The sequence below is a fragment of the Rhinopithecus roxellana genome, chromosome 7 (assembly GCF_007565055.1).
Source record: "Rhinopithecus roxellana isolate Shanxi Qingling chromosome 7, ASM756505v1, whole genome shotgun sequence".
In the NCBI taxonomy this organism is placed as follows: Eukaryota; Metazoa; Chordata; class Mammalia; order Primates; family Cercopithecidae; genus Rhinopithecus; species Rhinopithecus roxellana.
The window spans coordinates 107,683,192-107,827,370 of record NC_044555.1 but is presented as its reverse complement, the minus strand read 5'-3'; the positions used below and the strand labels follow the sequence as shown (position 1 = coordinate 107,827,370).

The 144,179-nt window shown below is 36.7% G+C and overlaps 1 non-coding gene and 1 pseudogene across 1 annotated transcript; both read left to right on the top strand.

Annotated features, from left to right (window-relative positions):
- Positions 1 to 49,671: 49,671 nt before the first annotated feature.
- LOC115898871 lies at positions 49,672 to 49,733 on the top strand. The gene has a single exon (XR_004058527.1). It is a non-coding gene; the product is annotated as a U7 small nuclear RNA (small nuclear RNA).
- A 6,943-nt stretch (positions 49,734 to 56,676) lies between these two features.
- Positions 56,677 to 111,567, top strand: LOC104665222 (annotated as a pseudogene).
- The last annotated feature ends 32,612 nt before the right edge of the window (positions 111,568 to 144,179 follow it).

The window sequence follows — 144,179 nt, the reverse complement described above, 5'->3', positions numbered from 1 at the left end:
AACAATGTTCATTATGATGGATTGACATAATAATTATTCATGGTATAAATTAACCATCGAATTCTATAGTTAAAATGAGTGAACTTCATGGTATGTAAGTTATACCTCAGTTAAGCTGTTAAAAAAAATCACTAAGAAATATCAAAGAGTACCTCATTTAATGGGGGCATATGTCATGTTCATGGACTGGAAGATTCAAAATTTAAAGATAATTATTAATGTTCTCACAGGTAAAACACAAATGTGTTTTATTTTGGAGGAGAATTAACAAAGTGGTTCTAAAATTTACATGGAAATGCAAGTTCAGGAAGAGTGAAGATGATCTTGAAAAACAAAGAGTAATGACATACACTATCAGAGATCAAAGCTAACCATAAATGCTGTAGTAATTACAATACTCTAGTATTGTTATTTTGGTAAAACATAGAAAAATAGGCTACTGAAACAGAATATCTAACACAGAAGCAGACTATACTGGTTTTCTATTGCTTTATAACAAATTATCACAAATGTAGTAGCATAAAGCAATACCCATTTCATATCTCACAGTTCTGCAGGTCAGAAGTTCAGGAGGGTTGACTGTGTTCTTTGCTCAGAGCCTTACAAGACTGAAATTAACATATAGCTTGGGCTGGGATCTTATCCCAGGCTTGGGGGCTTGGGGGAAGAATCTGCTTTCAAGATAATCGGGTATTGGCACAATTCAGTTCCTTAAGGAGTAGATCTGAAGACCCTATTTCTTTACCGACTCTCAGCTTGAGAGGCTGTTCCCTTCTTGCAGCTGCCCAAGTATTATCTCACATAGCCCCCTTCACTGTTAAACCAGCAACAGTGTATTGAGTCATACTTACACTTCAAATCTCAGTGGCTTTTCCTTCTGTAACCAATAGGAGAAAGTGTTCTGTGTTTAAGGGCTCATATGATTAGATCAGGCCCACTCAGATACTATCTGTCCAGTATATGGCCCACGGTGCCATATATTATAATTATGGGAGGCTATATAATCATATTCACAGGTTTGAGTGATTAGTATGTAACACCTGAAGGGGCTATTTCAAAACTTTGCCTGCTACACATATTCATACATATATGGTGCCTCATGATTTTCCACAAAGCATAAGACCTATATATAATAAATAGAGAAGTTATTTTCTTTTTAATCCATGATGATTTGCCAGTTGGATTTCCATATGGAAAAAACTGTGAACATACAAAAATCAATTATAGTTGGATCATATACCTAAGTATGGAAATTAAAATAATAAAGCATATAGAAGACAACAAAGGTAAATGTCTTCATTTCTTTCAGATAAACAATGATTTATTAAATAAGATATTAATGTACTAACTGTAAGATGAAAAGTTGAAAAGTTGCATTTTATCAAAATTTCAGAAGTTTTGCTTATCCAAAGATGTCATTAAGACAGTGCAAAAGTAAGCAATGGTGTGAGAGGGGATATTGGCAAAAAATATATCTGATAAAGGGCTCCTATCTAGAACATAGGTTAAATATATATATATAATATATATATGTTATATATCAGTTAAAAAAAGCAGATTACTCAAGTTTTAAAATAGGCAAAAGACGTAAGTAAAAACATAAGCTATTCCAGTTATCTTTAATTTCTAGTTAATCTGTATGTGGCAAGCCCCTGAGACAATTCAGTCATACAGTTCCTCAGGGTCTTTTCTGGTAAGTAGGTATCACCACCGTTTTCAGTAAATAGTGACCACACTTGGTACACTTGGTAACTAACAGAAATACCTTATTTCTTTAAATTCTTGTCTCTACTGCAATCTATGCAAGATAACTGGGAGGAAGTTACTACCTGTTTCTCAGTATTCCCCATACCAAACTTATACTAGACTATAATGGACTTACATCAAATTCTTTACTTAGTGGTCACATATATCTCAAAATAGTAGCACAGTGTGGGAGCAACAGAAATTGTAAGTTTATTAGAATTGACCATTCCATTGTTTAGCACAAGGAAGGCCATTCAAACTTGAAAGATGTCCCATGTGAACATTCTGTTTCTATCAACCTCCTTTTGTTATCTCTTCCGTCAGTAACCATTCATTTCTAAGGAGCCCTTTCTCTCAAGTTCCCAAGTGCAATCCCTTGCTGCTGCTCTTTGCTAGACAAACACCATTTTCAGAAGAAGACATAGTTCTCATCTTAATCACTCCCGGCCTTTTCAGCTAAATACTAACAGAGACTCTCATTGGCACAGACATCAGTGATTCTGGATGAGGCCCATGCAGACCCTAATTCTCTCAGAGAGTGAAGGTGTATGTCCTCATTTCAGTTATCCCTCCCCTCTAACAAGAACCACAACTGATTTTGTCACTAGCTTTCTGAATAGGCATATAAACCCTCTCACGCTGAGCATTATTTTTTCATGGAATTAACATAATAATCTACCCTTGACTGAGCAAGGATTTCTCCTTCTAACTTGAATATTACGCTGTGTTCCTTTTAGACAATAAGCAAAAATAAAATAAACCTATGTATTATTTTCTTAAGGCTTTCCTGAGGCTGCCTTAAGTTAGAAGAACCACAACACAAACCTCTTTCTTTAGATTCAAAATACTTGACACTAGCTCAGTTTTATATTCTTTTTCATTTCAATTTATCTCCCTGATTGAGTTATGGGGGTATGAGGATAGAGAGATTGGTTTCCATAGGCCACAAATTGAGTAACAAATATTTAAGGTACAGGTATGGGAGACAAATTATTTGGTCAATATTTCAACTTTATCATGTGTTTTAGCTGTATGACTTGAGAGAGTGACTAAGTTTCCTTACCTTGAAGATGGGGATCATAATAGCACCTACTATTCAGAATGTAAAGATTGAAGGAGATAATGCATTTAAGATATTTAGAACAGTATCTGATAAAGAGTAAGTACACAATAAATGATATAAATATCTGAGGCAATTTGACTTTCATATAAAAATGTTAATAATAGAAATGATTGTAATAAAGTCTCAGATACTTTTGCCAACAATTGAGTTATTCTGATCACTTACAATAAATTACTTGTTTCAGCTACACAAAAAAGAAATGTGATTTTTTGAAAAAAGTAATGCACCTGGAAAATGAAAAGCATGTGGTAAAAAAAAAAAAAATTAGCAGTTAAAGGGGAAGGAATATCTATGACGCTAGTTGAATGCAAACATACATACATATAGCCTTTATATCTTATAATAATCTTGTATGGCAAGTGTTACTATTTCTATTGAGGAAAACTGAGGTTCAAAGAACTTATAAAATTTGACCACTGTCACATGGTTACTATACAACAAACCAGGATTTGAATATATTTGCAAAGGTTTGTTTCATTACCATCCTAGAAAAATTATCTCATTTTATGAAAGAAGTTTCAAGTATAAAATGAATTCTCTGTGCAGGAAACTCTAAAATCTGAAGAGATTCTCAACAATTCCTTCAGCTTCTAATGTCACACTAACCTTTTTGTGAACTATAATCCTGCCACACCTTAGAGCTTGGCTCTACTAAAGGCACACAAGATCAGGATTTCCATTCCGAATGCTGTAAGGGCACTTCATAACTCAGCCATAATGAATCCATGTTGAACTGAGGTTTGACAATAAAAATCATGACTCAAGAGCAACTTTAAAATAAAAACTTTCAGAAAATTAAGTAGGAGTAAGGCACATGAACAAAGGCTGATTTTGACCTGATTGTAATTCACAGCCAGCTGTCAGACGTAAGTATTTGCCTATGCTTTCCAGAAGATGGCTGCTGTGTATTTGTATCTGCAAAAAAATAAGCAAACTACAGAAGAAAATAATTACAAATACACTTAGCTAAGCCAATTTCCTTATCCAAAGAAGCTCTGAACATTAACTTCCATTTTCAAAACGTTTATCATAGTAAAACAAACATTGCAAATACCAATTGAAAAATGAAGATGAAATCATAGGTCCAAAGTAAGTGAAGCAAATATTTTGACATTGAAATCGAAAATAACAACTTGCTTGAGTCTTGAGGAATTTCATAACTCCAGAACTGCCTAAGTACAAATATAGTAAAAGTATGTTTTCTACATAAAGCACTGAAGAATGCCAAAAATTCAATGCAACATAGAGGAATTCCTGACAACACCTTACAAACCCAGTAGTATAGTTAAGTAGGTTAAAACAAGTCAACTATGAAAAGTGGTGTGCTTCTAAAATAGCTCTCCAAAAAGCAAATCCTTGATTTGTAGCACTTGCTATTTTTGTGGTGTAAACACTCTAATCTAGATTGACTTCAAGAAATAAATATGACATCACCAAATGCAGAGTTGCCAATAAATGTGTACAATTGACTCTATTAAGCTGGTGTTAACCAGTTATGGCACACTGATGGCTACAAGGAAAAAATCTTCCTAGACCATGACTTCCATACTAACATGCTATGTTACCATGGCTGTTTCCCAAGAAAAGCATGGCTGATGTTTAGGTCAATTAAACAATTAGTGACTGAAATTCAAACGAGTCTGAAAAATAAGATGCTTTAACTAATACCATTATATAAGTAAAGCTTTACCATGGCCTTTAATTCTTCAGAAGCAAATGAAAATTAGAAAATAGTTTTAATCATCAATTATAGACAACATAGGCTTTAGAAAAAATTACTAGAAGTAGTGAGGAATGTTTTATAATGATAGGAGGGTCAATCAATAAAGAACACATAACAAATACAAGTATATATGCATCTAACAACAGAGCCCCCAAATACATGAAGCAATAACTGGTAGAATTGAAGAAGAAAAGAGACAATATACCAATAATAGTTGAAAACTTCAATAACCCACTTTCAATAATTAATAGATCAGCTGGGAAAAACATCAACAAAGAAACAGAAGAATTGAACAACACTATAAATTAACTAGACCTAACAGCTATCCATACAACACTGCATCCAATATCAGCATAATACACATTCCCAAGCACACAAGGAACATTCTCCAGTATAAACCATAGACTAGACCGTAAAATAATCATCAATAAATTTAAAAGGATTAAAATTACATGAAGCATATTGTTATAATGTACAGGAATTAAACAAGAATCAATAACTGAAGAAAATGTTATAAACAAATATGTAGACATTAAAACAACGCACTCCTAAATAACCAATATATTAAGGAATAAATCACAGAGGAAATTAGAGAGTACTTTGGGATAAAGGTATACTAAAATACACCATACCAAATCATATGACATGCAGGTAAAACAGTGATTAATGGAAATTTTGCAGTTGTAAATGCATACATTAAAAAATATGAAGTCTGGCTGGGTGTGGTGGCTTATGCCTATAATCCTCGTACTTTGGAAGGCAGAGGTGGGCAGATCTCTTGAGCCCAGAATTTGACATCAGCCTGGTCAACATGACAAAACCCCATCTCTACAAAAAGAAAGAAACAATTGGCAGGATGTGGTGGCATATTCCTGTAATCCCAGCTACTTGGGAGACTAAGGTGAGAGGATCGCCTGAGCCTGGGGAGGTCGAGGCTGTAGTGAGCTGTGATCACCCTACTGCACTCCAGCCTGGACAGAGTAAGACTCTGTCTCAAAAAAAAAAAAAAAATTAAGTCAATAACCTAACCTTTTACTAGAAAAGTATAAAAATAAGAGCAATAAAACAAACAGAAGGAAAGAAATAATAAAGATTAAGTAAATAAAATATAAATAGCAAAAATCAATAAAAGTAAGTTGATCATTGAAAAGATCAAAATTGACAAACCTTGGGCTAGAATGACAATGAAAGAAGGGAGAAAATGGATGTTTATAAAAATAAAAAGGATTATAATGGAATACTATGAGCAACCAATTACCAAAAAGTTAGATAACCCTGAAAATGCACAATTTCCTAGAAAGACACAAAATACTTAGACTAACTTAAAAAATAAATGAAAAAATCTTTAAAAATCTACCAAAAGTAAAAAATATTGAGTCAGTAATCTAAAAACTTCCTATAAATAAAAGTCAAGATCAGATTGGTCCTGCTTAGTTCTACCAAATGGATACGAAAGAATCAACATCAATACTTTACAAACTCTTCCAAAAAAAAAAAAAAAGGCAAAGGAGAAGGACAGGGTGAAGAGAAATAAAGAAGAAAGTGGAGAAGGAGGAGAAAGGAACACATCACAATTCATTCTGTGAAGCCAATGTCATCCCTTATACCAAATTCCAGATAAAAATGTTACAAGGGGAGAAAAAAAAAAAACATAGAACAACCACCTTCTTAAAGATTGACACAAAAATTCTCAACATAATCATAATGAACCAAATCTAGCATCATATAAAAATAACTACACATTATAAGTAGGTGAAATTTATCCCAGGATTGAAAAGCTGGTTCAACATACAAACATACAACATACAAAACACAATCAATGTAATAAACTATGATATAAGAATAAAGCAATAATCTCAATAGATACAGAAATACCATTTGACAAAATTCAGTACCATTATATGATAACAGCAACAAAAATTAGGAATATAAGGGAAATTTCTCAAACTTATAAAGGGCATTTATGAAAAACTCAATATAATATCATAATTCATGGTATAGGACTGAAACTTCTCCCACTACGTTCAGGAATGAGACAATTACATCTGCTCTCATCACTTCTGTTCAATCTTGTATTGGACACTCTTCCCAGAGCAATTGGACAAAAAAAAAACTTGGCATTTAGATTGGAAAGAAAGAAGTAAAGCTGTCTCTGTTTGCAAATGATATGATCTTGTATAAAGACAATGTTAAAAAAATTACTAAAATTATATTAAAACTAAAAAATGAGTTTAGCAAAGCTGTAGGGTGCAAAGTCAATATACAAAACATCAAAAACTTGTTTTGGGTATGTATATAGACATACCACATGACATACATACCATACATATACATATCATACAACACCAAAAGTGCAAGATCTAGGAAACATCATTGACAGAAATTAAAGAAGACCTAAACAAATGGAAAGACATTCATGATGATGAATTGAAAGACTCAGTCCTGTTAAAATGGCAATACTTCTGAAACATATAGATTAAATATAATCTTCATAAAAATACCATCTATGATTTTTGAAGAAATTGGCAAGCTAATCCAAATTTTTATATGGAAATGCAAGAGACTCAGCATAGCCAAAACAATTTTGAAAAAGAATGAAGTTGCAACACATATTTTCTTATTTCAAAACATACCAAAAAGCTACAGTAGTCAAAAGAGTGTAGTACTGGCCTAAGGATAGACATATAGATCAATGGAATGGAACTGAGAGACCAGAAATAAACCCAAGTATTTATTGTCTATTAATTTTTGACAAGGGTGCCCAGACAATCTAACAGGAAAGAATAGTCTTTCCAACAAGTGGTAATGGAAAAAATGAATATCCAATTATAAAAACAAGAAGTTGGACACATATATCACACTGTATACAAAAAGTACCTCAAAATGAACTGTTTACTGAAGTGTAAGAGATAAAATGTGATACATATTTTATCACATTTATTTTATACACCATGAAATATTATGCACCCATTAAACAAAATGAGATCATGTTATCTGCAGGGACATGGATGAAGCTGGAGGCTACTATCATTAGAAATTTAACACAGGAACAGAAAACCAAATACCACATGTTCTCACTTGTAAGTGTGACTTAAATGATGAGAACACATGGACACGTACAGGGGAACAACACATACTGGGTCCTAGCAGAGGGTGGAGGGTAGGATGAGGGAGAGTATCAGGAAAAATAACTAATGGGTACTAGGCCCAATACCTGGGTGATTAAATAATCTGTACAAAAACAAACAAACAAAAAAAAAACATGATACAAGTTTACCTATGTAACAAACCTGCATGTGTACCCCTGAACTTAATATAAAAGTGAAAAAAACACACACAAAAAACAAAAGTGAAAACAAATAAAAAGAAATGCCTATGATAGTGGGTTGAGCAATGATTTCTTAGATAGGGCACCAAAAGCATAAGCAGAAATTTAAAAAAATAAATTAGACTGCATAAAATGGTAAAACATTTGTGCTTCAATAAACTTAAATCTAAGACCTCAACCTATGAAACTACTACAAAGAAACTTTGGGGAAAATCTCCATGATACTAGTCTGTGCAAAAATTTCTTGCGTATCACCCTACAAGCACAGGTAACCAATATAAAAATGAACAAATGGTATCACAGAAAGTTAAAAAGCTTCTGCACTGCAAAAACAATCAATAAAGTGAAGAGACATCCCACAAAATTGGAGAAAATATTTGTAAACTACCCATCTAACTACCAGAATCTATAAGGAGCTCAAAAAACTCTATAAATATATCTAATAATCTTATCAAAATATGGACAAAATATTTGAATAGACATGTCTCAAAAGAAGGCACACAAATGGCAAACAGGTATATGAAAAGGTGTTCAACATCATTGATCATCAGAGAAATACAAATCAAAACTATAATGAGATATTATCTCACCCCAGTTTAAATGGCTTACATTCAAAGGCAGGCAACAACAAATGTTGGCGAGGATGTGGAGAAAAGAGAATCCTCAAACACTGTTGGTGGGAATGTAAATTAGTACAACTGTGGAGAACAGTATGGAAGTTCCTCAAAACCTAGTAATAAAGCTACCATATGATCCAGCAATCTCAGTCCTGGGTATATACCCAAAATAAAAGAAATCCATTTATTGAAGAGATAGTTGCACTTTTGTGTTTGTTGCAGCACTGTTCACAATAGCCAAGATTTGGAAGCAACCTAAGTATCCATTGACAGATGAATGGATAAAGATAATGTGATATATATCCACAATGGATTATGATTCAGCCATAAAAAATAAGATCTTGTCATTTGAAACAACATGAATGGAACTGGAGGTCACTATGTTAAGTGAAATAGGCCAGGCACAGAAAGATAAACATTGCATGTTCTCATTTGTTTGAGAGATACAAAAATCAAAACAACTGAACTCATGGAGACGGGGTAGAAGAATGGTTGCTCGAGGCAGGGAAAGGCAGGGAAAGGTAGCGGTGGGGGTGGGGGAAGAGGTGGTGGGAATGGTTAATGGGTACAAAACATAGGAAGAAGGAATAAGACCTACCTTTGATAGCACAACAGGGTGCCTATAGTCAACAATAATGTAATTGTACATTTGAAAATAACTTTAAAGAGTTTAATTAGAATATTTATATCTCAAAGGATAAATGCTTGAGGTGATGGATATCTCATTCTCCATGATATTCTTACTTCACCCTGTGTGCCTGTATCAAACCATCTCATGTAACCCATAAATATATATACCTACTATGTTCCCATAAAAATTAAAAAGAATCTCTATTAAGGAAGTAAAATAACCCAGGAAATGAGGGAAATATTTGTTTCAAATCATATATCTGATAAGAGGCTTGTATCGAGAATACATAAATAATACTTCTAATTAAATAATAAAAAGACAGCTCAATTTATAAAAGCAAGCAATAGATTTGTTTTTACTTTTCTGTAAATAAGATACACAAATGTCCACTATGCACACACATATGAAAAAATGCTCAATATCATTAGTCATTTGGAAAATGTAAACCAAAACCACAATGAGACACCACTTTACACTTAACACGGTGGCTAACATTTAAAAAATTAACAGGTACAAGTGTTGGCAAAAGTGTGGGGCAACTGGGCCCTTACACATTGCTGGTGGAAATGTCGAACGTGCAGCCACTTTGGAAAATAGTAGAGTGTTTCCTCAAAATCTTAAACATTGAGTTACTATATGAATCAGCAACTTCATTCTTAGGTATATATCCAAGAGTAGTGAAGACATAGGTTCTCATAAAAACTTGTACACAAATGTTCATGGTGGCATTATTCATAATAGCCACAAGGTGGAAACAACTCAAATGTTCATAAAGTGATGAATGGATAATGTACAGTATATTGATACAATCAAATTCAACAATAAAAAGGAGTGAGGTTCTTACACATGCTACAACATGAGTGAACCCTGAATATATTATTCTGTGTTGTATGAATTCATTTATACAAAATGTCAAAAATAGTCAAATCTAGAGAGTCAGAAAGGAGATTAGTGGTTTCCCAGGGCTGAGTTTGGGAAGAATGGAAAGTGACTGCCAATAACTACAGTTTTGGTTTTGTTTTTTTCTGGGAGAAAAAAAACTACAGTGAAATTAGGTGGTGGTGATGGTTACACAACCCTGTAAATTTATTTTTTTGAAATGCATATTTTAAATGGGTGAACTGTATGGCATGTGAATTAAAATATCTTAATAAGGTTTTAAAAGCAAAAGTAAAAGAAGCTAACATTTATTGAGTGCTTAATAGGTTCCCAGCACTATGCTGTTTACTTTCTATTTTTATTTCATCTAATTGTCATGACAGTTCTGGGAGTTAAGTATTATCATTAATCCTTTTTAATCAAAGGGTAAGCCAAAGATCAAAGAAGTTAAGTATGCCTAGGTTCCAGGTCCCACAGTGTATACATAGAACTTTGAATCTGAAACCAGGTTTGTTTGATTTCAAGGGTCATTCTGACAATTTTAGTTACTAATCTTCCCTATTTGGTCATCAGGAAACAGGTGATCACTGAAGAAGACATGGACACAGTGAAAGTGTGTGGAAGAAGGAAATAAGGGTCTGAGTATGGAACCTTGGGAAAACATAATTACAGGGCCAAAAAGAGGAATATCAACTGAGATAAAGATCATGTAGACTAATAGAAACACGAAGGAAGAGCAGCTTTTTTGACAGATATTAAATATATATCAGGCACTTATGCATTATTAGCATGTTAGGTGCTGAGAATACAATAAACAAAACATAATTTTTGCCCTCAAATAATCATATGTTACAAAAAATATATAAGTAATTTTTAAGACTCATGGCCAAAATTGAGATTCACCTTAGCATTTCTAGGCTTCTATTCGATGCTTATTCAGGGCTAAATTCACATGGTGTTTAGGAAACACAACGGGAGGCAAAGTTGTAGTACAGATAGCTGTCTTAAGCATCCCTATAGTGATTGGTTCTTTTTGTACTATTCCCTCTCTCAAACCACATTCGCCAAGCCCCTATACCTTTATGATGCTCAGTGATTTGTTACTTCTAGTTCCCATGTTATCTGGAAAGAATAAGCTATTAATCATTTAAACCCCAGTGTGAATGAATTAATATTATGTGAAACTTTGGTAGGAAATAACTGAAGTAAGTCATAAGACTTAGGAAGATTTTCAGAAATGTAAAGTGATCAGAATATTATTTATTCTGTTCCACTTATTGTTTTATATATAATTTCATATTTTTTGAAGTATTCCATTAATACTTTGAGAGCAGGATCCATATTTGCTATACATCCTAGAGAGATACTGTTGTTGAGTAATGATTCAAGAATAAATATATGCCTATTGCTTCACTGACTGATAATAATTGTGTTAATTTTATTTTGATTATATTTCATATTTCCCAGGGAGTCAAAGTACATTTGGCATATTTGTTCCCTTCATCAAAAATCAGAAAAAAGAGATAATTCCCTTTCTATTTCAGTAATGACATCTAAATCCAAATGTTAACAATTATAATCTTTCCTTCTTTCCTTCCTTCTTTCCTTCTTGAGACGGAGTTTTGCTCTTGCTGCCCAGGCTGGAGTGCAATGGCACGATCTCAGCTCACCGCAACCTGGGTTCGAGGGATTCTCCTGCCTCAGTCTCCCATGTAGCTGGGATTACAGGAGCCCACCACCATGCCTGGCTAATTTTGTATTTTTAGTAGAGATGGGGTTTCTCCACGTTGATCAGGCTGGTCTCAAACTCCCAATCTCAGGTTATCCGCCCACCTCAGCCTCCCAAAGTGCTGGGATTACAGGCGTGAGCCACCACGCTGGGCCTAAGTATAATCTTTTTTAAATTATATCAATGCTTTATCCCTGACAGGGAGATAGGGATGGTTAATGTGTATGAAACAACAAACTTTCAAATGCATTGTGCCATTCCTTCTCTCAGAGAATGGCTTCTTATATTTTTGAAAGTCCAGGCTGTTGAACTAGGCTAAATAAGTGTTTCGTCCTTTATAGTATGCAGATCTCTGCTACCATGTTTATTTAAGACACCCACTGGGGTCAGGGAAAGGAAAATGATGCTCACTGTATCTTCAAAACCCTATTGAATAACTATCTATACACAGTAGGCCAAGTCCTGCAGTTCTTTTTTAGGCAAAGTTCCCTTTGTACTAATTAGGAGCTATCTCTACATGAGGATTTCTAACTCAGTAGAGTCTGATCTTAGAATAAAATATCCTTCATCCCTGTAGATTTCCTCAGACTCAAGTATATTGGAAAACTCAGAACCAAGGAATTTCTGGTGAAAAATATCTCTGTTCTTGTTTGAAAGCTACTGAAAGTTATAGTGGAAATTAGCACCTTAAACTTCTACACAAAGAAAAGTCTTCAACTCAGAGCCTCCTGAGAATGACAAATGTCAGGGAACAAGCCTTATTTATTGGAAAGGCAAAGCAGATGACCACCTACATTGCCTAATTTGAGGATCATGAGTTGGACCCCTTCCTCTTCTAACTATCTTCCTCCCTAGCCTCTCTAGACCTGAAATGTTTGAGGTACTGGGCTACCATGAAGAAGAAGAAATCTGTGGATAAAGGAATGTGATTAATGATAATGGCATATTTAGCATGTTCAAGGAAGTACATAAGTTTCTCAGTACCCATAAAAATCCAGTGAGATAAGAATTACTACCCCTATTTTAAAACTGAGTCAGAAAGTCAAATACTGCATGCTCCCACTTATAAGTGGGAACTAAATAGTGTGTATACATTGCCAGAAAGTGTGAAATAATAGACATATGAGACTTGGAAGGGTGGTGGAGTGGGAGGTGGTGGGTGATGAGAAATTACTTAATAGTTACATTGTATATTATTTGGATGATTGATACACTAAAAGGTCAGACTTCACCACCACACAATATATCCATGTAACAAAATTGCACTTGTATCCCTGACATTTATACCCGCAAAATTAAAATGAGTAAGCTGAGGTACAAGCAAGTTCAACAAATAGTCCATGGTCACACAGTTAATAAGTTGCAGGGGAAGCATTCAAATCCAAGTGGCTTGTTCCAGATCCTATGCTTATAACATGAAGGCCCCCAAATACTTTCAGTCAATTGCTAAGGGTCAGCCTAAGTGGACAAACAGCAGGTTATTCTATAGGTTTGAAATTGTTTCGTTGGCCAGTGAGAGTAGAAAAATTAAATACCTATAACTTGTTTCTTAGAGAAATTTCCCTTTGAGGTGCTCTGAGCCTTAGAGTAGCCTGATCTGCACAGGACTCTGTGGATTCCAGGAGTTCATGTAATACCACAAGAAGCTATGCCATCTGCACATTTCATATCTCCTGTTGGTTTGTAAAGAAAGTATTTATCCCATTTCCAACCTCTAATCATTATTGCTATTTGAAGCTTCTGGAGTTTTTATTGAAAAATAACCCAGCACCTAATACTAATTTTTCCTTAAAGTTCTAGAAACTCATCACCAAATGGACACTTGTTAAAAATGTGCCTGTTTGCCCTTCAGTATGTCTACAGGGCAGATATTAACTCCCTTCCCATAAAATGTAATATCAATTCAAGGTAAACAAATCACATTTTCCATCCATCAGTTGAGTGCTTTCATTTTGCAATTTTATCCAAAAACTGCTTATTTACTGGACACTCTTATCTATTCTCTGCATGAGCTCCCCTTGCAGTAAAGAAAGCTGAGAATTTTGACAGTATTGAAGATTTGGTTTTGATTTGAAACCAACTCAAGGTTTCACTTTGATTTCCTCCTCTTAGATACTAATATTTCATACAAAGCAATAATACCAAATATGTCCTGAGCTGTGGGCACCTCTCTCTATTGTGGAAGAAGTAGAAATATCTCCTGGGTAGCCCACCAACAACAAATTAATCTCTGAATTTGTCAAGGGATTTTCTCAGAGCAATAAATGATCTGATAACGATTGGAATTGCTGACACCTAGTCAAAGCAATATAAAAAGGGAATAGTCTATTGACTCTTCTGAGCATTTCACTTTAAAAATAATGCTCAATAGATGTCAAAGGGTAAAATGAAAGCATCATCTTTTACAATTGCCAAATGACGAAAATGCTCTACTTAGGAGGAATTTAAAGGCCCATTTGCCCACAAATCTCTTCTCCACCAGCATGTCAGGTTTCCTGAATAACCTGCCATTAGCATCTCCTCTTGGAGACCTGCTGAAGGGAGATAGAGTCATTTTACTCATTTAAGAGATTGTATTAACTGAGAAAGTTAGGTATCTCTTTACTGTGTTACTGTTATACACTGTATATCCTTCTCTCATGACATTCATCTTGCTGTCTTGTGATTGTTTATCTTTGGACTCTCACATTAAATTCTTAGATCCCTGGGGAAAGGGAAAAATTAGACTAAATTTCCAGTGCTAAATGCAGTAACCAAAGTCAACTGTGTTGTATTTGTATACTAAATATTTTATAAATCATAACCAAATGGAGAAATGAAAAAGTAATAAAGACATCAATTACAAATTATAATAACAACAATTTATGTTATTAAGCCATTACCATCCAGAGCTGAAAGCCAGAACATAAATCCCCTAAAAAAGAGGTTACAGGCCGGGCGCGGTGGCTCAAGCCTGTAATCCCAGCACTTTGGGAGGCCGAGACGGGTGGATCACGAGGTCAGGAGATCAAGACCATCCTGGCCAACACGGTGAAAACCCGTCTCTACTAAAAAATACAAAAAACTAGCCAGGCGAGGTGGCAGACGCCTGTAGTCCCAGCTACTCGGGAGGCTGAGGCAGGAGAATGGCGTGAACCTGGGAGGCGGAGCTTGCAGTGAGCTGAGATCCGGCCACTGCACTCCAGCCTGGGTGACAAAGCGAGACTCCGTCTCAAAAAAAAAAAAAAAAAGAAAAAGAGGTTACAAACTGGCGGCTTTTCAAGTTCCAAGAAGGCCATAGATGAGCTTTATATAACTCATACAGTATGATCCAGAACAGTGTTAAAACAACAACAACAACACAACAACAATTAGTTGACAGTACTAATAAAACAAATAATTTACTATTTAAAATGTCATTATGTTTGGCTTTTCATGGAAGATTGAACAATGTCACAATATAGGGTCAATATTCCCATGCAGCCATAATCTATTGTTCCCTTTGGATAGGCATGAACTTTGCTTTTGTTTAAAGTTCCTACTTGACTTATTTCATTCCTTTATGTTAGTCGCCTGAAAAATAGAGCTATTCGAGATTATGTCCTAAGGGAAGATGACACAAGTATATTATCTATGAAAGTTGTAATTGAGAGAAGGGAATAAGTCACTGAATTAGAAGGGCATGAATGAATGGGGATCAAAGTGAGAACTACCACCACTTCATGAGGGCACTGGGTATCTTTCAAAAAGGAATAGCAGTACTAAAGAAAACCTCTGTCTTACTTCATAATTTTTTTTAAGAGTCAACCCTGTAAAGAAGGATGCCCACAGGGTCAGGTGTTAAGACATTTTCTTCCCTTATAAATTAAGAAGTAATATATATAGTCCAACTTAGAACTTCATACTACAAACACTATTTGCACTGAAGCAAAGGTTTAAGTTAATGTGGAAGCTGAAAATAAGTGGATAAAGTGGCTCAGATGGTGTTTGCCCAATTAAAGAGCCAATCAGTAATTTCTTTTCATCAACCTTGGAATATAATTTTGCTTTCTTCAATTCACATGCAAATGCACTTACTCAAATGCAAAAAAAAAAAAAAAAAAAAAAAAAAAAAAAAAGATGCACAAAGAATTCAAACATTATTTATCCAAAGACTAGGGTTATAACATGCCAAGTAAAATTTTTATAAAGCTTTTCTTTCGGTTTTTTGTACAATAAAACTGCTATTTCTATTCACCCAGGGCTTTTTTCTTTCTTATTTTTTTAAGGGAACTGGTGAGTGTGACTACAGCAGAATGTCTTCTTCAGTCATGTTGAAAATAGCAAAATTTTCTTTTAAAATATCATTGACAAATGTAAAGTGTTTCTATAACAGAATGTAATTTTATAAAACCAAGTATTTGTTAGAAACAACAGGCACTATGGGAACTATTTCTACTTATTGTTTTCATATCTTTTGGGCATAAAACCTCATCAAAAGATAGTGAGCTGAAAAACATTGGAAAGAAAGTAAAGAAATAAGGTTTGCACCAACCAGATTTTGAAATGCTTCCATGTATCATCAAATCCAGTAATATTTCCATTTAAGAATTAAACACACTTCTTCCTATGTGAAATTATTCAATTACTTTTACCATTACAGGTTGAGTAATCGTTACCTACAACCCTTTGGACAAGAATTGTCTCAGATTTTGACTTTTTTTTTTCAGATTTTGGAGTATTTGCATTACACTTACAGGTTGAGCCTCTCTAATCTGAAGATCTGAAATCACAAATGTTCCAATGAGTATTTCCTTTGAGTATCATGTGGGCACTCAAAAAGTTCAGGATTTGACTTTTTGAATTTTGGATGCTCAACCTGTACTACCAGTAGTTATAAAAAAAAAACAAAACAAAACAAAAAAAAAAGAGGTGTGAGGGGATAAAAATGCTTGAGATGAGAAAATAGATATTCATGGGTAGATAAAATAAATTTAAACTATGAAAATATTAAAATGTGTCCTAAAACCCCCATTATATACTATTCTTCTAGAAAAAAATATTAAGACATTCCCTAAATCACTGTCTACAAAGCTAGTTCCCACAATTGTATTTTTAGAGTTTGAGTGAAGAAATACTCTCTTTACAGTAAGATTGTGATTTTTGGTTTTAACCTATAAGGCCTTAGTGATTTCAGTAAAGTACATACTAATTGTCATGGTTGAAATAAGAAAGGCTCTTTCAAAATCCAAAATGTTTAATGATTATTTCCTATATTACAATAATTTGAGATGTAATATTTATTGAGCATTTATTAGGTACCTTTCTAAACCTTTTACATAAATTAATTTGTGTTATCACTGTTCTTCATAAGTATTCTCTCTTTCTCTGTGTGTTTGTGTATATACTTGTGAGTTATATATTATGAGATAGATATGATAATTATCCTCATTTTACACCTAAGAAAACTGAAGATCAGAGAGGTAAAGAAGCAAGCCGTAGATCACATCACTAATCAATGTTGAAAATAGCATTTTAATCCACATCTTTCAAACTTCAAAGCTCATCCTCATTCCATTTGGCTACACAAACTTACACTATAATAAGCAGCTCTCATCTTTTAAATATGAAGGTGCTATTTTCCAAGTATTGAGACTGAATCTCCAGAGTCACTCTTTTATTTTCTTTGTGAATGAGAGATTACTAGAATCTATGTAGAACAGAAGTAAATATGGATCAAGAGACACTACTGGATTAGTGAGGTGATCTAAGTTATAGCTATGGTCCATGTCTTGAAGTACAAGAAAAGAAGAAAAGGACTGAAACTTGGGTCTTTTCAGCAAGCAGAAACTTCTGATAACAGACACTTTCTACTGACAATTACCTGGCCAAGCCCTAAAACATAGAATACTGACATTGAGAAATGGTGTGATAAAGATGAATTATTCTTTGTAAAGCCAATATACCACACTCTGCATAATCATACTGCAGTTTCCTTTTTCCATGCTAGTAGACCTAATCTGCTTTGTCTCATGGGAAGAAATAAATTGATGGTGACCCACGGGAATAAGGAATTAATTACCTGGGTTAGATGTACCCACAAAGAGAGCTTTGTAAATGTAACGATGAGCTATCTCAGTGCTTTGGGAAGCTGAGGCAGGATAATCACCTGAGTCCAGGAGTTTGATACCAGTCTGGGGAACATAACAAGACCTTGTCTCTACAAAAAAATTTAAAAACTTAACGAGGCATGGTGACATGCACCTGTAGTCCCAGCTACTTGAAAAGCTGAGTTGGGAAGATCTTTTGAGTTCAGTAGTTAGAAGTTGCAGTGAGCTATGTTAACGCCACTGCACTCCAGCCTGGGTGACAAAGTGAAAAAAAAGAAAGAAAGAAAAATAATAGTAAATGGCAGGGATTATCATTGTTTGGCCATTCTGGTATAAATTGGCTATTGAAAAACCATACATTTTGAACCACTGTGAATTAGTTGGAAGCAAAAAACAAACAAAGCAAAAAAAAAAAAAAAAAAAAAAACCCCAAAAAAACACCTCTTTGCCCTCTTGCTGCACAATAACAAGTTTGTTCTGGGAAATATCAACTTCAAATCTAATTTACACAAACCCCCAAATGGTAGTTTACTATTTAACAGAACTGTGTTATAAGTTTAGTATCAGCACCAAAAAAAAAAAAAAAAACTTGCCCTTAGTGTTGAAGAAAGTGCAGGCATAGTGCACAGTGGAGAATGCATTGGATCAGTGTTAAGGGACCTAATTCTAGTCTGAATTCTCCTAACTACCTATTATGTTCTGAATGTTTGTGTCCTCCCTAAATTTATATGTTGAATCTTAACTCCTATGGTGATGATATTAAGAGTTGGGGCCTTTAGGGGGTGATTAGGTTATGAGGGCTTTTCCCTGACAAATGGAATTAGTGTCTTTATAAAAGAAGCTCTGGGGGAGTTTTTTAGACCCTCCTTTCACCCTCCCACCATGTGAGAACACATAGAAGGCACTATTTATGAGGAATGGGCACTCACTGGACACTGAATCTTCTGGTACCTTGATATCAGACTTCCCAGACTCTAAACTGTGAGCAATAAATTTCTGTTGTTTACAACTTACCCAGTCTACTGCATGTTGTTATAGCAGCCTGAACATACTGAGACACTACCCAGTAGAAAATCCTTATAACTCCCAAGTTTACTATTTTTCTTGTAGCACAGGGGTCATCACACTCTTTCTGTAAGGGTCTGTGGAGTAAATATTTTATGTATTGTTGGCCATAAAATCTCTGCTGCAACTACTAAACTCCGCTCTTGTGGCACAGAAACAACAATAGACAATACATAAACAAATGGCCATGGCTGTGTTCCAATAAACTTTATTTACAAAAACAGGTGCTGGGCTGGATTTGGCCCACTGGTCATAATGTGCCAAAACTTGCCTAGGAAATAACAAGTTGAACCAGATTATTAAATTCAAACCTGTTAGGTATAAGGATAATTTTGAGGAGCATTTATAAAATACAGATTTTTGAAGCCCCCTTCCTTTACTGAATGAAAATCCCCAGGGGAAGGCCTAGGAATCTATAAGACTCACGCTCCTAAAGTAATTTAATTGCACATCTGCAGATAATGTTTGACAATCACTGGAGCAGATGATTTCTAAGGCCTCTTCTAATCCCAATATCCTTTGATGAATAAGGGTTTTCAATCAAGGGATTTGATCAAAATTTGATATACCTATTAATATAAAACATATTGAAATAATTTGCTACTTTTAATGAGAGGAACTTTGAGAATAATTTAACTTTTGGAAGATATTGTCAGAAAAGTCTGTAAAAGATATGGATATATAATAAACATTAATACTCTAAAAAAAAACACTCAGAAGTCCTTGGATTTCATTTTCTGAAGCACTTCTTTTACAGCAGTGGCTCTTAATCTTTTTGGTATATTTTGCACTTTGAATGTACCTTTTCATCCAAGCCTAATTTTGTAACATTCGTGCATTATTCACTTAGAAAATATTGGTTGAGTTACGCAGATCTTCCAAATATTGACACCTTTCATTTCATAATATCAAAAGATCACATTAATATCATCATCAATCTCCTAAGTTTTTTTTTTTTTTAATTATGAATCTGTCACCTCTCAGTGACGGTTACAAATTTTCCAAAATCTTAATTTTCACTGGAAAGCACAAATGTTATCATTGCCAACAAATACTCTCTTTTGCTTTCCTTGATGTGAAAAGCTCACTTTATCTTTTAAAACTCTGCCAAATACCTAAGTGTAACTAAACATATTTTATCAGTCCTTTAAGGAAAAATGGTATTCCATAAAAACTTGGCCAGTTCAGCTAGCAATTCAAACAGTCATACAAGTGCTTTTTTGACATAATTAAAATACTATGATAGGCAGTAGTACTCTATACATAATTCCCATTTTTTTTCCACACAGAATATCTGCAAATATGTGCTAAAAATTGATATTTTATGAAATTAAAAATTTTGACTACTTCATCAAGGATATTCCTAAGTAAAACTTGGGCTTTTCCTTGTTATATTCCTGGTTTCAAACTGCAAGTTTTAGGCAATGAAAAATATAATCACTGAAATGTTCTGGTGATACTACCTCAATTTATGCTGAAGCTCTAGCAGTTTTACCCACCATTAATTTTGCACTATCTGTACAAATGTCAACACAATGAAAAAGGCAAAAAAGTCCTGATATTACTGCAAAATCATTTTGATATTACAGACCCCTTAAAGGGTCTCAGTGGCCCTCAGTGCTCAGTGGACTAGTCTTCCAGAAAAATGACGCTAGAGAAGCTTACTTTAAAATATATTCTATAGAGTACTAGTTTTTTAGTTGCTCCACAACAAATCCCTTATTTTAAACATTCATAAAACATATTAGCATAGTATTGAAAGATCTAAAATTCTTATGGCAAGTAAAGTTTTATAATAAGAAATGTAGAATGATAAATTCCGAAATTTCCTGTATAGAAACACAACTGATTTTTGGCATTTGTCTTATATATTGCAACTTTACTGAATTTGTTTATTAGTTTTAACAGGTGTTTTTGTAGAATCTTCAGGTTTTTATAAAAAATAACTATGTCATCTGCAAACACAGATAAGTTTACTTCCCCTTTTCACATTTGGGTGCCTTTTAAAATTTCTTTTTCTTGCCTAACTGCTCTGATTAGGACTTCTACAACTATAGAAGTGATGAGACTGGACATCTTAGCCTTCTTCCTGATATTCCTAGTATCAGAGGAAGAATTTTGCATTTTTCACCATTGAGTATGATGTTAGCTACAGATTCTTCAAATATATTCTTTAATATATTGAGTTCATTGCCTTCAATTCCTAGTTTGATGAGTGTATTTTATCATGCAAGTGTATTGGATTTTTTCTCACACTGTTTTTCCACATCAATTGAAAAGTATATGTACGTTTTGTCCTTTATTTTGTGGAAGTTGTGTATTACACTGATTGACTGTCATATGATGAACCATCCACGAATTCCAGGAATACATCCTACATAGTATTGATGTGTAATACTTTTAAGGTTCTATTGAATTTAGCTTGCTAACATTTTCATTAATTTACAATTTATAATTTGTTGTTGGTACATAGGTATATACATATATATACACATATATATATGTATGAGTTACATATGATATTTTGATACAAACATGGACTACATAATAATCACATCACGGAAAATGGGGCATTGAACCCCTCAAGCATTTGTCCTTTGTGTTATAAAAAAATCCAGTTATAGTCGTCTAGATATCTTAAAATGTAGAAACAAATTATTATTTACTATATTCATCCTGTTATGCTATCAAATACTAGGTCTTATTCATCTTTCTACCTATTTTATTTGTACCCAATAACCATCCCCACCTATCTCCCAACTTCTACTACACTTTCCAGTCTCTGGTGACCATCTTCTACTTTTCCTCTTCATGAGTTCAATTATTTTGACTTTTAGCTCCCACAAATAAGTGAGAACATGTGATGTTTGTCTTTCTGTGCCTGGTTTATTTCACTTAACATAGTGACCTCCAGTTCCATCCATGTTTTTGCAAATGACAGGATATCATTCTTTTTTATGGCTGAAGCATACTTCATTGTGTATAAGCACCACATTTTCTTTATCCATCTGTTGATGGATACTTAGGTTGCTTCCAAATCTTGCCTATTGTGAACAGTGCTGCAACAAACATGGGAGTGCAGATATCTCCCATGCAGATATCTTCAATATACTCATTTCCTTTCTTTAGGATATATACCTAATAGTAGGATTGCTGGATCATATAGCAGCTCTATTTTTACTTTTTTGAGGAATCTTCACACTGTTTTTCATAGTTGTACTAACTTACATTTCCACCAACAGTGTACAATGGTTCCCATTTATCCACAACCTTGCCAGCATTTGTTATTGCCTGTGTTTTGGATTCAAGCCATTTTAACTGAGGTGAGATGATACCGCATTGTAGTTTTGATTTGCATTTCTGTGATGATCAATGATTCTGAGCATCTTTTCATATGCCTGTGTGCCATTTGCATGCCTTCTTTTGAGAAATGTCTATTCAAATTTCTTGTCCATTTTTGATGGGATTATTAGATTTTTACATTTAGGATTAAGTATCTCATATATTCTGGTTATCAATCCTTTGTCAGACAAATAACTTTCAAATTTTTCTCCCATTCTGTGGGTTGTCTCTTCACTGTGTTGTTTCCTTTGCTGTGCAGAAAGTTTTTAACTTGATGTGATCCCATTTGACCATTTTCGCTTTGGATGCCTATGGTTGTAGGAATTGCTCAAGAAATTTTCAGCCAGACCAATGACCTGGAGAGTTTCTCCAAAGTTTTCTTGTAGTAAGCATATAGCTTGGAGCCTTAGAGTTAGGAATTTAATTCATTTTTATTTTATTTTTGTATATGGCAAGAGATAGAAGTCTAGATTCATTATTATGAATATGGATTTCCAGTTTCCCCAGCACCATTCATTGAAGACACTGTCTGTTTTCCCCAGTGTAAGCTCTTGCACCTTTGTCAAAAATAAGTTCACTGTAGGTGTGTGGAACCCACTGTAGCTGGGCTCTCTATTTTGTTCTGTTGTTTGTTTTAAAGCCAGTAACATGCTGTTTTGGCTACTATCCCTCCGTACTATAATTTGCTTTTTTGTTGTTATTGTTGTCGTTTTTTTTTATTTTTATTTTTTGAGATGGAGTCTCACTCTGTCACCCAGGCTGGAGTGCGGTAGCACAGTCTCCGCTCACTGCAACCTTTGCCTCTGAGCTCAAGCAATTCTCCTGCCTCAGCCTCCCGAGTAGCTGGGACTACAGGCACATGGCACCACCCTGGATAATTTTTGTATTTTTAGTAGATATGGAGTTTCACCAAGTTGGCCAGGCCAGTCTTGAACTTCTGACTTCATGTGATCCACCTGCCTCAGCCTCTCAAAGTGCTGAGATTACAGGTGTGAGCTACTGCGCCCGGCCTCTGTAGTATAATATGAAGTCAGGTAACGTAATTCCTCCAGTTTTGTTCTTTATTCTTAGAATAGCTTTGGCTATTCTGGTTTTTTTGTGGTTCCATATAAATTTTAGGACTGTTCTTATCTATTTCTGTGAAGGATGTCATTGGTATTCTAATAGGAGCATATTGTTCAATTTCCATGTGTTTGTACAGTTTTCAAATTTTTTTTATTGATTTCTAGTTTTATTCCATTGTGGCCCGAGAAGATGCTTCAAATAATTTCCATTTTTTAATGCTTTCAGACTCATTTTGTTACGTGACATATGGTCTATCACTGGGAATGGTCTATGGGCTGAGTTAAAGACTGTGTTTTCTGAGCCTTTGGATGAAATGCTCTCTAAATATCTATCATGTCCATTTGGTCTACAGTGAAGAATAACTCCAATGTTCCTTTGTTGATTTTGTATCTAAAGATCTGTCCAATGCTGAATGTAGGGTGTTGAATTCTCCAACTGTTATTGGACTGGAATCAATCTCTCTGTTTTGGTCTCCTGATATTTGCTTTATATATCTGGGCACTCCAATGTTGGGTGCATATATATTTACAGTCATTATATCATCTTGTAGAATTAACCCCTTTTTCATTATATAATAACCTTCCATGTCTCTTCTTACATTTTTTGCCTTAAAATCTATTTTGTCTTGTATAAGTATAGCTACTCCTGCTCTGTTTTGGTTTCCATTGTCACTGAATATCTTTTTCCATCCCCGCATTTTCAGTGTATGTGTATCTTTATAGGCAAAGTGTGATTCTCATAAATAACAGATCATTGAATATTGTTTCCTTCATCCATTTAGCCACTCTATGTCTTTTAATTGAAGAGTTTGGTTCATTTACATTCAATTATATTATTGATAAGTAGATACTTACTCTTACCACTTGTTATTTGTTTTCTGGGTTTTTTTTTGTGAGACTCTTCTCCTTTCCATCCTTTTAGCGAAGGTTACTTTCTCTGGTGGTATAATTTTTTTCTTTTCATTTTTTGTGCATCTGCTGTATATTTTTCAATATGAGGTTACCATGAGGCTTTCAAATACTATTGTTACAACCCATTATTTTTAAATGATGGCAACTTAACACTGATTGCGCAAACAATAAACACACAAAAACGCTAATAAAACACTATACTTCATCTCCCAGCTTTTTAACTTTTTGTTTTTTTTTTTTTTCCTTTTTTATTATACTTTAAGTTCTAGGGTACATGTGCACAACATGCAGGTCTGATACATATGTATACATGTGCCATGTTAGTGTGCTGCACCCATTAACTCATCATTTACATTAGGTATATCTCCTAATGCTATCCCTACCCGTCCCCCCACTCCACAACAGGCCCCGGTGTGTGATGTTCCCCTTCCTGTGTACAAGTGTTCTCATTGTTCAGTTCCCACCTATGAGTGAGAACATGCGGTGTTTGGTTTTCTGTTCTTGTGATAGTTTGCTGAGAATGATAGTTTCCAGCTGCCCATGTCCATACAAAGGACATGAACTCATCCTTTTTATGGCTACATAGTATTCCATGGTGTATATGTGCCACATTTTCTTAATCCAGTCTAATTGATGGACATTTGGGTTGGTTCCAAGTCTTTGCTGTTGTGAATAGTAGCACAATAAACAGACATGCGCATGTGTCTTTATAGCAGCATGATTTATAATCCTTTGGGTATATACTCAGTAATGGGATGGCTAGGTCAAATGGTGTTTCTAGTTCTAGATCCTTGAGGAAACGCCACACTGTCTTCCATAATGGTTGAACTAGTTTACAGCCCCACCAACAGTGTAAAAGCATTCCTATTTCTCCACATCCTCTCCAGCACCTGTTGTTTCCTGACTTTTTAAATGATTGCCATTCTAACTGGTGTGTGATGGTATCTCATTGTGGTTTTGATTTGCATTTCTCTGATGGCCAGTGATGATGAGCATTTTTTCAAGTGTCTGTTGGCTGCATAAATGTCTTCTTTTGAGAAGTGTCTGTTCATATCCTTTGCCCACTTTTTGATGGGGTTGATTTTTTCTTGTAAATTTGTTTGTGTTCTTTGCAGATTCTGGATATTAGCCCTTTGTCAGATGGGTAGATTGCAAAAATTTTCTCCCTTTCTGTAGGTTGCCTGTTCACTCTGATGGTAGTTTCTTCTGCTGTGCAGAAGCTCTTTAATTAAATCCCATTTGTCAATTTTGGCTTTTGTTGCCGTTGCTTTTGGTGTTTTAGTAATGAAGTCCTTGCCCATGCGTATGTCCTGAATTGTATTGCCAATGTTTTGTTCTAGAGTTTCTATGGCTTTAGGTCTGAAATTTAACTCTTTAATCCATCTTGAATTAATTTTTGTATAAAGTGTAAGTAAGGGATCCAGTTTCAGCTATCTACTTAAGGCTAGCCAGTTTTCCCAGCACCATTTATTAAATAAGGAATCCTTTCCCCATTTCTTGTTATTGTCATGTTTGTCAAAGATCAGATGATTGTAGATGTGTGGTGTTATTTCTGAGGGCTCTGTTCTGGTTCATTGGTCTATATGTCTGTTTTGGTACCAGTATCATGCTGTTTTGGTTACTGTAGCCTTGTAGTATGGTTTGAAGTCAGGTAGCATGATGCCTCCAGCTTTGTTCTTGTGGCTTAGGATTGTCTTGGCAATGCAGGCTCTTTTTTGGTTCCATATGAACTTTAAAGTAGTTTTTTTCCAATTCTGTGAAGAAAGTCATTGGTAGCTTAATGGGGATGGCATTGAACCTATAAATTACGTTGGGCATTATGGTCATTTTAACGATTTTGATTCTTCCTATCCATGAGCATGGAATGGTCTTCCATTTGTTTGTGTCCTCTTTTATTTCGTTGAGCAGTGGTTTGTAGTTCTCCTTAAAGAGGTCCTTCACATCCCTTGTAAGTTGGATTCCTAGGTATTTTATTCTCTTTGAAGCAATTGTGAATGGCAGTTCACTCAGGATTTGGCTCTCTGTTTGTCTGTTATTGGTATACAGGAATGCTTGTGATTTTGGCACATTGATTTTGTATCCTGAGACTTTGCTGAAGTTGTTTATCAGCTTAAGGAGATTTTGGGCTGAAATGATGGGGTTTTCTAAATATACAATCATGTCATCTGCAAACACAGACAATTTGACTCCCTCTTTTCCTAATTGAACACCCTTTCTTTCTTTCTCCTGCCTGATTGCCCTGACCAGAACTTCCAACACTATGCTGAATAGGAGTAGTGAGAGAGGGCATCCCTGTCTTGTGCCAGTTTTCAAGGGGAATGCTTCCAGTTTTTGCCCATTCAGTATGATATTGGTTGTAGGTTTGTCATAAATAGCTCTTATTATTTTGAGATACGTCCCATCAATACCTAGTTTATTGAGGTTTTTTATCATGAAGGGCTGTTGAATTTTGTTGAAGGCCTTTTCTGCATCTTTTGAGATAATCATGTAGATTTTGTCTTTGGTTCTGTTTATATGCTAGATTACATGTATTGATTTGCATATGTTGAACCAGTCTTGCATCTCAGGGATGAAGCCAACTTGATCATGGTCGATAAGTTTTTGATGTGCTGCTGGATTCGGTTTGTCAGTATTTTACTGAGGATTTTTGCATCGATGTTCATCAGGGATATTGGTCTAAAATTATTTTTTAATTGTGTCTCTTACAGGCTTTGGTATCAGGATGATGCTGTACTGATAAGATGAGTTAGGGAGGATTCCCTCTTTTTCTATTGATTGAAAGAGTTTCAGAAGGAATGGTACCAGCTCCTCTTTGTACCTCTGGTAGAATTCACCTGTGAATCCGTCTGGTCCTGGACTTTTTTTGGTTGGTAGGCCACTAATTATTGTCTCAATTTCAGAGCCTGTTATTGGTCTATTCAGGGATTCGGCTTCTTTCTGGTTTAGTCTTGGGAGGGTGTAGGTGTCCAGGAATTTATCCATTTCTTCTAGATTTTCTAGTTTATTTGCATAGACGTATTTATAGTATTCTCTGACGGTAGTTTGTATTTCTGTGGGATTGGTGGTGACATCCCCTTTATCATTTTTTATTGCATCTATTTGATTCTTTTCTCTTTTCTTCTGTATTAGTCTTGCTAGTGGTCTATCAATTTTGTTGATCTTTTCAAAAAACCAGCTCCTGGATTCATTGATTTTTTCAAGGGTTTTTTGTGTCTTTACCTCCTTCATTTCTGCTCTGATCTTAGTTATTTCTTGCCTTTTGCTAGCTTTTGACTGTGTTTGCACTTGCTTCTCTAGTTCTTTTATTTTTTTTATTTTTTTTTATTTATTTTTATTTTTTTTTTGAGACGGAGTCTCACTCTGTCGCCCAGGCTGGAGTGCAGTGGCACGATCTCGGCTCACTGCAAGCTCCGCCTCCCGGGATCACGCAATTCTCCTGCCTCAGCCTCCTGAGTAGCTGGGACTACGGGCGCCCGCCACCGCGCCCGGCTAATGTTTTTTGTATTTTTAGTAGAGACGAGGTTTCACCGTGGTCTCGATCTCCTGACCTTGTGATCCGCCTGCCTCGGCCTCCCAAAGTGCTGGGATTACAGGCCTGAGCCACCGTGCCCGGCCTCTAGTTCTTTTAATTGTGATGTTAGGGTGTCAAGTTTAGATCTTTCCTGCTTTCGCTTGTGGGCATTTAGTGCTATAAATTTCCCTATACACACTGCTTTAAATGTGTCCCAGAGATTCTGGCATGCTTTGTCTTTGTTCTCATTGGTTTCAAAGAACATCTTTATTTCTGCCTTCATTTCGTTATGTACCCAGGAGTCATTCAGGATCAGGTTGTTCAGTTTCCATGTAGTTGAGTGGTTTTGAGTGAGTTTCTTAATCTTGAGTTCTAGTTTGTTTGCACTGTGGTCTGACAGACAGTTTGTTATAATTTCTGTTCTTTCACATTTACTGAGGAGTTCTTTACTTCCAACTACATGGTCAAATTTGCAATAAGTGCGATGTGGTGCTGAGAAGAATGTATATTCTGTTGATTTGGGGTGGAGAGTTTTGTAGATGTCTATTAGGTCTGCCTGATGCAGAGCTGAGTTCATTTCCTGAGTATCCTTGTTAATTTTCTGTTTGTTGATCTGTCTAATGTTGACAGTGGGGTGGTAAAATCTCCCATTTTTATAGTGTGTGAGTCTAAGTCTCTTTGTAAATCTCTAAGGACTTGCTTTATGAATCTAGGTGCTCCTGTATTGGGTGCATATATATTTAGGATAGTTAGCTCTTCTTGTGGAATTGATCCCTTTACCATTATGTAATGGCCTTCTTTGTCTCTTTTGATCTTTGATGGTTTAAAGTCTGTTTTATCAGAGACTAGGATTGCAGCTCCTGCCTTTTTTTGTTTTCCATTTGCCTGGTAGATCTTCCTCCATCCCTTTATTTTGAGCCTATGTGTGTCTCTGCATGTGAGATGGGTCTCCTAGATACAGAAAATTAATGGGTCTTGACTCTTTATCCAATTTGCCAGTCTGTGCCTTTTAATTGGAGCATTTAGTCCATTTACATTTAAGGTTAATATTGTTATGTTTGAACTTGATCCTGTCATTATGATGTTAGCTGGTTATTTTGCTTGTTAGTTGATGCAGTTTCTTCCTAGCATCTATGGTCTTTACATTTTGGCATGTTTTTGCAATGGCTGGTACCAGTTTTTCCTTTCCATGTTTGTTGCTTCCTTCAGGAGCTCTTGTATGGCAGGCCTGGTGGTGACAAAAATATCTCAGCATTTGCTTTTCTGTAAAGGATTTTATTTCTCCTTCACTGATGAAACTTAGTTTGGCTGGATATGAAATTCTGGCTTGAAAATTCTTTAAGAATGTTGAATATTGGCCCCCACTCTCTTCTGGCTTGTAGAGTTTCTGCCGAGAGATCTGCTGTTATTCTGATGGGCTTCCCTTTGTGGGTAACCCGACCTTTCTCTCTGGCTGCCCTTAAGATTTTTTCCTTCATTTCAACTTTGGTGAATGTGTCTTGGAGTTGCTCTTCTCGATGAGTATCTTTGTGGCCCTCTCTGTATTTCCTGAATTTGAATGTTGGCCTACCTTGCTAGGTTGGGGAAGTTCTCCTGGATAGTACCCTGCAGAGTGTTTTCCAACTTGGTTCCATTCTCCCCGTGACTTTCAGGTACACCAATCGGACGTAGATTTGGTCTTTCCACATAGTCCCATATTTCTTGGAGACTTTGCTCATTGGTTTTTACTCTTTTTTCTCTAAACTTCTCTTCTCACTTCATTTCATTCAGTTGATCTTCAATCACTGATACCCTTTCTTCCAGTTGATCGAGTCAGTTACTGAAGCTTGTGCATTTGTCACATAGTTCTCATGTCATGGATTTCATCTCTATCAGGTCGTTAAGGACTTCTCTGCATTGGTTATTCTAGTTAGCCATTCGTCAGATCTTTTTTCAATATTTTTAGTTTATTTGTGCTGGGTTCATAATTCCTCCTTTAGCTCAGAGAAGTTTGGTTGTCTGAAGTCTTCTTCTCTCAAATCATCAAAGTCATTCTCCATCCAGCTTTGGTCCATTGCTGGCAAGGAGCTGCATTCCTTTGGAGGGGGAGAGGTGCTCTGATTTTTAGAATTTCTAGCTTTTCTGTACTGCTTTTTCCCCATCTCTGTGGTTTTATCTACCTTTGGTGTTTGATGATGATGACGTACAGATGGGGTTTTGGTGTGGATGTCCTTTCTGCTTGTAATTTTTCCTTGTAACAGTCAGGACCCTCAGCTGCAGGTCTGTTGGAGTTTACTCAAGGTCCACTCCAGACCCTGTTTGCCTGGGTATCAGCAGCGGATGCTGCAGAAGAGTGAATATTGCTGAACAGCAAATGTTGCTGTCTGATCATTCCTCTGGAAGCTTCGTCTCAGAGGTGTACCTGGCCATGTGAAGTGTGAGGTGTCAGTCTGCCCCTAGTGGGGGATGTCTCCCAGTTAGGCTACTCGGGGGTCAGGGACCAACTTGAGAAGACAGTCTGTCCATTCTCAGATCTCAAACTCCATGCTGGGAAAACCACTACTCTCTTCAAAGCTGTCAGACACGGACATTTACATCTGCAGAGGTTTCTACTGCCTTCTGTTTGGCTATGCCCTGTCCCCAGTGGTAGAGTCTACAGAGGCAGGCAGGCTTCCTTGAGCTGTGGTGGGCTCCACCCAGTTCAAGCTTCCCAGCCACTTTGTTTACCTACCTAAGCCTCAGCAATGTCGGGCACCCCTCCCCCAGCCTTGCTGTCGCCTTACAGTTAGATCTCAGACTGCTATGCTAGCAATGAGGGAGGTTCTGTGGGCGTGGGACCCTCTGAGCCAGGCGAGGGATATAATCTCCTGGTGTGCTGTTTGGTAAGACCCTTGGCAAAGTGCAGTATTAGGGTGGGAGTGACCCAATTTTCCAGGTGTTGTGTGTCATGGTTTCCCTTGGCTAGGAAAGGGAATTCCCTTCCCCCTTGGGCTTCCCGGGTGAAGCGATGCCTTGCCCTGCTTTGGCTCTTGCTCAGTGGGCTGCACCCACTGTCCTGCACCCACTGTCCAACACGCCCCAGTGAGATGAACCCGGTACATCAGTTGAAAATGCAGAAATCACCCATCTTCTGTGTTGCTCACGCTGGGAGCTGGAGGCTGGAGCTGTTCCTATTTGGACATTTTGGCACAGATCCCCCCCAACTGACTCTGTCGTTTCTCTTAATGTCTCATTGTACAGTCTATGTCTTGAAAAAGTTGTTATTTTGCTATTATTTGTTGATATATCATTTAGCCTTTCTACTTAAGAGTAGTTTACACACCACAGTTACAGTGTTATAATATTCGGTCTTTCTGTGTGCTTACTATTATCAGTGAGTGTTGTATCTCCAGATGGTTTCTTCTTGCTCATTAACATCCCTTTCTCTAGGATTAAAGAACTCCTGTTAGCTTTTCTTGAAGGACAGATCTGATGTTGATGTAATTCCTAAGCTTTAGTTTGTCAGGGAAAGGCTTTCTTTTCTCTTCATGCTTGTAGGACATTTTCACCAGATATACTATTTCGATAAAAGTATTTCTCCCTCAGTACTTTAAATATGTCATGCCACTCTCTCATGGCCTATAAAGTTTTCAGTTAAAAAGTCAACTGCAAGACATATTGGAGCTCTCCTGCATGTTATTTGTATTTTATTTTATGGCTGATTTTGTATCCTTCATTTCTCCTTGACTTTTGGCAGTTTAATCATTAAATGCCTTGAAGTAGTCTTCTTTGGGTTCAATCTGCTTAGGTATCTATAACCTTCTTATACTTGAATGTTGATCACTTTCTCTAGGTTTTGGAAATTCTCTGATATTATCCCTTTGAATAAACTTTCTATCCCTATCTTTTTCTCTATCTTCTCTCTCAGGCCAATAACTCTTGGATTTGCCCTTTTGAGTCTATTTTCTAGATCTTACAGACATGTTTCATTCTTTTTTATTATTTTTTCTTTTGTCTCCTCTGTATTTTCAAATGGTCTGTATTTACACTCAGTAAATTCTTTCCTCTGTTGGATCAATTCTGCTGTTAAAGACTAGTATGTCAGTTGCATTGTCATCTTTAGAATTTCTGCTTTTCATTTATTTCAATCTCTTTGTTAAATTTGTCTAATGGAATTCTGAATTCCTTCTCTGTGTTATCTTGAGTATCTTTGAGTTTCCTCAACACAGTGATTTTGAATTCTCTGTCAGAAAGGTCACATATCTGCCTTTCTCCAGGATTGTTTCCAGTTTTTTAATTTAGTTTGTTTGTTGGGGACATGTTTTTCTGGATTATCTTGAGGCTTATAGGCATTCATCACTGATATTCATCTGTATCTGGGAGTTTAAGGGCTAGGTATTTAATGTAGTTATTGCAGTCTGGGCTTATTCGTGCCTGTCCTTTTTGAGAATGCTTTCCAGATATTCAAAGGGACTTGGGGCCCAAACCCAGTGATGCTGTGGTTTTTGCAGACTCATAGAAGTACGACTTTGGTGGTCATGGATAAGATTTGGAAGAATTCTCTCGATTACCAAGCAGAGACTCTTGTTTTTTCCGCCTACATTCTCCACAGAAAACTGAGTCTCTCTGTGTTAAACATCCTGAAACTGGGGGCATGTTGATGCAAGCACCCTTTAGGCCACCAACACTGGGACTCCAGTGGGCCAGACATGAAGTCAGAATAGCACTGGATCTCTCTCAAGGCCCACTGTAACCACTATCTGGCTACCACCTATTTTCACACAAGGCCCTGGAGCTCTATGATTAGCAGACAGTGAAGCCAGCCAGGTTTGTGTCCTTCCCTTCAGGGTGGTGAATTTCCAAGACCCTGGATGGGTCCAGAGATACTGTCTGGGAACCAGGAATTGGAGTAAAAAGCCATAGAAATTTACCTGCTCTTCTATTCTACTGTTACTAAGCTAGCATTCAAACCACAATACAAAAGTTCTTCCCATTCTTTCCTTTCTACAGGTAGAGGAGCCTCTCCCTGTGGCCACCACCACCACCAACCCACACGGGGTTCTGCCAGGCCACTGATGATGGATGGTCACCTTAAAACCCAAGGGCTCTTCTGACAACTTATGATGAATACTACCAGGACTGGGACTCATCCTTCAGGGCAGTAGGCTCCCCTCTGGCCAAGGGAGGGGTCCACAAATGCTGTCTGACAGTCCAGGCCTGACAGTTTGCTAATATTTTGTTAAGGATTTTTATGTCAACATTCATCAGGGATGCCTGTAGTCTCAGGTACTCTAGAGGCTGAGGTGGGAGGATCGCTTGAGCCTGGGAAGCAGAGGTTGCAGTGAGTTGAGATCGTGTCTCTGTACTCCAGTCTAGATGACAGAGTGAGACACTGTCTCAAATATATATATATATATTCTCAAAATATAGTCTCAGAAAAACATGTCCTCAACAAACAAACAAAGTTAAAAAAAACTGGAAACAATCCTGGAGAAAGGCAGATATGTGACCTTTCAGACAGAGAATTGAAAATCACTGTGTTGAGGAAATTCAAAGACATTCAAGATAACACAGAGAAGGAATCCAGAATTCCATTAAATATAACTATCTCTATCTATCTATCTATCTATCTATCTATCTATCTATCTATCTACCTACCTACCTACACACACATATATCAGGTATATTGGTCTGTAGTTTTCTTTTCCTGTACATAGTATCTTTTCCTGGCTTTGGTATCAGGGTAATACCAGCATAACATGAGTTTGGAAGTGTTGCCGTCCTTTAATTATTTCAAAGAGCTTGAGAAGGATTGTCATTAACGCTTCTTTGAATGTTTGGCAGAATTCACCAAAGAAGACATCTTCCTGGTGCCTTTATTTTATTTACTGTGCGGGGGGTGGGCTTTCATTGCTGATTCAATTTCCTTACTAGTAATAGAGCTGTCCAAATTTTTTATGTTATCATGATTTAATCTTGTAAATTGGGTATTTCTAATTTTTTTTTCATTTATTCTAGTTTATTCAATTTATTGGCACATAATTATTAAAAGTAGTCTCCAATAATCCTTTTCATTTCTCGGACATTAGTTGTAATATCCTTTTTTCTTTTTCTGAATTTAGTTATTTGATTCTTCTTTCTTTCTTAATCTGTCAATATAGTTGATCTTTTCACAAAACTGATTATTAATTTTGTTAATATTTTCTGCTTTTCATATTCTCTATTTCATTCATTTCTACTCTAATCTATTATCACCTTCCTTCTGTTAACTTTAGGTTTAGTTTATTCTTTTTCTAATTTATTTAGGTGTAAAGTTATATTGCTGTTTTAAAAATCTTTCTTTGTTAATGTAAGAATTTACCACTATAAAATTCCCTCTTTGTACTTCTTTTTCTGCATTCAATTACTTTTGGCATGTTTTGTTATAATTTGTCTCAAGATATTTTCTAATTTTCTCATAATTTCTGTTTTGTCCCATTGGTTGTTTAAATGTGTGTTGTTTAATTTCCTAATACATGTGGGGTTTTCCATTTTCTCTTCTGGTATTTATTTCTACCTTTATTCCATTGAACAAGATACTTGGTATGATTTCAGTCCTCTTAAATTTGTTTGAGATTTGTTTTGTAGCCTAGCATATGGTCTATTATGGAGAATATTCCATGTATTCTAAAGAGGAATGTGTGTTCTGCAGTTGATGGGTGGAGTGTTCTGTACATGTCTGTTAGGTTCAATTGAGCTAGTGTTTTTCAAGTTATCTGTATGAATTTATAGCCACACATGCTGTTTTCTAGTTACCTTTTGAATGGAATATCTTTTACCTATCATTTAATTTTCAGCCTATGTATGTCCTTAGATCTAATGTGAGTCTTTTGTGCCCAATTTATATTTAGATATTTTGTTTTATCCATTCAGCTAATCTATGTCTTCAGACTGAGGAGGTGAACCATTGACATTTAATTACTGATAGGGGAAGCCTTACTATTGCTTGTTTCATTCAGGTTTTAGAGTAACATGCTTTGATTACTTTTCATTTCCTTTGATGTATTTTCTATATATAATTTCTTTGGTTGTCATGAGGATTACATAAAATATCTTAAAGTTATAATATTCTCTTTAAGCTAATAACAACTTAAATTCAATTGCCTACAAAAAATACTATTTTGCATCTCTACTTCTACCCAAATTTATATTATTGATGTCACAAATCATATTTTCTATTCCATGTCCATTGACATGGAATTAAAGAAATTTTAAGGTTTATTATTGCCTTTTAAATTCTACACAAAATTAAAAGTTATTTATGCATATTATTACAATAATACAGGACTCTATATGTGTCTATATATTTACCTCCATTATGCAGCTTTATATTTTCCTATGCTTTTGTGACATTGTCTATTGTCGTGTTGTTTCAACTTGAATGACTCCCTTTAGCATTTCTTCTAGAGCAGGTATGTGGGTGGCGAACTACCTAAACTTTTGTTTATTTGAGGTTTTCATTTCCCTTTCATTTTTTCAGGACAGTGTTTCCAGATTTCCAAATACAGTATTCTTGGTTGGCAGGTTGTTTTTTTTTTTTTTTTTTTTTTTTCCTTTCAGCACTTGAAATACATCATCCCACTACTTTCTGTTCTGTAATGTTTCTGCTGAGAAATCCACTGATAATTTTATGAAAGCTCCTTTTTATATCAGACTTTTTATTCTTACTGCTTTTAAGATTATCTTTTTGGCTGCAACTTTTGACAGCTTTACTATAGTTGGTCTCTGTATTTATTGATTCTCACGTGTTATAAAGAATTTCCTGACACTGGGTAATTTGTAAAGAAAAGAGGTTTAATTGGCTCATGGTTTCATAGGCTGTACAAGAAGCATGGCAAGGGAGGCCTCAGGAAACTTTCCATCATGGCAGAAGGCAAAGGGGAAGCAGACATGTCCTATATGGCTAGAGCAGTAGGAAAAGAAAGAGAGGAAAGGTGCTACACACTTTTAAATAACCAGATCTCTTGAACACTCACTCACTACCATGAGAGCAAGACCAAGGAGGAAATCCACCTCCATGATCCAATCACTTTCCACCAGGTCCCACCTCCAACACTGGGGATTGCAATCTCAACAGATCCAAACCATATCATTCCACTCCTGACCTCTCCCAAATCTCATGTCCTTCTCACATTGCAAAATACAATCATGTCTTCCCAACAATCCCCCAAAGTCTTAACCTATTTTGGCATTAACTCAAAAGTCTGAAGTCTTATCTGAGACAAGTCTAGTCCTTTCCACTTATGAGGCTGTAAAATCAAAAACAAGTTAGTTACTTTCAAAATACAATGGCAGTACAGGCACTGGGTAAACAGTCCCATTCCAAAAGGAAGAAATCAACCAAAGGAAATGGCCTACAGTCCCCATGCGAGTCTGAAACCCAGCAGTGCAGTCGCTAAATCTTAAAGCTCCAAAACAATTTTTGACTCTATGTCCCACATCCAGGGGACATTAGTACAAGATGGGGGGGTCCAAAGGCCTTGGACAACTCTGCCCTTAGGGCTCTGCAGTGTACAGTCCCTGCAGCTGCTGCATGGAATACATTATGTAGAGATTCATGTATGAAATATGTCTCCATCAGTGCTAGTTATTCCATCGCATCATAACAATGTTAGTTCAGTGAATGAATGTTTTCAGCACACTGTGGTGCAGGTAATATAATATGTGAAGGCATAGATATAAAGGATGATTCAAAGAGTTCTAATTGTACATGTGAATCAGTAGAGTTTTTTTTCAGGAAAACAATGTGCTAACCCACTGTGGTGTTTGTAACATATTATGTAAATATGTATATATGAGAGTTCTAAAAGTGCTGGTTACTTGTTGCATCAGTGAGGTAATATTTCAGTAAAAAATGTCTTTCCCACACCCTGGTACATGTAACATACTATGTAAAGACACATGTATCAAGTACATTTCTCAGATAGTTGTGTATGTGGATTAGGACACTATTGTTTCAGTGAAAGAATATGCTCACCACATTGTGGTACATGGAATATGCTATGTATATATACATGTATATAAGATAACTAAAAAATGATGGTTTCCAGCTGCATCCATGTCCCTACAAAGGACGCAAACTCATCCTTTTTTATGGCTGCATAGTATTCCATGGTGTATATGTGCCACATTTTCTTAATCCAGTCTGTCACAGATGGACATTTGGGTTGCAACCATCATTCTTAGCAAACTATCACAAGAACAGAAAACCAAACACCACATGTTCTCACTCATAGGTGGGAACTGAACAATGAGATCACTTGGACTCGGGAAGGGGAACATCACGCACTGGGGCCTATCATGGGGAGGGGGGAGGGGGGAGGAGGGAGGGATTGCATTGGGGAGTTATACATGATATAAATGATGAATTGATGGGTGCTGACGAGTTGATGGGTGCAGCACACCAACATGGCATAAGTATACATAAGTAACAAACCTGCACGTTATGCACATGTACCCTAGAACTTAAAGTATAATTAAAAAAAAAAAAAGATAACTAAAAAAAAAATACAATGTTAAAAACAAGTGTAAATATATTAGTAACCACAACAAAAGATAATAGATTAAACATGTCTGATACGTAGTGTAATGTTTTCTCAAAGAACTTAAAACAGAATTACCATTTGACCCAGCAATCCCATGACTGTGTATGTGCCCAAAGGAATATAATTAATTCTACCATAAAGACACATGCACATGTATTTTTACTGCAGAAATGTTCATAATACCAAAGACAAATAAGCAACCAAAATCCCTACCAATGATAGACTGGATAAAGAAAATGTGGTACATACATTCCACAGAATACTATGCAGCCATAAAAAGGAACAAGATCATGTCCTTTGCAGCAGCATAGATGGAGCTGGAGATCATTATCCTAAGCTAACTGATGCAGGAACAGAAAACCAAATGTCACATGTTCTCATTTGTAAGTGGGAACTAAACAAAGAGAAAACATGGACACAAAGAGGTGAACAACAGACCCTGGTGCTTATGTGAGGGAATAGGTTGGGGGGAGGGAGAGGATAAAACAAATTATCTATCAGGTACTATGCTTATTACCTGGTTCACTAAATAATCTGTATACCAAACCCCATGCAGTTTACCTATATAACAAAACTGCACATGTACCCCTAAACCTAAAATAAAAGTAAAAAAATAGTTTATCATTTTGAATTTAAAAATTAAAAAAAGTCTTAATAGCATAAATAAATACATTCTTGTATATACTCTGTAATAGTTATAAAAAATAACTAGTTCTCATGAGTAACATGGAACTATCACCAAGTAAACAAAGGAAGCTACAGAGTAACAATAAGTGTATGTATGCAAATAATTTTATGCATGTGAATACACAGAAAACAAGTGGAAGCATATATTTATATGGGGAGGGAGGGAAATTGAGGAGGCTAGGGAGTTGGGACATTCTCTTTTTAGTATACTTTTCATGTGGTTTTATTAATTTTTATGAGGTAAATATACTAAAAAATGTCACATTCTGTTCCTTTTACTTTTAGAGAAGTCAATTCTTTCTATTCCAAAAATTCAACTTTTATAGACTAAATAATCCTCATCTAATTAATCTGCTTTCAAATCTCAGCCTAATGACCATTTGGATTTTTTTTTCATGTATATGAAAGCTCTTTTTCCAAAAAGGATTATGGAACACTGGGGAGTCCCTAGAGGAACTCAATTGAAAGGAAACACATAATAAATATCTCAGTAATTGACCTAATTCTATTTTCACCTTGCTTTTTCTTCTAAGACTAGGTTTCTATGACAAGCATGGTGAATAGATATGAAAAGTACTCAAAGTTTTAGTCTTGATCTTTTTTTCAGAAGAAAGTAAGCAATACTCTCTACTTTTAATCCTTCTCCTTGAACACTGACTGACTGAAACTGAGGAGCTGCTTGAACTTCATGTTTGCAGGTAGTCACATCCAAACCATATTGCAGTTTGTCTTCTCTAGGCTGCAGCACTGTAAAACAAGCTCAAGTTATATTTTGAAGTTACATTCCACGTACTCATTTGATGGACACATTAAAAATGCAAGGAGTAGTTTGAGTAATATATGAGCCTGGAAAATGTAGTCTTGAAAATGAAAGAATCAAGTTTGGGAAGGGTGTAATTCGCTAAAGCAGAGACATATATTCTCTACTCATTTCCATTACAAAAAAATCACTGGGCTTTGGGTTTCCAAATTGAACTTAATATTGACAGTGAATAATTTCTGCCATATCCTGCAGCCATCATACACAAGTAAGGATGTGACTATAATTGTTCTAGGAAGACATTAGGCAGGATAAGCATCCAAACACGAAATCAGTAATAAGAAACACAGCAACAATCCATGGGTTAAAATACCAAGAAAATAAAATTATGTTGTAACAATTCATATTCTCATTATGAAAAATGTTGGAACATAACATGTATTTTTATGATGTTTTATGTTTTTTTTGTCACAGAATATTCACAAAATTGGAGATGTTTTATAGCAATTTCTTTATCTTTCATAATAATTATCAGAATATTATGTAACCCTGAGGAAATGTTGATCTTTAAAATACAAGATATCTTTTTCTTAACACAAAGGTTATAAAGCAGAAAATATGGCATTAATTTAATCTAGATTTATTGTTTTTAAAATAGCATATTTGTATGAAAACATATTCTAAGATTAGCCTCAATCTCCTAATGAGTATGTGCATGTGAGAGCATGTGATTGAAAAACTATATGTACCCACCATGTAATTTCTCTAAAAGATATTGCTTGCTTATATGTAGACACAAATACACATAGATTCATGAAAACTTATTGGAATTGGAATTTTATGGGTATTTTAAATACACTAGAATAATAAATTCTTAGAAAAACCTTAAAATTGTGACAAGCTTTAGAATTCATTTAAAATTGTGACAAATTTGAGAATTCATTTAGTTCCCAGTAGTATCACGAACCATGAAGGGTGTTATCCGTGGTACCTTGAGAAATTATCTAGGAGGCTTCTTACTTGATAAAGTGACCTATCCTATATTTGAAGCAATTTTAATTGTTGGAATTTTTTTTTCTATTAGGATGAGAGCTTCCTTCTGGTAAACTCACCTATAAATTTTAGTTCTTTCTTATAGATCAGTCATTCTCAAAGTTAGGTGATCATATTCCATAGCTTGTACAAAATTATCCATTGGAACAAAATAAAACATATATAATCTTTTATAAAACCATAAAAGACAGGGTATCAATGGCACTATCAGCATGACGACCACTGAAGTTTTCTTACTTTAATAACTTTATTTATTTATTTTTATTATTATTATACTTTAAGTTCTACGGTACATGTGCATAACGTGCAGGTTTGTTACATATGTATACTTGTGCCATGGTGGTGTGCTGCACCCATCAACTCGGCAGCACCCATCAACTCGTCATTTACATCAGGTATAACTCCCAATGCAATCCCTCCCCCCTCCCCCCTCCCCATCATAGGCCCCGGTGTGTGATGTTCCCCTTCCCGAGTCCAAGTGATCTCATTGTTCAGTTCCCACCTATGAGTGAGAACATGCGGTGTTTGGTTTTCTGTTCTTGGGATAGTTTGCTGAGAATGATGGTTTCCAGCTGCATCCATGTCCCTACAAAGGACACAAACTCATCCTTTTTTATGGCTGCATAGTATTCCATGGTGTATATGTGCCACATTTTCTTAATCCAGTCTGTCACTGATGGACATTTGGGTTGATTCCAAGTCTTTGCTATTGTGAATAGTGCCGCAATAAACATACGTGTGCATGTGTCTTTATAGCAGCATGATTTATAATCCTTTGGGTATATACCCAGTAATGGGATGGCTGGGTCATATGGTACTTCTAGTTCTAGATCCTTGAGGAATCGCCATACTGTTTTCCATAATGGTTGAACTAGTTTACACTTTAATAACTTTTTTAAACACCTGGTAAAATTTGTCACAATACATTTGTTCAGGATTATGGAAATGAAACAAAGGTTTGCATTGATCAGAGATAATTTATTCCAGAAGAAAAGAATTAAAGAATTTAAGTAAGAACAAAATTTGTGGCATTTAACTTGCTCTATTCCCACCTCCCCTTTCTCAGCTCTGTAGCACCCTTGAAAATCAACATCCTGCGATCACTGTGAAAAGCAGCCGATTGGTATCTAATGGAGTAAGAATAGTGTTGGAGCTATTTCAAAGCTCCATTTCCTCAGAATTTATCATTATTTATGATTGTGGGGGTTTCTTGGAAGACCTCATTCTGAGAATCTATCTTTCTTGGACCTTACTCACAGCTTACCCAATAAGAACAACTTTTCACTGGAAGCATTGTTAAAAAAAAAATAATAGTTAGTAATGGTTTAATATCACAGCTGCATGGGGAAGAGGACAAGAGTGGATGTGAAAAACAGAGGTTAAAAGGAAAAGCTTGGGAAGAAGATTTAGGCATAGGCAGTTTATTCTTGGGAATCTAGAAAGCCATACATCTGTGCAGAATTGTTCTCAAGCTCAAAAAAAGAATGAGAAGGCCCTAAACACATACCACTGGTTAATCCTGAGGCTCTGTCGAAACAAAATATAAAATACTAAGGCAAAGAAGTAAACTGGCTGTCCTAAAGATATGCCATAACAACACAGATCCCCTAAGAAAAGAAAGTGACACTTACTGGCTCCAGTCAAGGAAATTTCCGGCCAACACAGGTGATGACAAAACTAACAGAGCAGAGACTTTAGTGGCCATGCAAGACAAAGAATACAAACATCATAGAATTATTTTAGCAAAGTCAGCAAACTAGCAACAACAAATAACAACAAACAATCCTGAAGGAGTGAAAATTTTGGTTTCCATAGTTTCCAAGCTGTACTATACTCAATGGCCAATTTTCAATAAAAGATTACAAGATATGTGAAAAAAAAAAAAAGGTATGGTCCATACATGGATAAAAAAATGGTTAACATAAACTGTTCCTGAGGAAGACATAACATTGAACTTAATAGACAATGAATTTAAATCAGCTGTTTTAAAATTGCTCAAAGAATGATGGATAACCATGCCTAAAGAAGTAAAGAAGGTATAAAAATGTTGTATCACCAAACAGACAATATCAGTAAAGATAGAGAAATTATTTTAAAGACTCAAATAGACATTCTGAAGTTTAAATTGTACTAAATAAATAAATTACTAGTGAGAATACATCAGTAAACCTTAAGATAGGTCAATTAAGATTATTGAATCTGAGAAATAGAAAGATTTCAAAATGAAGAAAATTGAACCGAGCCTAAGAATCCCTTGAGATACCACCAAGCATACCAACATAGGCATAATGTGAGTCTCAGAAGGAGAGGAAAGAGACATGAGGGCAGAATGTGTATTTGAATAAATAATGGCTAAAATATTTCTAAATTTGATGAAATATATGAATCTACTCATATAAGAAGCTCAATAAACTCCAAGTAAGATGAATCTAAGATACTCATAGAAACACATTATAATCAAACTGGAAAGACAAAGAGAGAACCTTGAAAGCAGCAAGAGAGGAGTGAATCATTGTATACAAGGAATCCTCACGAATACTAATAGCTGATTTATCATTAGAAACCATGCAGGACACAAGGTGGGAGTATGACAATTTCAGTGTATTAAAGCAGTGGCCCCCTAAATTTTTGGCACCAGGGATTGGTTTTGGGGAAGATAATTGTTCCACAGATAGATTTGAGGGTATGGTTTTAGGAGGAAACTGTTCCACCTCACATCATCAGACATTAGTTAGATTCTCACAAGGAGTGAGCAACCTGGATCCCTCATATGCATAGTTCACAATAGGGTTAGCCTTCCTATGAGAATCTAATGACACTGCTGATCTGACTGAAGGCAGAGCTTAGGTAGTAATGCTCACTCACCTGCCACTCACCTCCTGCGGAGTAGCCTGGTCCCTAATAGGCCACAGACCGGTACTGCCAGTGTGTGGTCTGGGGGTTGGGGACCTCTGTGTTAAAGAAAAAGACCAAGAATTCTATGTGTAGGAAAACAATCCTTCAAACATGAAAGACAAATTAAGATATTCTCAAATAAAAGCTAAGATGATTCATCACTAGCAGACTTAACTTATGAAAAATACAAACAGGAGTGCTTCAGGCTAAAATTTAAACACACTAGGCACTACCTTGAATCCACATTGAAGAACTAACAAAACCACATTCCATGGCACAGGTAACATATATGACTTATAGGTTAAATTACATAGGTAATATTCCATGGCCACTACATGTGTAAATATAAAAGACAGAATAAATGTATTTCTTGGTTTAAAACTATTATCTTCTAGTAAAATGGAGCTATAGAAGCAAAGTTTTGTATACAAGTGAAACTTTATTATTATTAATCTGAGCTAGATTGTTATAAATTCAGATGTTAATTTTAACCCCCCAGAGAAGATCTTGAGTTAAGAAAATAACTCAAAATCATAGCAAAATAAATGACAAACGACTTATGTGATGGTCGTTTTTATCTGTCACTTTGATGGGCCATAGTGCACCCAGATATTTGGTCAAACGTTATTCTGGTTATTCATGTGAGTATTTTTGTATGACATTACTTTTCATTTTGGTAGGCTATGCAAAGCAGATTTCCCTGCCTAAAGTGGGTGGGCCTCATCCAACATGTTGAAAGCCTAAATAGAACAAAAAGGCTGATTCTTTTCCAAGTAAGAGATAGTTCTTCCTGTTTGACAGCCTTCAGAATGGGACATCAGTCTTTTTCCTGCCTTTGGGCTTGAACTGAAAGTTTTCTGACTCACCCTGAAAATCTTGAGATTAGCCTTCATAATCATATGAACAATTCTTTACAATAAACGCCTTTATATATATGTAAAAATACATTAAAAATATATGTCTTCTTATACATACACATACATAAACACATCATATTGGATCTGTTTCTCTGAAGAACCCTGACTAATATAAAATAAAGTGTTATTTCAGAAAATATCTATTTAACCCAAAGAAGGCAATAAGGGAAAAATAGGTGAATAAAAAATAAATAAATAAGACACGTAGAAAACAAAGAATAAATGGAAGACGTAATTCCTACTTTATCAGTAATTACATTCAATGTAAATGGATTAAACACTCCAAGCAAAGAACAGATTGGCAGAATGAAACTAAATTTTTTACAAAACAAAAGCATGACTTAACAATATGCTTTCTAGAATAGACATACTCTTGATGAAAGACACAAATAAGTTAAGCGTAACAGCATGGAAAAGATAACATGTAAACAATAATCAAAAAACAAACACTGGAATATTAAAAGGAGGGCTACAAGAAGAATATATAACAATTATAAACATATATGCACTTAGCAAAAGAGTCCTAAAATATATATGATGGAAAACTGACATAATTGAAGGGAGAAAGAGAAAAATCAGCAGTAATTGTTGGAGACGTCATCACTACATTTTAATAGTAAATAGAGAAGTCAGGCAGAAGATTAACAAAGAAATAGAAGACTTGAACAACAATATACATTAACTAGGCCTACCAAATATCTGTAGAAGGACTCTATCTCACAACAGAAGTGTACACATTATTTATAGGTCTATCTTGAAAATTGTTTTATGTATGCTGGAGAAGAATGTAACTATCTATATTAAAAAAGAAAAAACCCTCAAATCAATAACCTAACCTTCCACCTTTAAACCTAGAAAAAGAAGGGCATAATAAATATGAAGCTTGCAGAATAAAGAAAATAGTAAAAATCAGAGTGGAGATAAATGAAATAAAAATTAGAAAAAATAATTCTTACAATAAATATTGACAAATCGTTAACTAGATTGAGCAAATAAATAATAGGCTAAAATTAGCAGATAGTGACAAATCTTTGGCTTGAGTCAACAACGAAAGACTAGACTGAACAACAATAAAAATGGGGCAATATTATCCACCTATAGAAGTTAAAAAGATCACAAGGGAGTATTATGAGCAATTACATGCAAACAGATAACCTGGATGAAAAGGAAAAATTCCTAGAAAGACACAAAGTATTGAAACTGATTCAAAAAGAAAGAAAAAATCTAAGTAGACCAATAACAACTAAATAGATTAAATCAGTAACCAAAAAGTTTTCCACAAAGGAAAACCTACAACTGGATGTCTTCCCTGGTAAATTCTAACAACTGTTTAAAAAGTAATTCACACCATTCCTTTACAAATTCTTTCAAAATGTAAGAGGAGGAAACATTTTACAATCCAACCTATGAGGCTACTCTTACCCTAATACCAATACTAGAAAAAAAAAAAAAGAAAAGAAAAAAGAAAAGAAAAACAATTTCTACTGACCAATGTTTCCATTAATATAGATGCAAAAGTCCTAAACAAAACATTAGCAAATCAAATTAACCCTTAAAGTAAAAGAATTATACTCCATGATGAAGTGGGATTTATTCCAGGAGTGCCAGGTTTTATTAATGTAAAATTAATCAATGTAATATATTATAATAGAATAAAGGACAAAATCTACATGATATATCAACAGATGTAGAAAAAGCATTGCACAAAACCCAACACCATTTCATAATTAAAAAAAATACTAAAGAAACTAAGTATAGAAAGGAACTTTCTCAATCTGCTAAATGGCATCCATAAAAAAATTAGTTACCATCATACTTAATAGTGAAAGACTGAAACCTTTCCCTCCAATATTAACAACAAAACAATCATGTCTATTCTTGCAACTTCTATTCAACATAGTATGAAAAGTTCTAATTTATACCAATATAGGCAAGAAAAAGTAAAAAAATAAATAATAGGAATCTTTCACCTCCCCGATTAGCTGTATTCCTAGGGTGTGTGTGCGTGTGTGCATGTATGCGTGTGTGTGTCTATTGTGAATGGGGTTGTATTCTTGATTTGGCTTTCAATTTGGATGTCACTGATGTGTAGAAATGTGACTAACTAAAACAGCATGGTAATAGTACCAAAACAAACACATAGAATAAGGGAACAGAATAGAGACCTCAGAAACAAGACCACATATCTACAACCATCTGATCTTTGACAAAGCTGACAAAAGCAATGGGGAAAGGATTTCCTATTTAATAAATGGTACTGGGAAAACCGGCTAGCGATATGCAGAAAATTGAAACTGGACTTTTCCCTATACCCTATACAAAAATTAACTCAAGATAGATTAAAGACATAAATGTAAAACCCAGGATAAAAACCCTGGAAGATGGTATCTAGGCAATACCATTTAGGACATAGGCACAAGAAAAAATTTTATGACGAAGATGCCAAAACTAATTGCAACAAAAGCAAAAATGGACAAATGTAACGTAATTAAACTAAACAGCTTCTGCACAGCAAAAGAAACTATCATCAGAGTGAACGGACAACCTACGGAATGAAAGAAAATTTTTGCAATCTGTCTATCTGTAAAAGGTCTAATATCCAGAATCTACGAGGAACTTAAACAAATTTATAACAAAAATCAAATGACCCAATCAAAAAGTGGGCAACAGACATGAGCAGACACTTCTCAAAAGAAGACATTTATGTGATCAACAAACATATGAAAAGAAAACCAACATCACTGGTCATTAGAGAAATGCAAATCAAAGCCCCAGTGAGATGCCATCTCATGCCAGTCAGAATGGACACGGAATCAACCCAAATGCTCATCAATGATAGACTAAATTTTAAAAAAATGTGGTACATATGCACCATGGAATACTATGCAGCCATAAAAAGGAACAAGATCATGTCCTTTGCAGGAACATGGATGAAGCTGGAAGCCATTATTCTTAGCAAACTAACACAGGAACACAAAACCAAACACTGCATGTTCTCACACGTAAGTTGGGGCTGAACAATGAGAACACAAATGGACACAGGGAGGGAAACAACACACACCAGGGCCTATGGGGGTCAAGGGGAGGAAGAACATCAGGATAAATGGCTAATGCATGCTGAGCTTAATACCTAGGTGATGGGTTGATAGGTGCAACAAACCACCATGGCACACATTTACCTGTGTAACAAACCTGCACGTCTTGTTCGTGTATCCCAGAAATTAAAATAAAAATGTTCTAAAAAATGAAATGTGACTAATTTTTGCACATTGATTTTATATGCTGAATCTTTGCTGAAGATGTTTATCAAATCCAGGAGCCTTTGTGTAGAGACTATGGGGTTTGCTGGGTACAAAATCATATTGTCTGCCAAGAGAGATAGCCTGACTTCCTCTCTTCCTATTTGGATGCCCTTCATTTATTTCTCTTTCCTGATTACTCTGGCTAGGACCTCCAGTACTATGTTGAATAGGAGTGGTGAGAATGTGCATCCTTGTCTTATTCCAGTTCTCAGTGGGAAAGTTTCCAGCTTTTGTCCATTCAAATTGATGTTGGCATGGATTTGTCATACATTGTTTTTATTATTTTGAGGTATGTTCCTTTGATGACTAGTTTGTTGAGGGCTTTTAACACGAAAGAATATTGAATTTTATCAAAAGCCTTTTCTGTGTCAATCGAGATGATCATGTGGTTTTTGTTTTTTGTTCTGTTTATTTGATGAATCAAATTTACTGATTTGCATACGTAGAACAAATATTACATACCAGGAATAAAGCCTACATGACCATGGTAGATTAGCTTTTTGATATGCTGTTGGATTTGCTTTTGTGGTTTTATTTTAAGATGTTTGCATCGATGTACTACAAAGATATTGGACTAAATTACAAACTACTGGTGAAAGAATCGCAAACAATAGAAACAAGTGGAAAAACATTCCATGCTAATAGATAGAAAGAATCAATACTGTTAAAATGGCCATACTGCCCAAAGTAATTTGCAGATTCAATGCTAACTGTATCAAACTACTAATGACATTTTTCACAGAATTAGAAAAAAAAAAAAAAACTACTCTCTAAAATTCTTATAAAACCAAAAAAGAGCCTGAATAGCCAAGGCAATTCTATGGAAAAAAAAAAAAAAAAAAAAAAAAAACAGTCAGAGGCATCATATTACCTGACTTCAAACTATACTACAAGGCTACAGTAACCAAAACAGCATGCTACTGGTACAAATAAAAGACACATAGACCAACGGAACAGAGTAGAGCACCCATAAATAAAGCTGCACACCTATAAACATCGAATCTTTGACAAAGTCAACAGTAATGAGAAATGGAGAAAGGGCACCCTGTTCAATAAAGGTAGTGGGATAGCTCACTAGCCATATACAGAATATTGAAACTGGACTCCTTCATTACACCATATACAAAAAAATCAACTCAAGATGGATTAATGAGTTAAACGTAAAAACTAAAACTCTAAAACCTCTAGGAAACAAGCCTAGGAAATACCATTTGGTACATAAGACCTGGAAATGATTTCACTGAAATAACTCCAAAAGCAATTGGAACAAAAACAAAAATTGACAAGTGGGACCTCATTAAACTAAAGACCCTCAGTACAGCTAAAGAAACTATCAACAGAATAAACAGACAACTTATAGAATGACAGAAAATATTTGCAAATTATGCATCTGTCAAAGATCTAATATCAAACATCTATTAGGAATATAAAAAAATTAACAAGCAAAATACAAATAACCCCATTTAAAAATGGGCACAGGAAATGAACAGGCACTTTTCAAAAGAAGACATACACATAGCCAACAAGCATATGAAGAAATTCTCAATATCACTAATCATTAGAGAAATGCAAATCAAAACCACAAAGAGATACTATTTCACACCAGTCAGAATGGCTATTATTAAAATGTCAAAAAATTACAGATGCTGGTGAAGTTGCAAAGAAAGGGGAATGCTTATATATTGCTAGTGGGAATGTAAATTAGTTTAGTCATTGTGTACAAAAGTTTGAAAATTTCTGAAAGAACTTAAAACAAAACTACAATTCAACCAACAATCCCATTACTGGGTATATATTCAAATGAATATACATTATTCTACCATAAAGACACATGCACTTGTACATTAATAACAGCACTATTCACAATAGAAAACAGATGGAATCAACCTAGATGTCCACCAGTGAATGTATATGTATACCATGGAACACTATGCAGCCATAAAACAAAGTGAAATCATGACCTTTGCAGTAACATGAATGGAGCTGGAGACAATTTCATACTAAGCAAATTAACACAGAAACAGAAATCCAATTACTGCATGTTCTCACTTATAAGTGGGAGCTAAACCTTTTATACACATGGACACAAAGAAAGGAATTACAGACACTGGGGCCTAGTTATGGGTGGATAGTGGGATGAGGGTTAAGATCAACAAACAACCTATCAGGCACTATGCTCACTCCCTGCGTAACAAAACAATCTGTACAGCTAACTCCATGACATGTAATTTACCCATGTAACAAACCTGCACATGTACTCCCTGGAAGTAAAATAAGAGTCGGAGGGTCAGGTATGGTTGCTCACACCTGTAATCCCAGCACGTTGGGAGGCCAAGGCGGGTGGATCACAAGGCCAAGAGATCGAGACCATCCTGGCCATAATGGTGAAACCCCGTTTCTACTAAAAATACGAAAATTAGCTGGGTGTCGAGGTGCATGCCTGTAGTTCCAGCTACTTGGAAGGCTGAGGCAGGAGAATTGCTTAAACCTGGGAGGTGGAAGTTGCAGTAAGCCAAGATGAGATTGTGCCACTGCACTCCAGGCTGGCGACAGAGCAACTCTCTGTCTCAAAAACAAAAACAAACAAACAAACAAAAATTGTTGGAAAGAAAATAAAAAATGGTATTGAAAACAAAAAAAATAAAATAAAATAAAAAATGGGTATAGCAATTAGAAAGGAAGAAATAAAACTATCTGTATCTGGACATGATATAACCTTTTATCAGGAAAATCCCAGGAATTCACAAGGAAGCTATTAGAATTAATAATATACAAGTACATGTTACAACTCTTTTAGAATTTGTCTAGCTGGTTTTCAGGTTTTTACCAGAAAACTCATGAAAATACACACATACATACACACACGAGTTTACCAAAATTTCAGAATACAAAAGCAAAATAGTAAATTTTATTTTGATACACTAGAAAAGAACAATCTGAAAAGAAAATTTAGAACACAATTTCATTTACAATAGCATCCAAAGGAATAAAATACTTAGGAATATGTTAACAAAGAAATTGTAAAACTTATATACTGAATATTACAAAATATAGTAAAAAGAAATAAAAGAACATCTGTACAAATGGAAAGACACCTACTGTTCATAAAGTGGAAGACTGATAACATTCATAAAATGACAATGCTCCTTAAGTGATCTACGGATTAAATTAAATCCCTATGAGGGGTGAGGGAGAGAAGATAAATGGGGAGAGTGCTGATAAGTACAAGGGTTCATTTTTGTGCCAATGAAAAGTGTTCCAGAATTAGGACTATGCAGTTATTTTTAAAACCACTAAATTATAAATTTTAAAAGGGTAAATTTTATGCTATGTGAATTATATCTTTAAAAAGAAAAACATACTAATATTTGAGACATATAGCAAATATATGTTCAAACTACTTTTACTGAATTCAAAAATTGTTTTTCAACAGCCATATTTTATCCATAGCTCACATTTACTTTGTTATTAACTTATTCAATACTCATCTTCACTCCTCAACCTCCTCTACCATTACCAAAAAAATTACTATCAGATCATTTCAGTGTACACATGTGGAGGCAATTTGATTATTCTAGCCCAAGATATTTATGTTGAAATAATAGATATATTTTCCTTCCTATGAAATGTAGACAACTAGAAACATGAGTCAGAAATGAAAGTGTAAATTCGGATTGTTTAGAAGACAAGTTAACATTATCTGTAACTGTAACTGTAACTGAGAGTGGCTCAATGTTCACCAAACCCATTTTTTCCCATCCTGGGCATACAAACTATATTTCTCAATCCCTCTAGGTGAAGCCATTTGATTAGTTGTGATCAGCAAAGGCTATACACCACTCCTATTCAACATAGTGTTGGAAGTTCTGGCTAGGACAATCAGGCAAGAGAAAGAAAGAAAGGGTATCCAGTCAGGAAAAGAAGCAGTCAAATTGTCCCTGTTTACAGATGACATGATTGTATATTTAGAAAACCCCATTGTCTCAGCCCCAAATCTCCTTAAGCTGATACGCAACTTCAGCAAAGACTCAGGATACAAAACTAATGAGCAAAAATCACAAGCATTTTTATACACCAGTAACAGACAAACAGAGAGCCAAATCATGAATGAACTTCCATTCACAATTGCTTCAAAGAGAATAAAATACCTAGGAATCCAACTTACAAGGGATGTAAAGGACCTCTTCAAGGAGAACTACAAACCACTGCTCAGTGAAATCAAAGAGGACACAAACAAATGGAAGAACATACCATGCTCATGGATAGGAAGAATCAATATCGTGAAAATGGTCATACTGCCCAAGGTTATTTATAGATTCAATGCCATCCCCATCAAGCTGCCAATGAGTTTCTTCACAGAATTGGAAAAAACGGCTTTAAAGTTCATATGGAACCAAAAAAGAGCCCGCATTGCCAAGACAATCCTAAGTCATGAGAATAAAGCTGGAGGCATCACGCTACCTGACTTCAAACTATCATACAAGGCTACAGTAACCAAAACAGCATGGTACTGGTACCAAAACAGAGATATAGACCAATGGAACAGAACAGAGTCCTCAGAAATAATACCACACATCTATAGCCATCTGATCTTTGACAAACCTGAGAGAAACAAGAAATGGGGAAACGATTCCCTATTTAATAAATGGTGCTGGGAAAATTGGCTAACCATAAGGAGAAAGCTGAAACTGGATCCTTTCCTTACTCCTTACAAGAAAATTAATTCAAGATGGATTAGAGACTTAAATGTTAGACCTAATATCATAAAAACCCTAGAAGAAAACTTAGGTAGTACCATTCAGGACATAGGCATGGGCAAGGACTTCATGTCTAAAACACCAAAAGCAACGGCAGCAAAAGCCAAAATTGACAAATGGGATATGATTAAACTAAAGAGCTTCTGCACAGCAAAAGAAACTACCATCAGAGTCAACAGGCAACCTACAGAATGGGAGAAAATTTTTGCAATCTACTCATCTGACAAAGGGCTAACATCCAGAATCTACAAAGAACTCAAACAAATATACAAGAAAAAAACAAACAAAGAACTCAAACAAATATACAAGAAAAAAACAAACAACCCCATCATAGTGGGCAAAGGATATGAACAGACATTTCTCAAAAGAAGACATTCATACAGCCAACAGACACATGAAAAAGTGCTCATCATCACTCGCCATCAGAGAAATGCAAATCAAAACCACAATGAGATACCATCTCACACCAGTTAGAATGGCAATCATTAAAAAGTCAGGAAACAACAGGTGCTGGAGAGGATGTGGAGAAATAGGAACACTTTTACACTGTTGGTGGGATTGTAAACTAGTTCAACCATTGTGGAAAACAGTATGGCGATTCCTCAAGGATCTAGAACTAGATGTACCATATGACCCAGCCATCCCACTACTGGGTATATACCCAAAGGATTATAAATCATGCTGCTATAAAGACACATGCACACATATGTTTATTGCGGCACTATTCACAATAGCAAAGACTTGGAATCAACCCAAATGTCCATCTGCGACAGACTGGATTAAGAAAATGTGGCACATATACACCAAGGAATATTATGCAGCCATAAAAAAGGATGAGTTTGCGTCCTTTGTAGGGACATGGATGCAGCTGGAAACCATCATTCTTAGCAAACTATCACAAGAACAGAAAACCAAACACCGCATGTTCTCACTCATAGGTGGGAAATGAACAATGACATCACTTGGAGTCGGGAAGGGGAACATCACACATTGGGGACTATCATGGGGAGGGGGGAGGGGGGAGGGATTGCATTGGGAGTTATACCTGATATAAATGACGAATTGATGGGTGCTGACGAGTTGATGGGTGCAGCACACCAACATGGCACAAGTATACATATGTAACAAACCTGCACGTTGTGCACATGTACCCTAGAACTTAAAGTATAAAAAATAATAATAATAATAATATATGACATGCCCAGGCCTGGTTGTTAAAATGTTTTAAGTAATCCTCCATGTTCTTTCATCATTCTCAGTCACAGACAGATATAAAGAATTGAGATGTAAAGAATCCCTACCCCAAGGCCCTAGGGAATGTTGGAGCCACTAGAAGGAAAGAACCATGCTTCCTGAGTCATGCAAATAAGTCACACAAGCTCGAATTTCCACACTGGATGCTTTATCAATGAATAATAAACTCTTAACGTGTTAAAGAACTGAGGTTTGGCTATTACAATTCACTACTGTTAAGTTTCTGTGATTAAATACATGATTTCTCTGAAAGATTATATAAGGAAGTCAGAGGTCTCTCTAAAGTCACTGATTAAACTGCAAGAAGCTTTAAAATGCATGAATAAAAAATAAATATAGGCTAGGCATGGGGGCTCATGGCTGTAATCCCAGTACATTGAGAGGCCAAAGTGGTCAGCTCATTTGAGTCCAGGAGTTTGAAACCAGCCTGGAAAACATAGTGAGATCCTGTTTCTACAAATAATTTTTAAAATTAGCTGGACACGGTGGTGCGTGCCTGTGGTCCCAACTACTTGGGAAGCTGAGGTGGGAGGATCACTTGAACCCAGGAAGAATAAATTGAAGTGAGCCGAGATCATGCCACTTTACTCCAGCCTGAACAACAGAGCAAGACTGTCTCAAAAATAAATAAACATGTATATACTTATATATAAATAAACATTTATATGCTTATATATCTATATATGTTACAAACACATAAATATTATATAAACATATATAAATATATAAATTTTATATATATATATGTAAAATACTTTTAACCCTGCCAAAGTGTCCAACATTGTTAGCTGATCTTTTCCACTTACACTAGGGAAATAAGCCAGCACTGAATTTGGCAGGGATTAACAAAAACAAATTCAAGTTTATTGAGTAAGATACTTAATTTTCATCTAAGTGTCCATGTTCCTATAAAATTTTGATATTTCTGCTTATTATCTTCAGTGCCCATTTTATGCAAAAAAAATTAGGTCAAAGAGAAATATATGCCAGAGTTTATACTCAATCATAATTACTCAGATCTGGAGAAGATCTGGTACACAGGGAGGCATAGCTAAGCTTCCCAATTCACTCATGCATTCTACAGGTATGGATCATTAGGTGACAAAAGCCTAGATGTATAAGCAAAGTGGTGTTATAGGAGAATTATGGATTTGCTAGCTTGATGGAGGGAAAGCACTCTTAAAAAACAATTTGACTGTTTTTATAGCAATCAAGATAGGTGGTAGGATCTTGATTAAAAATATAGCAGAATAGAGAATAAGGAGTGGGCCTAAGTAATGGCATAATTCATGGACTAGATAAATATCATAAAATAACAATCTACATTATTTCCAGTATTCCCACATGGAGACAGGAAGAATGATAAATAGAAAGACAGAATTTGGAAGTAAGAAAGGAAAAACATATTGGTGGGGGCTTGGGCAAAGGACTTGGAAGCCCTTCATATGAAGATGATATTTGAAGTTATGAAAATGAGTGAGCATTTTGAGAAAATCAATACAGAGCTGTGCATACAGTTACCCACAAGAAGCTGGAGAGCCAAGTATCAGTAATCAATATAGAAGAAAGGCATTTGGATGAAAGAAAGTAGACTCAATATATTCACCCATTCTCACACTGCTATAAGAAACTGCCTGAGATTAGGTCATTCATAAAGGAAAGAGGTTTAATTGACTCACTATTCCACCTGGCTGGGAGACCACAGGTAACTTACAATCATGGGAGAAGGGGAAACAAACATGTCCTTCTTCACATGATGGCAGGAAGGAGAAGTGTTGAGCAAACAGGAAAAAGCCTCTTATAAAACCATCAGATCTCGTGAGAACCTACTAATTATGAGAACAGCAGCATGGAGGATAACCGTGCTCATGATTAAATTACCTTTCACTGGTCCCTCCCATGACATATGGGGATTATGGGAACTACAATTCAAGATGAGATTTAAGGGAGGACACAGCCAAATTATATAATTATGTCCATGGCCGCTCTCATATCTCATGTCCTCACATTTCAAAACACAGTCATGTCCTTCCAATAGTCCCCAAAAGTTTTAACTAATTCCAGCATTAACTCAAAAGTCCCAGTCCAAAGTCTCATCTGAAATAAGGCAAGTCCTTTCCATCTATGAGCCTGTAAAATCAAAACAAGTTAGTTACTTCCTAGATACAATGGACGTACAGGCATTACATAAATACACCCATTTCAAACAGGAAAAAAAATGGCCAAAACAAAGGGGTTAAAGGCCCCCATGAAAGTCTGAAATCCACCAAGGGAGTAATTAAATCTTAAAGCTTCAAAATAATCTCCTTTGACACCATGTCTCACATCCAACTCATGCTGATGCAAGAGGTATGCTTCCTCTGCCTTGGGCAGTGCCACCCCTGTGGCTTTGCAGGATACAGCCCTGCTACCAGCTGCTTCACAGGCTAGCAATGAGTGTCTGTGGCTTTTCCAGGTGCAGAGTGCAAGCTACCAGTGGATCTATCATTCTGGGGTCTGGAGGATGGTGGGTGGTCCTCTTCTCACAGCTCCACTAGGCAGTGCCCCAGTGGGGACTGTGTGGGGGTTCCGACCCCCCGTTTTTCTTTTGCACTGCCCTAGCAGAGGTTCTCTATGAGAGCTCCACCTCTGCAGCTCACCTCTGCCTGGACTTCAAGGCATTTCCATACACCCTCTGAAATCTTGGCAGATGTTCTCAAACCTCAATTCTTGTCTTCTGTGCTCCCACAGTACCAACACCAGGTGTAAGCTGCCAAGGCTTGGAGCTTGCACCCTCTGAAGCAAGCCTGAGCTTTAAGCCACAGCTGGCGTTGAAGCAGTTGGGACACAGGGCACCACGTCTCAAGGCTGCACAGAGCAGTGGGGCCCTGGGCCCAGATGGGACCTGGGGCCTGGCCCACAAAATCATTTTCTCGTCTAGGCCTCCAGGGCTTTAATGGGAGGGTCTGCCATGAAGGTCTCTAACATGCCTTGGAGACATTTTCCCCATTGTCTTGGTGATTAACATTTGGCTCATCGTTACTTACGCAAATTTTTGCATTGGGCTTGAATCTCTCCCCAGAAAAATGAGTGTTTCTTTTCTATCACATCATCAGGCTGCAAATTTTCCAGACTTTTATGCTATGTCACTTCTTGAACACTTTGCTGCTAAGAAATTTTTGCTTCCAGATACCCTAAATCATTTCTCTCAAGTTCAAAGTTCCACAGATCTCTAGGGTGGGGCAAAATGCTGTCAGTCTCTGCACATAGCAAGAGTAACCTTTACTCCCGTTCCCAACAATTTCCTCATCTTCATCTGAGACCACCTCAGCCTGGAATTTATTGTCCATATTGCTCTCCCCATTTTGGTCAAAGCCAGCAAACAAGTCTCCAGGAATTTCCAAATTTTCCCACATTTCTGTCTTCCTCTGAGCCCTCCAAACTGTTCCAACCTCTGCCTGTTACTGAGTTCCAAAGTCACTTCCACATTTCCGAATATCTTTACAGCAGCACCCCACTCTCTGTGGTATCAATTTCCTGTATTAGTCTATTCTCACGCTGCTATAAAAAACTGCCTGAGACTGGGTCATTTACAAAGGAAAGAGTTTAATCGACTCACTGTTCTGCATGGCTGAGGAGGCCTCAGGAAACTTACAATCATGGCAGAAGGGGAAGCAAACATGTCCTTCTTCACATGGTGGCAGCAAAGAGTAGTTCTGAGCAAACAGGGAAAGCTCCTTATAAAACCATCAGATCTCGTGAGAACTTACCCACTATCATGTGAACAGCAGCATGGAGGTGATTGACAACAAGCTTGCCTCAAGTAACAGCAAGAAAATGGTAGATAAGGAGACCCAGGGAATATCAAAATGCAGTTATGGTATTTGACCTAAATTTCATCATAGGAATGTATAACTAGTTTAACATATCTAAATATGTAGTCTGATATTTTAAACCATACAAACTCATAGATACATATGTGTATAGTATAGATACATATACACAAAATTATACCAATAATACCATGTTTTTAATCTGCATTGTTTACTCAACAGTATGCCATGAGCATTTCATCCTTTCAAATAAAGTTCTAAAGTATCATTATCAATAGCTGGATATGCTCTATTATCAATTTATAGGCGAATCTACGATGAATTGTAGTAATAAACAGCTACTGCACTTTTAATTTGAGCATTCCAAAAACATTTTCCCAATGCCTGTATTGTGCCTGACAATGCTCGGCTTATGGGAAAAAGATTATTTCAATTAGTTTACAAAGTAGAACAATGATTTTCAAGAAAGGGGTCATAAGTAAATCAACTCCCTCTTTCATTTGCTTTAGAGCCACTGTCTTTATTTTGCACTTGCTTTATCTTTGATTAGTCTCAAATAAATACAAGATCATTATAAAACCAAATTTAAAGAAAGTTAACTTTAAAAATTCAAACCTATTACATTGAATTCAAGCCTCTTATATTGAGAAACACTGATTTAGTAGAAGAGAGAAAATGCTTATCATAGGAGTATAATAGAAGCTTACACTTCTGGTAACTCATAACTTAAAGGTTTGATCATTTTCCTGACTTGCTATAACTCCACAGGATGTCTCGGTCAGAAGGAAGAAGATAGAATGTGGGAAAACGTCTCCCTACTAATAAACATAAATGATTATATTAAGGGGAAACTATAGGAGAAAATGGTTTCAAGGTTATTAGCTCTTACATTAGGATGAAAGACTTTATAACACTGAAAATTTAATAGTAGCAACAACCTAATGGGTCTTTAGCTACAACGACCAAAATATGTGACAGACTTGGGTCTGTATTTGGTAATTATATAGTTGCTAAATGACACTGTAATCAAGGCCATTGTCATCTCTCCTTTCATAAACAGTAGAATATTATTCTTTTAATTTATAGTAAAATAAATAATTTCTAAAGATGCTTAAAGAATATAAAACAAAAAGCAGAGGGAGGTGTTAATGAGTCTAATTCTCAATCAAGTTATTTGTAGTTTACGAGTTGTATTTCTAAGTACTTCATTTTTTTTAACCTTCAAAGCCACTATACCAAACTTTTGAAGGACTTTTAATCACACTACAAATACTAACAAGATATTTACTGTATGCAATAAAACTTATTATCTGCCCTCAATCTAGTTGGGGAAATGAAACAAACTTAGGACAAAATATCAAACAATATGGTTCAGTATGTAATTACAGAATAAATTATATGATACAAATTACAAATAGTTGAGAAAGAGACATGAAAGAAGGCTGGGATAGTCAGGAAAGATTTAAGAAAAAAGTCCTGTAGTATGAGTGGTATTGAGATAGGCAGAAGATTGACTCAAAACCACCATATCCACTGTAAAAAACATAAGTTATTTATGGTTACAACTGATTTTACTACAAAAAAAGAAAATTTTTGGTCATGACTAAAATTTAAAAATGTCCTCAATTGATTGTGCCCTATTGTTTATTTCCCATATTTATTTGGCTCCTCTTCTGCAAACCTATTGTCCCCTAGTACTGTATCGACTTTTTCCTCCACTATTCTTATATTTAGCTCATTTCTTACTTTATAGAAAAAAAATAACCTATTCAGATTAATGCAATACTGTTGCTCCTCAACTTCACAATGGGATTATGTCACAATAAACCCATCATAAATTAAAAATATCATGTCAATAATGAATTTAGTACACCTAACTTATAAAGCATTATAGCTAAGCCTAGCATAACTTAAACATTCTCAGAACATTTATATTAGCCTACAGTTGGGAAAAATCATCTAACACAAAGTCTATTTTTTAATAATGGGTTGAATACCTCATGTAATTTATTCATTATTGTACTGAAAGTAAAAAACAGTATGAGTGTATGGGTACTCAAAATACAGTTTCTACAGGATGCATATCACTTCTGCAATCATTATAAAACTAAAAAAAAAATGCTTGTCAAACCATTGTTAAGTTGAGGACCATTTGTATTTATGGTGTCCCTATTATGTGCCCACAATCATACCAGGTGAAAAGAGAGTATAAACAAATGTCACCGCCATAGAAGACTTCATAATTTTATTGGAGGAAAGAAAACTAGTGAAGATGAAGCAAAGGTACATTATGTTTCAAATCAAAGATCATAAATCACCATGCATATACTCCTGGAAGTATATGCAAAGCTTTTCAAATAATGTGTGGAAGAATGAAAATTTTTAGGATAATTTCAGACCTTCAACTTTCACCTTCAACTTTCATATGAATTATTTCCTAATAATTGTCTACCTGAGACTACACCTGCTAGCCTGCAATTGACAGATTCTCCTTGTCTAAACCCCATTCAAAATCCCCTTCTCCGACTTTACCAAAGAAAAGCACAGCTCTCAGCCATCAGCAATTTTATTATAGTGCATTACTGGATGTAAAAACCTGTAGTGTGCCAAACAAAGAGGCAATTTGAAATTATCATAATGAAGTTGACAAAATGAATGACTAATGACTGAATAACATCATTGTGCAACTTGAATAGTGTCTAATTCTTTACTTTTAACAAACTTGAAGCAGGGTCTAATTGAATTGCTACCTGAGAGATCTTTAAAAATAATTTTGATGGTAAATCAGTATGTGATTTTTGGCAGGTAACTCAAAATGTTTTCAAAAGATTAAGAGACATTGTTATGAGAAAATTTCTTTCGTGCCAGTTTAATCATGTATGATAACAAGTTTTTCCTGTGTTTACATATTTTAAAAATTAAATAAAATTTTTGAAAATTGATTATATCTGTCTCATTCTTATAAAAAATGGAATTCATCTAGAATATTAAAATATTGAAAAACAGCTTCTATCATTTTATTGAGATACATTTTCAATAACATTTTATATTTTAATTTGCCAAAATATTAATATGCTTACAATTTGATAAATTATGTAATAATTTGTAATAATTCATTCCAAAAGAAAAAAATTCAACACTTGGAGCTTCATAGACATAGAGGATTCTAAAAATATATATATACACACACACACACACACCAAAGTAATATAATTAGATTATCAATTTAGTTTTTAAGAATTAAATCATATTAATTAAGATAAAATACTCTAGGAAAAGTAGAACGGGAAAATGAGCTAAAGGAGAAAAAGTAATGATGTAAACTTTACAATCATTAATGTATTTTGACCTAATTTATGTACTTCTAAAATAAATGATATAGGAATCAAATCAATATAGTATTTAGATTCCACTGGAAACATTTGAAAGAGGAAAATGACTTTTATTTTAAAATGTAGAAGTTTATACTATCACTGAAATCACATTCTTTACAACTACTTAAACTTATGATAAATACTTTTTAAAATTATGCCCCTTTGCCCATGCAGATTCATTTATCACCCTTTTCTAGCCTCCTCTAAATGCTACACAGGCTCATTCCATAAAATATTTTTGTGACTGAATAGCTTCACTTGCATAAACAGATAATTCATACACACCACCTACAGAAAACCTTTTTCTATATAGGTAAAAAAAGAAACATGAACAGAAATTAAAATAATATTTTCTTCTCTTAAATTAGTTATTTCTCCTCTTTTAAAACAATATTCAGTAAAGATAAGTGCATGGAAAAATAAGTATTCTCACATACTACCAGTGGCAATGTAAATTAGTAACTCTTCCTGAGAGATAATTTTAAAATATGAATCAAAAGCTTAAAAGTACCCATTCTCTTTTAAACACAGAAATTTTATATCTGAGATTTAGTCTAAGAAAATCACCTTGAAAAATCACAAATATTTAACCATAAAGATGTTTATCAAAACTATGTATAAAATATTTTTGAAAATAACAATTTAAACATCAACAATAAGATTCTGGGGTTGCTGGCAAGATGACTGAATAGGAACAGCTCCAGTCTGCAGTTCCCAGGGAGATCGATGCAGAAGGCAGGTGATTTCTTCATTTCCAACAGAGGTACCTGGTTCATCTCACTGGGGCTGGTTGGACAGTGGGTGCAGCCCAAGGAAGGTGAGCTGAAGCATGGTGGGGCATCACCTCACCTGGGAAGTGCAAGGGGTTGGGGAACTCCCTCTTCTATCCAAGGGAAGTCATTAGGGACTGTACCATGTACTTTGGCGCAGATACTGTGCTTTTCCCATGGTCTTTACAACCCACAGATCAGGAGATTCCTTCCAATGCCTACAACACCAGGGCCCTGGGTTTCCAGCACAAAACTGGGCGGCCATTTGGGCAGACACTGAGCTAGCCACAGGAGTTGTTTTTGTTTTGTTTTTGTGTTTTTCTTTTTTTCATACCCCAGTGGCGCCTGGGATGCCAGCAAGACAAAAACGTTCACTCCCCTGGAAAGGGGGCTGAAGCCAGGGAACCAAGTAGTCCAGCTCGGTGGCTCCCACCCAACAGAGCCGAGCAAGCTAAGATCCACTGGCTTGAAATTCTCGTGCCAGCACAGCTGTCTAAGTTGACCTCAGACGCTTGAGCTTGGTTGAGGCAGGGGCATCCACCATTGCTGAGGCTTGAGTGGGAGATTTCGTCCACACAGTGTAAAAAAAAGCCACTAGGAAGTTCAAACTGGGCAGAGCCCAACCCAGCTTGGCAAGGCCACTGCAGCCAGACTGCCTCCTCTCTCGGCAGGGCATCTCTGAAAAAAAGGCAGCAGCCCAAGTCAGGGACTTAAAGATAAAACCCCACCTCCTGGGACAGAGCACCTGGGGGAAGGGGCAGTTGTGGGCACAGCTTCAGTAGACTTAAATGTCCCAACCTGGCAGTTGTGAAGAGAGCAGTGAATCTACCACCACAGCATTAGAGCTCTGATAAGGGACAGACTACCTCCTCAAGTGGGTCCCTGACCCCTGTGTATCCTCACTAGGAGACACCTCCCAGTAGCGGCAGACAGACACCTCACACAGGAGAACTCTGGCTGGCATCTGGCAGGTGCCTCTCTGGGATGAAGCTTCCAGAGGAAGGAACAGGCAGCAATCTTTTGTGGTCTGCAATCTCCGCTGGTGACACCCAGGCAAACAAGGTCTGAAGCGGACCTTCAGCAAACTCCAGCAGACCTTCAGCAGAGTGGCCTATTAGAAGGAAAACTAACAGAAAGGAATAGCATCAACAACAGCAAAAGGACATCCACTAAGAGACCCCATTCGAAGGTCACTGACTTCAAAGACCAACGGTAGATAAATCCATGAAGATGGGGAGAAAGCAGTACAAAAAGGCTGAAAATTCCAAATACCAGAACACCTCTTCTCCTCCAAAAGAATTGCAACTCCTTGCCAGCAAGGGAACAAAACTGGACAGAGAATAAGTTTGATGAATTGACAGAAGTAGGCTTCAGAAGGTGGGTAATAAACTCCTCTGAGCTAAAGGAGCATGTCCTAAGCCAATGCAAGGAAGCTAAGAACCTTGAAAAAAGGTTAGACAAAATGCTAACTAGAATAACCAGTTTAGAGACGAACATAAATGACCCGATGGAGCTGAAAAACACAGCACGAGAACTTTGTGAAGCATACACAACTATCAATAGCCAAAGTGATCAAGTGGAAGAGAGAATATAAGAGATTAAAGGTTAACTCAACGAAATAAACTGAAAAAACGAGATTAGAGAAAAAAGAGTAAAAAGAAATGAACAAAGCCTCAAAAAAGTATGGGACTATGTGAAAAGACCAAATCTACATCTGATTGGTGTACCTGAAAGTTACGGGGAGAATGGAACCAAGTTGGAAAACAATCTTCAGGATATTATCCAGGAAAACTTCCCCATCCTAGCAAGGCAGGTCAACATTCAAATTCAGGAAATACAGAGAACACCACAAAGATACTCCTAGAGAAGAGCAACTCCAAGACACATAATCATCAGATTCATCAAGGTTGAAATGAAGGAAAAAATGTTAAGGGCAGCCAGAGAGAAAGGTCAAGTTACCCAAAAAGTGAAACCCATCAGACTAACAGCAGATCTCTCTGCAGAAACCCTACAAGCCAGAAGAGAGTGGGGGCCAATATTCGACAATCATAAATAAAAGAATTTTCAACTCCGAATTTCATATCCAGTCAAACTAAGCTTCATAAGCGAAGGAGAAATAAAATCGATTATAGACAAGGAAATGCTGAGATTTTGTCACCATCAGACCTGCCCTACAAGAGCTCCCGAAGGAAGCACTAAACATGGAAAGCAAAAACCGGCCACTGCAAAAACATACCAAATTGTAAAGACCATTGACGCTATGAAGAAACTGCAAAAACTAATGGGCAAAGGAAGGGGCAAGATGGCCGAATAGGAACAGCTCCAGTCTCCAACTCCCAGCGCAAGCGACACAGAAGACCGGTGATTTCTGCATTTTCAACTGAGGTACTGGGGTCATCTCACTAGGGAGTGCCGGACAATCGGTGCTGGTCAGCTGCTGCAGCCTGACCAGCGAGAGCTGAAGCAGGGCGAGGCATCGCCTCACCTGGAAGCGCAAGGGGGAAGGGGATCCGTTTTCCTAGCCAGGGGAACTGAGACACACAACACCTGGAAAATCGGGTAACTCCCACCCCAATACTGCGCTGTAAGCATACAGGCATTCCAGGAGAATATATCCCACACCTGGCCGGGAGGGTCCCACGCCCACGAAGCCTCCCTCACTGCTAACACAGCAGTCTGCCGCGATCTATCCGCAAGGCAGCAGCGAGGCTGGGGGAGGGGCGCCCGCCATTGCTGAGGCTTAAGTAGGTAAACAAAGCCACTGGGAAGCTCGAACTGGGTGGAGCTCACAGCAGCTCAAGGAAGCCTGCCTGTCTCTGTAGTCTCCACCTCTGGGGACAGCACACAGCTGAAGACCAACAGGGGAAGTAGCGGGAGCCGGTGCAGACGCGAACGACTCTGTCTGACAGCTTTGGGGAGAGCCGCGGATCTCCCAACGCGGAGGTTGAGATCTGAGAACGGACAGACTGCCTGCTCAGGTGTGTCCCTGACCCCTGAGTAGCCTAGCTGGGAGAAATCCCCCACTAGGGGCAGTCTGACACCCCACACCTCACAGGGTGGAGTACACCCCTGAGAGGACACTTCCAAAGGAAGAATCAGACAGGTACACTCGCTGTTCAGCAATATTCTATCTTCGGCAACCTCTGCTGCTGATACCCAGGCAAACAGGGTCTGGAGTGGACCTCAAGCAATCTCCAACAGACCAACAGAGAGTCCTTCTGACTGTCAGAAGGAAAACTATCAAACAGGAAGGACACCTATACCAAAACCCCATCAGTTCGTCACCACCATCAAAGACCAGAGACAGATAAAACCACAAAGATGGGGAAGAAGCAGGGCAGAAAAGCTGGAAATTCAAAAAATAAGAGCACATCTCCCCCTGCAAAGGAGCGCAGCCCATCACCAGCAACGGATCAAAGCTGGTCAGAGAATGACTTGGACGAGAGGAGAGAAGAAGGCTTCAGTCCATCAAACTTCTCAGAGCTAAAGGAGGAATTACGTACCCAGCGCAAAGAAACTAAAAATCTTGAAAAAAGAGTGGAAGAATTGACAGCTAGACTCATTAATGCAGAGAAGATCATAAACGAAATGACAGAGATGAAAACCATGACACGAGAAATACGTGACAAATGCACAAGCTTCAGTAACCGACTCGATCAACTGGAAGAAAGAGTATCAGCGATTGAAGATCAAATGAATGAAATGAAGCGAGAAGAGAAACCAAAAGAAAAAAGAAGAAAAAGAAATGAGCAAAGCCTGCAAGAAGTATGGGATTACGTAAAAAGACCAAATCTACGTCTGATTGGGGTGCCTGAAAGTGAGGGGGAAAATGGAACCAAGTTGGAAAACACTCTTCAGGATATCATCCAGGAGAACTTCCCCAACCTAGTAGGGCAGGCCAACATTCAAATTCAGGAAATACAGAGAACACCACAAAGATACTCCTCCAGAAGAGCAACTCCAAGACACATAATTGCCAGATTCACCAAAGTTGAAATGAAGGAAAAAATCTTAAGGGCAGCCAGAGAGAAAGGTCGGGTCACCCACAAAGGGAAGCCCATCAGACTAACAGCAGATCTCTCGGCAGAAACTCTACAAGCCAGAAGAGAGTGGGGGCCAATATTCAACGTTCTTAAAGAAAAGAATTTTAAACCCAGAATTTCATATCCAGCCAAACTAAGTTTCATAAGTGAAGGAGAAATAAAATCCTTTACAGATAAGCAAATGCTTAGAGATTTTGTCACCACCAGGCCTGCCTTACAAGAGACCCTGAAGGAAGCCCTAAACATGGAAAGGAACAACCGGTACCAGCCATCGCAAAAACATGGCAAAATGTAAAGACCATCGAGGCTAGGAAGAAACTGCATCAACTAACGAGCAAAATAACCAGTTAATATCATAATGGCAGGATCAAGTTCACACATAACAATATTAACCTTAAATGTTAATGGACTAAATGCTCCAATTAAAAGACACAGACTGGCAAACTGGATAAAGAGTCAAGACCCATCAGTCTGCTGTATTCAGGAGACCCATCTCACAAGCAGAGACATCCATAGGCTCAAAATAAAGGGATGGAGGAAGATCTACCAAGCAAATGGAGAACAAAAAAAAGCAGGGGTTGCAATCCTAGTCTCTGATAAAACAGACTTTAAACCATCAAAGATCAAAAGAGACAAAGAAGGCCATTACATAATGGTAAAGGGATCAATTCAACAGGAAGAGCTAACTCTCCTAAATATATATGCACCCAATACAGGAGCACCCAGATTCATAAAGCAAGTCCTTAGAGACTTACAAAGAGACTTAGACTCCCATACAATAATAATGGGAGACTTCAACACTCCGCTGTCAACATTAGACAGATCAACGAGACAGAAAGTTAACAAGGATGTCCAGGAATTGAACTCATCTCTGCACCAAGCGGACCTAATAGACATCTATAGAACTCTCCACCCCAAATCAACAGAATATACATTCTTCTCAGCACCACATCGCACTTATTCCAAAATTGACCACATAATTGGAAGTAAAGTACTCCTCAGCAAATGTAAAAGAACAGAAATTATAACAAACTGTCTCTCAGACCACAGTGCAATCAAACTAGAACTCAGGACTAAGAAACTCAATCAAAACCGCTCAACTACATGGAAACTGAACAACCTGCTCCTGAATGACTACTGGGTACATAACGAAATGAAAGCGGAAATAAAGATGTTCTTTGAAACCAATGAGAACAAAGATACAACATACCAGAATCTCTGGGACACATTTAAAGCAGTGTGTAGAGGGAAATTTATAGCACTAAATGCCCACAAGAGAAAGCAGGAAAGATCTAAAATTGACACTCTAACATCACAATTAAAAGAACTAGAGAGGCAAGAGCAATCACATTCAAAAGCTAGCAGAAGGCAAGAAATAACTAAGATCAGAGCAGAACTGAAGGAGATAGAGACACAAAAAACCCTCCAAAAAATCAATGAATCCAGGAGTTGGTTTTTTGAAAAGATCAACAAAATTGACAGACCGCTAGCAAGGCTAATAAAGAAGAAAAGAGAGAGGAATCAAATAGATGCAATAAAAAATGATAAAGGGGATATCACCACTGACCCCACAGAAATACAAACTACCATCAGAGAATACTATAAACGCCTCTACGCAAATCAACTAGAAAATCTAGAAGAAATGGATAATTTCCTGGACACTTACACTCTCCCAAGGCTAAACCAGGAAGAAGTTGAATCCCTGAATAGACCAATAGCAGGCTCTGAAATTGAGGCAACAATTAATAGCCTACCCACCAAAAAAAGTCCAGGACCAGATGGATTCACAGCTGAATTCTACCAGAGGTACAAGGAGGAGCTGGTACCATTCCTTCTGAAACTATTCCAATCAATAGAAAAAGAGGGAATCCTCCCTAACTCATTTTATGAGGCCAACATCATCCTGATACCAAAGCCTGGCAGAGACACAACAAAAAAAGAGAATTTTAGACCAATATCCCTGATGAACATTGATGCAAAATCCTCAATAAAATACTGGCAAACCGGATTCAGCAGCACATCAAAAAGCTTATCCACCATGATCAAGTGGGCTTCATCCCTGGGATGCAAGGCTGGTTCAACATTCGCAAATCAATAAACGTAATCCAGCATATAAACAGAACCAAAGACAAGAACCACATGATTGTCTCAATAGATGCAGAAAAGGCTTTTGACAAAATTCAACAGCCCTTCATGCTAAAAACGCTCAATAAATTCGGTATTGATGGAACGTACCTCAAAATAATAAGAGCTATTTATGACAAACCCACAGCTAATATCATACTGAATGGGCAAAAACTGGAAAAATTCCCTTTGAAAACTGGCACAAGACAGGGATGCCCTCTCTCACCACTCCTATTCAACATAGTCTTGGAAGTTCTGGCTAGGGCAATCAGGCAAGAGAAAGAAATCAAGGGTATTCGGTTAGGAAAAGAAGAAGTCAAATTGTCCCTGTTTGCAGATGACATGATTGTATATTTAGAAAACCCCATCGTCTCAGCCCAAAATCTCCTTAAGCTGATAAGCAACTTCAGCAAAGTCTCAGGATACAAAATTAATGTGCAAAAATCACAAGCATTCTTATACACCAGTAACAGACAAGCAGAGAGCCAAATCAGGAATGAACTTCCATTCACAATTGCTTCAAAGAGAATCAAATACCTAGGAATCCAACTTACAAGGGATGTAAAGGACCTCTTCAAGGAGAACTACAAACCACTGCTCAGTGAAATCAAAGAGGACACAAACAAATGGAAGAACATACCATGCTCATGGATAGGAAGAATCAATATCGTGAAAATGGCCATACTCCCCAAGGTTATTTATAGATTCAATGCCATCCCCATCAAGCTACCAATGACTTTCTTCACAGAATTGGAAAAAACTGCTTTAAAGTTCATATGGAACCAAAAAAGAGCCCGCATTGCCAAGACAATCCTAAGTCAAAAGGACAAAGCTGGAGGCGTCACGCTACCTGACTTCAAACTATACTACAAGGCTACAGTAACCAAAACAGCATGGTACTGGTACCAAAACAGAGATATAGACCAATGGAACAGAACAGAGTCCTCAGAAATAATACCGCACATCTACAGCCATCTGATCTTTGACAAACCTGAGAGAAACAAGAAATGGGGAAAGGATTCCCTATTTAATAAATGGTGCTGGGAAAATTGGCTAGCCATAAGTAGAAAGCTGAAACTGGATCCTTTCCTTACCCCTTATACGAAGATTAATTCAAGATGGATTAGAGACTTAAATGTTAGACCTAATACCATAAAAACCCTAGAAGAAAATCTAGGTAGTACCATTCAGGACATAGGCATGGGCAAGGACTTCATGTCTAAAACACCAAAAGCAACGGCAGCAAAAGCCAAAATTGACAAATGGGATCTAATTAAACTAAAGAGCTTTTGCACAGCAAAAGAAACTACCATCAGAGTGAACAGGCAACCTACAGAATGGGAGAAAATTTTTGCAACCTACTCATCTGACAAAGGGCTAATATCCAGAATCTACAAAGAACTCAAACAAATATACGAGAAAAAAACAAACAACCCCATCAAAAAGTGGGGAAAGGATATGAACAGACATTTCTCAAAAGAAGATATTCATACAGCCAACAGACACATGAAAAAATGCTCATCATCACTGGCCATCAGAGAAATGCAAATCAAAACCACAATGAGATACCATCTCACACCAGTTAGAATGGCAATCATTAAGAAGTCAGGAAACAACAGGTGTTGGAGAGGATGTGGAGAAATAGGAACACTTTTACACTGTTGGTGGGATTGTAAACTAGTTCAACCATTATGGAAAACAGTATGGCAATTCCTCAAGGATCTAGAACTAGATGTACCATATGACCCAGCCATCCCACTACTGGGTATATACCCAAAGGATTACAAATTAGTCTACTACAAAGACACACGTACACGTATGTTTATTGCGGCACTATTCACAATAGCAAAGACTTGGAATCAACCCAAATGTCCATCTGTGACAGACTGGATTAAGAAAATGTGGCACATATACACCATGGAATACTATGCAGCCATAAAAAAGGATGAGTTTGCGTCCTTTGTAGGGACATGGATGCAGCTGGAAACCATCATTCTTAGCAAACTATCACAAGAACAGAAAACCAAACACCGCATGTTCTCACTCATAGGTGGGTACTGAACAATGAGATCACATGGACTCGGGAAGGGGAACATCACACACTGGGGTCTATCATGGGGAGGGGGGAGGGGGGAGGAGGGAGGGATTGCACTGGGGAGTTATACATGATATAAATGATGAATTGATGGGTGCTGACGAGTTGATGGGTGCAGCACACCAACATGGCATAAGTATACATATGTAACAAACCTGCACGTTATGCACATGTACCCTAGAACTTAAAGTCTAATAAAAAAAAAAAAAAAAAAAAAAAAAAAAAACTAATGGGCAAAATAACCAACTAGCATCATAATGGCAGGATCAAATTCACACATAACAATATTAACCTTAAATGTAAACAGGCTAAATGCCCCCAATTAAAAGACACAGACTAGCAAATTGGACAAAGAAGACCCATCAGCGTGCAGTATTCAGGAGACCCATGTCATGTGCAAAGACACACATAGGCTCAAAATAAAGGGATGTAGGAATATTTACCAAGCAAATGGAAAGCAAAAAAAGCAGGGGTTGTGATCCTAGTCTCTAATAAACTTTAAACCCACAAAGATCAAAAGAGACAAAAAAGGGTATTACATAATGGTAAAGGGACCAATGCAACAAGAAGAGCTAACCATCCTAAATATATATGCACCCAATACAGGAGCACCCAGATGTATAAAGCAAGTTCTCAGAGCCCTGCAAAGAGACTTAGGCTCCCACACAATAATAGTGGAAACCTTTAACATCCCATTGCCAATATTAGACAGATCAATGAGACAGAAAATTAACAAGGATATCCAGGACTTCAACTCAGCTCTGAACCAAGCAGACTTAATAGACATCTACAGAACTCTCCACCCCAAATCAACACAATATACATTGTTCTCAGCACCACATCACACTTATTTTAAAATTGACCACATAATTGGAAGTAAAACACTCCTCACCAAATGCAAAACAACGGAAACCATAACAAACAGTCTCTCAGACCACAGTGCAATCGAATTAGAACTCAGGATTAAGAAACTCACTCAAAACTGCACGACTACATGGAAACTGAACAACCTGCTCCTGAATGACTACTGAGCAAATAAAATGAAGGCAGAAATAAAGATGTTATTTGAAATCAATGAGAACAAAGACACAACATACCAGAATCTCTGGGACACATTTAAAGCAGTGTGTAGAGGGAAATTTATAGCACTAGATGCCCACAAAAAAGCGGAAAAGATCTAAAATTGACACCCTAACATCACAATTAAAAGAACTAGAGAAGCAAGAGCAAACTAATTCAAAAGCTAGCAGAAGAGAAGAAATAACTAAGATCAGAGCAGAACTGAAGGAGACAGACATGAAAAACCCTTCAAAAAATCAAGGAATCCAGGAGCTGGTTCTTTGAAAAGATCAACATAATAAATAGACTGCTAGCCAGAATAATAAAGAAGAAAATAGAGAAAAATCAAATAGACACAATAAAAAATCATAAAGGGGATAACACCACTGATTCCACAGAAATAAAAACTACCATCAGAGAATACTATAAACACCTGTACACAAACTAGAAAATCTAGAGAAATGGATAAATTCCTGGACACATATACCCTCCCAAGAATAAACCAAGAAGAACTCAAATCCCTAATAGACCAATAACAAGTTCTGAAATTGAGGCAGCAATTAATAACTGACTAACCAAAAAAAGGCCAGGACCAGATGGATTCATAGCCAAATTCTACCAGAGGTACAAAGGGGAGCTGGTACTATTCCTTCAGAAACTATTCCAAACAATATAAAAAGAGGGAATCCTCCTTAACTCATTTTATGAGCCCAGCATCATCCTGATGTGAAAACCTGGCAGAGATACAACAAAAAAAAGAAAATTTCAGGCCAATATTCCTGATGAACATCAATGCGAAAATCCTTAATAAAATACTGGCAAACTGAATCCAGCAGCACATCAAAAAGCTTATCCACTACAATCAAGTTGGCTTCATCCCTGGGATGCAAGGCTGGTTCAACGTACACAAATTAATAAATGTAATCAATCACAAAAACAGAATCAATGACAAAAACCACATGATTATCCCAATAGATGCAGAAAAGGCCTTCAACAAAATTCAACAGCCCTTCATGCTAAAAACTCTCAATAAACTAGGCATTGATGGAACCTATCTCAAAGTAATAAGAGCTATTTATGACAAACCCACAGCCAATATAATACTGAAGGGGCAAAAACTGGAAGCATTCCCTTTGAAAACTCGAACAAGACAAGGATGCCATCACTCACCACTCCTATTCAACACAGTATTGGAAGTTCTGGCCAGGGCAATCAGGCAAGAGAAAGAAATAAATGGTATTCAATTAGGAAAAGAGGAAGTCAAATTGTCTCTGTTTGCAGATGACATGATTGTATATTTAGAAAACCCCATTATCTCAGCCCAAAATCTCCTTAAGCTGATAAGCAACTTCAATAAAGTCTCAGGATACAAAATCAGTGTGCAAAAATAACAAGCATTCCTATATACCAGTAACAGAAAAACAGGGAGACAAACTATGAGTGAACTCCCATTCACAATTGCTACAAAGAGAATACAATACCTAGGAAAACAACTTACAAGGGATATTAAGAACCTCTTCAAGGAGAACTACAAACCACTGCTCAAGGAAATCAGAGAGGACACAAACAAATGGAAAAACATTCCATGCTCATGGATAGGAAGAATCAATATCATCAAAATGGCCATACTGCCCAAAGTAATTTATAGATTCAATGCTATCCCCATCAAGCTACCATGGACTTTCTTCACATAATTAGAAAAAACTACTTTATATTTCATATGGAATGAAAAAAGAGCCCACATATTCAAGACAATCCTAAGCAAAAAGAACAAAGCTGGAGGCATCACACTACCTGACTTCTAACTATACAACAAGGCTACAGTAACAAAAATAGCATGGTACTGGTTACCAAAACAGAGATATAGACCAATGGAACAGAACAGAGGCCTCAGAAATAATACCACAAATCTACAACCATCTGATCTTTCACAAACCTGATACAAACAGGCAATGAGGAAAAGATTCCCTATTTAATAAACGGCGTTGGGAAAATTGGCTAGCCATATGCAGAAAGCTGAAACTGGATTCCTTCCTTACACCTCATACAAAAATTAACTCAAGATGGATTAAGGACTTAAATGTAAGACCTATAACCATAAAAACCCTGGAAGAAAACCTAGGCAATACCATTCAGGACATAGGCATAGGCAAAGACTTCATGACTAAAACACCAAAAGCAATGGCAACAAAAGCCAAAATTGACAAATGGGATCTGATTAAACTAAAAGCTTCTTCATAGCAAAATAAACTATCATCAGAGTGAACAGGCAACCTACAGAATGGGAGAACATTTTTGCAATTTATCCATCTGACACAGGGTTAATAACCAGAATCCACAAAGAAACAGGTTCACAAGAAAAAACAAATAACCCCACCAAAAATGGGTGAAGGATATGAACAGACACTTCTCAAAAGAAGACATTTATGCAGCCAACAAACATATGAAAAAATGCTCATCATCACTGGTCATTAGAGAAATACAAATCAAACCACAATGTGATACCATCTCACGCCAGTTCAACTGTTGTGGAAGACAGTGTGGCGATTCACCAAGGATCTAGAACTAGAAATACTATTTGACCCAGCAATCCCAAAAGATTACTGGGTATATACCCAAAGGATTATAAATCATTCTACGATAAAGACACATGCACACATATGTTTATTGCAGCACTGTTCACAATAGCAAAGACTTGGAATCAACCCAAATGCCTATCAATGATAGACTGGATAAAGAAAATGTGGCACATATACACCATGGAATACTATGTAGCCATAAAAAAGGATGAGTTCCTATCCTTTGTAGGGACATGGATGATGCTGGATACCATCATTCTCAGCAAACTAACACAAGAACAGAAAACCAAACACTGCATGTTCTCACTCATAAGTGGGAGTTGAACAATGCGAACACATGGACACAGGTAGAGGATCATCACACACCAGGGCCTGTTGGGGGATGTGGGGCTAGGGGAAGGATAGCATTAGGAGAAATACCTAATGTAGATGATGGGTTGATGGGTGCAGCAAACCACCATGGCACGTGTATACCTATGTAACAAACCTGCACATTCATGTACATGTACTCCAGAACTTAAAGTTTTTATACACACACACACACATTCACATATTTATGTATTCATGTATTTAAAATTTATTTAAAGAAAAGTAATTGAGGCAGTACCCTCAAATAGAAGACTATTATGCAGACCAGAAAACAACGGACAGCATGAATCTACTTCTATAAAATGTTTTCAGTATATATAAATATATGCAGAGAAAGTAATGTAGAATAATTCCCCAAAACATTAACACTAGCTTTCTCTGTGTTGGTTTCTAGTTTGATTCCTTTTGTTTAACTGTGTTATTTAATTTTCTTCTGCAATGAGCATATATTACTCAGGTTTTTAAAAATTATTTTAAAAGTATTATAAACTTGCATCTAAATAAATTCATACAAATGAATATACTAGATAATATTCCAGAAAAAGTTCCATCAAAATGTAAACAGTGCTTATCTCTAGGTTGTAAAACTAGAGATCTTTGTTTGCTCTTCTTGCCATTTATCTGTATTTTCTAAAGTTAACATGTTATTTAGGTATTAAAAATGATACAAATTACAAAATATAATATCACTTAGCATGAGATCTATGATTTAATCTTATTTAGGACTTATTTAATTCTATTAAAACAGATTTAGAAACACCCTCTCTAGTGTTTTGTTGTTGTAGTGATGTTGGTAGTTCAGGGTTTAATTCTGATAGAAAATGGTATATTTTGCATCAGAATATGAAATTTTAGGTATTTTTCATCTCCAGCCCATGTATAAGATCATCTTGCCATTCTAATTGTACAGATCAAAAACTCAGTTCCAGAATACTAGAGGTAAAATACTGGTCCACACAGGAGCAGAAAGCTATTATTACTAACGTAGGGGAAAGAGTATCTTCCTTCTTTGGGAAAGGTATGAAGAAGTGGGGCAAAGTATTTACAGGTAGATATTTCTTTCATTTAAAGACTGGAACAGGAGATGAGTTAAAAGAAAAAGGGTCATAAAAACTATTCTAGGCTGGGCTCGGTGGCTCATGCCTGTAATCCCAGCACTTTTGGAGGCCGAGGTGGGCGGATCACCTGAGGTTGGGAGTTCGAGACCAGCTTTGTCAACATGGTGAAACCCTGTCTCTGTGAAATATACAAAAATTAGCCGACCATGTTGGCACATGCTTGTAATCCCAGCTACTCAGGAGGTTGGGACAGGAGAATTGCTTGAACCCGGGAGGCAGAGGTTGCAGTGAACCAAGATCACACCACTGCACTCCAGCCTGGGTGGCAGAGTGAGACTCTGTCTCAAAACAAACAAACAAACTATTCTAACCGATGCTTCATAATGTAAAGAATAAACAAACCAAATCTAATAGAATAGTTTAGAAAAAAAAAATGAGAAGTCAGCAGATGCTATATTGTAGCAGTTAACAAACAACTTGAGCTCTAGAATCAGACTTCCTGGGTCCAATTCCTGCTGTTGTCCCTTATTAGTTCTATAATATTGACTAAGTTATTACATTCTCCCTGTGTCTCGGTTTCCCTATTTGTCTAATGGCAATATCAGGAGCTACCTCTTAGGATAGCAAATAGAATTAAAATCAATATGCTTTCAATAATCCTAGCCAATAATAATAAGTTTCATAGAGAAGAAATGCAGAATGATATTTATGAGACTAGACCTGAGGTGATTATCTGTGTGACTTAGGTCAAATTAATTAAACTCATTATACTTCAACTTCTCGTCAGTACAGTGGGTCTAATAAAATATTCTCTCATGATTTTATGAGAATTAAAGGAAATAATATATATAAGGAATCTATAGGTTATCACATATAACGTAAGACACATCATATATGTTCAATAAATACATCTGACTGACATGTTTACACCTCTGGATTCTGAGGGTTTTCTTTCTTCTTTATCTGGCTTTCTTCCTCAGGAGGCTGATCTGTGTGGACTACACATTGAATTCCCCTGCCCTATGGCTTTCAGTTGGGTTGAGCCAATAGGGAGCACTCAAAGACCAGAGGGAGAGAAGAGTGAAGTTGGCTATTTATTTTTCTGGTTCCCTTCTTAGGAGGTTTTACTTTGGCTGTGCCTCTCATGAGAAACTGACTGCTCTTTAAAGCAGTGGGCTTTACGTAAACCTCTCTCCCTTTGAGTTGTATTAACCACTGTCTTTCTCTGTCTCTCAGGATTAGAGACAGTAACAATGTCAACTTCTCTTGGTTCTTACACTGAATCTTGTGGTTCCCATATACCCTGTCAATGTCTTTATGAACATTCCCTTCACAAATAAACCCTCCTCAAATAATTGTACTATGAATGTTCCATGTTGATATGGTTTGGCTGTGTTCACCACTGCCCCCCCACCAATCTCATCCTGAATTGTGGTTCAAATAATCCTGATGTGTCATGGGAGGAACCAGGTGGAGATAATTGAATCATGGAGGTGGTTTCCCTCATCCTGTTCTCATCGTAGTAAGTTAGTTCTCATGAGATCTGGTGGTTTTATAACAGGCTTCCCCCTCCACTGGGCACTCATTCTCTCTCCTGCCACCTTGTGAAGAGGTGCCCTCTGCCATGATTGTAAATTTCCTGAGGCCTCTCCAGTCATGTGGAACTGTGAGTTAATTAAATCTTTTTTCTTTATAAATTACCGGGTCTCAGGTATTCCTTCATAGCAGCACAAGAACGAACTAATACAGTGTTTCTTGTTGAGGTCTTCAATGACTCAGGGAATATGCTGTGGCACATAATAAAGCCTTATTTTGTAACCCAATAATTTCAAGATACTTGTGTTAATAATCAAATTCAAGCATTTAAGAGGGCTTGAGAATCACTTCGTTAATATTCTTGTTTCATTAGGGAAAAAAAACCACACAGGAGATGTTCATGTACCTCAAAACAGAATCAGTTTCAGAAGGTCATATATTTTAAGTATTTTTCCTATTGAATTTCCTGTAGAAAAATGATCCCCAATGTTGAAGGTGGGACCTAGTGGGGGGCATTTGGGTTATGGGGGATGGATCTCTCATGAATGCCTTGATGCCCTCCCCATAGTAATAAGTGAATTCTTTATTAGCTACTATGATATCGGATTTTTAAAAAGAGTCTGGTATCTCATTCCCCTCTCTTTTGCTCCCTCTCTTATCATGTGACATTCTGTCTCCCCTTGCCTTCCTTCATAACTAAAAGCATTTTTGTCAAAAGCAGATGCTGATGCCATACTTCTTATGCAGTCTGCAGAACTGTGAGCCAAAATAAACCTGTTTTCTTTATAAATTACCCAGCTTCAAGTATTTCTTTATAGCAATGCAAAATGGGCTAACACAGGTGGGGGAAGTGATGAGTACTGGGGATAACTGAAATCTACAGGGCAGTTGTTCCATGAGTTGGAGGAATTAATGGTCCTCCTGCTGAGAATATCTTCCACAGCAGGATATCCACTACAAGGGATATTATTACTGGTTGACTAACCCAAATGCAAATCTCTCAAATCTAAACTGCTCCAAAGTTTGAAACTTTTTGAGTACTGACATGACACTTAAAGGAAATGCTCATTGAAGCATTTTGGATTTCAGATTTTCAGATTTGGGATGTTCAACTTGTTAACTACTGGCATGCATTTCTTATTGATGGGGATACATAGTAAGAAATGCATTGTAAGGCCATTCTGTTGATTTGTGAACATCATAGTGTGTACTTATACAAACCTAGATGATATAGCCTACTATCCACCTAGGTTATATGGTATAGCATATTGCTCCTAGGCTAGGAACCTGTACAGAATGTTACTATACTGAGTAGTGTAGAGAAATAGTAATTCAATAACTTGTCCAATAGAAATTTTTCAGCTCCATTATAATCTTATGGGGGCACCATTATATGGTGGTCCACTGTTGACCAAAATGTTGTTATGCAGTCTATGACTATATAATGCAAATATTACAAAACCCCCCCAAAAATCTGAAATCAGAAATACTTATGATCCCAAGCATTTTGAAGAAGGGATACATGATCTGCACTGATACGCAGACCATATTTTATGAGGGACATCAGAAAATCCTGTCTTTATTAATAAGCAGAGACATTTTAATAAGTTGCTTTATTATAAAAATAAAGAAGGGCAGTTTGATGTTATATGTCTTAGTTTCCTACAATTTCATTCACACTCTCTAGGAATTCCTTCATTATTTTCATTCTTCCTAAATACTAGAGTCCAAAGTTAAAGTGTCTTCCATCGCAAGGGACCCAAATTTCCCACATGCTCAATACTTTCAAGGGAAACCTCTCAATCGTGGTTCCTGATGTAGTACCCAGAGAAGAGAGCTTTCTTTAGAACTGTATATTTATATGCTGTTGAGTTAGTCAATGCCTTTAAATACATTAAAAATTATGAAACTCCAATGTGTCAAATTATCTTCTTTATATAAATAGTTTGTGTGGATTACATTCGCCACTAGCAACCCTGTAGATATGAAGCATAACCTCCTCAAAGACATATACATTTTTCTCTTATTCAATGTAGAATTTCTAGGATTTAATAATTGTAATATTGTGTGCAGCCAAGTATCCTTAATGCTGCATAAAAAGCCTTAAATCCTCTAAGGCTTTTAACTGAGATAACTACAATCAACAACCAGCTTTTGTGCATAAGAAACAATTTGGTGATTTTCCCTGATTGATGCATTTTTAGACTTTATTAAAAGCCAGGAACTGGTGTAAGTAGATGTATAAATAAGGAAAATTTGATGGAAGAGTGTGCATGCCGAGAAAAATGAATTAGCATGAAGTATGTATGCAGAGTATCGGAAAGGCAATATTATAGGGGAGTATAATGATAAAGTCATTTGACTTCTGTGCACATTAAATGAATATCAATTAGGTACACTTTTGGCAAATTGCCTTTTATAACAACTGCCATCTGGACTCATAAATGCAATCCTAAGTCTAAACAAATAATAGTACACTGCATGATTTGAAGCATAGAATTCACAGTTAATAGCCTTCTCTTTAATATATGATTTATAAGTGAGCAATATATTAAAAATGTATAAAATTAAGATACAGTTAAATGTACTTGTACAGAAAATTTAACTTCTAGATAACTTTTTTTCTGACAAGATAACTGGTTACCTCCAACGTCAATAGACAGAAGTGTTCCTCACTTCAAATTTGAATGTTACTTTTACTTGCTATTTATTAGGTACATTTTTATGCTTTTTAAGGGAAGAGCTCTATATATTTTTATAAATATTTGTTGGATTTTGATATTCAAATGCTTCACTGGTTCTATGACACTTCTTAACTGTATTAAATGGTATCCCAAATTATACCATAGGTGGAAACTGAACTACTCATGCTGCAAATTGAATTACTCAAACTGAATCCTTTATAAATAAAGCATATTAACATAAAAAACTAAATTAAATGAGGTCATTTATATTTCTCGAAAAATGCTTGATTAGCAAATCCATCAACTCCAATAAGACATATCAGAATAACTAAAAAGCAAGATAAACTACAATCCTATAAAAATTAAAATCCAGCTCTTTCTGTACCAAATTTTAGAGGTGCAAGAGACTTTAGAAGTCATAACTATGACATTTTCTCCCATTTTAAAAATCAAAGGAGTGAGGACAGAAATGAAACAGGGAAAGTGGCCAGATACAATGTCCCCTACTGTATTAATTAGGGTTCTCTAGAAAGACAGAACAGGATATATATATCCTATATATATGTGTGTGTGTGTGTATATATATATATATATATATATATATATATAAAAGGGAGTTTATTAAGTATTAACTCACATTATCACAAGGTCCCACATTAGGCCATCTGAAGGTGAAGAGAAAGGAGAGCCAGCCGAGTCCCAAAACTAAAGAATTTATAGTTCAATGTTTGATGGGCTAAAGATGTAGACTGGGAGGCTAGATAAGTCTACTCTTTTCACGTTTTTCTTCCTGCTTTATATTCTAGCTGCTTTATATTCTAGCTGTGCTGGAATATATCTTTGACTCCCAAAGATCAAAGATAAAGGATCCTAGAGCAGCACGAGAAAAGAAAAATAAAATACAATGGATCTCCAATAAACCTGGCAACAGTCTTTTCAGCGGAAACCTTACTGATCACAGAAGAGTGGCATGACACATTTAAATTGGTCAAGAAAAACATAAATGCTTTTACCCTAGAAAACTGTATATGGGAAAAACATCATTCAAACATAAAGGGGAAATAAAGACGTTTCCAGCCTTGCATCCCAGGGATGAAGCCCACTTGATCATGGTGGATAAGCTTTTTGATGTGCTGCTGAATCCGGTTTGCCAGTATTTTATTGAGGATTTTTGCATCGATGTTCATCAGGGATATTGGTCTAAAATTCTTTTTTTGTTGTGTCTCTGCCAGGCTTTGGTATCAGGATGATGTTGGCCTCATAAAATGAGTTAGGGAGGATTCCCTCTTTTTCTATTGATTGGAATAGTTTCAGAAGGAATGGTACCAGCTCCTCCTTGTACCTCTGGTAGAATTGAGCTGTGAATCCATCTGGTCCTGGACTTTTTTTTGGTGGGTAGGCAATTAATTGTTGCCTCAATTTCAGAGCCTGCTATTGGTCTATTCAGGGATTCAACTTCTTCCTGGTTTAGTCTTGGGAGAGTGTAAGTGTCCAGGAAATTATCCATTTCTTCTAGATTTTCTAGTTGATTTGCGTAGAGATGTGTATAGTATTCTCTGATGGTAGTTTGTATTTCTGTGGGGTCGGTGGTGATATCTCCTTTATCATTTTTTATTGCATCTATTTGATTCCTCTCTCTTTTCTTCTTTATTAGTGTTGCTAGCGGTGTGTCAATTTTGTTGATCTTTTCAAAAAACCAACTCCTGGATTCATTGATTTTTTGGAGGGGTTTTTGTGTCTCTATCTCCTTCAGGTCATCCCTGGGATGCAAGGCTGGTTCATCATTCGCAAATCAATAAACATAATCCAGCATATAAACAGAACCAAAGACAAGAACCACATGATTATCTCAGTAGATGCAGAAAAGGCTTTTGACAAAATTCAACAGCCCTTCATGCTAAAAATGCTCAATAAATTCGGTATTGATGGAACATACCTCAAAATAATAAGAGCTGTTTATGACAAACCCACAGCTAATATCATACTGAATGGGCAAAAACTGGAAAAATTCCCTTTGAAAACTGGCACAAGACAGGGATGCCCTCTCTCACCACTCCTATTCAACATAGTGTTGGAAGTTCTGGCTAGGGCAATCAGGCAAGAGAAAGAAATCGAGGGTATTCAGTTAGGAAAAGAAGAAGTCAAATTGTCCCTGTTTGCAGATGACATGATTGTATATTTAGAAAACCCCATTGTCTCAGCCCCAAATCTCCTTAAGCTGATAAGCAACTTCAGCAAAGTCTCAGGATACAAAATTAATGTGCAAAAATCACAAGCATTCTTATACACCAGTAACAGACAAGCAGAGAGCCAATTCAGGAATGAACTTCCATTCGCAATTGCTTCAAAGAGAATAAAATACCTAGGAATCCAACTTACAAGGGAGGTAAAGGACCTCTTCAAGGAGAACTACAAACCACTGCTCAGTGAAATCAAAGAGGACACAAACAAATGGAAGAACATACCATGCTCATGGATAGGAAGAATCAATATCGTGAAAATGGCCATACTGCCCAAGGTTATTTATAGATTCAATGCCATCCCCATCAAGCTACCAATGAGTTTCTTCACAGAATTGGAAAAAATGGCTTTAAAGTTCATATGGAACCAAAAAAGAGCCTGCATTGCCAAGACAATCCTAAGTCAAAAGGACAAAGCTGGAGGCGTCACGCTACCTGACTTCAAACTATACTACAAGGCTACAGTTACCAAAACAGCATGGTACTGGTACCAAAACAGAGCTATAGACCAATGGAACAGAACAGAGTCCTCAGAAATAATACCACACATCTACAGTCATCTGATCTTTGACAAACCTGAGAGAAACAAGAAATGGGGAAAGGATTCCCTATTTAATAAATGGTGCTGGGAAAATTGGCTAGCCATAAGTAGAAAGCTGAAACTGGATCCTTTCCTTACTCCTTATACGAAGATTAATTCAAGATGGATTAGAGACTTCAATGTTAGACCTAATACCATAAAAACCCTAGAAGAAAATCTAGGTAGTACCATTCAGGACATAGGCATGGGCAAGGACTTCATGTCTAAAACACCAAAAGCAACGGCAGCAAAAGCCAAAATTGACAAATGGGATCTGATTAAACTAAAGAGCTTCTGCACAGCAAAAGAAACTACCATCAGAGTGAACAGGCAACCTACAGAATGGGAGAACATTTTTGCAATCTACTCATCTGACAAAGGGCTAATATCCAGAATCTACAAAGAACTCAAACAAATATACAAGAAAAAACAAACAACCCCATCCAAAAGTGGGCAAAGGATATGAACAGACATTTCTCAAAAGAAGACATTCATACAGCCAACAGACACATGAAAAAATGCTCATCATCACTTGCCATCAGAGAAATGCAAATCAAAACCACAATGAGATACCATCTCACACCAGTTAGAATGGCAATCATTAAAAAATCAGGAAACAACAGTTGTTGGAGAGGATGTGGAGAAATAGGAACACTTTTACACTGTTGGTGGGATTGTAAACTAGTTCAACCATTATGGAAAACAGTATGGCAATTCCTCAAGGATCTAGAACTAGATGTACCATATGACCCAGCCATCCCACTACTGGGTATATACCCAAAGGATTATAAATTATTCTACTACAAAGACACATGCACACGTATGTTTATTGCGGCACTATTCACAATAGCAAAGACTTGGAATCAACCCAAATGTCCATCTGTGACAGACTGGATTAAGAAAATGTGGCACATATACACCATGGAATACTATGCAGCCATAAAAAAGGATGAGTTTGCTTCCTTTGTAGGGACATGGATGCAGCTGGAAACCATCATTCTTAGCAAACTATCACAAGAACAGAAAACCAAACACTGCATGTTCTCACTCATAGGTGGGAACTGAACAATGAGATCACTTGGACTCGGAAACGGGAACATCACACACTGGGGCCTATCATGGGGAGGGGGGAGGGGGGAGGGATTGCATTGGGGAGTTATACATGATATAAATGATGAATTGATGGGTACTGACGAGTTGATGGGTGCAGCACACCAACATGGCACAAATATACATATGTAACAAACCTGCACGTTATGCACATGTACCCTAGAACTTAAAGTATAATAAAAAAATGAAAAAAAAAAAAAGAAAAGAAAAAAGACTTTTCCAGACAAACAAAAGTTAAGGGATTTCATCAACACCAGACCTCAACACCAGTTGAGGAATTTCATCAACACCAGAAACACTAAAGGGAGTACTACAATCACAACCCAAAGGACGTTCACGAGCAATGAAAATACTACCTGAAGGTATAAAATTCACTGATAATAGTAAGTACACAAAGAAACACAGAATATTATGACATTGTGACTGTGTAAACTACGCATATTAGGTAGAAATACAAAACAATGAACCAATCAAAAATAATAACTATAATAGCTTTTCAAGACAGAAGAAGTACAACAAGATATACATAGAAATAATAAAAAGTTAAAATGCAGAGAACGGAGTTAAAGTGTATAGCTTTTATTAGCTTTCTTTTTGCTTCTTTATGCAAACAGTATTAAGTCTTAATCAGCTTACAATAATAGGTTAAGAAATAAAATTTGTAAGCCTCTTGTCAACCTCAAATCAGAAAACATATACCAGATGCACAAAAAATAAAAATCAAGAAAATAAATCATAACACCAAAGAAAAGAAAGAGAGGAAGGAGAGAAATTAGGAGAAAAAGACTAGAAAAGAACCAGAAAACAAATAACAAAATGGCATGAGTAAATCCTTAATTCTCAATAATAAGAATATGAATGGACTAAACCATTCAAAAAACAAAGTGTGGTTGAATGAACAAGAAAACAAGAACTAATGATCTGTTGTCTATAAGAAACACAATTCACCTATAAAAACACACATATCCTAAAAATAAAAAGATGGGGAAAGATATTCCATGCCAATGGAAAGCAAAAAAGAACAGGAGTAGCTATACTTAGACAAAATAAATTTCAAGACAAAAACTAAAAAAAGAGACAAAGAAGGTCACCACATAGTAATAAAGGAGTCAATTCAGCAAGAAGACATAATAATTACACACACACACACACACACACACACACACACACCCAATACTAGAGCACCAAGATATATAAAGCAAATATTATTAGAGTTAACAGATAGACCCCAATACAATAATAGCTGGAGAATTCCAAACCCAACTTTCAGCATTGGTCAGACCTTCCAGACAGAAAATCAACAAGGAAACATCAGAATTAACCTTCATTATAGATCAAATGAACTTAATAGATATTTACAAAACATTTCACCAATGACGGCAGAATAAATATTCTTGTCCTCAGCACATGGATTATTTTCAAGAATACACTATATTTTAGATCACAAAAAGAGCCTTAAAACATTCAAATAATATAAAGCATCTGCTCTGACCACAATGGAATAAAACTAGAATCAATAACGATAAATTTTGGAAAATATGTAAACATACAGAAATTAAACAATATGCTCCTGAATCAGTGGGTCAATAAAGAAATTGAGAGAAAATTAAAATTTATCTTAAAACAAATGGTAATGAAAACACAACGTACCTACAACACGAAAAAAAAAAAACCTATGGGATACATGAAAGCAGTATTAAGATGGAAATTTATAGCTTTAAATGCTTACTTCAAAAGAAGAAGATATATGTCAAAAAAATCTAATGATGTATTTTTAAATACTAGGAAAGCAAAAGTAAATAATACAAAATTAGTAGAGAAAAAGAAATAATAAAGGTCAGAGCATAAAAAATGAATTGGAAATGAAGAAAATGATACAAAAGAATAAAACAAATTACTTTTTAAAAATATACACAAAATTTAAAAATCTTTAGCCAGATTAAGAAAAAAAAGACTCAAATAAAATCAGAGATAGAAAAGGAGACATTTTAACTCATACTGCAGAAATTCAAAGGATCATTAGTGGCTATAATGAGCATCTATAAGCCAGTAAATTGGAAATCTAGAAGTGGATAAATTTCCAGATACATACAGCCCATAAAGACTGAACCAGGAAGAAATCCAAAACCTGAAGATACCAAAACCAAGTAACAATATCAAGCTGTAATAAAATACCTTCCAGCAAAAAAAAAAAAAAAAAAAAAAAAAAAAAAAAAAAAATACCATGACCCAATGGCTTAACTAATTAATTCTACCAAACACTTAAAGAACTAATATTAATCCTGCTCAAACTATTTTGAAAAATAGAGGAGAAGGAAATACTTCCAAATTCATTCTTTTTTTTTTTTTTTTTTTTTTTTTTTTTTTTTTTTTTTTGAAATGGAGTCTTGCTCTGTCACCCAGGCTGGAAAGGAGTAGTGCAATCTCGGCTTATTGCAATCTCTTCCTCCCAGGTTCAAGAAATTCTCCTGCCTCAGCCTCCCAAGTAGCTAGGACTACAAGTATGCATCACCACGCCCAGCTAATTTTTGTATTTTTAGTAGAAACGGCGTTTTGCCATGTTGGGCAGGCTGGTCTCAAACTTCTGACCTCAAGTGATCCACCTGCCTCGGCCTCCCAAAGTGTTGGGATTACAGGAGTGAGCCAGAGTGCCCGGCCCCAAACTCATTCTATGAGATACCAAAACCAGACAAAGACACTTAAAAACAACAATAACAACAACAAAACCTATAAGCCAATATTACTGAAGCATACTGTATAAACATCTTCAACAATATACAAGAAAACTGAATGCAACAACACATTAGAAAAATTATTTATTATGACTAGGTGGGATTTATCTCAGGGATGGAAGGATAGTTAACATATGCAAATCAATTAATGTGATACACTATATAACCAGAATAAAGAATAAAACCAAATGATCATTTCAACTGATACTGAAAAACCTTTGATAATATTTTACATTTCTTCTGGAAAAAAGACCTCAAAAACAGAGAACATACCTGAACATAATAAAAGCCATATATAGGCCGGGCGCGGTGGCTCAAGCCTGTAATCCCAGCACTTTGGGAGGCCGAGACGGGCGGATCACGAGGTCAGGAGATCGAGACCATCCTGGCTAACACGGTGAAACCCCGTCTCTACTAAAAAATACAAAAAACTAGCCGGGCGAGGTGGCAGGCGCCTGTAGTCCCAGCTACTCGGGAGGCTGAGGCAGGAGAATGGCCGTAAACCCGGGAGGCGGAGCTTGCAGTGAGCTGAGATCCGGCCACTGTACTCCAGCCTGGGCGACAGAGCGAGACTCCGTCTCAAAAAAAAAAAAAAAAAAAAAAAAAAAAAAAAAAAGCCATATATGACAGACACATAGCTAGTATCATACATTTGAGGAAAAATGGAAAGCTTTCCTTTAAGTTCAGAAATAAGAAAAGGATCCACATTTTCACTACTGTTATTCAACAGAGTACTGAGAGCCCTAGTTAGAGCAATCTAACAAGAGGGGGAAAAAAAAGAACATCCATCTTGTGAAGGAAAATGTCAAATTATCCTTATTTGCAGATGATATAATCTTACACATGGAAAAACTCAAAGACCCCACCAAGAAAAACCTGTTAAAACTGATAAACATATTCAGGAAAGTTACAGGATACAAAATAAATGTACAAAAATTAGTAGCATTTCTACATGCCAACAATGAACAATCTGAAAAAGAAATAAAGAGTGAAATCCCATTTACAGTAACTATAAATAAAATACCTTGGAAGTCATTTAATCAAATTTTAAGTGAAAAACCTCTACAATAAAAATTATAAAACTCTGATGCAAAAATTTGAAGAAAACAAGAAAATCGAAAGAAATTCCATGTTCATGGACTGGAAGAGTTAATATTGTTAGAAAATCTACATACTACTCAAAGCAATCTACAGACTTCATGCAATCTCTACCAAAACATCTATGATATTCTCAACAGAAATAGAAAAAACAATTTTAAAATTTGTATAGATACACAAAAGACCCAGAATAGCCAAAGTCATCCTGACCAAAAAAAACAAAACTGCAGGAATCACTTTACCTGACTTTACGCTACAGAGCTATAGAAACCAAAACAGGACGGTACTGGCATAAAAACAGTCACACAGATCAGTAATACTGTTTAGGAAACCCAGAGGCAAATCCATACATCTACAATAAGTTCAGTTTTGATAATGCTGCCAAGAAGTTACATTGGAGAAAGGACACTCTCTTCAAAAAATGGTGCTAGGAAAACTGAATATCCATGTGCAAAAGAATGACACCAGACCACTATCTCTTGCCATTTATCACAAGCAAATAAAAATGGATTAAATACTTAAATCTAAGACCTCAGACTCTGAAACTACTAAAAGAAAACTTTGAAAAAACTTTTCAGGACATTAAACTGGGCAAAGATTTCTTGAATAATACCCTGGAAGCACAGGCAACCAAGGCAAAAATGGACATGTGGGATCACTTCAGGTTAAAAAACTTCTGCACAGAAAAGGAAACAATCAACAAGGGGAAGAGACAATCCACTGAATGGGAGAAAATACTTTCCAACTACTCATCTGACAAGGGATTAATAATCAAAATATATAGGGAGCTTAAACCATTATATGGGAACAAATGAATAATCCAAATAAAAATGGACAAAATATTTGAATAGGCATTTCTCCAAAGAAGACATACAAATGGCAAACAGGCACATGAGAAGGTGCTCAACATCACTGATCATGAGAGAAATGCAAATGAAAACTATAATGAGATATGATCTCACCCCAGTTAAAATGCCTTTGATCTAAAGAGTCAGGCAATAACAAATTGTGGTGAGAATGTAGAGAAGATGGAACCCTTGCTTTTTGTAGCACTATTTACAACAGACAATATTTGGACACATCCTAATTGTCCATCAACAGATGAATAAAGAAAATGTGGTACATATACACAATGGAGTACTATTCAGTCATAAAAACGAATGAGATCCTGTCATTTGCAACAACATCAACGGAATTGGAGGTTATTGTATTAAGTGAAATAAGCCAGGCACAAATCGACAAATTTTGCATACTCTCCCTTATTTGTGGGAGATGAACATTAAAACAATTGAATTCAGAGAGAAAGTAGAGGAATGGCTACCAGAGGCTGGGAAGTGCAGTGGAGGAAGAAGTGGCAATGGTTAACGGGTATAAAAAAATAGAAAGAATGAATAAGACCTAGTATTTGCTATCACAACAGGGTGACTATAGTTAAAAATATATTAATTGTATATTTTAAAATAACTAAAAGAGTATATTAGTTCACTCTCACACTGCTGATAAAAACATATCCAAGACTGGGCAATTTATAAAAGAAAGAGGTTTAATTGGACTTACGGTTCCAAGTGGCTGGGGAAGCCTCACAATCATGGCAGAAGGCAAGGAGGAGCAAGTCACATCTTACGTGAATGATGGCAGGCAAAGAGAGCTTGTGCAGGAAACTCTCCCTTATAAAGCCATCACATCTCATGAGACTTATTCACTATCCTGAGAACACCACAAGAAAGACCTGCCCCCATGACTCAGTTATCTCCCACTGGGTTCCTCCCACAACATATGGGATTTATGGGAATGCAATTTAAGATGGGATTTGGGTGGGGACACAGAGCCAAACCATATCATTCCATCCCTGGCCCCTCCAAATCTCATGTCCTCACATTTCAAAACCAATCATACCATCCCAACAGTCTCCCAAAGTCTTAACTCATTTCAGCATTAACCCAAAAGTTCACAATCCAAAGACTCATCTGAGACAAGGCAAGTCCCTTCCACCTATGAGCCTGTAAAATATAAAGCAAGCTAGTTACTTCCTAGATACAATGGGGGTACAGGTATTGGGTAAATATAGTCATTCCAAATGGGAGAAATTGGCAAAAACAAAGTAGCTACAGGCCCCACGCAAGTATGAAATCCAGTGGTGCAGTCAAATCTTAAACTTCCAAAATGATCTCCTTTGACTCCATGTCTCACATCCAGGTCACGCTGAGGCAAGAGGTAGGTTCCCATAGTCCCCTATGGCTTTGCAGAGTACAGCCTCCCTCCCAGCTGCCTTCATAGCCTGGTTTTGAGTGTCTGTGGCTTTTCTAGGTGAACAGTGCAAGCTGTTCGTGGATCTACCATTCTGAGGTCTGGAAGATGTTGGCCCTCTTCTCACAGCTCCATTAGGTGGTGCCCCAGTAGAGACTCTGTGTGGGGGTTCTGACCCCCATTTCCCTTCCACACTGCCCTAGCAGAGGTTCTGTATGAGCACCCCACCACCGCAGCAAACTTCTGCCTGGGCATCCAGGCATTTCTATACATCTTCTGAAATCTAGGCAAAAGTCCCCAAACACCAATTCTTGACTTCTGTGTACTTGCAGGCTCAGTTGCCAAGGCTTATGGCTTGCATCCTTTGAAGCCATGGCCTGAGCTCTACATTGGCCCCTTTCAGCCACAATTGGAGCAGCTCAGAGGCAGGACACTAAGTCTCTAGGCTGCACACAGCACAGGAACCCTTGACCTGGCCCACAAAATTATTTTATCTTAGGCCTTTGGGCCTGTGATGAGAGGACTTGCCACAAAGTTCTCTGACATTTTCTGGAGACATTTTTCCTGTTGTTTTGGGAATTAACATTCAGCTCCTTATTACTTATGCAAATTTCTACAGGGGGCTTGAATTTCTCTGTAGAAAACGGGTTTTTCTTTTCTACCACATTGCCAGGCTGCAAATTTTCTAAACTTTTATGCTCTGCTTTCCTTATAAAATTGAATGCCTTTAACAGCACCCAAGTCACCTCTTGAATACTTTGCTGCTTAGAAATTTCTTCCACCAGATACCCTAAATCATCTCTCTCAAGTTCAAAGTTTCATAAATCTCCAGGGCAGGGGCAAAATGCCCATCAGTCTCTTTACTAAAACACAAGAGTCACCTTTGCTCCAGTTCCCAACAAGTTCCTCATCTCCATCTGAGACCACCTCAGCCTGGACCTTATTGTCCATATCACTATCAGACTTTTGGGCAAAGCCATTCATCAAGTCTCTAGGAAGTTGCAAAGTTTCCTACATTTTCCTGTCTTCTTCTGAGCCCTCCAAACTGTTCCAACTTCTGCCTGTTACCCAGTTCCAAAGTTGCTTCCACATTTTTTGATATCTTTTTAGCAACACCCCATTCCTGGCACCAATTTACTGTATTAGTCCATTTTCACGCTGCTGATAAAGACATACCCGAGACCGGGCAATTTACAAAAGAAAGAGATTTAACTGGACTTATATATAGTTCCATGTGGCTGGGGAAGCCTCACAATCACAGCAGAAGGCAAGGAGGAGCAAGTCACATCTTAAGTGAATGATGGCAGGCAAAGAGAACTTGTGCAGGAAAACTCCACTTTACAAAGCCATCAGATCTCATGAGACTTATTCACTATCATGAGAAAAGCAAAGACCTGCCCCCCATGATTCTATTAGCTCCCACTGGGCACCTCTCACAATATATGGGAATTATGGGAGTGCAATTCAAGATGACATTTGGGTGGGGACACAGAGCCAAACCATATCAAAGAGTATAATTGGATTGTGTGTAACACAAAAGGTCAATACTTCAGCTGATGAATACCTCATTTATGCTGATGTGATTATTACACATTGCATGTCTGTATCAAAATATCTTATATAACCTATAAATATTTATACCTACTATGCACCCACAAAAATTAAAAATAAAATTTTGTAAATAAATGTGCAAAATTGTCAACAGGAATTTCTCAAAAGAAGACATACAAATTGCAAACAGGTATATGAAAAGTTGCTGAATATCATTGATTATAAGAGAAATGCAAATTGAAACTATAATGAGATATCATCTCACCACAGTTAAGATGGCTTTTTCCAATAGACAGATAATTAAGGAATGCTGGAAAGGATGTGGAGAAAAGGGAACCCGACACTGTTGATAGTAATATAGATTAGTACGACCACTATGACGAACAGTTTGGAGGTTCCTCAAATTACTAAAAACAGAACTACCACATGATACAGTGATCAATTTGGAAGCCAAGATTTGGAAGCAACCTGTATCCATCAACAGATGAATGGACTAAAAAAAATGTGGTACATATACACAATGGAGTATTATTCAGTCATTAAAAAAGAATGAGATCCTGTCATTTTCAATAACATATGAAGAACTGGAGGACATTATCTTAAGTGAAAGAAGGCAGGCACGGAAAGTCAAACTTCAAATGTTCTCACTCATTTGTAGGAGTTGTAAATTAAAACGATTAAACTTACAGAGATAAAGAATAGAAAGATGGTTACCATAGGCTGAGCAGTCTTGTGGGGGGGACAGAAATTGAGGATTGTCAATGGTTATAAAAATATAAGACAGAATAAATAAGATCTAGTATTGGACAGCACAACAGTGACTACAATGAAGAACAATTTATTATACATCTAAAAATAACTACAAGAGTTTAATTAAAATGTTTGTAACACAAAGAATGATAAGTGCTTGAGGTAATGAACACCCCATTTATCCTGATATGGCTATTACACATTGTATGCCTGTATCAAAATATCTCATTTACCCTAGAAATATGTTAATCTAATATGTACCCATAAAAATTAAAAAAGAACAAACACTCTTTGTAGCATATTTTGAAAAAAAAGTTAGTTTGGAAACAATTAAAATGTGCATAACTATGAACCTACACGTATAAATATATTTCCACATCCTTAAAACTTCCAGTAAAACAGAACTAAACATATTTGATGTGAACAGGACATATAACATGGCAGATTATAGGTATTCCACAATCACTTCAGCAGAAAGTAATGCATTCAAAAATAGTATTGGTAATAGAGGAGAAAATGACAATTAAAGAACAGTTTGGCATAGGGTAAAATGTCTAATAAACAGTTGGGCATAGGGTAAAATGTCTAACAAATATACGCATATACATAGTATGCATACACAGGTTGAGCATCCCTTATCCGAAACGCATAGGACCAGAAGTGTTTTAGATTGCAGATTTTTTTTGAATTTTGGTATATTTGTGTATACATGTTTATATATCTTTGGAATGGGACTCAAGTCTAAACATGAACTTTATGTTACATATATACCTTACACATATAGCTGAAGTTAATTTTATACAATATTTTAAATAATTTTGTGAATAAAAAAAGGTTTTTGTTAAGCACTTTGTGTAATTTTCCACTTATGGCATCACATCATCACTCAAAGTTTTGGATTTTGGAGCATTTTATATTTTTGGATTAGGGATGTTCATTTTGAACTGATTGATGTGTGGGGGTTGAGAAGAACAATTATAGGACAGTGGTATCAGGAAAGGGGAATACCATATCATTTTTCTATTTCCTATCCTTAGTCAGAAGAGACTGAGTAATTCATAATAATCTTAAACCAAAATATCCAGCTAATTCAGCCCCTAAATCTTATGAATACCTAGATGCATTCTCTACATCATCTTAAACATGCAGACTGACTTATATAGGCCTTGAATTAGCCAGATGGCTTGATTTGTAGTTGTACTACTTGCTATTTTTTGTATAATTGTTTCAAGGTCCTTGATTAGGTTTGCTTACCCAATCGAATGAAAAAAGCCTCAGTGTGTAATTTTTTTCCTGATAAATAAAAAACCAACTACATAGTGACAATCACTAAGAACTCAGTAAATACTTGAGTTAATCATATGACTTAATTCATCTGTTCAACAAGTACATACTAAATGCTTCTCACGCACAAATTACTATAATAAGCACTACTTTTTTGTGGTACCATTTCTATACTCCTTCTCATGTCTATCATTAAGGATAAATTCCTAATATATTGTTCTTGGGGTCTAACAGAGTTGGAAGAAACTCCACATTTTATAAATACCCTTATACCAGAGTACTCAGTACTAATTGAACCAGCATGAGATGATATCTTCTTAGAGAATACTCTCCATACAAAGAAAAATCTATCCCCATTACTGGCAATCAAAAAATAAATATTTGTCCACCACAGAAGAGAAATATATATATATATATATATATGAAATATATACAACATATATATGAAATATATATAACATATATATGAAATATATGACATATGGCATATATATATGACATATGACATATTTAGGATATATATGACATATCTATATATAGGATATATAGGAGGTATATATATATATAGGAGATTTATATATATATCAGAGATTATATATATATATATCTTACCTGAAAATTATCTAAATGCTCACAACATAAGAAAACTTATCCTGCCTTCACCATCATCCTGAAAAGGTTTAAACAACTTTAATTTATAAATTGTCTATGGTTCATTCAGACCATAAATACAAGCAGTACCTTTAATAGAGTCGACTGGAAAAGAATAAATTTAATTTCTTGGGATTGAGAAACAAATAAAAAATCACATTCTTCCTGAAGAAAGCAGCATAGACTTTATATCAAGCTCTTTCAAGGAGGTTGAATGTTCTAATTAAGTAAAAAGAAGTCATATAGTTGATAAGAGATTAATCTCCAAAATGTATAAGGAACTCCTATAACTCAGTAGAACAAAAAATAATCTGATTTTAAGAATAAGCTAATGATATAAATAGACATTTCTCCAAAGAAGACTTACAAATGATCAACAGGTATATAAAAAATGTTCAACATGATTAATCAACACAAAAATGCAAATAAAAACCACAATGATATATTGCTTCACACCTGTCAGGATGACTATTATGAAAAAAAAAAAGTGTTGGCAAGAATGTTGAGAATTTGGAGCCCTTGTACACTATTGGTGGGAATGCAAAATAGTGCAGCTTCCATGGTAAATATTATCAATGTTTCTTAAAAAAATAAAAACAGAAACATATGATCCAGCAGTTCCACTTCTGGATATATATTCTGGATACATACATATATATTTAAAGGGAAGTTTATTAAGTATTACCTCACACAGTCACAGGGTCCCACAATAGGCCATCTGCAGGCTGAGGAGCAAGGAAAGCCAGTCTGAGGTTCCAAAACTGAAGAACTTGGAGTCCCATGTTCGAGGGCAGGAAGCACGAGAGAAAGATGTAGGCTGGGAGGTTAGTCCAGTCTCTCTTTTCACATTTTTTTGCCTGCTTATATTCTAGCTGAGCTGCCAACTAATTAGATTATGGCCCACTCAGATTAAGGGTGGGTCTGCCTTTCTCAGCCCATTGAGTCAAATGTTAAACTCTTTTGGCAACACCCTCAGAGACAATCAACACCTTCAATCAAATCAAATTGACATTCATTATTAACCATCACAAGTTCACCCCTTGTAAACCTGAACCCATACACATCTCCTGAGATCATACATAATCTTAAAATAAAGAAAATAATAAGGTCATAATTACACCTAACATAATACAAACTATTCTTCATACAACCGGAAACGCACCAATCACCAACCCAAATACTATTACATAATGTTAACAATACTTAAATGCTGAAATGAACTCAATAAATCTTATGTCACATGATACAGGAGAAAGGAAATAAAATGAAGGTATTTTCTTAGTACAATTGTATACATGCACAAATATGTTTTCAACAAAAGAAGGAGGAAATACACTTAACATGTCTGCAGCTGATCACGTGGTGGTAGCTGCTATTGAGGAATACCTTCTACTGCCCACTCTGTATTCCCTTTGCCTTCAGTAAGCACCTCAGCAGGTCATGTTGTTTTTGTTTGTTTTTGTTTTTTGTTTTTGTTTTTTCCTGGTGGAGTGACCCAAACCTTCATTCCTGAAGGGTCTGGGTTATTTGTAGTCCTGCCTGGATTTGGCTGTTGTAGTTTCCCATTGAGCTTAATCACAGGGCATAGTAATACTAAGAGACACCCTAATGGATCTCCTGTATTCCATGCATACTCCTCCTTACCTCTGTTGTGGAGTAGTATGGCTGATTTCATCTTAACAGTCCAGGTCAATCACCCCAGCCGACACTGTAAGTCCTGTCTTAGCCTGTTGATTAAAGGTAGAAGGAACTCAAAGGGTCCAGGTGGCAATCTTAATTTTTTAGTTTAATGGAACCATTATGTCTCCTGGTGGCAGCATTCCTCCCTCTGGAACTAAGACCACTAGGCCAGCACAACATAATGTCCCAAAATCAAGAAAGGAAAAGTTTTGCTAGTGGATCACTGGGGGTAATGGTGAGTGGTGTCACTTCCACTTCCACCCCTTGATTCCCGGACATGTAAACCCTGGCTATTGGAGAAATAGTACCATATATTGGAGGCTGATTCAGAGCATACACAGCCTTCTGGAGAACTTTGCCCCAGCCCTGCAAAGCATTGACACCTAGTTGGCATTGTAAGTGTGACTTCAAAAGGCCATTCCACTGTTCTACCAATCCAGCTACTTCAGGATGATGGGGGACATGGTAAGACCAGTGAATTCCATGAGCATGAGCCCACTGCTACACATCTTTAGCTGTAAAGTGAGTGCCTTGGCCAGAGGCAATGCCGTGTAGAATACCATGACGGTGGATAAGGCATTCCTTGAGTCCACTAATGGTAGTCTTGGCAGAAGCATTACATGCAGAATGGCAAACTCATATCTGGGGTGTCTATTCCAGTGAGGACAAACCTCTGCTCTTTCCATGATGGAAGAGTTCCAACATAATCAACCTGCCACCAGGTAGCTGGCTGATCACCCAGAGGTGCCATATCGAGTACTCAGAGTTGGTCTCTGCTGCTGGCAAACTGGGCACTCAGCACTGGCCATAGTCAAGTCAGTCTTGGTGAGTGGAAGTCCATGTTGCTGAGCCCATGCATAACCTCCATCTCTGCCACCATGAACATTTTGTTTATGGCCATTGGGTGATAACAGCAGTGGCTGGGAAAGAGCCTGAGTGGTGTGCACAGAATGGGTCATTCTATCTACTTGATTATTAAAATCCTCCTCTGCAAGGGTTACCCATTGGTGAGCACTCACATGGGATACAAATATCTTCAAGTTTTTGACCACTCAGAGAGGTCCATCCACATACCTCTTCCCCAAGTTTCTTTGTCACCAATTTTCCAGTCATGCTTTTTCCAAGTCCCTGACCATCCAGCCAAACCATTGGCTACAGCACATGAATTAGTATATAATTGCACACCTGGTCATTTCTCCTTCCATGCAAAGTGCACAACCAGGTGCACTGCTAGAAGTTCTGCCCACTGAGAAGATTTCTCTTTACCACTGTCCTTTAGGGATGTCCTAGAAAGGGGCTATTGTGCTGTAGCTGTCCACTTTCGGGTGGTGCTTGTACATCATGAACTATCTGTGAACCAGGCCTTAGTCTTTGCTTCCTTGTCAACAGATCATAGGGAACTCCTCATGAGGCCATTGGTGCAGGCTGGGGGAAAGAATGCAGGGGAGAGAGGAAACCATGGGCATTTGAGCCACTTCCTAATGTAACTTACTTGTGCCTTCAAGACCTGTTGGAGCCGGATCACATATATACCCCTTCCATTTGATGATGGAATGCTGCTATGCATGACCCACCTTACGGCCAGATAGGTCAGAAAGCACTCAGTTCATGATAGGCAGTTCAGGTCACATGGTGACTTGATGGCCCAGAGACAAATGTTCAGTTTCCACCAACGCCCAGTAACAGACCATGAGCTAGCTCTCAAAAGGGGAGTAGTTATCTGCAGAAGATGACAGGGCCTTTCTCCAAAATTCTAGAGGCCTGCTCTGTGATTCACCTACTAGGGCCTGCCAAAGGCTCCAAACAGCATCCCTATCTGCCACTGACACCTCAAGCACCATTGGATCTGCTGCATCATATGGCCCAAGTGGCAGAGCAACTTGCACAGCAGCCTGGACCCGTGGCAGAGCCTTCTCCTTTTCTGGACCCCACTCAAAACTGACAGCCTTTCATGTCACTCAATAAATGGGCTAGAGTGACACATCCAAATAGGCCCACCAGGCATTGTGCCACTTTCTTGGTTGTAGGAGGGGCCAAATGCAGCAACTTATCCTTCACCTTAGAAGGAATATCTTAATAGGCCCCACACCACTAAATCCCTATACATTTTAGTGAAATAGAAGGTCCCTAAATTTTAGTCAGATTTATTTCCCATCCTCTAGCATGCAAATATCTCACCAATAAGTCCACTGTGTTTGCTACTTCTTGCTCACTGGATCCAATAAGCATAATGCCATCAATGTAATGGACAAGTGTGATATCTTGCGGAAGCAAAAAGTAATCAAGTTCTCTTCAAATAAGATTATGACACAAAGCCGGAGAGTTTATAATCCCATGAAGTAGAACAGTAAAGGTATATTGCTGGCCTTGCCAGATGAAGGTAAATTGCCTGTGGTAGGCCTAATGGACAGGAATGCAGAAAAATGCATTTGCCAAGTCAATGGCTGCATACCAGGAACCAGGAGATGTGTTAATTTGCTCAAGCAATGAAACCACATCTGGCACAGCAGCTGTAATTGGAATCACCATTTGGTTAAGCTTACAACAGTCCACTGTCATTCTCCAAGATCCATCTGTCTTCTGCACAGGCCAAATGGGCGAGTTGAAGAGGGATATGGTGGGAATTACCACCCCTGCATCTTTCAAGTCCGTGATGGTGGCACTAATCTCCACAATCCTTCCAGGGATGCAATACTGTTTTTGATTTACTATTCTTCTAGGAAAAGGCAGCTCTAATGTCTTCCATTTGGCCTTTTCCACCATAATAGCCCTCACCCTACCAGTCAGGGAGCCAGTGTCGGGGTTCTGCCAGCTGATAAGTATGTCTATGCCAATTATGCATTCTGGCATTGGGGAAATGTCAACAGGATGAGTCCGGGAACCCACTGGACCCACTGTAAGTTGGACCTGAGCTAAAACTCCATTAATTACCTGATCTCCATAAGCCCCTAATTTAACTGGAGGACCACAATGACTTTTCGGCTCCCCTGGAATCAATGTCAGCTCAGAGCTACTGCCCAGTAGTCCCCAAAATGCCTGATCATTTCCCTTTTCCTAATGCACAGTTACCCTGGCAAAGGGCCAGAGGTCGCCCTGGGGAAGGACGAGAGAAAGATTCACTGCATAAATTTTCAGTAATGTAGTGGGGTCTTTCCTCAAGGATACACAACCTCCCCTTCATTCAAGGGATACTAGGTCTGTAAACTGGCCCAAGTCTGGAAATTGATTGAGGGGCCATGCTTCTCTGTTTTTATAATTCAAATTAGTCTTCTGTCCATTTGACCTGGAAGTTTTCTGCTTATATAAATTAAGTAGGAATGCAGTAGGTTTCTTACTAATTTCACTTCAAGGAACACTGTAATTAATTAGCCAATGCCAGAGCTCTACACGAGTCAGATTACTCTGATTGCTACGTTGCCTCTGTTGTCCATTATGGTAGCTATGCCCACCTTGCATTTTATGGTTGAGTGCTGCTACTTGGCCCCTGCCACCTTCAGATCCAATTATTCTCATGGTATTTAAATTCTGTAGTTGAGTGACTGTGGTTCTCACTGTTAGATCTGACATACAGAGAAGAGCAATTACAGAAGATGCATGTGCTGCCCTCACAAATCTATTTCACAAGGCATGGGTCACAAGTATATGTTCTGGACCCTCCCAGCTGGGATGAGTAGGTCTAAAGTGACTAATCCATTCCACAATCCCAAACTCCCTAAGCCTTTGGATCTCTTCCTCTACATTAAACCAAGGGAGATCAGGCATTTCCAGCTCACTCACAGTGGGCCAACATTTAATCCATATTTAATCTAACCAAACAAATAAACTATTAGAACCTCAACTCCCCAAGCTGCAACATTAAATGCAGAGTCCCTACTTAGTGAGCCTAAATCAATAAAATCAGCCAGATCCAACTCGATGTTCCTTCCACCATTATCCCACACCTTTAATATCCGTTCCCAAGCTTGTTCTCCAGATTTGTTGATATAAATTAGAAAACTCAAGCAGTTCTTTTCGAGTGTAGCACAACTCCTCATGGGTCACACTCTCAACCTCACCTCTAGGGGCCCGCCGGGATTTTAGTCTAGTCATAGGTCTAGAAGCAGACAGAGGTGTTGGGGGTGGCTCCTAAGGAGAATCAACATTATCTTGCCTGGCAACTGCCTCAGGGGAGGTCATTATTTTTGCCTCAGGCAGTGCAGGGTTTATCTCCTCAGATAAAGGTGGAAAGGCTGATGGCAGCATGGGTTGGGAGGGGATGTTGCCATTATTGGAGATGGGGAAGCTGTTTCTTCTAGCAAAAAAAAAGTTCATCCTAATTTATAAACGCAATGTCCCCAGCTTCATCAGTGTTCTCCCACATGTCCCCATTCCAAGTTGCAGGGTCTCATTCTTTTGCAATCAATGCGCACACTTTAACAGTAGACACCTCATGAGGTTGTGCATGTACCCTTCATTGCAAGTCGGTCACTCACATGTTAAAAGCTTGTATCTGTTTTTCTAAAATTTCAGCTCTTTCTCTACAGGAGATAAGACTCTCACTCAAGGCAATCTTAGCATATCTGAGGCTCAGTATCTGCTTCTGAAGCTGGGAGATAGAATCCCTGAGTTCATCATTTTCTTTCATCACTTTCTCCACTAAAGTTATGAGCAACCAATCAGCTTCATTATGTTCCTTAGTTCTCCACATATGGTCAAAGGTATTATGTATAGAGTCACTAAACTCCTTGCCTCTCACAAGTGATAAATCAAGAGTGTCAAATGCATTTATTTTGCATAACTCTCTAAACAGGTCATGCCAAGGACTATCAGTGTTCTCCACACTATTAGAAGTAGAGCCCTTAGCATTTTGGGCTCTAATTATATTAAGCAGCCAACTACAGAAACCCCCAAACCAACAAAAGAACTCCATTCTTAATATTCTGTTCCTCTAGAATCACTTCTGGTACCAGAATCTGTGTTAGGGTTCTCTAGAGGAACACAACATATACACATATATATACATATATATATACACACACATATATATACATATATATATATACACACATATATATACATATATATATACACATATATATACATATATATATACACACATATATATACATATATATATACACACATATATATACATATATATATACACATATATATACATATATATATACACATATATATACAATATATATACACATATATACATATACACACACATATATATACATATATACACACACATATATATACATATATACATATATGTACACACATATATATACATATATACATATATGTACACACATATATATACACACACACATATATATACGTATATACACACACACATATATATACGTATATACACACACACACACACACATACATATGTATATAATACATATAAAGTTTACTAAGTATTAACTCACACAATCACAAGTTCCCAAAACAGGTCGTCTGCCTGAGGAGCAAGGATAGCTGAGGAGTAAGGCTGAGGAGCAATAATAGCCAGTACAAGCTCCAAAACAGAAGAACATGGAGTCCCATGTTCTAAAGCAGGAAGCATCCAGCAGGGGAGAAAGATATAGGCTGGGAGGCTAGTCTAGTCTCTCTTTTCACATTTCTCTGCCTGCTTATATTCTAGCAGTGCTGACAGCTGATTAGATTGCGCCCCACTCAGATTAAGGGTGGGTCTGCCTTTCCCAGCCCACTGACTCAAATGTTAATCTCCTTTGGCAACACTCTAACAGACACACCCAGAATCAATACTGTTTATTTTTTAATCCAATCAAGTTGACACTCAGTATTAACCATCACATACATACATTGGAATATTATTCAGCCTTAAAAAATGAAATTCTGCAATATACAACAACATGGGTGAACTTTGAAAACATTATGCTGTTTGAATTAAACTAGTCACAGAAGGATAAACATGCATGACTGCACTTATATGAAGTATCTAAAATATTCAATTTCATAGAGTCAAAAAATGGAATAATATTTGCCAGAAGCTAGAGAATGAAGGAAATGGAGAGTTACTAATCAACTGGCATAAAATTTCTGTTAAGCATAATGAATAAGTTCTAGAGATCTGATGTACAATATTGTACCCATAGTCAACAATGCTGTACTGTATGCTTTAAAAAGTGTTAAGAAGACAGATTTCATGTTGTGTTCTCATTGCATGAAGTAATTTTTAAAAATTAAAAGGGCAGGCCAGGCACCGTGGCTCACACCTGTAATCCCAGCACTTTGGGAGACCAAGGAGGGCAGATCACAAGGTCAGGAGATCGAGACCATCCTGGCTAACAAAGTGAAACCCCATCTCTACTAAAAATACAAAAAATTATCCAGGCATGGTGGCAGGCACCCGTAGTCCCAGCTACTAGGGAGGCTAAGGCAGGAGAATGGCATGAACCTGGGAGGTGGAGATTGCAGTGAGCCAAGATCGCGCCACTGCACTCCAGCCTGGGCGACAGACTGAGACTCCATCTCAAAAAAATAAAAATAAAAATAAATAAATAAATAAATAAAAGGATAAGTGACTATTTGTGTGCCTAACATATGTAAGACTCTGTTACATACTTTATTTTTATTTGCCTTTACAGATTAATTTGTTTATCTAATATTTATTGAGTTCCTATTACGTTCCAGGTACTGGGGATTTAGCATGAATGCAACAACAAAAATCCCTGCCACATATAGCTTATATTCTATCAGGAACAAATAGACAATAAACAATAAACATAATGCAGATAACTAATATTAAAAGCAATATGTACAAATAAAATGTAGATGAAGGAAATTACAAGTGGAGAGGAAGTGAGCTACAATTATAAATGAGGTGAACAGGGTACTCTTCATTGAGATTTTTAGGAAAGAACAAGGTAAACCTCATTAGATATTTGGGGAACAATATTCTAAAAATACAGAACAGCAAATACAAAAGTTAGCATGGCTCAGTGTGCTCAAGGAAGAACAGGGCAACCAGTATGTCTGGAAGAGACAGAGTGATGAAGAGAGAGAAGGAAAAGATCAAGTAAGGGACAGATAGGAGCATTTCAAGTAGAGCTTTATAGGTCATCATAAGGACTTTGGATTTTACACTGAGAGATGGCAATGCACTGGAGGGTTTTGAATAGAAGAAAGATATTATTTGGCTTACAATTTAATATAATTATCTGGTTACTATATTGATAATATATTATACAGTGGCAAGAATGCAAGCCAGGGACACCAGAAAGGAAACTACTGAAATAATCCATGTGAGAATTGATGGTGGTTCAGACAACAATAATAGCAGAGGAGATTGGAAGAAGTAATTGGATTCTGGTGATGTTTTGAATGTAAGGCCGACAGCATTTCCTGAATTATTGAATGTGGTCTGTTAAATAAGGCAATCAAGAATGTTTGCAAGTTGTTCATCTAAGCAACTGAGCAGATGGAATTGCCATTTACTGAAAGAGGAAAGATATTGGGTGTTGGCGGGGGGGTATCAGGAGTTCAGTTTGGGACAAGTTACATTTGAGATGCCTATTAGATATTAAAGTAGACACATTAGGTAAACAGTTGAAAATGTAAGTTTACAGTTTGAGGCAGAGGTGTGGAGTGAAGAAGTAATTATTATTGTATTTGGCTCATAGATGGCAGTTGAAGCTGTGAAGCTAAATGAGATCAATAAAGGGATGTGTGTAGACAAAATAGAAGTCCTGAGATTAAGCCCAAGGGCACTGCTACATTATGATGTCATGAAGAAAAGGATAGAAGTGATAAACAAAGGAGACAGAGACAGATGACCAATGAGGTACTGAGGAACAGAGTGTGGTTTCCTGGAAGCCAAATACATGTGTATCAAGAAGGGTAAATTGCTGTTACTGAAACAAGTAACATAAGGTATGAAAACTGACCTCTGCATCTATGAAAATTAAAGTCATCAATGACCTTGACAACAATAGTATCAGTGGAGTCATGGAAGGAATAGCCTTATTGAAATGGGTTAAAAGGAAATGGGAGAAGAGGATTTGAAGACCACATACAGACAAATTTAAGGAGTTTTGAGGCAAAAGAGAACACAGAAATTGGGTACGAGTTAGTGGAGAAAAGAGGTGTGAAGTAAAGAGAATGGTTTCTTTTAACATGGGAGAAATAGAGTATATTTGTATACTGAGAGGAATACTCAAGTTAAAAGAAAAAGTGATGATGTTGGAGAGAGATAAGAGAATTGCTGAAGTAATGTTCCAGAGTAAGTGAAAATGGTTAGGATCTAGTACAAAAGTAGAGAGTCTGATTTTATTAGGAGTACAGAGAGTGTATGTTATTATTTATTCTAAAAACAGGACAGTGAAGTATATAAGTTCAGATTCTGATAGATAGGGAGATATAGTCATGGGAGTCAACGGAATATACCCTGGGGCCAAGACTATGCATTGTGTTCTTCCCTTTGGTCTTTATATCCACACTCCCCTTAAATGTTAAACATATTCCACCACAGGTAGCCATCACTGATGTTACAGAAAAATAACTGCACTTGGAATTTAACACATTGTGTTTGAGCCCCAGCTCCACAATGTACTAGTCTGTGATCCTGTGCAAATTATCCCACTTCTCTGATCTGTTTTCTCAACTATAAAAAGAGTAGCTAAGACAATTACCAAAAAGTTATGTGAAAACACTTAGTGACTAAAGCTAAATGATTTTGAAAGTAACTTTAACTACAGGAAGACCATTCTGGTCAACTGAAATATCATGTAAAAACCTATTATATGAGAAGATAAAGGCAGACATCCTTTGGTTACTGTGGAAGTATGTAGTTTGAAGCACTGTCTACTTACCCCCTCCCCCCACCACCAACTTTGACAGCTTTTGAAAGGGTTTTACAGGGTCTCTATACTTCTGAGGAACAGTTGAAAGCCACTTCAACCTACAAATACTTCATATTATTATTGTTAACCCACTATTTATATGTTACACATATGTATCTTTAATGCTTGATATAACTTGATTATCCTATTGATAAACATGCCTATGCAGTTCGTTTACAAGCATTGAGTCCAGCCATGTCTGCAAAATAGTCCTTAGTCCAAACTTGATCTCCTCACTGTTGAATTTGTCCTTTTCTATCTTGATTCTTAGGTTGCTCCAGCATAAGGGCCATCTTCTGCCCATGGTCATGAGGCAACAGGTTGGACAATGTTTCAAACTCTCAAGATATAATGATATTATGTATTTATTTCCCTGTTCCCCAAAATACAGCAACTGGTTATCTATTTCCTACTTGACCCTTGTATACAAATGCTGCAGATTTTCATTTCAACTGACTCTCTTGTGGTAAATCTCCTATTAAGCTGTCACCTCCTTCCCCATAATATATCACTATTCTTCACCTCACAGGATCTTCATGATTTTTTTCCATCCTTTTCTGGCTAAAGAGGCTGCAGCACTTTCTCCAGAAATAGATTAGTTAAATTTGGACTTGTCAAACCATGGGGATATCTCCATAATTGTTTCTATTCACCATTATTCACTTGTTTATACACAATTAGTGTAAGTATAGTGCTTCAGAGCCTTGGTACTAGAGCCACACTTCCAGGATCCAAAGTTATCCCACTTAATATCTGTGTAACTTTGTGCAAGTTAATTAACTGATTTATGTTTAATTTTTTTCATCCAACTTGGGGATGATTATGATAATGACTATAATAGTAACATTTATTGAGCCTTGTTATCATCATGTTATTATTCCTTTACATGAAAATTGTACTTACCTCATAAGGTAAGGATTAATTTGAGATAGTGCTATCAGAGTACATAGAATAATACCTGCAAATAGGTGCTCCATCAATATTAGATATGTTTTTCAATATAAATTCAATAAATGTTTATTGTGCACTGGCTATGTGGAAAGCAATATGCTGTTCCTTGGGGAAAACATTCTTTAAAAACACAGTTCATATCCTCAAAGAATTTTCTTGGGATACTAACACATGTACAAAAAGTCATTCCAATAAAGTACCATACATACTATCATTGAAGAATGCAGGAGATGCTATCTTAGCATCATGGACAAAGCACCTAAGTCTGCCAGGAAAATTCTAGGAAAGCATCATAGAACAGGCAATTCCAGAACTGAGCTTTTAAGAATGAACAGAAGTTTAACAAGTAAATAAAGTGAAAAGGGGTATTCCAAGAAGAAAGCAAAACATATATGCAGGTACCTGAAGCAATATAGTAAATTAAGGAGGGTTCAGAGAAATGTCAATAGATTAGAAACACTTGACAGTAAAGTCTAAGGAAGGAAGGAGTGGAGGGGAATAGAAGGGTAGAAGCATTATAAGCCGAAAGGCAACAGTTCTCAAATTTTCAGGTCTCAGGAGTTGTTTATACTCTAAAAATTTATTGAGGATCCCAAAAGGTTTCTGTTTATATGGGCTGCATCCATAAATATTTATGGTATTAAGGTTATAACTGACGAGATTTTAAACATCGTAACATTAGAATATGTAAGCAAACTTTCCATGCTTTCTGAAAAAGTTTGTTGTATACTTTTGAGAAAATAAGAATGGAAAAAAAACCATTTCCAATGGCAATGAGAAAAAAGATATTTCAAGGGAAGATGGGTCAATGATAACAGCTCTACTCCACAAAGATTAGTCAAGTATCCATGTTGGGTTTTACAAAAACACATTTTCATTCTTTTCTTTGCAGAGGATTTTATGTGTTATGGTGCATTCATTTATTGAAGTTTAAACATACTAGACAATGCTTGGGGATACATAAGTTTGTCATTTTCAGTCTTGTGCCTTCAGCTATTATTTCTAATGAAGTTAACCTCTATATCTTTATCTCTGGCACTGACTTCTTTACCAAGCTTCAGCACAATTCGCCACTGTTGGACATCTTTCCACAGAGTCCCTCCCACAACTTGAGTATTGGCACATAATAATCACATAATTCAGTGAAAATATTCATTGGCTCCCTATTATATACCAGGCACTATTTTAGAGGTTGAAGATCTTGCAATCAGTTAGTCAGAAAAACATATCTGACCACATAATATTCCAGTAAGGGTGATAGGCAATAAAGACACACATGAAAATATGGAATATGTTGAAATGCAGTTAATTCAATGAATGAAAGTAGCACACATTTTCACTGAGCCAACTATAACCCACAATTCCATTAGTATGTAGAGTAGATCATTGCCTTCCTTTGTAGACCTCATTCATTTTCACAGCCACAGGTGTGAAATGAATGAGGTCTACAAAGGAAGGCAAATACATAGTTCTAATATTTGTTCCCTCCAAATCTCATGTTGAAATTTGATCCTCAATGTTGGAGGTGTTTGGATCATGGGGGTGGGTCTTTCATGAATTGTTTGGTGCCATTCTCAAAGTACTGAGTGAGTTCTTGCTCTATAGTAATGAGTGAGTTCTTGCTGTGAAAACTGATTGTTACAAAGAGTCTGGCACTTCTTCCTCTCTCTCCCTCTCTCTTGCCACATGACATCTGTTCCCCTTCCCTTTCTGTCATGACTGCTGGCAGCCTGAAGCCCTCACCAGAAGCAGATGCTGGTGCCATACTTCTTGCACAATCTGCAGAACTATGAGACAAATAAACCTCTTCTTTTATAAATTACTCACTCGTGTATTCCTTTATAGCAACAAAAAATGGGTTAAGAGAGGCTACAAGAGACTATGTAGGGTACAAAAGGGTATGTAGGAGGGTCTATAGCATTCAAACTCTGATATTAGTTTAGCTGGTTATAGAAAAGTGCCAATTATCCTATGAATAAGAGTTCACATTTTATTTGGGTATACTATTCTAAAATTTCTTGTATCACCACAACCTACAGTTTACCACCAGCACCCCTCTCAAAAAATGTGTTCTCTTGATTAAAAAATCAAACAGTGAGTAAAAGAATGTCAAAATACATCAGCAAAGTCTATCCTCAAACCCAGAATAACAACTCCAAGCTCATGCCTTACTGAAGATAGGTTGAGAACGACATTTTTACTCAGTAGCTAGTACAGAAAAATATAGATAATATATACATAAATGTAGTTCAGAGAAAACACCATATACCCTATATTTACATTGATCCAAAAGGTAAAACAATGAGCCTATTTAGATCATACTCACTGCAGCAAAATTATAACATATTAATATGTAGCATAATTTTAGCATATCTAATTTATTTAGATCAGATCACATTTATTCTAAGAAGATGTTTTAACATCAGATGTTTAGAAATGAGCACCAATAAGGATTATCAGCATAGGCATACTTCTTTAACAAGTTATTTGAACATTTAGTGCAAAAGCACAGCATTGGAAACATTTGATGAAGACCATGTTAAGTCTATAAGCAATTTTATTTCCTTTAGTAGATATTTTGAAAATAAAATAAATGAAAGCTCTTGGAGAAAGGACATACAGATGTGCCTTTGAAAACTAAGTGCCTTCTACAAGGGCACGCTGAATTTAAAATTATGTAATACATTTATAAACCAAGAAAACTGTCTATTTGAACAAGTTTGAATCAACTGAGGAAGAATGAACTACTTCTTAAACTTGTTTTATTTATTTATTTATTTATTTATTTATTTATTTATTTAGAGATGGACTCTTGCTCTGTTGCTCAGGCTGGAGTGCAGTGACGTGATCTCGACTCACTGCAACCTCTGCCTCCTGGGTTCAGGCGATTCTCCTGTCTCAGCCTCCTGAGTATCTGGGACTACAGGCATGTACCACCATGCCAGGCTAATTTTTGTATTTTTAGTAGAGACAAGGTTTCACCATGTTGGTCAGGCTGGTTTCAATCTCCTGACCTCAAATGATCTGTCTGCCTCGGCCACCCAAAGTGTTGGGATTACAGGCGTGAGCTACCATGCCCAGCCAACTTGCATCATTTAGCCATTAAATAATATTTAATAAATATTAAATGGGCTAAATAATGGGCTTGGTAGTTTAATTGTTGCCATTCTTCTAAATGCAATCCGATGTAAAGATAATGTGTCAGGAAATGTACTGAACACTTTAGTCAGTATTCCACGTATTATTTACCTTTCAAAGTAGGCATAGTGATAATAGACTATCATAGATAGATCATCATACATTTAGGAAAAAATACTTAAGGCTCCCAAAGATTCATTTATTTACAAAGTATTTGAGTACTTGGTTTATATGTGATGTAAAGAAATATGCTTCTTCTACCTGTTCAAGACCCATTCTACACTTGATAACAGCACTTCTTTTGTTCTACAGAGAACCACTACTTCACATTCTAGACTGTCCCAGCTCCAGGCATGGACATGTGACCCAGGCTTGGCTGATCAGCATATGACACGTGGATGGGCTTTGACACTTGTTCAGAGATGAGCATTTGGTCCAATTAAGCCAAAAAGACAATCCCAGGACATCTTGCAGAACCTCTGGCAATGCGAACTCTCTTCTGCTGGAACTGTTAACTCTGAGGTTATAAGCCTAGAGAGCTAGAAACCAGCAACCCCATGGAAAATGTCAGCTAAAGAATGAAATCATCTGAAAGCGGCATAGTCAATGAATTGGAATGAGGAATTGAAATAATGTAGGAAGAAACAGAATCTATCGATTACCACAGTTTAATCTCTGGGTCAGACTATGTTTGCAGCAAGTCCTACCCATATATTTCTCATACAAATAAAGCAATAAATCAATCCAATCCTGGGCTTGTCTTGTTGAGAGTTTTCTAATTACTACTTAAATCTACATATGTGTTATTGGTCTATATTTATTCCTGATTCAGTGTTGGTAGATTGTATGTTTTTAGGAATTTATCCATTTATTCTAAGTTATCCAATATGTTGGCATATAATTATTTATAATAGTCCCTTATAATCAGTTTTAATTCTGAGGCATCCATTCTACTGTTGAAGCTATCATTTCTAATTATTTGAGTATTTTCTCTTTTCTCTTAGTCTAAGGATTTGTCAGTTTTGATTTTTTTTTTCAAAAAACCAATTCATAGTTTAATTTTTTTCTATCATTTTCCGTTCTTCATTTATCTCTGCTCTGATCATTATGTTTTTCCTTCTGCTAACATCAGGTGTAGCCTGTTCCTGTTTTTCTAGTTTAGTGAGGTATAAAGATAGTTATTTGAAAACTTTTTCAATGTAGGCAGTTATTGCTATAAACATCCCTCTTAGAACTGTGATTACTTCATATCACAAATTTTAGTAAATTATCTTTTCATTTGCCTTGAGATATTTTTTAGATTCTCTTTTGACTACTTCTTTGACTCAGTAATTGTTCAAGATTATGTTATTTAGTGTCCACATATTTGTGAATTTTCCCTTTTTTAATGTTAATCTTTCAAGTTTTATTCCATTGTGGTCAAAAAATATACTTGGTATAATTTTGATATTTTAAATTTGTTCAGTGAACTAACACATGATCCATTCTGCAGAATTCTCCATGTATGCTTCAGAAGAATGTGTGTTCTTCTGCTGTTGGAAGAAAAGTACTGTATATGTCTGTTAGGTCTATTTAGCCTATAGTATTGCTAAAGTCCACTATTTATTAATTTTCTGTCTAGAAGTTCTATTCATTATTGATAGTGGGGTAATTAAATTTTTCTACTATTATTCTGTTATCATTTCTCCTTTTAGATTCGTCAATATTTGCTTTAAGTAATCTGATATTGAGTGCATATATATTAATAACTGGTATAACTTCCTGTTAATTTTACCCTTTTATTATTATGTAAAGAGCTTTATTCTATCTAGAGACAATTTTAACTTAAATTCTATTTTGATAAAAGTATAGCCACTCCTGCTTAATTTTGGTTGCCAATCACATGGAATAAATTTTTCCTTCCCTGTAGTTTCAACTTATGTATGTCCTTAAATCTAAAGTGAGTTTATTATACAGAACATACAGTTGGATATTCTTCCTTTTTATTCTTTAACCTGTTCAGCCACTCTATCTTTTTAGTGGGGAAGTTAGTCCATTAACATTTAAAGTAACAAATGACAGGGATGGATTTACTATTGCCATTTTGTTTATATTTGTATGTTTGTCTTACAGGTCTTTTTTTTTCCCTTTTTTTATTCTTTTATGTTTCTTTGTTTTATTGTGTTGATAGGCTTTTAATCCTTTCTCTTTTTCTTTTTTTATAGTAACTTCTATAGGTATTGTCTTTGTGGTTACAAAAGAGCATACACAAAATACCTTATAGAAATAGTTTGAGCTGATAGCAACTTCACTTGCATAGAAGAAGTCTTTACTTTTACATCTCCTCCACCCACTTTGTTTGCTGTAGATGTCACAACTTACACATATTTATATAGACATTAAAATAATTAACTTATAATTGTTTTAACACTTTTGTATTTTAACTTTATAGAATTAAAAGTAATTTATCCACTACCAGTATAGTAATACAATATTCTGGTTTTGTCTATATAGTTTCCTTTACCAATAAGTTTCATACTTTCTTAAACTCTCTTCTTGCTATTTATTACCCTTTCATTTCAAATTAATGAATATCCTTTAGAATTTCTTGTAAGGCAAGATTAGTAGTAATAAACTTTTGGTATTCAAAGTGCTGGAATGAAAACAACTTTCAACCAAAAATACTATACCCAGCAAATCTGTCCTTCAAACATGATTGGGGAATAAAGATTTTATCAGACAAAGTTTTAGGGCATTTATTACCACTAGTCTTGCCCTACAATAAATTCTACAGGGAATTCATTAATTTAAAATGAAAGGATAGTAAATAGCAAGAAGAAAGTATAAGACAGTATGAAACTTATTGGTAAAGGAAACTATATAGACAAAACCAGAATATTGTATTACTATAATGGTGGTGCATAAATTACTTATAATTCCAGGGCAAAATTACAACACAAAAGTGTTAAAATAACAGTGGATACCCACTCCCTTCTGACCTACAAGTTTCCTGCTGAAAAATCCACTGAAAAGTTCAGGACATTATTGTTTCACTGCTGAATTCAATCAAAGAATAAAAGAAGAATTAATACCAATCCTTGTTAAAACATTACAAAAAGCAGAAGTAGAGTGAATACTTCCAACTCCTTTTATAAAGGTAGAATCATTCCAACATCAGAGCCAGACAAAAATTAAAAATAATAAAATTACAGGCTAGCACATCTAACATATATGTAAAACTCCTCAGTAAAATACTAGAAAACCAAATTTAATAACACATGAAAATATTATATCATGACCAAGTGGGATTTATCCATGGTATACAGTTATTTTAACATATACAAATCAAAAAATGTGATACACCACATTACTAGAATAAAAGACAAAAAACACGATCATCTCAATAGATGCAGAAAGAGCATTTGCTAAAGTACAATATCCATTCGTGATTTAAAAAATAACCTCTCAATAAAATAGGTATAAATGAGATATTTTCCAATATAATACAGGCCATTTATTAAAATGCCACAGCTGCTGGTTCCTCTCTGAGCGGAGACGGCAAATGGCAGACTTCGACCTATGACAATCGGGCCTACAGCAGCTTCGGTGCGGCAGAGGGTCCCGCGGCAGTGCTGGTGGCCATGGTTTCCGTAGCCAGAAGGAGTTGCCCACAGAGACCCCCTACACAGCCTACGTAGGAAATCCACCTTTTAATAAGGTTCAGGGCGACATAGATGCTATCTTTAAGGATCTCAGCATAAGGAGTGTATGACTAGTCGGAGACAAAGACACAGATCAATTTAAAGGATTCTGCTATGTAGAATTCGATGAAGTGGATTCCCTTAAGGAAGCCTTGACATACAATGGTGCACTGTTGGGCAATGGGTCACTTCATGTAGACATTGCAGAAGGCAGAAAACAAGATAAAGGTGGCTTTGGATTCAGAAAAGGTGGACCAGATGACAGAGGAATGGGTAGCTATCGAGAATCTAGAGGTGGATGGGATTCCCAGGATGACTTCAATTCTGGCTTCAGGGATGACTTCTTAGGGGGAAGGGGAGGTAGTCGCCCAGGTGACTGGCAAACAGCCCCCACCATGGGCAGCCGCTTAAGAGATGGCCCTCCCCTCCGCAGATCCAACATGGATTTCAGAGAACCCACAGAAGAGGAAAGAGCACAGAGAACACGACTCCAGCTTAAACCTCGAACAGTCAGGACACCCCTCAATCAAGTAGCCAATCCCAACTCTGCTATCTTTCGGGGGTGCCAGGCATAGAGAGGAAGTCGTTCAAAAGGAGCAAGAATGAGCCTGCGGCTGAGAGGGAATGGGGCATGGGGGGTCAGAGCAGGACCACAGCCTGCAGCTCTCCTGCAGCCGCCACTCCCACGCCTGCCGTTGGCCTCCTCACAGTGGAAACACAGCTTGTGAATGCATGTCAGCTGTTAACAAGTGGTTTTTGGTACATTCTTGGCTTTGCTGTATCTATCTAGTGCCTATTTGTGCAGTTTTTTTCTTTCTTCTGCTGCTTCCCCATTTTCCTTATGTCCTTTTCCTCCTGCTCCTTGTTTTCCCAGCAGCACATGGGGTTCCTTGGAGGAGCAGAGGTGGCTGCTGTCAGTGGGACGTTTGGGCTGCGGTGCTGCGTCATTTTTCTCCTTTGCTTTCTGTTTTTACTTTAGACAGTGGCCCAACTCCAGGCATTTCCTTTCATTTCCTCAGTACTTCTCTTCTGACCTGCATGTTGAGTTCTGTATTGCTGGGGCTTCCAACAAAAATCAGAGTCACTGACAGAGGGAATGGCAGGGACCTTGTTGGTATTTGGCTGTGATGGATATAGAGATCAGAGGCACCTTGTTTTCACAACTAGGATAAAAATATCTGCAGGGTTCTTTCCATTCCTATTTAGAAGGAGTCCTGGCTCTATGACCCCCTCCCCAGTGAACTGTCCAAGCAGATAGGCTCACACGAGAAACAGTGAGGCTGAAAGTGGGGGCCAGGGAAGAGCGGTAGGGAGTCCACGGAGAAGATACAGTGAATGCTTGCATGTGTTCATACGTGTTTGTTACTGCTCTTTCAAGGCGGTGGTCCAGCTAGTTCACTCTTTTCACCGGGCGTGGTTGAGGCTCCCCTCTCTGGCCAGGTGTAGCAAATGGCCGGCTGGTTTCTTTTCTGCTGGGCCAAGGCGCTTTGGGGGTGGAGGGGGTGATGCTGGCGCTGCGCTGGGCTGACAGCAGCGCTGACGCCACGTTTCCCCCCATCCCTGTTGCCTGTGTGTTTGTATTGATCTGTTCCTAGTATAGGCAACATAATGAGATACTGTGCTTCCCACCTCCCCTTCAGTTCAGAGCCACAATGGGTCTAGAATCTGGTACTTTACTCATTTCCTTGGATAATTTAAATTGTACTATGCAGAGTGTCAGGAACCTTCAGATAGCCGTAGAGCACTGCAGCTGTCTAGGTCTGTGGCCACATCTTGGGGACACACTGGATTGTTCCCATGTGCAGGGTTCAGCACTTACTTGGGAGTGCTAGGGGTTAGGCTTTTGAGCTTGAACGCCTATGTGTGAACAGATGAAAAATCCTTCAGCATCCAAGTCCCAGTCTGTCCTATGGGGAGCACTTTGGGGGCGGCCGGCAGCAGGAGCCTGGGAAAGAGGCCCTCGCCAGGTGATGGCCGGGCCAAGGTGGCCTGGGGCGCCCAGCAGAGTGTGCTTAGTAGTTGGCCACCAGCTGTCATCCTTGGCTTTCCCTACTGTGTCTTTATTAAAAGGCCTCAGCAATCCACAGAACTCTCTCTCTCCTTCCTTCCACCTGTCAGCTTCTCTGCCTCCAAGATAAGAACCATTTGTGTAACACCAATACTCAACTTTAGAAAGACATGCATTATGTGGTTGTAATCAACCCCAATGCTTTCAGATGACCTACTTACATCTTCAATGTGGATAAGATAAAGAACAAAACAAATGCATCTAAACTTCTGGGCAATTCAGTTGACTTTTAAATGTAAGAATGGAATTCCAAACACTTAACACATTCAGCTATATGACAGAAAGCAAATCTATGGATATGGTATTTTGTCAATGATCTTTAAATAAAAGAAAACCTTATGTAATATTTACAAAAAAAAATTGCCACAGCTAACATTATAATCAGTGGAGGAAAACTGAAATGTTTCCTCTAGGATCTGGTAAAGGAAAGTATGCCCACTCTTACCATTTTCATTCAACACAGTACTGCAAACACCAGCAAGTGAACTCAGACAAGAAAAAAAGGATGCAAATTAGAAAGAAACAACATTATGTTTTAAGATAACATAATCCTATATATAAAAACAAAACTCTAAAGACACTGTATAGTACATTCTCACACTCCTTACGAAGACATACCCAAGACTGGGTAACTTATAAAGGAAAGAGGTTTAATTGACTTGCAGTTCTGCAGGGCTGTGGAGGCCTCAGGAAACTTACAATTATGACAGAAGAGGAACCAAATATGTCCTTCTTCACATGGCAGCAGCAAGGAGAAGTGCCAAGCAAAAGGGGAAAAAGCCTCTTATAAAATCATCAGATCTCATGAGAACTCAATATTATGAGGGCAGCAGCACAGGGGTAACCATCTTCATTATTCAATTACCTCCCAACAAGTCCCTCCAAAAATATGTGGGAATTATGGGAACTAAAATTCAAGATAAGATTTGGGGGGAGACACAGCAAAACCATATGAGACACAAACAAAAATTGTTAGAACTGATAAATGAATTCAATAAAGTGGCAGGATACAAACTCGATATGCAAAAATGAATTGTGTTTCTTTCTATCAACAATGGTCTATCTGGAAAGGAAGTGCAAAAAGTGATCTAATTTTAGAAAGCATCATAAAGAATAAAATGCTAGGTATAAATTTAACAAAAAAGATGAAAAATCTATACACTGAAAACTACAAAACATTGATGAAAGAAACTGAAGAAGACACAAGCAAATGGGAAAAAATTCCATGTTCATGAATGGGAAGAATTAAATTTGTTAAAATGACCATACTGCCATATAGATTCAATGCAATTCCTATAAAAATTCCAATGGCATTTTTTACAGAAATGGTAAAACCAATCCTAAAGTTCATATGAAATCACAAAAGACCCCAAATGCCTAAAGCAATCTGGATAGAAAAGAGAAAGTTGGAGGCATCATTACACCTCTTAATTTCAAATTATATTACAAAGATACAGTAATAAAAATGATATGGCACCAGCATAAAAATAGACACATAGACCACTGGGAGCAACAGGGAATCCAGAAATAAACCCAAGCACATAGTATGAACCAAATTTTGACAAGAGCACTACATCTAGAATGTAATATTGGAATAGTCCCTTCAATAAATAATATTGGGAAAACTGGATATCCACATGCAAAAGAATGAATTTGGACCCCTATCTTACACCACACACACACACACACACGAACACACAATAAAACAATCCTCAAAATGGATTAAAGACTTAAAATATAAGACCTAAATTCATAAAACTCCTAGAAGAAAGCATAAGGGAAAAGCTTTTTGACATTAGCATTAGCAATAATATTTTTTATTTTTATTTTTTATTATACTTTAAGTTCTAGGGTACATGTGCATAACGTGCAGGTTTGTTACATATGTATATTTGTGCCATGTTGGTGTGCTGCACCCATCAACTCGTCAGCACCCATCAATTCATCATTTATATCATGTATAACTCCCTAGTGCAATCCCTCCCCCCTCCCCCCTCCCCATGATAGGCCCCGGTGTGTGATGTTCCCCTTCCTGAGTCCAAGTGATCTCATTGTCCAGTTCCCACCTATGAGTGAGAACATGCGGTGTTTGGTTTTCTCTTCTTGTGATAGTTTGCTAAGAATGATGGTTTCCAGCTGCATCCATGTCCCTACAAAGGACGCAAACTCATCCTTTTTTATGGCTGCATAGTATTCCATGGTGTATATGTGCCACATTTTCTTAATCTAGTCTGTCACAGATGGACATTTGGGTTGATTCCAAGTCTTTGCTATTGTGAATAGTGCCGCAATAAACATACGTGTGCATGTGTCTTTGTAGTAGAATAATTTATAATCCTTTGGGTATATACCCAGTAGTGGGATGGCTGGGTCATATGGTACATCTAGTTCTAGATCCTTGAGGAATTGCCATACTGTTTTCCATATGGTTGAACTAGTTTACAATCCCACCAACAGTGTAAAAGTGTTCCTATTTCTCCACATCCTCTCCAACAACTGTTGTTTTCTGATTTTTTAATGATTGCCATTCTAACTGGTGTGAGATGGTATCTCATTGTGGTTTTGATTTGCATTTCTCTGATGGCGAGTGATGATGAGCATTTTTTCATGTGTCTGTTGGCTGTATGAATGTCTTCTTTTGAGAAATGTCTGTTCATATCCTTTGCCCACTTTTTGATGGGGTTGTTTGTTTTTTTCTTGTATATTGGTTTGAGTTCTTTGTAGATTCTAGATATTAGCCCTTTGTCAGATGAGTAGATTGCAAAAATGTTCTCCCATTCTGTAGGTTGCCTGTTCACTCTGATGGTAGTTTCTTTTGCTGTGCAGAAGCTCTTTAGTTTAATGAGATCCCATTTGTCAATTTTGGCTTTTGCTGCCGTTGCTTTTGGTGTTTTAGACATGAAGTCCTTGCCCATGCCTATGTCCTGAATGGTACTATCTAAGTTTTCTTCCAGTGTTTTTATGGTATTAGGTCTAACATCTAAGTCTCTAATCCATCTTGAATTAATTTTCATATAAGGAGTAAGGACAGGATCCAGTTTCAGCTTTCTCCTTATGACTAGCCAATTTTCCCAGCACCATTTATTAAATAGGGAATCCTTCCCCCATTTCTTGTTTCTCTCAGGTTTGTCAAAGATCAGATGGCTGTAGATGTGTGGTATTATTTCTGAGGACTCTGTTCTGTTCCATTGGTCTATAGCTCTGTTTTGGTACCAGTACCATGCTGTTTTGGTTACTGTAGCCTTGTAGTATAGTTTGAAGTCAGGTAGCGTGACGCCTCCAGCTTTGTCCTTTTGACTTAGGATTGTCTTGGCAATGCGGGCTCTTTTTTGGTTCCATATGAACTTTAAAGCAGTTTTTTCCAATTCTGTGAAGAAACTCATTGGTAGCTTGATGGGGATGGCATTGAATCTATAAATAACCTTGGGCAGTATGGCCATTTTCACGATATTGATTCTTCCTATCCATGAGCATGGTATGTTTTTACAATTGTTTGTGTCCTCTTTGATTTCACTGAGCAGTGGTTTGTAGTTCTCCTTGAAGAGGTCCTTTACATCCCTTGTAAGTTGGATTCCTAGGTATTTCATTCTCTTTGAAGCAATTGTGAAAGGAAGTTCATTCCTGACTTGGCTCTCTGCTTGTCTGTTACTGGTGTATAAGAATGCTTGTGATTTTTGCACATTAATTTTGTATCCTGAGACTTTGCTGAAGTTGCTTATCAGCTTAAGGAGATTTTGGGCTGAGATGATGGGGTTTTCTAAATATACAATAATGTCATCTGCATACAGGGACAATTTGACTTCTTCTTTTCCTAACTGAATACCCTTTATTTCTTTTTCTTGCCTGATTGCCCTAGCCAGAACTTCCAACACTATGTTGAATAGGAGTGGTGAGAGAGGGCATCCCTGTCTTGTACCAGTTTTCAAAGGGAATTTTTCCAGTTTTTGCCCATTCAGTATGATATTAGCTGTGGGTTTGTCATAAATAGCTCTTATTTTGAGGTACGTTCCATCAATACCGAATTTATTGAGTGTTTTTAGCATGAAGGGCTGTTGAATTTTGTCAAAAGCCTTTTCTGCATCTATTGAGACAATCATGTGGTTCTTGACTTTGGTTCTGTTTATGTGCTGGATTATGTTTATTGATTTGCGAATGTTGAACCAGCCTTGCATCCCAGGGATGAAGCCCACTTGATCATGGTGGATAAGCTTTTTGATGTGCTGCTGAATCCGGTTTGCCAGTATTTTATTGAAGATTTTTGCATCGATGTTCATCAGGGATATTGGTCTAAAATTCTCTTTTTTTGCTGTGTCTCTGCCAGGCTTTGGTATCAGGATGATGTTGGCCTCATAAAATGAGTTAGGGAGGATTCCCTCTTTTTCAATTGATTGGAATAGTTTCAGAAGGAATGGTACCAGCTCCTCCTTGTACCTCCGGTAGAATTCAGCTGTGAATCCATCTGGTCCTGGACTTTTTTTGGTGGGTAGGCTATTAATTGTTGCCTCAATTTCAGAGCCTGCTGTTGGTCTATTCAGGGATTCAACTTCTTCCTGGTTTAGTCTTGGGAGCGTCTAAGTGTCCAGGAAATTATCCATTTCTTCTAGATTTTCTAGTTGATTTGCGTAGAGGTGTTTATAGTATTCTCTGATGGTAGTTTGTATTTCTGTGGGGTCGGTGGTGATATCCCCTTTATCATTTTTTATTGCTTCTATTTGATTCCTCTCTCTTTTCTTCTTTATTAGTCTTGCTAGCCGTCTGTCAATTTTGTTGATCTTTTCAAAAAACCAACTCCTGGATTCATTGATTTTTTGGAGGGTATTTTGTATCTCTATCTCCTTCAGTTCTGCTCTGATCTTAGTTATTTCTTGCCTTCTGCTAGCTTTTGAATGTTTGCTCTTGCCTCTCTAGTTCTTTTAATTGTGATGTTAGAGTGTCAATTTTAGATCTTTCCTGCTTTCTCTTGTGGCCATTTAGTGCTATCAATTTCCCTCTACACACTGCTTTAAATGTGTCCCAGAGATTCTGGTATGTTGTATCTTTGTTCTCATTGGTTTCAAAGAACATCTTTATTTCTGCCTTCATTTCATTATGTACCCAGTAGTCATTCAGGAGCAGGTTGTTCAGTTTCCATGTAGTTGAGTGGTTTTGATTGAGTTTCTTAGTCCTCAGTTCTAGTTTGATTGTACTGTGGTCTGAGAGACAGTTTGTTATAATTTCTGTTCTTTTACATTTGCTAAGGAGTGCTTTACTTCCAATTATGTGGTCAATTTTGGAATAAGTGCGATGTGGTGCTGAGAAGAATGTATATTCTGTTGATTTGGGGTGGAGAGTTCTATAGATGTCTATTAGGTCCGCTTGGTGCAGAGATGAGTTCAATTCCTGGATATCCTTGTTAACTTTCTGTCTCGTTGATCTGTCTAATGTTGACAGTGGAGTGTTGAAGTCTCCCATTATTATTGTATGGGAGTCTAAGTCTCTTTGTAAGTCTCTAAGGACTTGCTTTATGAATCTGGGTGCTCCTGTATTGGGTGCATATATATTTAGGATAGTTAGCTCTTCCTGTTGAATTGATCCCTTTACCATTATGTAATGGCCTTCTTTGTCTCTGTTGATCTTTGATGGTTTAAAGTCTGTTTTATCAGAGACTAGGATTGCAACCCCTGCTTTTTTTTGTTCTCCATTTGTTTGGTAGATCTTCCTCCATCCCTTTATTTTGAGCCTATGTATGTCTCTGCATGTGAGATGGGTCTCCTGAATACAGCAGACTGATGGGTCTTGACTCTTTATCCAGTTTGCCAGTCTGTGTCTTTTAATTGGAACATTTAGTCCATTTACATTTAAGGTTAATATTGTTATGTGTGAACTTGATCCTGCCATTATGATACTAACTGGTGATTTTGCTCATTAGTTGATACAGTTTCTTCCTAGCCTCGATGGTCTTTACATTTTGGTATGTTTTTGCAATGGCTGGAACCGGTTTGTTCCTTTCTATGTTTAGTGCTTCCTTCAGGGTCTCTTGTAAGGCAGGCCTGGTGGTGACAAAATCTCTAAGCATTTGCTTATCTGCAAAGGATTTTATTTCTCCTTCACTGATGAAACTTAGTTTGGCTGGATATGAAATTCTGGGTTGAAAATTCTTTTCTTTAAGAATGTTGAATATTGGCCCCCACTCTCTTCTGGCTTGGAGAGTTTCTGCCGAGAGATCTGCTGTTAGTCTGATGGGCTTCCCTTTGTGGGTAACCCGACCTTTCTCTCTGGCTGCCCTTAAGATATTTTCCTTCATTTCAACTTTGGTGAATCTGGCAATTATGTGTCTTGGAGTTGCTCTTCTTGAGGAGTATCTTTGTGGCATTCTCTGTATTTCCTGAATTTGAATGTTGGCCTGCCCTACTAGGTTGGGGAAGTTCTCCTGGATGATATCCTGAAGAATGTTTTCCAACTTGGTTCCATTTTCCCCCTCACTTTCAGGCACCCCAATCAGACGTAGATTTGGTCTTTTTACATAATCCCATACTTCTTGTAGGCTTTGTTCATTTCTTTTTCTTGTTTTTTCTTTTGGTTTCTCTTCTCGCTTCATTTCATTCATTTGATCCTCAATCGCTGATACTCTTTCTTCCAGTAGATCGAGTCGGTTACTGAAGCTTGTGCATTTGTCACATATTTCTCGTGTCATGGTTTTCATCTCTGTCATTTCGTTTATGACCTTCTCTGCATTAATTAGTCTAGCTGTCAATTCTTCCACTCTTTTTTCAAGATCTTTAGTTTCTTTGCGTTGGGTACGTAATTCCTCCTTTAGCTCTGAGAAGTTTGATGGACTGAAGCCTTCTTCTCTCATCTCGTCAAAGTCATTCTCTGACCAGCTTCGATCTGTTGCTGGCGATGGGCTGTGCTCCTTTACAGGGGGAGATGGGCTCTTATTTTTTGAATTTCCAGCTTTTCTGCCCTGCTTTTTCCCCATCTTTGTGGTTTTATCTGCCTCTGGTCTTTGATGATGGTGATGTACTGATGGGGTTTTGGTATAGGTGTCCTTCCTGTTTGATAGTTTTCCTTCTGACAGTCAGGACCCTCAGCTATAGGTCTGTTGGAGATTGCTTGAGGTCTACTCCAGACCCTGTTTGCCTGGGTATCAGCAGCAGAGGTTGCAGAAGACAGAATATTGCTGAACAGCGAGTGTACCTGTCTGATTCTTACTTTGGGAGCTTCCTCTCAGGGGTGTACTCCACCCTGTGAGGTGTGGGGTGTCAGACTGCCCCTAGTGGGGGATGTCTCCCAGTGAGGCTACTCAGGGGTCAGGGACCCACTTGAGCAGGCAGTCTGTCCGTTCTCAGATCTCAACCTCCGTGTTGGGAGATCCACTGCTCTCTTCAAAGCTGTCAGACAGAGTCGTTCGCGTCTGTTGCTTCCCCTGTTGTTTTTTTAGCTGAGCCCTGCCCCCCGAGGTGGAGTCTATAGAGACAGGCAGGTTTCCTTGAGCTGCTGTGAGCTCCACCCAGTTCGAGCTTCCCAGCGGCTTTGTTTAACTACTTAAGCCTCAGCAATGGCGGGCGCCCCTCCCCCAGCCTCGCTGTTGCCTCGTGGTTAGATCGCCCCAGACTGCTGAAATTGTGTTGTATTTAGGATTCCTGCTGAATGAGTAGATTTTGGCTGTTCTTGCCACAAAAACAAACAAAAATGTGTAACTGTGTGAGATAATAAATATGTTAATTTGCCTCACTATAGTAACCATTTTACTAACTATTCATATCCCATAACATAATATTGTACACCTTAAATATGCACAATAAAATGTATTTTTAGAAAAAAAAAAAAAAAAAACAAGGGAGGCTCCGTGGGCGTGGGACCCTCCCGGCCAGGTGAGGGATGTATTCTTCTGGTGTGCCCGTTTGCTTAGAGCGCGGTATTGGGGTGGGAGTTACCCGATTTTCCAGGTGTTGTGTGTCCCAGTTCCCCTGGCTAGGAAAAGGGATACCCTTCCCCCTTGCGCTTCCCAGGTGAGGCGATGCCTCACCCTGCTTCAGCTCTCGCTGGTCAGGCTGCAGCAACTGACCAGCACCGATTGTCCGGCACTCCCTAGTGAGATGACCCCAGTACCTCAGTTGAATATGCAGAAATCACCGGTCTTCTGTGTCGCTCGCGCTGGGAGTTAGAGACTGGAGCTGTTCCTATTCGGCCATCTTGCTCCGCCCCTCAGCAATAATATTTTTTTAAGATAAGGCATAAAAAGTTCAGGAAACAAAAGCAAACATAAAAACATGGGACTACATCCAACTAAAAAGCTTCTGCACAGCTACAGAAACAGTCAATAAAATGAAAATGTAAACTATTAACTGGAAGAAAATATTTATTAGCCATATATCTGATAAGAAGCTATTTCCCAAAATATTTTAGGAGCTCAGTTAATAGTCGAAGAATAACTCAAATTAATTCTTCTAAAACATAATTAAATACCTCAATGTAAAGATGGACAAAAGAGAGAGTAATGGAGCAAGATGGCTGAATAGAAGGCTCCATTTATTGTGCCTCCAGCAATCAATGGAGCCTTCTATAACAAATTATTACAAAAATTTAATAACTATCTACACAAAGAAAGCACCTTTATAAAAAAAACAAAAATCAAGTGAGCAATCATAGTACCTGGTTATACCATTTTATCACTGAAAGAGACACTGGAATTGGCTAGGAAAGATAGTCTTGAATTACAAATGCAATCCTTCCCCCATACCTTGATAAAGGTTGTGTGGCATAGAGAGGGAATCTGTGCACATGGTAGAGAGAGAGCACAGGGATTGTGAGACATTGCATTGAACTCAGTGCTACCCTGTCACAGCAGAAAACAAAACCATGCTGAACTCAGCTGATGCTCGCCCATTAAGGGAGTATTTAAACCAGCTCCTCTATCCACAGGTGAATCGCACATCCCAGTGGTGAGAACTTGAGTTCCAGCATGCCTCATTACTGCAGAGTAAAGAGCTCTGGGGCCTAAATAAACCTGAAAGGTAGTCTAGACAAAAACAAACAAACAAAAACCCTACAACTGCTAGGTGTATTCTACTGCTGAATTGGGCTCACAGCTAGTGGCTGCAGTGGGCATGTGACCTACTGAGACAACAGCTGGGAGCTAAGGGAGTACAAGCACCATCAAATCCCCAACTGCAGGCTGCACAGCTCACGCCACCAAAAGAGACCCCTTCCTTATTCTTGAGGAAAGGAGAGGGAAGAATAAGGTAACTTTGTCTGGCATCTTGGATACCAGATCATCCACAGCAGGACAGGGCACAAGTCAAAGTCATCGAGATCACTTTCAAGGCCCTAGCTCCCAGATGACAAGTCTAGACCCATCCTGGGTCAGAAAGGAACCCACTGCCTTGAAGGGAAGTACTCAGTTCCGGCAGGATCCATCACCTGCAGACTAAAGTGTCCTTAAGGCTCAAAGAAGGAGCAGTGACACCCAAGTAGTATGCTATGGGCCTTGGATGAGACTATGAGACAAGCTAGCTTCAGGTGAGACACAACACCTTCTTGCCTTTGGTGGCTAAGAGAAGAGACTTCTGCTGCTACAGAATAGCAGAAGGAAAAGTAAAGGGGAATTGATCTTGCACCTTAGATACCAGCTAAGCCACAGGAGGGTAGATAACCAAGCAAGCTCTTGGAGTCCCCAATTCCAGGCATTGGCTCTAGAGCGGTATTTCTGCACCTGCTCTGGACCAGAGGGGAGCCCACTGTCCTGAAGGGTGAGTTTCAGGACAAGTAGCATTCACCACAAGCTGAGTAAAGAGCCCTTGAGACTTAAGGGAACATCAGCAGTAGCCTGAAACTACTCCCTGTGGGCCTGTAGTGCTGGTGACCATGGCACAAAGCTGCCCTGCCTGTGGAAAAGAAAAGGATGAATGGGAAGGGCTGTGTCTTGTAGTTTGAGTGCCAGCTCAGTTGCAGAACAATAGAACAACACGTAGAATTCTAAGGTTTTTGACGACAACGCCTATTTCCCACAAAACACCTTTGAACCTGACTGGGGCCTGAGAGAACTTGACACACTGAAGGGAAGGTCACAACTCTTGACTGGTTCACCATCTGCTGATTGTAAAGCCCCAGAGCCTTGAGCAAACATAGGCAGTAGCCAGGTAGTGGCTGAATGGACCGTGGGTGAGACCAAGTGCTGTGCTGGCTTAATGTCTGACTCAGCACTGTCATAATGTTGGTGGTCACAGTGGTACATGTATTACTCCACTGCCAGCTTCAGGCAACTCAACACAGAGAGGGATACTTCATTTGTTTGGGAGAGAGTAAAGAAAGACAATATGGGTCTCTGCCTGGTAATTCAAAAAATTCTTCTGTACCTTTTCCAAGACCATCAAACCAATACCTCTGAGTCTGCAGAAACTACAGCATTACTGAGCTTGGGTGCCCCTAAAGCAGATATGGCTTAGATTAAAACACACAAGATCTTTGGACTACCTGGAAAGCCTTCCCAATAAGGACAAGTGCAAACAAGCCCAGAATACAAAGATTAAAATAAACACCAAACTCCTCAATGTTTAGATACAGATGAACATGCATAACCTTTAAGATCATCCAGGAAAACAGGACCTTACAAAATGAACTAAATAAGGCACCAGGGACCAATCTGGGAGAAATAGATATGAGAACTTTCAGGCAGAGAATTCAAAATAGCTGTTTTGAGGAAACTCAAGGAAATCCAAATAACCTAGGGAAGCAACTCAGAATTATATCACATATATTTAACAAAGAGATTGAAATAATTAAAACAAATCAAGCAGAAATTCTGGAGATGAAGAACACAATTGGCATACTGAAGAATGTATCAAAGTATTCAATAGCAGAATTGGTCCAGTAGAAAAAAGAGTTATTGAGCTTGAAAACAGGCTATTTAGAAACATACAGTCAGAGAAGGCAAAAAAAAAAAAAAAAAAAAAAAGGAATAAAAAACAATGAAGCTTGTTTACAGGATCAAGAAAATAGCCTCAAAAAGGCCAATCTAAAGGGTAATGGCCTTAGAGAGGAGATACAGAAAGAGATAGGGATAGAAGTTTACTCAAAGGGATAATAACAGAAAACATCCCAAACCTAGAGAAAGATATTAATATCTAAGGACAATAAGTTTATAGAACACCAAGCAGATTGAAACCAAAGAAGACTACATCAAGGCATTTAATAATGAAACTCCCAAAGATCAAGGACAAAAAAAAGTACCTAAAAGCAGTAAGAAAAGCTAGAGGAGCATGACATATTTAGAGTGATGAAGGAAAAATACTTTTACCCCAGAAGAGTATATCTGGGGAAAGTATTCCTCAAACATTAATGAGAAATAATGACCTTCCCAGACATACAAAAGCTGAGGGACTTTATCAACATAATACTTAATCAAAATTTCTTGTCCTACAAGAAAGGCTAAAAGAAGTACTTCATTCAGAAAGAAAAGGATGTTTAAGAGCAAAAAGAAATCATCAGAAGGTACGAAACTCACTGATAGTAGTAAATACACAGAAAAACACAAAATATTATAACATTGTAACTGTGGTATGTAAATTACTCTTATCCTAAGTAGAAAGACTAAACAATGAAACAATAAAAAATAATAACTACAACTTTTCAAGACATAGACAGTACAATAAGATATAATTAGAAAAAAAAAGCTAAAAACTAGGGGACGAAGGTAAAGTGTAGAATTTTCATTACTTTTGTTTTTGCTTATTTGTTTATGCAAGTAGTGTTAACAGCTGAAAATAATTAGATATAAGATGGTATTTGCAATTCTCATGGTAACCTCAAATCAAAAAACATACAATAGATACACAAAATATAATAACCAACAACTTAAATCATACAAACAGAGAAAATCGCCTTCACTAAAAGAAAAAGGGGAAAGAAGAAAATTATAAGGGGAGGTCCACAAAACAACCCCAGAAAACAAGTAATGACATGGCAGGAGCAAGTACTTACTTCTCAATAACATTGAATGTAAGTGGACTAAACTCTCCAATCAAAAGATACAGACTGACTGAATGGGGAAAAAAAAGACCCAATAATCTATTCTCTACAAGAAACACACATCAGCTGTAAACACACACATAGGCTGAAAATAAAAGTATTGGAATAGATGTTTCATGCCAATGAAAACCAAAAAAGAGAAGGAGCAGCTATGCTTATATCAGCCAAAATAGATTTCAACAGAAAAACTATAAGAAGCAGCAAAGAAGGTCATTATATAATGATAAAGGGGCCAATTCATCAAGAAGATATAACAATTGTAAACAGACATGCACCCAACACTAAAAAAACCTAGATATATAAAGCAAATATTATTAGAGTTAATAGAGCGATAGACCTCCCCAATACAGTAACAGCTGGAAACTTCAATGCCCCACTTTCTGCACTGAACAAATGTTCCAGACACAAAATCAACAAAGAAATATCAGACTGAATCTGCACTACAGACCAAATGAACCTAATAAATATTTACAGAACATTTCATCCAATGGTAGCAGAAAACACATTCTTTTCCTCAGCACATGGATCATTCTCAAGAACACACCATACATTAGGTCACAAAACAAGTGTGAAAACATTCAAAAAATTTAAATAATATCAAGCATCTTCTCTGACTATAATGGAATAAAACTAGAAATCAATAACAAAAGATTCCTGAAAACTATACAAACATATGAAAATAAAACAAGATGTTCTTATATTAATGGATATACAATAAAACGAATTCCATAGGATAAAGCAAAAGCAGTACTAAAAGGGAATTTTATAGGTGTAAGTGCCTACACCAAAAAAAGAAGAAAAACTTCAGATAAGCAACCTAATAATGCATCTTGAAAACTAAAAAAGTAGGAGAAAATGAAACACAAAATTAGTAGAGAAAAATAAATAATAAAGATCAGAACAGAAATAAATGAGTTTTAAATGAAGAAAATAATACAAAAGATCAATGAAACAAAAATGTGGTTTTTGGAAAAGATAAAATTTACAAACCTATGTCAAAGTAAGAACAAAAGAAAGAAGACCCAAAGACATTTAGAGATGAAAAAGGAGACATTACAACTGATATTGCAGAAATCCAAAGGATCATTAGTGGCTACTATGGGTAACTATATGCCAACAAATTGGAAAATCTAGAATAAATGGATAAATTTCCTGACACATACAAATTACCAAGGTTGAGCCATGAAGAAATCCAAAACCAGAGCAGACCAATAACAGGTAACTAGATCAAAGCTGTAGTGAAAAGTTTCCCAGCAAAGAAAAGCCTGGGACTCAATGGCTTCACTGCTGAATTCTACCAATTATTTAAATAAGAAAAAGAAGTAATACCAAGAAGTAATCCTATTCAAACTATTCTGAAAAAATACAGGAGGGGATATTCAAACTCATTTGATGAGGCCAGTATTATCATGATATCAAAACCAGAAAAAGACACATCAAAAAAGAGAAAACTATAGGCCAATATGACTGATGAGTACTGATGCAAAAATCCTCAACACTAGAAAACCAAATTCAAGAACACATTATAAAGATCATTCATCATGACGCAAGTGGGATATATTCCCGGGAGGCAAGGTTGGTTCAACATATGCAAATCAATCGATGTGATAAATCATATAAACAGAGTGAAAAAAAAATGAAATGATCATTTCAATTGATGCTGAAACAGTATTTGATAAAATTCAACATCTCTTCATGATTAAAAAAAAAAAAAAAACAGGCTGGGCGCAGTGGCTCAAGCCCGTAATCCCAGCACTTTGGGAGGCCGAGACAGGCGGATCACGGGGTCAGGAGATGGAGACCATCCTGGCTAACACGGTGAAACCCCGTCTCTACTAAAAAATACGAAAAACTAGCTGGGCGAGGTGGCGGGCATCTGTAGTCCCAGCTACACGGGAGGCTGAGGCAGGAGAATGGCGTAAACCTGGGAGGCGGAGCTTGCAGTGAGCTGAGATCCGGCCACTGCACTCCAGCCCGGGCGACAGAGCAAGACTCCGTCTCAAAAAAAAAAAAAAAAAAAAGCTGAGTAGAGAAGAAATATAATATCTCAATATAATAAAAGGCACATATGAGAGACCCATAGCTAGTCTACTGAATGGGGAAATACTGAAAGCCTTTTAGCTAAGATTCAGGAGGATGCCCACATTCCCACTGTTATTCAACAGAGCACTGGAAGCCCTAGCTAGAGCAATCAGACAAGTGAAATAAATAAATGGCATCCAAATTGGAAAAGAAGAAGTCAAGTTGTCTTTGTTTGCAGATGATATGATCTTATATCTGAAAAAAAAAAAAAACTGAAGAATCCACAAGAAAACTATTGGAACTGATAAATTCAGTAAAGTGCCAGGATACAAAACCAATATACAAAGATCAGTAGCATTTCTATAAACCAGCAACAAACAACCTGAAAAAGAAATCAATACAATCCCATTTACAGTAGGGACAAATATAATAAAATACAATACCTCAAAATTAAATTTACCAAATAAGTTAAAGATCTCTACAAAAAATAGTGTAAAATACCGATGCTAGAAACTGAAGACAAAAAAATAGAAAGATATTCCATGTTCATGGATTGGAAAGATAAATATTGTTACAATGGTTATACTTCCCAAAGCAATCTAAAGATTTAACGCAATCCTTATCAAAACATTAATGATATTCTTCACATAAATTTTTTAAAAAGCAATTATAAAATGTATATGAAGTCATAAAAGGCTGTAATAGCCAAGGCTATCATAAGCAAAAAGAACAAAACTGGAGGAATCATATTATCTGACCTCAAATTATACTACAGAGCTGTAGTACCCAAAACAGCATATTACTACTAGCTTAAAAACAGACACGTAAACCAATGAAATAGAATAGAGAACCCAGAAACAAGTTCACATACCTACAGTGATCTTATCTTAAAACAAAGGGGCAAAGAACATACACTGGGGGAAAGATGGTCTCTTCAGTAAATGTTGCTGGGAAAACTGGATATCCATATACAGGAGAATGAAACTAGACTCCTACCTCTAGCCATATACAAAAATCAAATCAAAATAGGTTAAAAACTTAAATCTAAGACCCTAACTTGTGAAATTACTACAAGAAAATATTGGGGAACATCTCCAGGACATTGGTCTGGGCAAATATTTATTGAGTAATACCCAACAAGAACAGGCAATGAAAAACAAAAATGAACAAATTGGATTACATCAAGTTAAAATGCTTCTGTACAGTAAAGGAAACAATCAACAAAGTAAAGAGATAACCAAAAGAAGGTAAGAAAAGATTTGCAAATTACACATCTGACAAGGGATGAACAACCAGAATATATAAGGAACTCAAACAAAACTATAGGAAAAATTCTAATAACCCAATTAAGAAATGGACAAAATATTTGAAGACATTTCTGAAAAGACATACAAATCGCTTAAAGGCATATGAAAAGGTGCTCAACATCACTGATCATCAGAGAAATGCAAATCAAAACTACAATGAGATATTATCTCACCCCAGTTAAAATGGATTATATCCAAAAGACAGGCAATAACAAATCCTGGTGAGGATATAGAGAAAACGGAACCCTCTCTCACTGTTGTAGGGAATATAAAGTAGTACAACTATGGAGAACAGTTTGGAGGTTCTTCAAAACCTAAAAATAGAACTACTATATAATCCAGTAATCCCACTGCTGGGCATATGTCCAAAGCAAAGGAAATCAGTACATTGAAGAGGTGCTTACACTTCCATGTTTGTTGCAGCACTGTTCACAATAGCCAAGATTTGGAAGCAACCTAAGTGTCCATCAACAGAAAAATGGATAAAAAAGGTTTTACTTATACACAATGGAGTACTGTTGAGCCACAAAAAGAATGAGATCCTGCCCTTTGCAACAACACGGATGGAACTGGAGATCATTATGCTAAGTGAAATAAGCCAGGCACAGAAAGAGAAACATTGCATGTTCTCACTTATTTGTGGGATCTAAAAAATCAAAACAATTGAACTCATGAAGATAGAGAGTAGAAAGATGGTTATCAGAGACTGGGAAGTGTAGTGGAGGGATGAGGGGAGGTGGGGATGGTTAATGGGTACAAAGAAAATAGTTAGAAAGAATGAATAATACCTAATATTTGATAGCACAAAAGACTGACTATAGTCAATCATAATATAAGTATACATTTTAAAATAACTAAAAGGGCATAAGTGGATTGTTTGTAATGGAAAGGATAAAGACTTGAAAGGATATATACCCCATTTTCCATGATGTGTTTATTATGCATTGTACGCCTGTATCAAAACACCTCATGTAACCCATAAATATATACACCTATTTACTCACAAAAATTAAAAATAATTTTTAAAAGAGAAAAATCGAAAATGTGGTATATATACACAATGTATATTGGTTTGGACAAATGTATTCAGCTATAAGAAAGAATCAGATCCTATCATTCGCAACAATATGAATGAAACTTGATATCACTTTGTTAAGTGAAATAATACACACATAGAAAGAGAAACGTCGCATGTTCTCATTTATTTGTGGAAGCTAGAAATCAAAACAATCGAACTCATGGAGATAGAGAGTAAAAGCATGGTTCCCAGAGGCGGGGAATGGTAGTGGAGCATTGCTGGGGAAGTTGGGATGACTAACAGGTACAAAATATAGTTAGAAAGAATGAATAGGGCCTAGTGGTTGACAGCATAACAGAGTGACTATCATCAAAAGTAACTTAAAGGCACATTTTAAAATAACTAAAAGAGTATAATTGGATTTTTTGTAACACAGGATAAATACTTGAGGTGGTGATGGATACCCCATTTAACCTGATGTGTTTATTATGCATTGGATGCCTGTATCAAAACACCTTATGTAACCCATAAATATACATACCTATTATGTACTCACAAAAATTAAAAATTAAAAAACTAAACAGAGCAAATAAACAATGGACAAAAGATCTAAATAGTCATTTTTTTCTACAAAGGACATACAGATTGCCAACAGCTATATATAAAGCAGTTTACCATTATTAATCACCAGAGAAATGAAAATCAAAGCCACAGTGCAGTATCATCTCACCCAAATCAGGAGAGATATTATCAAATCACAAAATATAACAAATGTTGGCAAGGGGTGGAGAAAAGGCAACCCTGGCACACTGTTGGTAGAAATGTAAATTGGTACAGCCTTTATGGAAAATAGAATGAGAGTACCTCAAACAAACAACAATAACAACAAAAACAACTATGTGATCCAGCAATGCCACTTCTGGTATACCCAAAATAAATGAAATCAGTACATTGAATGACTATCTGTGATTTCATGTTCACTGCAGCATTGTTCACAATAGATGAGATATGAAAATAACCTAAGTTTCCATCAACAAATGATTGGTTAAAATTTTTATATAAATGTATACATGCATATGTGCACAGTAGAATATTACTCAGTCTTAAAAAAGAAGGAAATCCTGCCATTTGCCTCAACATAGATTAAACTGTAGGACATTTTACTAAGTGAACTATGACGGACATAGAAAGACAAATACTGCATGGTTTCACTTATATATGTAAAATCTAAAAGTATCAAATACATAGAAACAGAATAGAAGAGTCGTTACCAGAGGCAGAGGCAGGGAGGTGGGGAAAATGGGGAGATATTGATCAAACGGTACAAAGTTGAAGTTATGTAGGGTGCATAAGTCTAAAGATCTAGTATATAGCATGATCACTATAGTTAATAACACTGTATTATATACTGGAAATGCTCTAAAAGAGTAGTTTACAGAAGCTTTCAGAAGCTAGCATGATAAAAAGGTAACTATGTGAGGAAATAAATATGTTCATTCGCTTGACTATAATAATAATCATCCTTATTTATATGTATATCAAAACATGATGTTGTACATCTTAAATATATGTAATTTTATGAACAGAAATAAATAATGCAATAAATTATCATTTTACGTAAACCATTTTTGAAGTGGCTGCCTGTCACTGGCAGCTAAATGAATCCTAATTGATTATACTTGCTTCAGCTATAAAGCTTTAAAATGACAATGACTGGATTTAAACTAAAATCACTGACTTTGAAATCTATGCTTTTTTCCCTTTTGCAATATTGACTCCTCAGCATACTTGCCAATATATATTTCTATTCCATTATGAACAAGCTCCAAGAAAAATACCTGAGCTTACTACTTTCTATTTATCCTTTAATGTGTTTAGCATGAGTATTACTGGTTGATGGAGCAGCCTTGTTTTAGATTAGTTAAAAGGCGTAACAAAGTAGTACTATAAATTATCCGAGTTTATGTACTTCTAACCCTTAAGCAAATTTTAGACTTAATGAAGAAAAAGCATACAGAAGTACAGAAAGCTGAAACACTTCAAAGCAAAAGAGGCAAAATATGGAACAAGCTAAGAACATAAGATTTAAAAGATACAGAATAATAGTGATAGGTAGGGGTACAGTATCATTCTTCTGCATATGGCTACCCAGTTATCCCAGCACCATTTACTGAATAGGAAGTACTTTCTCCATTGCTTATTTTTGTTGACTTTGTCAAAGATCAGATGGTTGTATGTGTGCAGCTTTATTTCTGGGTTCCCTGTTCTGTTCAATTGGTCTATGTGTCTGTTTTAGTAATAGTACCATGTTGTTTTGGTTACTGTAGCCTTTTAGTATAGTTTGTTGTCGAGTAATGTGATGCCTCCAGTTTTTTTTCTTCTTAGTATTGTTTTGGCTATTCATGCTCTTTATTGGTTCCATATTAATTTTAGAATAGTTTTTTCTATTTGTGAAAAATGACGTTGGTAGTTTCATAGAAATAATGTTGAATATGTACTTTGCTTTGCACAGTATGGCTGTTTTGACAATATTGATTCCTCCAATCAATGAGCATGATGCTTTTCCATTTATGTGTGTCATCTCTGATTTATTTCAGCAGTGTTTTGTACTTCTTTTTGTAGAGAATTTTCACCTCCTTGGTTAGCTATATTCCTAGGTATTTTATTATTTTTGTGGCTATTGTAAATGGGATTGCATTATTGATTTGGTTCTCAGCTTGAATGTTAATTGGTGTATAGAAATGCTACTAATTTTTGTACATTGATTTTGTATCTTGAAACTTTACTGAAGTTGTGTATCACTTCTAGGAGCCTTTTAGCAGAGTCATTAGGGTTTTCTAAGTATAGAATCATATCGTCAGCAAAGACAGATAGTTTGACATCTTCCTTTGCTATTTGAATGCATTTTAATTTTCTCCTGCCTGATTGCTCTGACTAGGACTTCCATTACTATGTTGAATGGGAGTGGTGACAGTGGACATCCTTGTCTTGTTCCAGTTCTCCAGGGGAGTGCTTTTGCCTGTTCAGTGTAATGTTGGCTGTGGGTTTCCAGAAGAATGAAACTGGACCACTACCTATCATAATTTAAAAAAATTCACTCAAGATGGATTAAATATTTAAATGTAAGGCCTCAAACTATAAAAATCCTAGAAGAAATCTTAGGAATGAAATATCTTTGTCAATATCAGCCTTGGCAAATAATTTATAGCTAAGTAACCCAAAGTAATTGCAACAAAACAAAAATTGACAAGTGGGACCTAATTAAAAAGTTTCTGCACAGCAAGAAAACTATCAAGGCCACTCAAAAGCCAAACATGAGAGGCAACGTTTATTGGGAGGAGAAGCAATTTTAATTGGAGAGCCAGAAAACCAGAAGATGGTGAACCACCCTTCTAAAGTATCATCTTAACTTTTAAATTTTATTATAGGGTTTTTAAATAGAAACTTGTTATAAGAGATATGCAGGAGTGGAACAGAGTGCAGGGTCCGTGTCTCTTGTTCTGATGGTTATCTTGGGTAATTACTTGTCCAGAGGTCTTGTTGGTGTTTCCCTGACTTTGGCCAGATGGTGGCGGACTAATTGTGACTCCCCTTAAGTGGGAAGACTCCATAGGGACTCTGTTTCTGGTTTGTTCCAAGATTAGCCCCTGGAATTCCTAAGTAAGCATATAATTAGATGAGTGTGCATGGTGCAAGGGAGTGTATAATGAAAAAGGGAGAAAAACAGTTTCAAAGCATATTTCAAGCCTATCATCTAAGACTAAAGAAAAAGAGTTTTAAAATGAAATTCAAACCTGAGATGCTTAGTTAGAAAGGGAGTAAGCAGACAACCTACAAAATGGGAGAAGATATTTGCAAACTATGCATCCAGCAAAGTTTGCAAATAGCAAAGAAAAAAAAATCTAATATTCAGAATCTATAAAGAACGTAAATTAATAAAAAACAAATAACCCCATTTTAAAAACAGGCAAATGACATAAAAAGACACTTCTCAAAAGAAGTCATATAAGCGGCCAACAAACATTAAAAAGTGATCATCATCACTAATCCTCAGAGAAACACAAATCAAAATCCTAATGAGATACCATCTCACATCTGTCATTTAAAAATGTCTTTTGTTAAAAAGTCAAAAAATAACAGATGTTGGTGAGGCTGCACAGAAAAGCAAACACTTATACACTGTTTTTGGGAATGTAAGTTAGTCCAGCCACTATGAAAAGCAGTTTGGAGATTTCTCAAAGAACTATTATTTGTAGTTGAAATACCATTCGACCCAGAAATCCTATTACTGGTAGATACCCAAGGGGAAATAAATCATTCTACCAAAAAGACACATGTACCAGTATGTTCATTGCAGCACTATTCACAATAGCAAAGACATAGAATCAACCCTGGTGCCCATCAATGGAGGACAGGATAAAGAAAATGTGGTACATATACACCATGGAATACCACACAGTCATAAAAACAAATGAAATTATGTCCTTTACAGCAACATGGATGTGGCTGCTGGCCATTATTGTATCAAACTAATGTGGAAACAGAAAACTAAATGCTGCATGTTATCACTTATAAGTGGAAGCCAAATATTGGGTACACATGGACACAAAGATGGGAACAACAGACACTTTGAACAGGCAATGGCTGATAAACTACTATCAGTTACTATGATCACTACCCAGGTGATGGATTCATTCAAACTCCAAACCTCAGTATCACACAATATACCCAGGTTACAAACCTGCACGTGTACCCCCCCCCCCTCCCCGATTCTAAAATAAAAGCTGAAGAAAGAAAAACCTGATAGAGAATAATGAAATGGTATAAATATTGGACATGGACATCCTTGTGAATAGAATCAGATCAAAAAAAAAAAAAAAAAAAGGATAGCCACTAAACACCCTGAAATTCAAACTCCAAACTGTGCTATATATGGAAGCTCACTGCTATCTGCTATCCAGTGTGAAGTTAACACCACAGTACACTGACTAATCCCGGTGATGGCATTTCCTGTAAATCTTCCATAATATCAACGTGCTTATGTAACCGGAATGTCATATTGTCCACTTCTCTTGGAAATAAAACTATTACCATCAATTCTGAAGAATAAATTTGAATTGTGCCCTAACTCATATTAACCTCTTTTTGTAGGCCATTATACATCCTCATTTTTTATTAAAAGAAATAATTTCCATCATTTGAGAGTTTATAAAGCAAAAAACAGCTCTTGATTACTCAGCACTTTTACAGAAATCATATCCTGGTAATTATGTGTTACTCAAAACTGCATAAGTAAAACTATCGCCATTATACTAAAATTAACTTAAAAGAGTCATTTCCCTTGCATGTTCTTAAAATTCTAATTACCTTGCAAGTTTGTTTAGAAAGAGTTAGCTGATATTTCCATCCATTAGTCTTAAAACTAAGCTGACTGGAAAGAACAGCTATAGATGGACTGAAGAGGAAATAATGCTATACCTTCATTAACAACTAAATGAACTGATTTGAATAATCTTTAAAACACAGCAGACTTTTGCACTTGTTTTCTCTGCCTATACTCTTTTCCCAGATAATCCTATAGATGCCTTGCTTCCTACATTCATTCAGGTCTATGCTTAGATATGTTATCTGTACCGATTGTCCTTGACTACCCTAACTAAAATAGCAACCACTATACCCTTCATAACTCTGTCTTCTAGCTTGCTTTATTTTTCTTCTTAGCACTTATCATTTAGAAATAAGTGCTTATATTCTGTGTTTGATTTATTCTTGGTGGACACAAACTTTGTCTTCCACAACATCTAGCAAATAGCAAGCACCCAGTAAATATGTTTTGAATAAATTAATAAATTCAGGAAACTAGTTTATAGATTTCAGCTCCATAGCTCTTTCTAATCTTTTGGTCTCCTCAGTGATTACTGGCTTATCCATCTGGGATCAACTACAAGAACTAAAAGAAAAGAAGCTAATAGCTAGGACTAAAAACAGGGAATTAAACAATTACAAAAGGCCAATAATAATTTTCAGATACTTCATCTCATTATAACTCATATGAATCAAAGAATTTAAGAACAAATTACAATCTTTCACTTACCAAATGACTGGAATCTTTTCTGTATTATTAAAATTCCCAGTGTTGTTATCTAAAAAAAAAAAAAAAAAAAAAAAAGGGCAATCTTAGACACTGGCAATGAGTATATTATACACTGGTGCAATTGATCTTGACAGCAATTTGGCAATAGGTATCAAAACATTAAGTGCATAATATTGGATATATCAACCTTATTTGGAAGAAGTTCTACTAAGGAAATTATTATTGCTACTTTAAAAGATCATACTATATGGAAGTTTTTTGCAGTATTGTTTCTAGGAGTGAACACTTTAAAACTACCTATACATCAGAAAGTGAGGACTGCTTAAAAATCTATGGAGCATTTATGCAAAAAGATATTATACAACCATTAAAAATAATGGTGAATAAAATTAAATGTCATTTATATTATTGAAAAAATTAATTTCCATTTATTTTTATATCCAAAATTAATGTAAGTGATTTTATTGAATATTCCAAGATTTCATTTTTGAATATTAAAAAAAGTTAAGTGTTTGTTGTATAACTATTTTTAAAGTGTACTATAAGGATATAAATCAAAGTGTTATTATTAATTTTCCTATGTATATAATTATATTACAGAATGATTTATTTTCCTTTTTTTGCTTATCTATATTTTTTAAAATTTGTACAATTAACCATTAGTTCTATCACTAAAACGAGATTTTTAAATAATGTTAACTGAATTTCCTTAAAACTAACCAGCTTGCATTGTGGGCACTTCAAGTAAACGTATATTAAGAAGTTTCATTGAAATAGCTGATCAGCTAAAATTGCCTGGATTTTAAAATGTCTATGGTGATGTCTTTCTCTTTATTAAGAATACAAAACATGGCTTTTAAAAATAATATGTGCTTCTCTCTCCACTAATAGAAGAGACCATACAAAACAATATGGATATTCAAAATTATTTTTTATACATGGTCCCTAATCTAATCAGATGCACACACATATAATATCTTAATATTTCATATATTAAACATATGATACTAGCCAGGTGTAGTGGTACATGACTGTAGTCCAAGTTACTCAGGATACTAAGGTAGCAGGATCACTTGAGACCAGGAGTTTAAGACTGCAGTGAGCTATTATCATGCCACTACACTCCAGCCTAAACTACAGACCAAGACCCTGTCTCTAAATATATAATTCTATAATATTGCCGTAGATGTTGTATTAGTCCATTCTCACACTGCTGGAAAGAACTTCCTGAGACTGCATTATTTATGAAGAAAAGAGGTTTAATTGACTCACAGTTCTGCAGGCTGTATGGGAAGCATGGCTGGGAGGCCTCAGGAAAATTACTACCATGACAGAAGACGAAGAGGAAGCAAGCTTACCATGGTGGAGCAGGAGAGAGAGTAGAGAAAGTGCTACACACTTTCAAACAATCAGATCTCTTGAGCACTCTATCACAAGAACGGCAAGGAAGAAGTCTGCCCCCATGATTCAATCACCTCCTACCTACCCCTCCATCAACATGTGGGGATTACTATTCGACATGAGGTTTTGGTGGGGACACAGAGTCAAATCATATCAGAACTGTTTTAGTAAAAATAATTAATGCAACTCTATGCTCTCTCTAGCCTGTAGATAAAATACTCAGATGTTATTTTCCAATGTTTCTTATGGCACAGACGTCAGTAAATACATTTATCTTTTTTTATGTCTTATAATAATGTAGTAGATTAGAACCAGAGAATTACTCAGTATGTTTAATATATGAAATTCTGTCTACAAGATGGAAGGAAGCATTCTCTTTTCTGCCTATCCAAATTCTTTAAAACTACTTCAAGAATTTATTTTTGGTTTCCCCAATCCACAATGAAATTTTTCTTAGCATTTAAATTCAAATTCAGTATTCTATTATGTGACTTCAGAATATTATCTGGTTACTTGTAACTCCTTCCCAGATAAAGTAGAAAAACTCATGAGGAGAGGGGTTATGGGTTATTAGATTAATTTCGTGTTCCTCACAGAGTGAATACCTATAGATTTGACAATATTCATTTGTGTGTTCATTTATAAAATGTGAAGACATATGCTGATTCCTGTTCATCTTGAGACTATTTTGATGGCTATGCAAGGCACAGGGCATGAACGGCAAAGCTTAGGGTGCTCAAAGGCAGAAGTTCAATAATTGACCCCAGAACAAAACCAGGACCTCAAAGAGTTACATCTTCTGCAAAAGAGTAAACCATAGAACAGCCCATTCCAAAGAGGCACACAGCAAGGATATCTTCCTGTCTCAATCTTGATGTAAGCTAGAAAACAAAAATCTCCCCCCGAGAATCTAACAAGATAAAGTCCTCTCAGGGGGTTAGAGTCTCAATCCGTATTCTCTCTCAAATGAAAAATAATCTAAGTTGGACATTTATTTTAAGTGGTACTGAGTTAATGCAAAACCTAAATGTTTGATAAAAACAAATTAAACTCCTTGAGGAATCTGCTTTGAACATAGACATCAGAATTCCCATAAATGCGGTTTCATTATCATGGATTTACAACCAAAAGGTACAGAAACACAAGAAAGCTAGGCACTAGGATCAAAAGCCTGCAAGTACAAGCACACATGCACAAACGCACACAAACACTATAAAACTATACTTCCAAAGAGTTCTGAAATCAGGCTTTCTGAATATATAATACAAAATAAGTATGCTTAAGTTTTAAACAGGGTATCAATAGTATTAGTAAATAAATGTTGAACAAGTGCATCAGTCAAGTTAAAAAAGAACAAGAGACTTTTTAAATGTCCAGAAAACTAAATAGAACTTCTAGAAATAACGTACATAAATAAAATTCTAAAAATAACTCGATCGATAGTATAAAAGCAGAATAGGTATAGCTGAAGATAATATTAGCAGAATGAAATATAGCTGAAGAAATAACACAGAATGTGGAAGAAACAAAGATGTAAAATATAAAAGGTTAAGAAACATGAAAGATACCATAAGGACATCTAATATACATCTACTATAGTTACAAACAGAAAAATGAGAGAATAGGGACAGGCAATACTTGAAGAAACAATAGCTGTGAATATTCCAGAATTGTTATATAAATTAATCTTCAGACACAAGAATATTTCATCAAGATAAAAAATAAAATAAATCCACTCCAAGACTTATCACAGTGAAACTGCAGAAAAATAAAGACAATGAAAAAAACACTACAAGCTGCGAGAAATAAAAGACAATGTACACACACACAGAAATAAAAAGTAGATGGATGGTGGACTATACAACACTACCAATGATAGCTAGAAAATAGTGCAAAGATATCTAAAAATTGTTCAGGTAAAATAACTGTTAGAGGTATATTATTACAATTAAGATTGTAAAATAATCTTAAGAATATGGGCAAGTTAAAGACATTTTCAGACAAACAAAAGGATTCATGACCAACAGATATTCACTAATAAAAATTTCAGATAATATAATCCAGAAAGAATTAAAATGACTCCAGGATGAAAGCAAAAAATAATGCTGATTATAGTGAATGAACGAATTCCAGAACCAGTAAACTTTGGATTTGGATTTATACCAACTATAAGCAATCTTACCAGGAAAAAAAATAATGTAGAGAACTAGAGCTTAACTAAATCACACCACAGGAAAAACCTAGTTAAAAGGAGGGAGGAAATCAATATAAAAACAAGGTTTGACATTACAAAATAAATGCAGTTAATTTATTCCAGCTTATTAATTATAGTTGTTCATCCCATACTATTCCTCAGAATGTATTGTTCTTTTATAGACAACAATGACACCCTGGCCTGCCAACGTTGGAACATGTCGTGTGAGTTATTTTACAAGGAGGGATGGGTTTTGCTCTGAGATAGCCACTTGGTGATTAGTGACCCATATTATAAGGAAGAGGATCAGTGCTAATAAGGACTAGAGTGTCTACCTGAGCCCTCAGTAGGCAAACCTAATTGAGTGTTCCTTGAGAAAAATTGTCTCAATTAGGTGAAATTCCAACAGCTCCACTATAGTATCAGATTGCCTTTATCACAGAGTTCCTTCTACTGTTAAACTAGAAGACCTGGACACACTGAAGAGTATTCCCTCAGACTAAAATTAAGAAAAAAATGGGCACATACAAGAAATCTCTATCTTCTCCATCCTTAATTGTTGAGTTGCCCCAATGAATGAATCACTTGCAAATCCCAAGCAACCCCTTATTGAGAGAGAACAGATCACTAATAGTAAATAAGTGTGGACAAATTATGGCCCTATTAGCTGCATACAAAGGGAAATAGAAACTTGGGGACATATTAAAAAATGAGAGCTCAAAGATAGCCACTCTTTAGAAAGTCCCAAAAGGAATAGGGCTGTTAGGTTCATAATGCATCCCAGCAGTCACATTCTATGTCATTTACTATTTTCAGCTGGCTGATGTAAACTCAAAAGGAAAGAAAAAAATTTATTACATAAACTTTCAAGGATGGGAGTGGAAGTTGAGGAACAGGTTAAAAGAAGATAGTAAACCTCCCCATTTTCTGAAACATCTGGTCTCCCCATTTTGCTTCATAATGGGATACTATACATACACAGATGACAATATAATAATGCTTTACTTATCAAATTATTTTCCATTTGTCATCTCATTCTATTTCCACATGCATCCAGTGTAATAAGGCAAATTTTACTCTCCATACACAAAAGATATGAAAACTAATCAACAAAAACATAAGTGACTAGTCCAGGATTAAATGTATTATCAGCAGTGGAATGCTTAATTCCTATTCCACTGCTCTACTGAGTATAATGGTTCTAAATAATACTGCCTGGGTTTCAATCTTACCTCTGCCACTTGTTACCTATGTGAGATAGAACACCACATTACTTAATCTCTCTAAGTCTCGGAGTATTTTTTGGTGTGTTTGTAAAACCAGGTTGACAATAAAGATTAAATATGACACACATAAAGTCAATTACACATAGTAAGTCCTCTGTGTGTAATTGATTTACTAAGCATTTTGAACTGAGTAGCTTTATTTTTCTCCAATCACTGCTCTCCTAACTCCATGGAAATTCCCATTGTGGTCCCTTACTGACTCCTGGGCTTACTTCAAAAAAAATATGCAGTCACCTTCAGGTGGTATAGCTTAACCTAGTTAAAATTCCAATACCATATTCAATGTAAATATTATCCCTTTTCCTGCACTAGCCACTAACCTCCACCTTTCAGACTGGACAGGCTTATGGGCCCAGGACCCACTGTGAGAAGTGAGAATATGGAGTGGGCTTCATTTACACTTCCCCTTCCATTCCAGAACTAAGGGCTGAGGGAATTTATAATCTTGTTTTGGAATTCCTCCTCCCTTTCTCTATTCAATGCCTAACTTGCTAACGTTGAGGGACTGGGAAGAAAACAGTGACAGAAGAACAAACATCTTTTCCCAACTGCCTACAGTCATAATCCCCTCTTTGCTCATTGCCATTGTTTTTCTGGCTAATGCTGACTAGTTGTGGATACCTTCTCAGTGTCAGGCATCAAATGGGATGCATAATTTGGGGGGAAACTGCTACAAGGGCCTCTATACTGTGCAGTTTTATAATAGAAGAAATCTGCCCCCTGTTCAATATTTTCCACCACTCCCACATGCTCACAGTATGCTTTACCTACCTGTTAATGGGTAATTCTGTTGGATTGGTGTATCAGCAAGACAGTTCAGGTTTGGCTACCTTCTCCAGTGGCCAACTCACCCATGGAAAACTCATGCATCCTTACTACACCAACCCATGAGAGCATAAGCTGTTTCACTAAAGCCTGTTTTCTCACCCATTTGCCTGTCTACATGTTCCCTTCCCCTGCTCAGCAAGGCACATATCAGCAAGACACATGTTCCATCTGGAAATGAGACGCCAGTCTGCTCTATTGAAAGCAAGCCACCACCTGTTTCTCACATGGATTATCACAATAGCCTACTAACAGGCATCACTACTTTCAATCTTAGCAATTTTTAGTTATGAAAACTTAGGTTATTCCATGTGACTTCTTAGCTCAATAATCTCTAGCACTCCCCATCTCAGAGGAAAAATCAAAATCCTTAAAAAGAACATATAAAACCCTACATGTACAAATAGCCTGCTATTTCTGAGTTCATTTCCTAACTATGCTTTTTCTCTTTCTCATCCTGTTACAGTCACACTGTCTCCTTGCTAAAAGCTATTACCTCAGCCTAAAGCACTACTACCATAGGTTAGTGCAGATCTGTGCTCAAGTGTCACTTTCTCCACAAAGGCCTACCGGAGCATTCTTTATAAAATGCAAACCATATCCTCTGGCACTCCCTACTCCACTTCTCTGCCTTATTCTTCTTCATATTACTCATCACCATGTACCATATTAAATTTTTTTTCTTCTACCCTAAAATTTAAGCTTCCAGTATTTTGCCTGTTTTCTTCACTGATATATCCCAACAGCAAAACACTGCTCAGCATACAGTAGATACACAATAAATATTTGTTGTTAATAGCAATAAATAGAAGACATGACACATGGAAGCCAAAATAAGATACAATAAAAAGCTCTCCTGTTTTGTTGCTCTTCTTTTGATATCTCTGGACAGCCTACAAAAACAGAATTCCTTTCTCTAAGAAAATAAGTACCGAAGTCAAATATTGACTAGGATTTTTTCCATTGTTCATATATTGGCAATTATGACTCAAAACTACATACTGTTCATTTCACATTTCAAAGAAGGCCAATAGAAATTTGGACCAGAAAACTGTCTCAGGATTCATTAAGAGATGGTGAAACCAGCTCAGTTATCCATTTGTCCTAAAATATATTTTATAGCTATTATTTTGAATAGCTTGGACCCAATAAGGGTTCAAACATTGCATTTGATTTTTAGTCTCTTTGTCTGTTTTAATCTAGTTCTGCCTTTTTTTATGATGTTGACTTTTTGGAGAGTACAGCCCTACTATTCTATGGAATAACTCACATTATAAATTTGATTACTTCCTTGTGGTATTATTAAATTTGTACCTCCATTTCCTGGATTTACAGTAAAATTAAGATACGGAAGCTTTATTAGACTCAGATTGAACATTTTGGGCAAGAATATTTCAGAGGTGATTTTGTGTAATTCATTTTGCCCATATCAAAGTATCAGTATACAAAATTTTGGGTTATTTCACTATTAATGAGGCAAAGTCTGATTTTTCATTAAGATAGTGACCATCATATTCTTCCTTTTCAAAGGTACATTTTTCTCTTTGCACTTTTTAAGTTATTAATACTTAAAACTGTTAGGTAACATTTTCAGTTATTTGGGGTAAAGCTTTGACATTATAAAACATTTTCCCCAAGGGCCTTTTATCTATTGTTTCTAGAAACTTGGTGATCTTTGCCTCAATCATTTACATTGGAGGTTACAAAGTAGTAGAGTCTATATTTTTCACCAGCATAAATATACCATTATTTTCTCCAGCCATAAAATTTCTGAGGGGAATAATGAAAGGAAGAATGTCGGGCAATAAATGTAGGGTCTAAGACATGCGGTGCTCAGTAAAAGCTATAAAATTGCTTTCCTACTGGGACTTCCAATTTAATCAAATTACCAGCACCTTGTCTAATAAGCACAAATGAATGATCTTGTTCACTGCCCAATATACCATGTCTTAATGCAAAGCTACCTTTTTGAATGTTTAAGCTAGTTCACATTAGACTATGAAGGTATTTATTTTCTATTCAAAAACCCTAGACACGTCTGATGAATTTCCAACTCTCAACTGTAAATCCTATAAGCATGTCCACACCATTGCCAGGATTAAAAGAAATCTAATATTTACCACAAAGTCAGGAAATTACACGGAAGAAGAAGTAGTTCCTGTTGGTTTAAAATGAAAATTTGTGGCCGAGCACGGTGGCTCAAGCCTGTAATCCCAGCACTTTGGGAGGCTGAGACGGGTGGATCACGAGGTCAGGAGATCCAGACCATCCTGGCCTACACGGTGAAACCCTGTCTCTATTTAAAAAACACAAAAAACTAGCCGGGCGAGATGGCTGGCACCTGTAGTCCCAGCTACTCGGGAGGCTGAGACAGGAGAATGGCGTAAACCCGGGAGGCGGAGCTTGCAGTGAGCCCAGATCGGGCCACTGCACTCCAGCCTGGGCGACAGAGCAAGACTCCGTCTCAAAAAAAAAAAAAAAAATATATATATATATATATAAAGTGAAAAGTTGTTAAGAATACCCATTACTACTTAGAACAAAGGGTCTTGCTGGATTACTGTAATAATCTTCTGGTCAAATTGGGCTCAAAATATTTCCAGAGATGGATATAAATACACTTTAGAAATTGCTTCCTTTTGAATAACATATTTTCTTATAGTTAATTATAACATTTCCTTTTTTATTACTCAGAAGACAGAAGCAGAACAACTTCACAATAAGCTGAGGGGCATTTTAGACAGTACTGAGGCACTAGAAAAGTAATCCTGTGTTCCTACAGAATTTCCTGCTGAATCTCATGAATATTGTTTACTAAATCATATTATCTTAGAATCCAAAAAACACAATTAACAGGAATCTGAGAACTAAAAATGTACAATTCCTTATTTTATGGGGATGCATGCTTAAATATAAGTTCTCTAAGACTATTTAAAGGAAGTGATAACAGTCAACCAACAAAAATTTACTAATCACTTACTATAAACAAGCTAT